The sequence below is a fragment of the Pseudorca crassidens genome, chromosome 1, assembly GCF_039906515.1.
Source record: "Pseudorca crassidens isolate mPseCra1 chromosome 1, mPseCra1.hap1, whole genome shotgun sequence".
NCBI lineage: Eukaryota > Metazoa > Chordata > Mammalia > Artiodactyla > Delphinidae > Pseudorca > Pseudorca crassidens.
In genome coordinates, this window is record NC_090296.1 from 128,260,077 (window position 1) to 128,404,255 (window position 144,179).

General features: G+C 36.9%; 1 protein-coding gene across 5 annotated transcripts; it reads right to left on the bottom strand.

Annotated features, from left to right (window-relative positions):
* Positions 1 to 2,591: 2,591 nt before the first annotated feature.
* Positions 2,592 to 94,173, bottom strand: UBE3A (ubiquitin protein ligase E3A). Of its 5 annotated transcripts, none has more exons than XM_067755760.1 (14): positions 94,033 to 94,173; positions 66,311 to 66,374; positions 63,520 to 63,639; positions 61,946 to 62,141; positions 60,361 to 60,405; positions 35,563 to 35,867; positions 28,347 to 29,593; positions 19,186 to 19,330; positions 15,889 to 16,094; positions 15,099 to 15,263; positions 13,868 to 14,023; positions 13,699 to 13,772; positions 5,580 to 5,723; positions 2,592 to 4,549 (listed from the first exon to the last, which is right to left on the bottom strand). In XM_067755760.1, coding segments are annotated over exons 5-14 (2,565 nt in total). In that variant the 5' UTR covers positions 60,363 to 60,405; positions 61,946 to 62,141; positions 63,520 to 63,639; positions 66,311 to 66,374; positions 94,033 to 94,173; the 3' UTR covers positions 2,592 to 4,428. The 5 variants fall into 5 exon arrangements, with proteins under 5 accessions (XP_067611861.1, XP_067611866.1, XP_067611859.1 ...); XM_067755765.1 differs by having other exon boundaries at positions 61,933 to 62,141; XM_067755758.1 differs by lacking the exon at positions 61,946 to 62,141.
* Between the last annotated feature and the right edge of the window lie 50,006 nt (positions 94,174 to 144,179).

Here is a 144,179-nt window from a genome sequence, read left to right on the forward strand (position 1 = left end):
GGAGAGGAGACAGGAGACTGAGGCCATCTTTAGCGGAAAAAAGAGAAGCTTCATTGAACATTCTACGGCACGCTGAGTCATTTTCAATCATTCATCAGGTAGTGATTGACAAGCTAGTGGAAAAACAGAGCTAATCCTTTAACAAAGTTATTATGCAACTACTACATGGCAGAGGCACAAAGATAAACAATCTTCCCCATGAATCTGCCCACATCAGGTAATGATTATGGGAAAAAAAGAAAAATCCCAGTGATTCCTCACTGTTCGATGTGCCCAACCATGCATGAACTACCATGGAAGTTTGGGTTGCTGTTAGGTTACAGAGACACTCTGGGGGTTGATGAAGAAGTCTTTATGGGTGAGGCGCTTTTAAAATTTTGGCCTTCAAGGTTACTTGAGAAATATGAAATAATTAAACACAGCATGCTAAGATGTGGGTGGGGATGCAGGGAGACATGCCTGTAACTGATGGTAAATAAGATGTGGGTGGGGACGCAGGGAGACATGCCTGTAACTGATGGTAAAATTGGAAAAGGAGGTGGGGCTGAGCCTATGGAGGGTTTTGGATGCAGGCTTGCAGATTTATTCAAAGGGGAACAAGTTTTGAAGCAAAGGATATTTAAATTAGCAAAATTGTGTTTTGGCAGAACAAAAAAGAATGCAAGAGGACGTTAGTCAGGCAGTGAGTTAGGAAGCTACTAACAGCATCCAGGTGAGTCAGAGGATCAGGGACTGAAAGGAAGTATGTTGAAGGATGGAGGGGGAAAGAAATGATACAAGCAGTGATAACTGAGGGATGAGGGATTCTGAGTTGAAAATGATGCTTTTAAGGAAGAAACAATAAATGGTAGGTACAGACATAAGAGTTTCATTTTTAACTGCATTGATTTTGAGGTACCAGAAACATATTCTGGGGATAGAGACTGAGCAGAAGACATGGATTTGAGGAAGAATCTTTTTGAGTGGTGGAGGAATAACAGACAGAATTGGGCAGGTACAGACCAGAACTTTACAATTATAGTAGTATCCATCCAACTGAAAAAGGGACAGTAGCAGATGAACCAAGTTCAGGGTGCTGCCAAGGTTACTGGAGTTCTCACTGGCAAGTAGGAGGCTATGAGTATCTTTCAGGAGAGCATTTTTAGTGGTACAGTAATAGTTTAGCAGCATTTCTCACAGGGACACATCTGCACCAAAATCTTCCTACAGTGGTTAACAAAAGTCAACTACTGGATTTGAATAGGGGAAAAGAAAAAGTCTTGAGACTCTGCACTAGTAACACTCTCTAGCCTCCCCAGGAAATTACACACTAACACTGTAGTAAAAGACAACAAGAGAGAGAGCCAGAGGAAGCTGTGCTTTGAATTCTCTGGCAGCTCAGGGAAGGGGTAGGGAGGGTAAAGATGGTCCTTAGAAGCCAGTGGAAGGTCAAAAAAGAAATTTAAGGTAAACAGGTAAGGGGAGCATGACTACAGAGAGCAGCCTTGGGAAGACACTCCTTCCAATGACAGTTTGAATGAAATTCTTGAGAAAACCCCTTAAAGGGGCCTGAAATCCCAGCACAGTCATGGTATTACGGGAACAGGGAGTCATGTTGCCAGGTTACAATCATGTCTTTTCTAGTAAGATGGACCTGTGCCAATGGGGAAATGAATACCATCAGCAAGTGCTGTTTGAAGCCTCATTTCGTGTATCTCCCTGCTTAGGTATGTATCCCAAAATAAAGCTAGGGAAGTTGTCATTGGATTTTATCACACAACTAAGCACAGCCCAGGAAAGTATATAGGGGAGGAAATCCAACTCAATTTGCTGAAGCGGCCGGGCTCCAGAAAAGTTTGGCTACAGGCCGTGTTTTTTTTTAATCATACAACTAAGCACAGCCCAGGGAAGTATATAGGGGAGGAAATCCAACTCAATTTGCTGAAGCGGCCAGGCTCCAGAAAAGTTTGGCTACAGGCCGTGTTTTTTTTCATCACACAACTAAGCACAGTCCAGGAAAGTATATAGGGGAGGAAATCCAACTCAATTTGCTGAAGCGGCCAGGCTCCAGAGAAGTTTGGCTACAGGCCGTGTTTTTATTGTATGTTTGAAATACTCAGTAACAATGATATATAAGAGAAAGTTTGTATTTTATTTGGAAAACCAATTACTTTAGTTTATGGTTCTTTATTTCCTCCAGAGCTTCCTGCTGATCCAGGCAAAAGAGTACTTTATAACATGACATCTGGGGTAGATATCTACTACAGTCAAAATTTCTATTTTTTTTCCTCTTCCTAAAGATATTGTTCCGTGACAGTTTTGTAAACAGTAGTGAAAAGGAGGCAATGATAAAAAGAAGTGGTAATATGCCCAGGATAATTAGTTACTAAGCAAGTGAGAGCAATTAGTCTAGACAACCAATGAATTTTTCTCTTAAAATATTTTCAAGAGTAGGTTTATTTTCAACTGTTTGTTAAAAGTCTATTTGATGTGAATTCTATGTCTGATAACCTATACTCAATTACTATTCAAAAACTTCACACAGATATTATTACAACTGTAGAACTTCAATACTGTAGTGATAATAAAACTTGAGAACCAAAGAACACAAATTTCTTCATGAATTTATTATACAAAACGCCCCCAGAGTATTTGATTTCTCTTATTCTCACTTTCATTATACACAAGAAGCACAGGAATGAGAGGCCTTTTAAGATGACTGTAGTAGCATGAGGGTCCCTTGCATCAAGGTAGTGTACATACCTTAACAGTGTTCTAAAGGCTGGCCCAGAAAAACCCCATGTTACTTTATCACAATATGGAAAGCAATGTCTTCTTTTTCCACTAAATTATGGTGAAAAATGTCACTTTTATTTAGCATTATGGTACATAACAGTTAAGTCTCAATTACTAAAAGAATTAAAATAATTCTTAAAGACATCCTCTTTCCCCCTCCAATGATTTGAAAGCTGTATTTTTCCTGCCAATTTCAAACAAATCATCAAATTGATCTGTCATAGTCAGTTAAAACAATCATCGAGGCACAAGCTCAGCACATTAGCTGTAACTTGTAGTAAAAGGATATATCAATATGTCTCTTCTCAGTTAAAAATACATAATCCTTTTATTTTATATTGCAATAAAAGAAATTAACAACACAGACACAGAAGACTAGAAAGGGGAAGAAACTACTTACTTCTGAATGTCCAGTAATTTAAACCAACCTGTACTTTTCCATAGTACATGAAAGTATTATTTAACACTTACTTTTTGAAATAAACTTTAATCTTTGGGGATAGACAATGTAAATAGGACTAAAGAGTAATAGTTCCATTCACTTCCAGGTCTCTGCTTACTGTATGATTAGGTAAAACAAGGCACAGTAGCCATCCTTTCCATTATGTTCCAACACTGATCATGTGCCTTGATAAAATGGCTGATTAGATATGATGGCAACATGAAGGGAAGACTTTGGATTGTCTATTTAAAATGCGGGTAATAAGCAATTAATAAAAAATTTATTTTAAGTGCACTTTCACATGCTTTATGTTTATAATAAACAACAAACTTCCTACCTTTCTTGCAAAGGGTTTGACTACCATTTCTTTTGGCCAAATGCACTTTTCCCCAGTAAACTTAAAACAACAACAACAACAACAACAACAGTGACGACAACAACAAATCCCTGTCCTTCCATATACTAAGAAAGAGGATTGGCTACTGAAACAGTTCATTGCAAGACACATGAAGACAACATACTGTGGCATGAGTTGTTTTTAATTCGTTGTGCTGTTACTAAAGTAAAGTTCTGAGGGCTGCAGTTAAACATTTCAAGTTCTCCCTTCCATCTTTATTGATTTTAAGATTTTGCACAGAAAACTCTTTGGGGACTAGAACAGCAGCAACTGCATCACACTGTTTTCAAGACTTCAAGTTTCAAAAGCAAATTGTTTAAAAAAAAAAAATACAGCTCCTGATTTGAGTTAGATACAGGGACAAAAAAAGTAGCACATACTTGAAGGTTACATGGTCTACAAATGGTGGCAATATTTTCCTTGGGAGAGTAGTTTGTTGGTATATATTTTTTAAATATGCAAAAAGGCTCAACCTCAAGCAGTAATAAACACAAGCAAAAGTGATTTAACCCTTAAAATAAATATTCAGAAAAACCTCTCTGTACATACAAGTGAAAGAAAAAGTAACACTTTCACGCAAAAAAATAAAATAAAATAATAATAATAATAAAGGATTTGTTCATATAAGTAGCTGAAATCTGCTGTTCCAGCCCACATATCCCCAATAAAGAAGGGAGGCACAGACATAGGTGACTACTGTGGTTCACTATTTTACAGCCTTTTTGTACTGGGTCACTATCACCACCAATTTTATCCCTCTTGTTATATTTATTAAAATTTAAAATTTTTTTCTCCCCCCCCTTTTTTTGTTTTTTTACAGCATGCCAAATCCTTTGGCATAAGTGATGGCCTTCAACAATCTCTCTTTAAGTTTTTCTTTGCTTGAATATTCCGGAAGTAAAAGGACATTAAAGCAAGTATGAGATGTAGGTAACCTATATAGAGAGAAAGGGGAAAAATAGGAAAATAAGTCATGGGAAATACGCTCAGTATTAAATGATCCTACTTTAGATGGTATATATGTTGAGATGGTTTGCAATGCAGACTATACATTAATACAAGTCATGGATAATCTTTCTGCTCTTGCCATACAACTACCAAACTGCAGTTTGTCTCTATCTCATAAATTACTCAGTGCTAATAATGATGATGGTTGATGATAACATATTGCATCCACAAAATTATTACTACATACCAGATACTGTTTTAGGTACTTAACCCTGAGAGCTCATTTAACTAAATTTTCTCACAATAAACCTACAGACTGGGTGTCAGTTTCCCCACTGTAGAGTTGAAGTCACTGAGAAATTAAGTAACTTACTCAAAGGTGGAGGTAATATATTCAAACCTCGTTTCCAAAATTTCAAAGTCTGGGCTCTTTAATGCTTATTAGAAATATTCTTGTATGACTATGTAATTGATTTGATAACCAATAAACTTACATTAATACCAAATAATACAGACAATACCAAATAATATCAAATAATGTAGAAAACTAATAGAAATGTTTCTATACATTCAAGCTATTAAATATACTACTGCTCACATATGGTCACTATGCACCAAATGTTAACTTACACGACGGAGAGGAAACACAATGTAAGGACTATGAAATTCGTCATTCTAGCATAATATAGGGCTGAATAGACAATCTCCTGAGCCTCAACTTTACTATTCTAAATAGATGACATAATATGGCTTTCAATTAAAAAATTCTCAACCAAAAACTAATCACACCAATTTTTAAAATTTCAAATCAAGTGAACTCCATAATAATTTTTAACCTGGCCAGTGTTTAAAAATTTTCTCAAACATTAACAGCAAAATATTCTCTGAACTAATGTTTCATGTGATTTGGAGATTTCTATATAAAATTGCAAAAGTGCTCAGAAGCTTCTGGATACGTCACACATGTGTAATGTGGAATGCAAGGTTTTCAGTATACAGTCACAATTTAATAATTACCTTTCTGTGTCTGGGCCATTTTTGGCTATAATCATCTTTAATTTTCCTAGTCCGCCCACAGGTGCCCTGTCTGTGCCCGTTGTAAACTGCAAGAAGAGTCTTTTCTGCTCATCTGTAAATGAATGAACGATTTCCCAGAACTCCCTAATAAGAAAAGATAAAATACTGATTTTAGTTTGGCATTCATTATAACGAGCACTAATGTAAGTTTATGATTTGCATTAAAACCATAATAGGAGATAACCTGGAAGTTAATATCAAGTACCCTGAAGATTCTTTTCTGGTCATCTAGGACCTAGGAATTCCACTATGCAAATTTATCTTAAGGAAACAGTTTTTAAAAATATAAAAGCTTTTGTTCATCACTACATTATCTACAACAGCAATAACTGGTAAACCTAAGTGTCCAACAAAAGGAAATAATTATGTAAACTGTAAATATATAATCAGTAACAAACAGAAGACAAAATGTGTGTACTGTGAAAACTTAACTCCTGATGTCTTCGGGTGTGTGTGTGTGTGTATTTTATTTACCCCTCCTTTATTTTCTTTGTCTACGTGTGTGCATGTGTGTATACATTGTATTTACCCGTCCTTTATTTTCTTTGTCTGCTCATATCTTACACAACATTGGGGAGAAGGTGATACAGATAAGAGACAAAAGAAAAGGAAAAGAAAAAAATAAAAACAACCCACACACCTAAAAGTACTAATAAAAAAGTATACAATTATTATATAATCAATATCAATAGTGTGTGCTGGGGAAGGGGAGATGGGGTATTATTCTGATATATCTGTCATCTGCAGTTATTTTAAGAGAATAATTTAATCCCTGGCATTCCTAAAACCTATGTGATAAAAGTCATGTTATAATGATGCTTGTTAAACTTACTCTAAAAACAAAATGCAAGCACATTAAGAGCAATCCTGGCATGCTTGTTTGAATAATAATCCATAAATTTAACATACACACTACTTCTCAGATAAAAATTTTTAAGATTTTGGAAAACAATTAAAAACATTTTTAATTGGTGAAAGAATGCATTTTTTAAATTTAATTTTTATTTTATATTGGAGTATAGTTGATTTACAATGTTGTGTTAGTTTCAGGTGTACAGCAAAGTGATTCAGTTATACATATATCCATTCTTTTTCAGCTTCTTTTCCCATATAGGTTATTACAAAATACTGAGTTCCCTGTGCTACAGAATAGGTCCTTGTTGATTATCTATTTTATATACAGTAGTGTATATATGTTAATCCCAAACTCCTAATTTATCCCTCCTCCCACCTGTCCCCTTTGGTAACCATTAAGTTGGTTTTAGAAGTCTGACTCTGTTTCTGTTTTGTAAATAAGTGCACTTGTATCATTTTTTTTTAGATTCCACATATAAGTGATATCATATGGTATTTGTCTTTCTCTATTTGATTTACCTCACTTAGTATGATCATCTACAGGTCCATCCATGTTGCTGCAAATGGCATTATTTCATTCTTTTTTATGGCTAAGTAATATCCATTGTACATATGTACCACATCTTCTTTATCCATTCCTTTGCTGATGAACATTTAGGTTGCTTCCACATCTTGGCTATTGTAAATAGTGCTGCAATGAACACTGGGATGCATGTATCCTTTTGAATTATCCTTTTCTCCAGATATATGCCCAGGAGTGGGATTGCTGGATCATATGGTACCTCTATTTTTAATTTTTAAGGAACTTCCATACTGTTCTCCATAGTGGCTATATCAATTTACATTCCTACCAACAGTGTGGGAGGATTCCCTTTTCTCCACACCCTCTCCAGCACTTATTTTTTGTAGATTTTTTGATGATGGCCATTCTGACCGGTGTGAGGTGATACCTCATTGCAGTTTCTATTTGCATTTCTCTAATAATTAGCGATGTTGAGCATTTTTTCATGTGCTTTTTGGTCATCTGTATGTCATCTTCGAAGGAATGTCTATTTAGATTTTCTGCCCATTTTCTGATTAGCTTGTTTTTTGATATTCAGCTGCATGAGCTGTTTGCATATTTTGGAGATTAATCCCTTGTTGGTCACTTCGTTTGCAAATATATTCTCCCATTCTGTGGGTTGTCTTTTTGTTTTGTTTATGGTTTCATTTGCTGTGCAAAAAGCTTTTAAGTTTCATTAGGTCCCATTTGTTTATTTTTGTTTTTATTTTCATTATTTCAGAAAGATATTGCTGCAATTTATGTCACAGAGTTTTCTGCCTATGTTTTCCTCTAAGAGTTTTATAGTATAGTCTTACATTTAGTTCTTTAATCCATTTTGAATTTATTTTTGTGTATAGTGTTAGAGAATGTTCTAATTTCATTCTTTTCCATATAGCTGTCCAGTTTTCCCAGCACCACTTACTAAAGAGACTGTCTTTTCTCCACTGTATATTCTTGCCTCCTCTGTCATAGATTAATTGACCATAGGTGTATGGGTTTGTATTTGAGCTTTCTATCCTGTTCCATTGATCTATATTTCTATTTTTGTGCTAATACCAAACTGTTTTGATTACTGTAGCTTTGTAGTATAGTCTGAAGTCAGGGAACCTGATTCCTCCAGCTCCATTTTTCTTTCTCAGGATTGCTGTGGCTATTTGGGGTCTTTTCTGTTTCTGTACAAATTTTTAAAATTTTGTTCTAGAAAATGCCATTGATAATTTGATAGGAATTGGATTATCTGTAGGTTACCTTGGGTAGTATAGTCATTTTGACAATACTGAATCTTTCAATCCAAGAACATGGTATATCTTTCCATCTGTTTGTGTTGTCTTCGATTTCTTTCATCAGCATCCTATAGTTTTCGGAGCACAGGTCTTTTTTCTCCTTAGGTAGGTTTATTCCTAGGTATTTTATTCTTTTTGATGCGATGGTAAATGGGATTGTTTCCTTAATTTCCCTTTCTGATCTTTCATTGTTAGTGTATAGAAATGCAAGAGATTTCTGTATATTAATTTTGTATTCTGCAACTTTACCGAATTCATTGATAAGCTCTAGTTTTCTGAAGAATGCATTTTAATATTTATTTGAAAGTTCTTTCCAGAAACTTGGCAGAGAATGTCATACTTCCTACATCCATAATTACAATTCTAGTTTTTGATATTCTAGTATTCTAGAATACAATTTCTATTACCAAAATGCTAGTACTTTTGTTGGTGCAATGCCATTATTTCTAACATAGCTTAGCAGCTTTATTAGCATTCTTGGCTCTCTCCACTTCCCTTCCCTGACACTCTAATATCCTCCCCACCCTTCAGTTCTTGCAAACCCCCTATTCACCTAGAGAAAAGAATTTTAAAATAACTACACAAGAGGAAATTGGACATGGAATGTATAGGCACATCTCTCAGGAAGGAGAGAAATCATACCACAGTTTAGGTCATTCCTTTTGGGTGGCTGGCAAGAAAAAGCAAGTCTGCTGTAACCCAGAGCCCTTTGTCAGGGCAGAAAAGCTTCCTCACCCTTCAGGAGTGTTCTAAAGCCATACTGAATCAGCCACACCTGAAGAGGCAGACCAACGGGTGCCCTTGAGTAGAGGAGACAAACCCTGAAGGAAACAGCAGACCAGCAGTGGTCACTGTGACAAGTTTAGCTGTTTTTTTGGTTCTTTCTAAAAAATTAGAACTTAAAATATTAGGGTTACTCCTATCAGTTTATATAATGAAAACACTTACTGAGCAAAATTCTTCTTTTCCTATAAGTGTTACGTTCTACATTAAAACTGTGAACTAAGAATGCAACTATTTAGAAAACTGAAAATGAAAAAAAGAAGCTTCTGTGTTTCTACATTAAAGTGGTAGCTGTATGGATTGCATCCCACTCACATCTTCTAAAACCTATCCAGTACATAAAGGAGACAAATTCCAATAAAAACACCCATAATCTATGCCTAAGTTAACTAGAAAAACAGAGTGGAAAACTCAAACTGACATGTAAACTGGAGTTTATATACACCTGAGTCCACACCAGCAGAGTCCAGCAGCAGCTATGTGGAAGAATGGGGTGTGCAGAATTACATGGGCTAGGGTTCACCCCAAAAGGGCACCCCAAGAGTGAACTACTAAGGGCAGGTAAGAGCACTGGCAAGAGGAAAGTATCTTGGACCAAATATGGCAGTCTTAGGAAGACATCATGCCTGAAAGGGATAGGGGGCACCCTGGAAAGCAGAGGTGTCCCCTAAAAGTAGCTTCTGGTTGTAAAGGGATGAAAGCAGGTGACAAAAATTGGCCCTAGTCAGGTAGAAGGCACTGGGCCACATAAACACACATGGAACTCAGTGAGAGATGGACAAATCTGAAATAGAAATTAGAAGTCTCTAAAATACTCAAGAAATATGCAAAATAAACTTGGAAATAAAGCTAATTTATGTGGTGACTAAAGGAGAAACAGTATGACTAAAATTTCTACTATGGACATAGGAGGTCAGAAACAGAAGAGCAAAAATAAAAAGTATTTTAAAAAAAACTAAAGAAATACAAAGTATTTAACTGCATAAACATAATAGTTTTCATTTGCAAAACACCCCTGTAAGCAAAGTCAAATGACAAACTAGGAAAAAATATCTGCCAATTTATTCAAGTGCTGATGTCCGTAATACAAATATAAAGTTTCTAAAAATCAAAATGACTGAGCAGCAAAATGAGCAGAACTATAAAAATTACTAATAGCTTAAATATAAGAAAAGATGCCCAACCTCCCTCATTCATAATGAGAAAACCACAAATTATAACTACACTGAAATGCCATTTCTCAACTAACAGACAGGTAAACAGCTGAGTTTAACAACACAATGGGTTTGGGAAAATTGTAAGAAATGAGATACTCATATATTACTGGTGGGAGTGCAAAATGTCACAATTTCTGTGAAGGAGAATTTGGCAGTATTTAACAAAATTACATATGTATCTACCATTTGGTTCAACAATCCCACTTTTAGCACCAATTCCCAATTTAATGATGTCTCTACATATGTATGGAATAATCCGTATGTAAGATGATTCACTGTGACTTTCTCCTAACAGGGTTGGAAATAACCAACATGTCTGTCTACACAATACGACAGTATTTAGACACACTTTTTTTTTTAAACTGCTAAAGTAAAAAATGTAATAGGACCCAGGGTCTCCTAACAAAACAGCCATAATGTCCACCATACAATCCAAAATCACCTGTCAAACCAAGAACCAGGAAAATCACAAGGAAGAAAGAGAATCAACCAATGTCAACACTGTGATGAATAAGATACTGGAATTAACTGACAAAGATTTTAATGAGGTCGTCATAAAAATGATTCTACAAGCAATTACAAGTTCTAGTGTTTCAAAACTGAAACATCAGAAACTCTCAGCAAAAATTATAAGTTATAATAAAAAAGAGCCAAATGGAAATTACAGAACTAAAAAACAGAGTAAGAGAAAAATACGAGATGGGCTCAATAGTAGAGTCAAGATGACCAAGGATAAAAATCTGAACAAAAGAGAAAATAGACTGAAAAAAGATAAATAGAGCCTCAGGTACATGTGAACAATGACAAATGACTGAATGTTGGTATCATGAGAGGCATAGAAAGAAAGGAAAAAGAGGGATTTCTCTGGTGGTACAGTGGGTAAGACTCCATACTCTCAATACAGGGGGCCTGGGTTTGATCCCTGGTCAGAGAACTAGATCTCGCACGCATGTCGCAACTAAGAGTTCACAAGCCGCAACTAAAGATCCCACATCCACGATGAAGATCCCGCATGCCACAACTAAGAGTTGGTGCAGCCAAAATAAATAAATAAAGGAATATTTAAAAAAAAAAAGGAAAAACAGAGTGGTACTGAAAAAGTATTTCAAGAAATCATGCCTGAAAACATCCCATGTTTGGAAAAAGACACAAACCCAGACTTAAGAAGCTAAGAAACCCCAAATAGCACAAACAAAACTGTTCTTCAGAAATAAAGGGGAAGTCACCCTCAGGCAAAGGAAAACTAAAAGAATTTGTCATTAGCAGATCTGCCTTTGAAGACTAACTAAAGGAAGTGATAAAAGATGGACTCTGAGGCAAACAGAAGAAAGAACAAAAATAGAAGAAATACAGGTACATACAACAGACTACCATCCTCCTCATGAATTTTATAAATCATATGTGATGACTGCTACAAAAATTATAACAGCAGTAATATTCAAGACAACGATATTTAAAGGTGGGGTTTCCATACTTCACAGGAAGAGATTTTGATAGCAATATCACATATGTACAATGTAATACCAACAGCAACCATGAAGAACACTATACTAAGCAACATACACAAAAAAAGAACACTAAAATCATGAAATCCTTAAAATGTTCAAATAACTAAGTATCCCACAGAAGGCAAAAAGATATCAACAAGGAACCATAAAGAAGAAAGAAACAGAAAACAAATAAAATGGCAGACTTGAGTCCTAACATATCAATAATTACCTTGAATACAAATGGCCTAAATATACCTAAAGGCAAAGATTGACAGACATGACTCAGCTATTTTTAAGAAACTCATTTCAAATTCAGCAACATAGATAGGTTGAAAAGTAAAAAGACATTAAAAGATATATCATGCAAACAAAAAGCAAAGCAATACAAAACCAGGAATGGTTACAGTCATATCAGATTCAGATCAAAGAAAATTACAAGACATAAAGAGAGACCTTACATAATGATGGGGGGTGGGGTGGGGAGTCAAATTAGAAGTATGGGATTAACAGATACAAACTACTATACATAAAATAGATAAGCAACAAGCATTTACTGTACAGCACAGGGAATTATACCCAATCTTATAATAACCTATAATGAAATATAATCTGCAAAAAAAAATCACTATATTGTACACCTGAAACTAACACAACATTGCAATACTGCAAATCAACTATACTTCAAAAAAAATTTTTTTTAAGCATTCACATATGATCTTAAGATATGTATCAAGTAGCAATTATGTTATTATAAAAGATAGAAATAAAATTAAGACCTTAACTTAAAAAGTAATTTCTCCATAAGGAGGAGCACAAGATATCTTCAACTATTCTAAGGGAAACATTAAGACGCTACACAGTCATAACTATCTGTGATCAATAATATCACTAACAGAGATGCTGCTGTGATAATACAAGTGAGGTTATCCTTTCATCATGTTATCTCAACCCTTTTATGGGTCACCTTTGAACTTCAAGTAAATAGCAGAACCGTGGTTGCTAAAAGTAAAAAAAGCTCACGACTGCTGCTAGAAATGACCAAGGGTGTGCTAAATAGAGGAAATATCAGTAACCTCCCACAAACCAGAATGAAGAATAAAGTAACAGAACAAAAGTAAACAAGAGAACATAAAATAACATATTGTTTATTTCTAGATACAACTGATATTCATTATGGTTTTCACACACTTGAGTCTTAGAGTAATAACCTTCAGAGACAACCTCCAGGAATGCCTTCCCACCTCACTCCACCAGTGACTACCAGAAGGGCATCTTTGTCCCCTTAAACCCACCTTAGTAGGAGAGGAAGAAGCCTATGTCTTTCAGGACTGGACAGTAGTAAAGAAAAGAGGACAATAGCATTTGCTTGGAAGCAGTTAAGACTGGGAATCTCTGCTTCTTTCTGTGAGCATCTGGAGGCTTCAGATGTACAATAACAATTCTAGTATGTACCTTGCCATGTTGTAAGGATTAAATCAAAGAATGTACCATTTCACACAAAAGATGCTTCATATAGGGTAGGTAAGTAACATTTCACAGAGTTCAAAAGAAAGGAGAAATACTCGGAAGTGATAGTTCTATTTTCCTCATCATGTAACTGGCAGTAAGCACATTCTAACCAGAATTACTAGGAATATTAGATACGTTATACCCCCAATGCAGAAAAAAACATGCCACTTACATAAAACACATTAGTCAGGAAATAAACCACAAGATTAACAATAAGAACTGGTGACTGATTATATTACAAATATACCTCCAATTTTATAGATTGAGAATTTGTGAGTTTGCTTATTTGGGAAGTAAAACCTGGAGACAAAGGTCTAAAGCATAAAGCACACATCCCTTTGGTGAATTAAATCTTCCTTTTAAGAATTAAGCACTTACCTAATCACAACAGAGTCCCTGGTATAGCCACCGTCATATTCTGTAGTTTCTTCTAGTGCTTGGAAATCTAGATTCTGCAAATTCAAGAAAACATGTCTTAACATCTACACCACACCATTACAAACAATTAATCAATAGAAGATATTTTTGCAAACCCTTGCTTTCTTACCCGGCTTCCACATATAAGCAATTCAATTTCCTCTGGTCTGAATAAGTACTTTAAAGGAGATTCATTGGTCACCATATGAAAACCTCTCCGAAAAGCCTTGAACTGTTTTTCTACTGATTTATTGAGAATGTAGTCAGAATAGAGATTGACAAATTCCTGCAGAAAATATTAACCACAAGAGCATCTTATAATATGCAGTACAACAAAACACAACGAGCTACAGGGCTGCATAACTTTTTTGTTTTTATTTTCCCAAAGAAAAAACATTCAAGAATATTTTTTAAAATTCAAACTTTACACACACAAAGGAAAATACCTTTAACAATTTCACAGCTCTCTATTATAGTCAATACTGAACTGTAAAAAGGCCATGCACAAATAAGTTGATACAATTTTAAAGTTCTCTCAATTAGGTATGCAAACAAAGAGACATTTAAACCATTTATACATCAATTTATAAAAATTAACATTTTTAATAAAGTGCAATGTACTGGATATGTATAAGCAAACAAGAAAGTCTCATGTTTTCTATTCTAGAATATTTGGGGAGCTGCCTACTGTATCCAGTTCAACAAAAATATTGGTTTTAATTGATGCACAAGCTACTATACCAAATCATAAATGGAAAATATACTTTTGTATCCTAACTTAGTGAATATAATATTTTATCAAAAATTATATTAACATCACACTTACTAAAGGTTTTATATATATCATAATTTCCCTGTTATGCTCTGGGTTATTCCCCTCTGTTTACAGATGCATACTTTTCTAGTCAACAGAAAACACAAAACTGATTTCTTTAAAGTATTCTTTAATACTTTTCAGACATATACTTAAGGCACATGTATGTGTGAGTACATTAAATGCAATTATCATCTGTTTGGTTATAAGGACCTTAATTACAAGGTCCCTGTTTCCCTCCCCTCTACAGCTTAATATGAGAAACACCCCACTTCATGCTTTATACCACAGCCACACTGAGCCATTCACTACCTCCTACGCATGCCTTCTTTCTCTAAAAGGGGCTTAATGCCCAACCATGTGCCCTCATACAGCTTACAGCCAAAATTTAGGAAACTGTGGTTATTTCCTTTATAATAACTTGGTTACTTGATTTCTTGGGTCTCTGTACGGATATTAGATACTCCTTTAAAAACTAGAAGCATATATGATTTAAAATTCTGTTAATAAAGAGAAAAGACAAGGATGACATAAAAACATTTATTACCTTCCTGTTTTCATTTGTAATTGGAATTTTATCACCATTTTCCTTTAGATCATACATCATTGGATTACCAAAAAGATCCGTCTGAGATATCTGGAAAGTGATCATCATATCATCTTCCACATTCCCTTCATACTCCAGTAAGTCTTTTAAACTCTGATATAGAACCTAACAATCAGAAATGGAAAATTAAGGCTACCACAGAACTACAAAATACAACAGTTTGTATCACTCTTCTTGGGAAAAGATTAAAAAAAAAAAGCCTTTAACAATAAAAATTAAAGCATAGATAGTATTCCTGCCCCAATAGTTTATATGTAGAAACTAAAGAAAGACTGTCAGTCATTGGTGATGTCCCATTCTCTGCTGAGAAACCCCACACTAGCTACTTAGCAATGGATCTCACACTGTGCTCTTATGAGAACCTTAGAGGTGTGTCTCAAGGTTAAAGAGCGGCTGTAGCCACCAGCCCCTTACTCAGCGCAGCTCTGATTTAACTGGGCAATTTCATGATTTCATTAAAAACAAACAAACGAACAAAAAATTAAAAACACTTTCCTACAGAATCAATCTTTACAAAGCCAGCTTGCTGACAGCAATATGTAAAAAAGTTCCCCTTCGAGTTTTTAAGTGTTTATGGTACTTCAGACAGATTAAAGCAACTTTATTTTACTAGGTATAGATATTAACAAAGGTTCCAAATGAAAGCTTTAAAATTTTTATATAAATGAAAGTCTGTATTTGCTTTTAAATAAAATCTAAAAGAGAGAAGAAAAAATGACCAAAGACTTACAGGGTGCGAGTCTCCCAGGTCAAGAAAAGTTCCTTTTTTCCCCATTAGCTTCCTGTAGACAACCATGGGAAAATGTACATCCAGTATACAGTTATTGTAAATAGCCAGACCCAGTACTATGCCAATCAGAGTGAACTGACCCTCAGTTTCAAAAGAGGATGGATTAAACCAAAACAATTTTGTAGATTCATCATACGTGAACATACCTATAAGAAATGATTTTTAAAAATACATTACTTTCACATTTTATTACAGACTGATGAACAAATATTTATACATATAAAATATAAAAATATACAATAATTATACATGTAAGCTTATGTGCACTACGTATAGAAATATTTTTTCTCTTAGATTAACACTTGAGAAAACAAAGTTCAAATACATATGAATGTTATAAATTGTGGCAAATGGTAGCATATATTTTTAAGAAGCCAAAGAAATAAAGTAATAAGGCATTTTGGTGGCATTTTCTAAGAAGTTAGGGAAAATGTTCATTAAATTCAAGTTCCCTAATCTTCTACTAACACAAATGAAAAGTTAATCTGCATTCACACTTTATCTACTCAATCGTTGAAAAATAAATGCAAACGGAAAAAAGGCTAACCATACTTTGAAAATGTTTCACTTATAAAAACATATTCAATCCATACATACCGTTTTAAAAAACAATTTTGAATTTCATTAAGTAAAAGTCTGTTTTCTCCCCAAATTGCACAACGGTTCCATGAAGTTTTTCCAGCACCTTTCTAACAAAGATGCCAAGTACTTAAACTCAGGTAAACTTGATAAACTTAGATTATGCCCCAAAATCAAACCCATTTAATACACACATTAACTGTGAGCCAGTAAGTAAAACAAAAGTAATTTGTATTTGTAGTCTTCTTTCAGTTTCACATGGTCTTCACTATTTTAAACGCAAGTTTGGAAACCTTTTTGATATCACTCATTTAAAAATAGGAATCTGAATAGCCATTACCAAGGTAGATTTATCTCCTTCCCTTTAAAGAAATATCTAAGATAAAAGTTAAATGATATTTTAATTGAATTAACAATTTCATTTTACTAAAATGTTTTTCACTTGCTATTGTGAAACTGAATGAAAATATTTTAAGAATTAGGTCTGGAAAAGAGGGGGAAGTTCCAATAGAACAAACTTTAGAAATCAATAGAGCATATAAATCAATTTATAAGTTTTTTAAAAGTTTTGAAAATGTTTCTTCATTTTCATATGCAGTTTAAGTTAAATGTAAAGGGAAATTTAAAAGGTCCCCTTGATCATAAGAACATGAATTAAACTAAGACATTTTTCTAATGCAATTTAATGTTCATGAAATAACATTTTATAAATTATCCAATTCATACTTGAATTTCACAGTTTACATCCAAATTTTTTTACAGGCCTAAGTTACAACATCTACTGAAGTGCTTAAAAACTTCATTTAATTATAAATATGGTATTAACAGGGTCAGAACAGTTAAAAATAATTGCAATTAATAACTTTGATGAAATATCACAAATGCATGTCCTTGGTCTCAAGTGCAATAAATTACAAATTAATCAGAATGTAAATTACATAGGTCACTACTCTCATCTTTCTGTGTGAAAGATAATAATATTAAAGTTCAAGGAGATACCATTTGGGGCACATTTATTTTCAGGTCCCTGGAAGAAAAGCTCCATAAAGCGTGGCTCTTCTAAAATATTCCTTTTTGATATTTCTATTGTCATCATTTTAATTGTTTTACTATCAAGTGGATCTGTTTAATGTATGGTTTTTCTTAAAAGTATTTCTGCATATAATGTAAATATACTTTATAGCTAATGTTTAACTTTTTTAGATACATCAGAACCTACAGCTAAAGTTTACCAAATTTATGAAGGTCATAAATTTTCTGTCTCAAAAAGGGCATGGTTCTATGTGTCTAGGTTTACTTTGAATGAATTACATACAAAATGGCATAGCTTTCTGATTAACAAACATTAGCTAAAATACAAAGTCTTAACTATTATATTTATGTCATGAACTCAAAATGTCTATTTTCATTTGCAAGTAGACTAAGAACAATTACAGAAAAGTCAATTCACTGTACATACTGAGAATCAATAGACTTTAACGGTTCAATTCTCAAAGCTTAAGGGAAATGATCTGTAGTACTCTCTGCCACATTCTTCACAATTATGATGGTAGCTTTTGAGAAATTCTTTTCCTATAACTGTCATGCAATCAATTTTAAAAGTAAGCAAACCCAGTAATCAAGTAGTTATACTGTAGAAATTGAATCAGATCACAATTATACAATAGTATACTACCTAAGAAGCTGTTATCTTTTTCCTGTTCTACTTTGCCAAGTCTGTCTATTACTTTGTCTATCAGTGAAACCCAAATTCTTCACTTTTAGACTGATACATTATAGATCAGTTTTTCCCAAACTGTGTTCAATGAAAACTCTTCTGGGAAGCAAATACTATTAGATACAGGATGGAAGAAGGGTTCTGGAGTTCAAAAAGTTTGGGAAAACATTACAATATTAAGCCCAACAAATCCTGTAGCAAATAAACCAAATTAATTTGATATCAGCCAGTGTTTCCAAACTTTGAGCATGATACACTTGTGAGACATTCTCAACAGTCTTCAGACCATTATTCTATGAAACTCTTGTCTCAGAAATGCTATGGGTCGGACTTCCCCGGTGGTCCAGTGGTTAAGAATCCACCTTCCAGGGGCTTCCCTGGCGGCACAGTGGTTAAAAATCCACCTGTCAATGCAGGGGACATGGGTTCACTCCCTGGTCCGGGAAGATCCCACATGCCGCAGAGCAACTAAGTCCATGTGCCACAACTACAGAGCCTGTGCTCTATAGCCCGCGAGCCACAACTACTGAGCCCGTGTGCCACAACTACTGAGCCTGCATGCTGCAACTACTGAAGCCCACGCACCTAGAGCCCATGCTCCGCAACAAGAGAAGCCACTGTAATGAGAAGCCTGCGCACTGCAACAAAGAGTAGCCCCCGCTCGACCCAACTAGAGGAAAGCCCATGCGCAGCAACGAAGACCCAATGTAGCCAAAAAATAAAATATCTGTTTAAGTTATCTAAATAAGAACTTGAATAAATGAGTGATGCAGGACCAATCCCCAAAGTCCACAAATTCAGTCATTATCTGTGACTCTAGGTAATCCATACCAAAATCTCCTTCTGCTGCTCTTCATAACTGAAAATATTTATAAACCTAGGTAAATAAATTCTTAATTCAAAAAGATATGACACCATGATCACATCACTAAAATATTTACCAATATCTGGATTGAAGATTTCCTCCACAACCAGCTGAAAAAATTCTTTGGAAACACCTCCCTCATCAACTCCTTGTTCTCCTTCAAATTCCACATACAACTGTTTCTTCAAGTCTGCAGGATTTTCCATAGCGATCATCTCTAGCTAGTGAGTGAAAAGATAAAGTGAAAAGGTGAATACCAGTATTAGGATGAAAGAAAATAAAAATAAGGTGTAGGGGTAGGGAGCAAATAAAAGATAACGTTTTTGATATATTTTAAATGGAAACAGGAAGCAAACTGGTAAAAAGCCAGCGAAGGCAAAGATTCAGTCTCACAGATAATGGAAAAATAGGACAGAAGAAAAACCGGCATCGAATTCTAAAGGGTTACTTTCTAACTACTGATCTGTTATGAAATTAACATACAGTAGAAAATTAGAATTAGGTTTTCTGTTAATTATGTATATAACAAACCTGGGCAGTAAGATTAGGACATGGAAAAAAGTCAAGATAACAAAAATGCCTTAAGTAACTACTCAAATTATTTCAGGAGAAACAACGGCTTATAGAAGTTTGACTTCAAAACTGTTCACTTGTAGTTCTTTATGTTTACTAAAATAGAAACTCAAGAATTAAGTCTTAATATCTATTAAACCATAAATAAAACAATTTCAATTAAGAAAAATACATTTAGGGAAGCAGTTTATGGTCTCCTAATAGCACCTTAGGTACAAATTACCATTTTAATGGATTAGAACATATTTTATATCCACTTTTTTTTTAAAGCAGATGAGACATACACTTGCCTATATCCTTACTCTTAACTTCTAACAGTTATCAAACCCCAGTTTCAACATTTCTTCAACTATAAATCTTTACCAAATACTTTTTGTATCTATAGAATAATATAACGATTGCTCTCAGTTATTGAGATTAATCATAAAATCAACACTGTATTCTAATGTGAAATATTTATACTGTAATTTGTTGTCTTATGTGTCTGAAATTTACTAACAGCATGCCTGACTGATCATCCACCTTATTTGCTAAAGTGACTTTAAATCTGCCAAAACAGAACATATTTAAGGGTGTTCAGGTTTTTGCAACTATTCCAATTAGAATCTTTAAAATGGTTTTGAGCAATGCAAACATCATCAGAGTAAGTGTACTATAGTCAGTCCTAAAGTAATTACTTTAAGTAACAGCACTATTTTGTACATTCTAGTGTGTCTATAAAAAATAAAATAAAATCTCACAAATTCATGATTCAGGTCAGTTGCCCTAGATCAATGTTTTTCAAGCTGCCAACTGCAATTCATTAGTGGGTAGTCCAATCCATGTAATGAAAACCAAATAAGGGAAAAAATCAGAATGCATTCCACAAAGTACTGGCACCTACTGTTCTGTGAAACTTTTGCTTCAATTATATGTACAGGCAGATATGCACATGAGTACTGGAATGCTATGTAAAATATCTCTTACTAGGGGCTGCAATCAAAAACATTTGAACAAAGCCAAAATGATCTCCTGGATATCTTCGACTTTTGGATTCTATGATTCTGTGAATTTAGAATCTTTAGCTTTAAGGAATGTCTATCCCGTACAACAGTGGTTATCTACCATTTGCAAAATCATTTTTATGCCAAGTTGTATTAAGATAATTTATCTTTGAGACAGTGCCGTTGTGGAAAGATTGAGTCAAATACTCTGTATTAGTCCCAACTGTCACTTAACATAATTTTTAACCTTTAAATTTTAGCAAGGAACTCAGCTGAGCCTGTTTCCTCATCTGCAAAGGGGGAAAAAAATTAGGATGGTATTCTTCACACTGTGAAGTTGTGAAGGCTTAATAAGAATGTATGAGAAAGAGTTCTAGAGTGGGTGATATTAAGATAACACATCATACTGTTACCTTTTAAAACACCTCTGCTCTTTGAACAAAAAATTCTCAATTTGATTTTATAGCCTAGTCTCAAATTTTGAAAATAACTTAGGGGAAAAAAAATAGTTCCAGTTGGAAACCTGTTTCAAGTCACTGGCTATAAAGAATTCCATGGACTAAGTCAGAATTATCATCTTAGCTCAAATGTGGTTTACCCATCAGGCCAATATCCTGTATTGCCATGAAACGCATTGCTAATTTCCTTCTCCCAGTTTCCACCTGCCTAGGTGTTATAGAAATGTACATCAATGTTTATGTACACCCTTACAACACAAAGACACACCTGCTTCTATCAGGTACAGCTATTCCAAGGTGGAAAAAAATAATTATCTGTTATTTAATTATGTGTCCTGTATCTCTTCCTCACTAACATTTGTAACTGAGAGCTGACTGTGTGTCAATGTGACATACTTTTTAAAGAATTTGGTGTAGTTTCTAAAGAATTCAGAGGCCCCGTGTTCTAGTCTTAGCTCCACACAAGACACTTCGTATCACAGGTGAAGCAAATTTATCTTCAGTCTTAATAAAATATTACATGTCTCTCCATTCCCACCAATCTTCACTCCGTTCCACACCTTGAATGCCAAAAGAATTTAATGCAATATGTTCTATTATGATAATTATAAACAAGTCACTTTATCTCTTTTAGTTTCATCTGTAAAATGAGCATAAAAATATATCAATAAGTTAATGTATGCGAAGCACAGATGAATTCCCTGCACAACAATTCTTTATAAATACTAGCTCTTGGGCTTCCCTGGTGGCGCGGTGGTTCAGAGTCCGCCTGCCGATGCAGGGGACTTGGTTTCGTGCCCTGGTCCGGGAAGATCCCACATGCCGCGGAGCGGCTGGGCCCGTGAGCCATGGCCGTTGAGCCTGCGCATCCAGAGCCTGTGCTCCACAACGGGAGAGGCCACAACAATGAGAAGCCCACGTACCACAAAAAAAAAAAAAAAAAAAAAATACTAGCTCTTATTATTACGTTTGTTTTATTGGCTCTCAAATTTTTTTCAGGCTTGGCTGAAAATTTAACGACTCAGCTATAACAGAACAAAAATATTCCGGTATTAACAACAAAACAATATATAGCACTTAATATGCCAGGACACTTTACACGTATCAACTCATTTAATCTTCATAAGAATCTTATCAGGTCGGTAATATTATTAACCCTATTTTACAGATGCATACCCTGAAGTAATGAGATTCATAAACTTGCTCAAGTCAGTCAGTAAATGGTAGAACAGAAATTCTAGTCCGGGCACCAAGCTCTTTACCATGCTTTACTGCCTCTCCTCAATGACTAGCAACAATCTTTTTTAAAATATTGAGTGATTTTCATTGTTATGCTCTTCTGTATGTTTCAATCTTTTTTTATTACAATAAATATATATTATTTTTAGAATCAGGATATATTCAAATGTAAATATTCACAGAAAGAATGGCTTGAAAAACAGACTGCAACTGAATTCCGTGGGTGAAAATTTCCCATTATTATTTATTTTAGATTATCATTCTCAGATATACTACATGGTTCTCTAAAATATGGTATAATTTATGACATCAGTAGCCTATCTTTTATAAAAATTACATTTGTGGTAACAAACACATAACAAAATTTAGCAATAATTATTTTGACAAAGGCCATTATGAATGGACTGCATTTATTTTTATTTTTCTTAAAAACAAGCACTTCTAATTCATTGTTCAATTAGAGAAGACTTAAGAATTAAATAGTAAAGGTATATCACTTTATGTAATAGACACATACCATTTAAAATTCAATTTTTTTAATCAAAAGCTATCTTGAAGGCAGGAGAATATTTGGAAATTGGAAGCATATGTCAATGAACAGTCTGAAAAAGGAGAATTTGCATGCATCCTTTAATTAAATTCATTTAGTACACAGACCTGGATTTTTACATATAGGTTTTCTTAGAGTACACTTTGTATTAATTTAATATGGAGACTGGCAAAAGACAGATTATGTCAAATGTATCCTGATTCATAGTCGGAAAAAAAATTCCTAATGGTATGGATATTTAAGTAGAAGTAGCAGTATTCAGATAAAACAGACCTAATACTTAAGAATGCTTAGGATCCATAAGAATGGCTGGCTTAAACTACTTCAGTCAACTTACTAGAATCTACGTTTAAACACTTTGCTAGTGAGTACATTAAAACTATTGACTGGAATGAGATTTTTAGATCACCTGGGTATATTTAGCTTTTTCATTTCTCTGTAAAGAGATTAGGAAAAGTTGTTTATCTTAAATATAAAGTTTAGATGTCTGGGTAACAGCCAAATCATATAATCACATCTGCCTGTGAGACCAGGAACCCTGAGTTCTACTTCCAATTCTGTTATTAATTTCTGTAGGTCAGAATCTGAGTTTCATTTTCCTCGCATGTAACAACTAAGAAGTTTGACAAGTTTCATTGCTTTAAACTATTTTACGATGAATCTATGTAGATCTATTTCACTCTCTTGTTCTAATTAAAGGACAAAAATCAGGTATGAAATTCTTCAATTCAATTAGAATAAATCTTAAGAAACTATAATGGCCATTGCATTAAGCACAATATAGTGAATGTAGATGATACAATTAAACATACCTAAAGGAGCACAGAATAATCTTACTCCTAAAGCACTGTAGGTCAATTGACAAGAATCAAGTTTTGTTTCAATAATAACTAAGGGTGTCTATCAAGAAAAATGCTGGGGACTGGGTTAGACAGTATTGGTATAGCAGAGCCCAGAATAAAATGAGTGAGTGATTTTTAGAAGAGATTGAGCATAACCTCTTGGCAGTAGGGCTTGCATTTGTACCTATCACCTTTAATATGTTCTAGTTCTTATTTTTGGACTTTCCTATCCAATTCTACATCACAGCCATTTCTTTTGGTCTTTAGATCTCTACTCAAAATTCTAGGACTCCCTGACTAATCTGAACCAAGTCTCATATCACCCCTTACCCCTATGCCTACAATCCTCATCACTCTCTTAAAGCCTGCCAGTTCCTAAACATGTAATTGTATATAAAAATGGCCTCAATAAATATGTATATATAAACTTGTACAAACAGCCATCTCCCAAATACTGGTTTCCAGTCTGGCTTTATCAGAATACCTGGGGTTACTAACAGAAATACATATTCCTAGGCTATACACGAGAGCTCCTAATCTGAATCTCTAGAGGGTAGAACTTTGGATTTTTTTTTTTTTTAAACAAATCTCTCATTCAGATACGAAGGCAGTTTGGGGCACCTCACAGACAAGCAATACTGTCTTCCAAAATACTCATACCCTTAACTCAATTTCCTAACATAAAAGGTAATTAAAAAAAATTTTTTTACATCTTCTTACCTTGAAGATGTTTTGTCTAAGAAAAAAATGACAAATTATCTAAAAGATAATTTAAAAGAACACACAAATAGATAAATGTTATTAGCAAAATACCATAAAAACCTCATCACATTAGGATCGTTCTCATTCAAATGAAAGCTGAGTTCTGAGCCCGTTTATCACTGTACTATTTCCTACGGAACAACAAAAAGTAGTGAAAATAAGTCCTAGGGAGAAATATTCCAGTAATTTAAGGGTTAGGGGTAGTTTTTTTTTCGGTACGCGGGCCTCTCACTGCTGTGGCCTCTCCCGTTGCGGAGCACAGGCTCCGGACGCGCAAGCCCAGCGGCCATGGCTCACAGGCCCAGTCACTCCACGGCATGTGGGATCTTCCCAGACTGGGGCACGAACCCGTGTCCCCTGCATCGGCAGGCGGACTCTCAACCACTGCGCCACCAGGGAAGCCCCTGTAGGGGTAGTTTTTAAACGATTCTGATATCTATTTGTGGAAAGACAACTTATATATTACATTTCATTGATTTTTAAAATTTGCTTTTGTTTTCATATTTTAACGTCTCTGAAATCAGGATATAACATAAAATTGACAGCGTCTCAAAACTAAATTGGCAGCATTTGTTCTTTTTAGCTGTATTAAAATAACAGTGTGTCCTACAACCAGTGAAGATATCTCAGGTTTGATAAAATATTGTAAACACTAATACTCTTATTGTCATCAAAAACAGTTCCTCTAAAAACTCCAGTTAGGAAACAATTTGCTACTCTGGTTTGAATTATATGGTACATGAAAGCAAGGAATATATTTTTCTTTAAATAAAAAAAAATCTATAATCATTAAGTTACTACCGCTCCCTCCAAGCTAGTCAGTCTTACAATTAATAACTGAAAAATAAGACCCAACAGAAATACTCAAGAGTGCCATTGTTTCCAGGAAATAGTCACTATTTTCCAGGCCTCATTTATAAACTAACGAGTAGATGAGCTCCCAGGCTCCCTTTAGCTCTTAAAGTCTAAGGTCCTATAACCTTGATTATTTAATTATTAATATTGAGCACACCACAAAGTTTCTCATTTCCTCTTCTCTTCCTGACCCTACTCTGTAGTTCAAAATTAGCATAAGAAAGTGGTCAATAGGTTTATTTTGTTTGTCAAACTGTTATATAAAAAGATGAGGCTTAAAAAAGGCAAAGTAGGGCTTCCCTGGTGGCACAGTGGTTGAGTCCACCTGCCGATGCAGGGGACACGGGTTCGTGCTCCGGTCTGGGAAGATCCCACATGCCGCGGAGTGGCTGGGCCCGTGAGCCATGGCCGCTGAGCCTGCGCGTCCAGAGCCTGTGCTCCGCAACGGGAGAGGCCACAACAGTGAGAGGCCCGCGTACAGCAAAAAAAAAAAAAAAAAAAGGCAAAGTAGATCTTACTGGGGAATAAGATGTTGAAAATCCATCAGTACTTCTGAGAGTGTACCTGAGAGGATCACCTTAAACTACTTTTTGTTACTAAAACACTATAACTTTATCATGATCATCACCTGCTAGGAATGTTTCCCCAAAATTGGCAGATTATCAATTTGACTTCCAAGACCTATTTTGATGCTTTTTATTTTTTAACCTTTTCACACTGTGTTATTAAAGAAGGAAAGAAGGGGAGGGAGGGAGGGAGGGAGTGGGGAGGAAGGAAGGGAGGGACGAGATGGGAGGAAGAAAGTTAGCAGTAAAATCTGCTTAATGTGTACCCCTAAGAAGCTCCTCAGTGGTCATGATTCATCTTTACATCTCTATTGCTTAGCAAAGTGCCTCACACAAAGGGTTTCTGAAGTGGTAATATTCAAGTACAGATATTATCTAGTGAATCCTAGTTTATAATAGGTAAATTGATAATATTTAGCTTTGACATAATTAAGCTGAACTCACTAAAAAAACAATTTGTTAGCATAATTTAAAAGCTCACAGTTAACTTTACCCTAACACTTGCTCAAAGGACATCCTTATAAACTAAAATGGTTGTTTCCTCAAAATTCTAGAGGATAATTTTAAAAATAGAATAAAGTAAGTATACAATAAGCACCTAAAGTTTCGTAGGTTCTTAGTCTTGCTTTACTGGGGGGGGAAATGGGATGGTGTGGGGGAAGACAGTAAGGCTCAGTAGATTTCTGAGAAGGCAGCTAAGAAAGGTAGACATTTTTTTTAAATTCTGGATTGAATGTCACAGAGAGTAATTTCATTGCTTTTAAAGGCCAGGTACAGCTTTTGGAAACAGATGAAAAGATCCTAACCCAAGAAGACAAAGATAAAATGTGTAGTTTGGGGATTTGTAGTTCTGCTCTAACAATGGAAATTCATAGATAGACCTCAACGTGCTTTCCATAAAATATCATCACACCCTTATACAATACCCTATCATTCTGCTAAACTATGGAAAATAAGTTGCTGGCTGTGTGATGATCTGTTATTAAGTATATTAAGTCAGACTTATTCATGTAGCTCAAAACTACTAAAGTAAAATTAAAAGGGCACCAGAAAGCAAGCAAGCAATAATTACTCTAAGCAACTACTGCCCCTTTCTGTCTCTGGTGAAAAACTGCCTGAGTTGCTTAAATAATGAAGAATCCTTTTTCAACATTAGAGACCTATTTGGTATTAAAAAAAAAAAAAAAAATGGTAACAAAGAAAAGAAGCACAGAACCTCTGCAACTTTTAAATTTCTAAGATGTCAAACAACTTTTTCCACTGGTTTAGTTTTATAAATTCTCAGATTTAGATAAATCCATTCTACAACTAAAATATATTTTGAAATAAATTTCATTACTTTCTAGTTATCTGTGTCATGGGTTCTTTTCCTTTATTAGTATAGAAGACTGACTATATCTTAATTTTAGTTGCCATTAAATTTTACTTGAAGTTGATGAAAAAGAACTAGCAATGCCAGGTACATCTAATATTATAAATACAATAAAATCCTGTGATAAAGAACCCTATAACAAATGTAAATGTTGGTACAATGTGATTGGCAATTGGTTTCTGTCTTCTGGAATGGCTTACATTCTTAAATGGGGGCACTAAAATTCTTATTTTCTGTGGAGGGAAGGAATGAACAAAAAGCAACCCATCTGGAGAAACAGGGAACTAGAAGGTGGGTACCTGTGTTCTCAGTATTCTCCCAGTTCAATCTCCCTGGATTGGGTTGATAATACAGACACCACTAATTACAAGATTCCTGGAATAGTTGCTGTTTTCCCAGAAGTTCCAACCAACTCCAAGACCTGGTGTAGTCCATATGTATATTTAAGTAGGAAGAAACTACTACAGTCAGGCAGTGCCAAACAGGGACCTTCTGAGTGACCCCGCAGGAACTCCTACCAGCAGCATGCACCACCTGCCCGGGTCACTTCATTAACCTCACAATAATGCAATACTCAACCTCACATGATGGCATTTTTAGACACCACTTATTATTTCATGGTGTGGTTTTATTCTACCATTTCTCCCTATTAAGACTTTACATTCATACTTATTATTGGGTATCTCCACAACCCCCTAGTTTCTGTGCTCTGCAACATCCACTTCTCTTCTGAATGACAAAACTTTGGGGGTTAGTTGTCAAGATTTAGAAAATTTATTCTTTTTCAAAGAGAGAGTGATCATGACACAAGACAACCAATATTTTGTGGAACATTTATGAACTTGGACAGGATCAACAAAAATATAGTACTTACATTTACAATAAAAAAGTCCATGTGTTCCTATACTATATAATCATATACATACATTTTCCCCCCAAAGAGTCACTTATAAAATGAATTCACTGAACTGTATCACAGTCTCCCCATCATTAGGTATTCAATCTAGTACTAATTTTTAAACAGTAGCCCAACTTACCCGGACGAGGGCATCATCTATGATGTGGTCACGTCTGACTTTGAGTCTCAAATATGGATTCAACTGCTGTCCTTGAACTAAGCTGTAGAGAACAGTGATTCTTCGTTCACTGTACATGCGAATTCTATTGTCATAATACAATCCCAAATTCTTTGTGACAGCATTCAATATAAAGGGACATGTCATAAAAGAGAATTTGTTCTCTGTTTCTACTTTGAAAAAAGTATAATCTTTATCCATTTCTAGAACATCATTCAGTGGTTCATTAATAAACTCTTCAAAAGGGATAAGTGGTTTTCGACAATCCAGGGTTTTAACAGCAAGTTCAGTTTCTAGTGGGTCCACTCGAGGACCTTTCTTGTTCCTTCTTTCTTCTCCCAATAGCTCCTGAAGTGTCAATTCACTGGACTCAGGAATGGGCTCTTCATCATCTTCTTCATTATGATTTGTGTCCACTTCCCCTCCCACTACATTTGCATAGTAAACCATTTTCAAGCACTTGGAAGCAGCAACAATAGCATCATCATCGTTCACTAGATTTCGATTGTTAAAGTCAGTGCTTATGACTTTGTATGTAATAAGCTGTTGAAATGTTTCCATCATTCTCCGAATCTGGTCTGCGCTGTATTTAGACCACAGTCTGACCAGTTTTCCTTGGGCTGCAAGGGGTAGCTTACTCATTGCTTTGCAAAACAGTGGCAAAGCCATTTCCAGATATTCAGGACTGTGGAGATTTCTATTCTCCATGACAATAATGAATAAATTCAGATAATTAGGATCTCGGGAGTATACATTGTGATATGTCAAGTCACATTCCACATTAGGTGACAAATACACAAGTGCATTGAGAAAGGCAGTTTCTATTTTTTCATTAGAGAGCAATCTGGTGTAGACCCTTCTAATGGCCTCAATATCCACAGACACATCGTCAGGACCTAATTTTTGTAAGTTGTTATCTCCTTGTGAGCTATCACTTATCCTTGAGGAAGATGCTTCTGAATCTTCTTCCATAGCTGCAGCAGAACATGCAGCTTTTTCTTTTTCATCTTCATCTTTGTCTTCATCCTTTCCTTGAAGAGATTTCAGTTCTTCCTTGGTGTGTTGTTTGACTTTCCGAAAGCTTTGTACCAATGCCTCAGCACTAGAAAAAACTCTTCCAATAACACGAATTAAAGGGGAATAATCCTCCCTCTCTCTACATAATTCTAGAATTTCATATACCGTCTCTTCTGTTAGGTAAGTCACATCTAGAAAATTAGGAAAAAAGAGAACATTTATTTTCATAATATATATGTATGTTTGCTTTCTTTTAATAAGTTCTAGTGAAAAATAAAATTGCCAAACATTTTGCAATAAATACCATTTATGATTTACAACTCTTAAAAAGTATCTTAATACTTAGGTTCAACCAACAAAATATGCTTACCTATTTTTTTCAATGTACTACTAATATTAACAACTTTACTCATTCTTTTACATTCTATATGTATTCTTATATATAGCTTTTAATGAGCTCAAGCTCATTTTCACAATGATGGTATATATTAACGTGCAGTTTTAACTGTAAATATGAACCAAGATATCATGTGCCGACTCATCACAATATACCTCTTACAACTTCGCTTTACTTTAGAGCAGAAACACCACTATTTTTCTGAGAGGTTTCTTCCTTATTTCACTACTCTGTTTCAAAAGACTAGGAAGGCAAGGTTTTAATAAAGATTTCTTCAGAGTCCTCTTTTGGAAACAGCCCTTGTCCTAAAACCAGACTAGTTCCTTTCTGAGTCTTCCTTTCTGAGTCTTAGTTTTTTTTCAGGGTGGCCATTCTGTGGGTGACTGAGAAGGATTAATATATCATTTCCCATAAGCTCTGAAGTTGACAGACACTGCCATCTGCAGCCAGGTTGGAATAAATCTTACACAGTGACAGGAAATAGTTACAAAGCAGTGAAAACAATAGGGTGGGAAGAAGGCAACTTATGAGCAGACAAGTGAAACAGACTACTATGTAGTCACCAAAATCTGTTTCGTCTCCTTCCTGGGCACAGAGTTGGACACATTCTCCAGCTTTCCCAGCTTTTTGAGATAAGTGCTACTTTCAGGCTAATGCTTTTCTCCTTCTGGCTAATGGGATGATGCTTCCAGGATGGTTCTGAAACTCGTGTGTTAAAGATAGTGCCATTACAGCTGCAACTCTGAATGACTGCATGAACCAGAACTCTCTGCCAGTCTAAAATATTATGGCTGTTAGATGAGCTAGAAACAAATTTCCACTGTTTGTAATAAGCTAGTATTCTTTCTGGGGTCTACTTAATATTGTATTCTAGCTGATCCTTACAAGTAGAGAAGCCTTTCATTTTCCCCATCTTGCCTTCAGAGCCTTTAAAGTACACGTAATGACCATCTCCCCCCTAAAATGATATATTACCACTGTTTTTACAGCTTGTAGTATTCAAATCCATGGGAGTTTTATTATGATTTTCTATTATATCCATTCTTCCCCATAAAGAAATAACATCATAAAAGGCAAAAATGACAGCAGGCCCTGAAAGGCCAGACTGAATATCAACTTACTACACATTTTCAGAGTTACCGTAATGTTAACAAATTAAAATTCTAATGAAGTCACAGAAGAAACAAAGAAGAAAATACTTCAAGGACTTTTTGAGATAAAAATCTCTGGAGCCATGGACAGTTGCAGGGGTGAAAGAGTTTGTTGCAGTTTGCTGGAATTCATTTTACTTCCTTCTCATATCTGTCTTAAAATATAGTGGCTTAGGCCTCCACTGTCAGCTTTTGCCATTAGACTTTTTACATTTGCTATTATTCGCTTTCAGACAAAACCAGATAAACCTACAGCTCCCATTCTCTTTAACAACAAAATTTAAATCTATACATATACTCCCTTGAGAGGAACAGAGTAAGTTTGGAGGTTACAGAATGCATGAGTGCTTAAGGTGAGTGCCACTGCATGAAATACATTAGAAAAAGAAAGAAAAACTCCATGTGTTCCTTCTCTTACACTTTTCTTACTCGAGAAAATACAAGCACACACACAAAAATGAATTTTAACATGCTGTTTCCTAAAACTGCAAGTTCTCATCTTACTCAAATGTTGATTTATTTTGTGCAGTTTAATATGAGCTTTCATAATGTTTGACTTTTTTCAAAGAAGTTACCGAGTACAATGACTGGAGTGAAAAACAATGTAAAACATTCAAACTCAAAGAGTAGTAAATCCCAATGGTTGGGAATATCATACAATAGGCAGTGGGTTGATTCAACACCTCATATCATAAAACTCCCTGGCACTTACCATGAGTTTTAACTAAAAAAAAAAAAGAAAAAAACTAACAATTTTAAAATGAAAATTAGCTTAGCTATAATGTACTCTACCCTCATAATGTTATCAAAAAAACCAAACCCACCCTACATTCTCTCACTTATTTTCTGAGATAAGCCTATATAATTACAAAATTTCACCTACCAAAGCTGAGAAATATAACCCAGTAACACTATTTTTTGTTATGACTTGCATGAATATTAGATTACTAGATATAAAATAAAATGTTTTAACAGTCAACAATTTATTGCATGCAATAAACAGGAGCATAAACGATTGTATTTTAAATGAAAATACAGAAGTAAAAATATTTCAATCCTGTAGTCAAATAACTACATTAATAAAAGAAGTGAAAACAGCCTTTAAACAGAAGATAACCAAATTTCACTTTATAAATCAATTCTAATAGCAAAGAAAACAATGAATGCTCTGGGCAGAGATAATTCAAAAACCCTGAAAGGGGGTGGCTGGGAGTGCGCATGTGCGCAAGCGTGTGTGCGTGTGCGCGCACGTGCATTGTGTGTGATCCCTAATGACTATAAAACATGTCTGGCATTACTCAAAGTACTCAAATGTTTGACAGGTAAGACTAACCGATTACCAAAAGGATATGAAACCTCTAATGACCGACCACAAGATCTCATTCTCAACTAACAGAAAGCTGAGTAACGCTGGGTAATACCCCAAGACTTTTGTGTCCTGATTAATAGCAGTTTAGTTTACATGGCTATATCAACTTAAATTTTCATTGCAATTACTTCTAACTCCAAAGCAAGTGCTATCATTGTTCTGTATCTGAAATGTGATCCTCTGAAACTGCTCTCTCAACCTCCAGCTCTCTAATATATCTGGGCAGACACTTTAGGCTGGCTAACTCCAAATCTATTCACCATCTTTACCCCGACATGCCACTGTGATAGAAACTGAAAACTAAACACTAGTATTCCAATCCTCACTTGCATTGGGGGCGGTATGTGACACAGGTCTGCCAGTGACCTAAGTGGAAGCCTACTGGTGGACTTCTCAGGATTTGTTTTCCTGATAAATGAGACAAATATGACTAACTCATACTTTGAGTAGAAAAAAAAATCATTTATTCTTATTAGCAGATGTACAAAATAAGCTAATATAATTTTCAAATTACCCAAGCAAAGACTATACAGGTCTCTACAAATTATAAAACTGTCCTTCAAATTAAAAAAAAAAAAGTGTTTACTAATATTTTGAGACCACTTTTCATACAGGCCAGTAAAAATTATCGAACTGTGCAAGAAATAAAAATGTAGCACCCCAAATAAAGAGGTTTTGCCATTTTGAATTAACTATTCAGATATGTTATTTTACAGGAAAGAGAACAAATGATATATTTTGTCTGTTAACTCTAAGAAGATGTACTGGTAAAACAATATTACTGACAAAAGTCTTAATCCCTTTAATCAAAAGAGTGACAGCCTTGTCATCAAATACTTAGGCAGAGGATAATTTTAGAGTCATGTAGATAAACCTATCTTCATTGTGTCAAATGGACCCTTATACTTGTAATGAACACATATAAAATTTCTTAATATGATTCCTACTTCTGCTTTTGTATTTGCTTCATAGTAAAAGATAATACAAAATGCAAATGGTCAGTGAATGAGCAGCTTCCAAAAACTGAACCACAAAAATACCAAATTTTATCACACCACGAATCTAATCTTTGGTCCTTGCTACCAGACTGTCAACACCTTCTTTTATGGGCCATAACTCTTTAAGAACGGATCCTTAAGGTTTGTTCTATTCAGGATATTTAGGCATCTTCTGCTAAACTTCAGTAACCTCTTCCTGAAGTGTGTGAAACTGCTAACTGGGAGCTTATTTCGCACTACTTTAGTTGGAAAAAATTATAATATGTTCTTATGAGACCAGGCCCAAAAAACAAAAACAAAAAACACCTAATTTCTTAAAATGTAACCAAAACATAGTAACTATCTATTATAAATAACTATCCAGTTAGGACATAGGACACTCTGTATCCTAATCATCAAATAATAACGTTAACAAAGAGTTGCCTTGCATGTAGTAAATATGGCTTATCTTACGGATAAGCAGCGTTCTAGACCCACGCACCCTCTGTTGGCATGACATGCTCTTCAGAACATCTTCAAGTGATTCTGACATTCTACTAATTCTACATAAAATATACCAATACTTTATTCACGTGGTGTTTTGTTTAAAATGTTAAACTGAGTTTTTCAGACATAAATGTAACTTAGTTAAAAAACACTGCATTTTGAAATATAAACATTCATTAACGTTTGGGTATCAATAAAAGGAGGTATTCTACTGAGAAAACAATAAATGAGACATTTTTGTATGACATACCTGTATATTTTATGATATATGTGTATTTGAAAAATACTCAATCTATAAAATTTTAAACTTAAATTCTTATGCAAAAAGAGAGTTTGGGGCAGACTATTCAACACCTGAAACTTTGTAACTAGAGCTAACATATATAATTAACACTCAAAATGAAAGTACTAGTGCAGTTAATATATTTATAATTCCTAGTAAAAATATACTACAGTAAATACAGATGTTGCAGGAAAAAGGGCGCAGGGGGGAAAGAGTGTAGTATGTTGGAAGAAAGTACAATGAACTGCTAAATTATATAAACTTGAGCTTAAACAGTACACAAAGACTGAGGATAATCACCCAATAAGTACCTCTAAAATGAACCACATAGCCAAAAAGAAGATGGGTACGTCCATCCTGCACTATAACCCCCATATGGCTTCCTGCCTTCAACTGTGGCAGCACATCCTACATTCACAGTAACGGCTGTTCTTATGGTGCACACTTGCTGGGGAAATGTGTATAATGCAACTTCCACATTAACATATTGACAACGTTCACTTATTTATCTGGTGTGTGAGCTAATTCATGGAATAGAAATAGTCATGCAATAAGCTGTAATAAAGTTATGAAAACAGCTTTATTATGGAAACAGAGTAGAAGCTATTAACACAATTCCATTTCACTAATTAATTTAAACTTGATTCAAATGACGTTACTGAAAACTTTAGAGGTAGTATCTAACTTCTATATATCCTAAACAAAAAGCTTCCTCTTTTAAAATACAATTACCTCTGATAGGACTGTCAGTCATTCAAAAATCTGATTAACTTGTTTCTAATACCGATTTGCCTTCACTGGGAAAAAGAAAGCTTGAAGTTTATTAAAAAGAGAAAAAATTTTAAAAGTATTGAAATACAGCATCATTTAGAAAGAAAAATAAGGCTTGGGTAAGACCACCATTGTTAGGTAATGATTCTTGGCAGTATGAGCGTGCCAAATGCCTGGGAGAAGGTGAGCAGGATATAGGAAGAATACATTAGAAAGAAAAATTGATTATTTCTCAGGTAACTATTAACAACATTTTGCCTTGCCTTCAGAAACAGAAAAAGACCACTAATCAGTCTGCTACTTTCACTGTATAGTGCTCGGGTTCCAAAATGCATGCCAGATATTTAGTCCAGCTATTCCAACATCTAAATGACTTTGTGGCCTAGTTTAGGTTATTAACTACTACTTAATACATTTTTCCTAGTGGAAAATATTTAAAATTTCTAATCAATCCATTAGCAAAGGAACTTTGGGGAATATAATCTGCTTCTAATTAAAGATCATCGGAACAGTAAAACAGAGTGAAATCATTAACTCAACTACTAGTTCTGTCCTCTATCACAATAAAAAATCGATTCCACCATACTATCATGTCCGAAGGTCAAAAATGAGACAAAAAAAGCAAACAGCAACACCTCACACATTTTGAAAATCTCCAATGTGGTTTTCAGTCCAAAATTCTCAATTAAAAATAGAACGTCTTACCTTTAAAATCATCTCTTGCTCCTTGTCCATCCTTCTTGTTCATTTTCATGTCAGAGCAGTTGTTAGGGGCACCTTTAGAGTTTTCAAGGTAAGCTGAGCTTGCTCCTTTCTTGGAGGGATGAGGATCACAGAGTTTTGCATTAATCTTATAAAGCTCAAGGGCTTTAATAGCTGCTGCATTGTTATCCATACGACGAAAAGTTGGACAGGAAGCACAAAACTCATTCGTGCAGGCGTCATTTCCACAGCCCTCAGTTAACTGGTGGTAGTAGCGTTCTATTAGATGTTTTGCAGCTGCTCGCTTCCTGTACCAAACATTCAAACAATAAGCACAGTGATTAGTAGAGATCTCAGGTACAAAGCTCAACAGATCATCAACAAGGCAGAAGTTAGTCAAGCACTGAAGTAATAAACCTGCGTATTAAGATGAGGTATAGAAAATGGAGATACACTATTTACACAAAACTTTTAACTGGTGAAATATGTGATACTTATTTCCTAAGACATATGATAAAGAATATCAATGCTTGTCAAAAATCATTGTTTTAATATAATATGCTTTCCTTTGGTTTGGGGCGCAGTGGAGGGGCGCTTGTTTGATGTGCTTCAATTGTTTAGCACCACAGCTGAAAATCACAAGTTTTATGACTAAGAGTTTTAGTATTCTATCACTTTAAAAATTAACATTAAGAAAATGAGAGTCTATTTAAAGTATCAATCCAGCTTTCCTTTATATAATCACCATTTTGTTTCAGCAGCCTGTAAATACTTGACTTACAGTTAACATAGAACTTCTATGTGGAACAAAGAAGGACCCCCCCCATTATCTACTATACGGAAGATTTAAAAAGAAATTTATAAATAAAATATCCAAACCTTGTGTTATATTACAAGAAAGTGGCTCAAAACATACAATTTTGAACCCAAAAGGTATCAGTAAACTTCCTCATTAATACCATGTCATAGGAACATGGAATATTTTAAATTCCTTTTAGAGCAAAATCTTATGTTACTCTTACTTTGTGAACATAAAGTATGCGAATTAATGTTCCATTATGGCTCTTCTAGCAGACCTAGCAAGGATATTGAAGAAGGGGTTATTTCATCAAGCAAGAAGCTGGACTAATTTCTATCTCTATGGCTTATTCCAACTCTTAAGATCTATACTTCTACTATTGATGATATGAGATCACCATAACTTGAGTAGTCGACTGGATCCAAAAAAACATAAGTCACAGCTATTCCTTTTGTTTCCAAACAGACATGCAGGAATAAAAACTACAAATAATCAAAACTATTTAAAAAATAATTTATCTAATTTAATTCTCAAAATGTTCCTACAATGATCTCACAAACATGTAGGACTAAATGGCAAATGGTATTAGAATTTACATCTTGTTAATCGTGAGATACATCTTGTTAATCATGAGATACATCTTGTTAATCATGAGAAACTGAAAAACTTACAAGAAGACAAATAAGAGACACACTAATAAGTCCAATTTTGTCTCAAAAGTAGGACTTTGTCTCTAAACTATCAAGGTAAGTGACAAACAGTAATAACTCAAACACATTCAATTCATTCTGGTGCTGTTTTTCATATGTTCCATGCAAATTTACCACTCAATGCATGCGAACAGAGAAAAAAGAAAAACCCACAAAACGCACTTAGATATTTTATTATATGTAGCTATAAACAATTCCACTCCTGAAAATTAAAACATATTATTTCAGATATATCACTGTGCAAAATACTAAAGTGACAACATGTAAAGAAAGAGAAATATAGAATTTACAAGGCTTATACCATACACTGCTATTCTTCTTCCAAAACGCTATAGCTTTCCCTAGTGAGAATGTAAATAAGTATGTATTTCCTTTCTGGAAGAAAATTATGAACATTTATCAAAAGTCTTAAAAATGAATCAGAGGATGAACCATATGAATCAAAGATCCCATTTTGGGTGAAAATAATTGGACAATTTTGTTTCTACAAAACCTGGAAAAAAAATTGTCATGCCCAAAAATAGATTACTAAAATGAACTGATAACCATTCACACAATGGAATAAACAAAAATTATCAAGATCTGAATTTGGCATAGATCACTAATTGATCTTTTAATTGTAAAAGACTGTTACAAAGTAGTGTCATATGAAGCCATTTTTATTTCAAAGTGTTAACAGTCATTTCCCTGAATAATGTGATTGAATCAGTTTTTTAAATTATTCTATCATTTTGCTTGCAATTTATTTTTTCTATAACATGCTACTTGTATATTAAAATTAATGAATATGAAAAGGGAAAATGTTAGTGCTTTCAAAACTTCATATACATGATTTGAATGGCCTCAAGGTTTACTAAATTGTCCATATGAGTTTTTAAAGATTAGTTTCAAAAATCAAAATACCAAAACAGTCTAGCTATTTTTCTTATTGTCCTAAAAAAACAAACAAACCAAAAAATACCGGTCATACACATAATGCTTCTGAATGTAATACATAAACAAGTGTGAACATTAAAAACAGAACAAGACTGAGAAATCAGAAAACCAGCTTTAAGAATCAAAGTAGCTGTACTATCTGAACAACTCTGGGCCTAAGTTTCCCATCTTTAAGACTCCTTTCAGTTCTAAATCTGTTAATAGGGAGGTGAGCAAGGAACTATAATTTGTTGAATGCCTGGTAACATACTGGACACACTGAAAGGGACTTTCACATAGGTTATCTCATCTGAATCCCATGACTTTGAGGATGATCTTCAGGCCACAGCCAAAAAAGGAGACAGAACTGAAAGAGTCAAATCACGTATCCAAGGTCGCACAAAGGAAAGTGCAGAACTAGGATGAGAGCAGGAGTCCAGAGGTCTTCCAGCTTCAGAGTGTAAGTCGTTTCTACTATATTGTCTTACAGGTGATACATTTCAAAATAATTCTTAACAATAGTAGTACTAAAAACTTTTATGGAAAAAAAATCCCATAAATAATGTGTAATTGAAAAAAGTAAAATGCCTTCTGAAAAATCATAATTTGAATCTCAAATTTATGCATACCTGGTATCACACAAGAACACAGTTTCCTGAAGAACAGGTAGCACTATATTCTGTAAATTTAATATATTTATAATTTGTTGAAGACCTACGTGCTAGGCTTACAGATGTTCTTGCTTTAGACGACAATAAACCCTAGAAGTTAAAAGTTCACACTCTGAGGCCAGATTGCCCAAGTTCACATGCTGGCTCTGCCACTTAATAACTATGTCACCTTGAATGAGTTTACTTAACTTCCTGTGTCTCAGTTTCCTCATCTTAAAAATGATGGCATACAGAAGAATTATTATGGCTGTGAGAGAATTAAATGAGTTAATATATAATAAAGTGCTTAGAACACTGCATGGCACATAGTAATTATGGCACACAGTTAGCCACCATTATTGTTACAATTTTTATTAGCATCCTCACAAGTCTATGATTAGCTATATTAACCTGCATTCTGCTGATGCTCAGAGCTGCTACCTAACAAGTTACATATCTAGTAAGAGATCTGAACCCAGGTTTGACTCAAAACTTGGGCTTTTAATACCACTAAGGGTAGATTTAATATAAAAGTAGGCCCCTCTATTTGATCTGCTTTGCTGCCCCAAGACTTAGAAACGGCAGCTAGACTGATGAAACAGGACTGAAAGGAGGCCAAGACAGAACCTCCATGTTATTAGTGGAATCAACCACACCAAGTATTTTTCTTCTTTCCTCACTTCAGTGACACCTTGAACTACCTGTATATAATTCTGTATCCCCATCTAATTTAGAGCACATAAAAAAGCTCTACATTGGGAATATGTACACTAATAATGACATTTTGGTAAATAACCTGTACAAGGTTAATCCCTATACATCAAGTTGCCAAATCATAGCTTATGGACCAAATCTAGCATGCCACCTATTTTTTTATAGCTTGTTTGGTTTTTAAATTTTAAATGGTTGAAAAAGTCAGTAAAAGAATAACATTTTGTGACATGTAAAAATTACACGAAATTCAAATTTTAGCATCCACAAAGTCTTACTAGAACATAGCCAAGCTCATTCATTTACATACTGTCTACTGCTGTTTTCACATTACAACAGCAGAGTTGAGTAGTTTTAACAGAGACTGTACAGCCTGCAGAGCCTAAAATAAATACCACCTGGCCTTTACAGAAAAAATTTCCCAACTCTTAATTTAGAGACTGTGCTTTCTGCCCTCCAGTGACACTTCCATCCAATCACATGGCCTCCTACTCTTTCTTTTCCCTCAGCAAATCATTTTATGCAGTAAAATGTATAACTCCCTCAAGTATGATTTCAAAAAACAAAGGAGAGAGGGAAAAAGAAAGATAAAGAAGAGATGAGGAGAGAAAAAGAAGAAGAAAGTGAAATAGAAAAAAGGAAAGAAATGAAGAGACATCTTTTCCCAATGGGGTCCCCTTTAGTGACACCTTATCTGTCATTCAAAACTACCCCAAGAGGGGCTATGGCTAACTTTCTATAATTTCCTCACATCTCACTGCCTTTTCTTCTATGTAAAAAACAAACCAAGTATTATACTTTATAATATACTGATTTTTTATAAAGGGATTTTTTCTTATCAAGTCAAGTGACATTTAGTGATAGCGCTCTCAACGCTCTTGAGATTACTTACACATTGAAAACAGGTAATACTTTCCACTGACTTCTTTTACTTCTATGACTGAATCAGTGAGACAGTCCTACAAATAAATGTTCTGTGGAATAATAATATAGAGAGCCAGAGTTACTCTAGAAAACTTGGCGGAAATCTTTTAAAAATGGTTTCACCTTAGGGGGAAGTGTACTGATGTCAGCAATTAACTTTGAAATGTATGGGGGGGGGGAAGATGGATTGATAAATAGAAGGGTGGACATATGATAAAGCACTGTAAATATTAAAGGTAGAATGTAGATGACAGGCATATGGCATCAACTGTGCAATTCTTTCAATTTACCTGCATGTTTGGAAGTTTTCAAAGTAAAACACTAGGGGAAAATACTGTTGCCGTATTTTAACTTTTTAGACAGCAGATCAAATGGCAGAGGAAATGGTTTCAGCCATCAGGGGAGGAAAAGGAAAACCAATGTCAACATCATCAATGGTACTAATACCACATTTGCCGACTCTGTTTTTGGAACAGTCCGGTACTTAACAAAAACAAACAAAACCCTATAATAATAATGATAAATACAAGAGTTAAACTCTGACCACATTATACACAGCAACTTAATTTGCCTGTCAAGGACACAAATACTAGGAAAGTATGTTTAATGTTCCTATACCAATGGCAAACCACTGGAATCAGAACCACTGAAACAGCTGCCAACAATATAAGAGATGTTAGTGGAAAATGATCTTAAATTGAACTTAGTAGGAAGTTGGAAAATAAACAATGAATACAAGAACAAAGAAAATGAAGAAATAAAAATAGTAACTGTCAGGCGACTTCCCTGGCAGTCGAGTGACTAAGACCCCGAGCTCCCAACACAGAGGGCACAGGTTTGATCCCTAGTCAGGGAACTAAAGATCTCACATGTTGCATGGCATGGCCAAAAAAAAAAAAGCAACTGTCAGAAAGTGAAGATGTATCAGTGAACAGTGAGCAAACAAGACTGTTAATTATAATACAAAACGACAAAACTTAAAAGAAATATTAACTGTGACGTGCAACCTAAGAACTATTGGTGGAGGAAGTACAGAATAATGAAAGGAGATTAAAAGGCAAAGATCAAAAGAACATGTGAACGTTAAGTAGAGGGGCTTTAATTGAAAATGAAGTCAAATGAAGACGTGAGGAATCAAGAAGCCAGAGATAAAACAGAAAAGGGCCCAAGGCTTATATAATCAGTCTATAAAGCTAATAACCACTGCTTACTAGCCTCAAAGAAAGTAGAACACCTTTGTTCCTTCTAGGATGTTGCCTTTGTAAATCCTCCACCCCTTCCCCAAAGTTTTATTTAACATAAAAAAATTTTAAGAACGACCAATGTCATCCTAGATAGTATTAGGCCTTACAGAAATAGATCCGACCAAAAATACATCTGTGACACAGCCATGATCAGGTTTATGGCTGGGTCTATTACAATGGATTTGAGTGAATTATTAGATTATTTCAATTGTGAACTCATTATTACCATGATCCAAGCAACAAGCCATTAACTATAGAATAAGATACAGTTTTCACAAAAAAAAGTTTTTATTTAAATTGGTATTTTTTTACTGTTAGAAATATGTTTACTGTAATAACTCCTGAGTATTCTTTTATTGAGGCTTATAATCTCAATGCCTAGAGAGTTCATTATACAGTAAACACAACTGTACAACTAAATATTTATACAAAATTACTCACCTTAAAAAAACTTTTTGTTTTTTAAAACAGTGTGACATTTTAGAGTGAAGAATAAACAAAATAAAAAATATATCCATCCACCTCCCTCCAATTAAGATCCTAAAGGGAAAGGAATACAAAGTACACGTTGGCATTAGTGTAGAGCAACTACTAATTCTCTGTGATGATCATGAAATATGGTCTTTGATTTTTATTTCTGATTCAAAGACAATCAAGACAAAACTTGTACCTTGACTAATTATACACTTGAGTGTCTACCATGGATCAGGCAATATGCTGTAAATTCTGTGATAAAGATCTGGTTGGCAGACTATTCTGCATTCTAGATAACTGGATCACTCTTATAAAATAATCTTTTCTAGGAGGTTAGGGAGCGAAGAAAACCTTGGAGTTATTAAAAAACTTAGTAACTTTTATAAATATTGTTGAGAAACACCTAGAGTTCTTTCAGTGTTAGGGTGAGAAAATTCTTAAGACTTAACTTTGAATTTATACTAAAGATTCAATACACATCAAAGTTAGCTTTGTATAGGTGATAAATGAGCTTATAGGTGCATTCCTATCAACTGAACTGTAGAATTACTACATTTATCTGAACAAAGATAAAAAAAAAAACTAACCAGCCAACCAGAAAGGACAGCAGGATGGAGAAAAAAGAAGCACCAGAACTGATTCCCCCACAGAAACTCTGACTTATATGTGATCCCAAAACCTTTTAGGAAACCTCCAAAACCAATTAGAAAGTTGCAGTACCTCAAGCAAGCTCAAAGCCTAAACCAGCCAGAAATGTGTAAGAAAAGTTGTTTCATATCAATTGCCTCAACCCCTCCTCAAACTGGCACAGTTCACAATAGTGATGAAAAGCCCAACTTGCAGCATCACCCTTGGGAACAGAAAAAAAAAAGAGAAGAATTATGTCCAACATTCTCAAGGGGGCTGCCCAAAGAACTATTTTCTGTCTTGTCTAACTCAGAAAACTGATGGAACTAGCATACACTGGATGCCTAGGGAAAACAAAAGACAGTTCTCTGGCTTGCTCAGAGAACCGTAAGTGCTACAGAAAGACACAAGAGAAGGCAAAATACTATAAGCTCTTGAAAAAACACCAATAAACCTCTTCAATTGGGAAATTACAAGCACAAGTCCAGAGAAGATGCACTCCCTAAAAGGTTTTAGAGGTACCAAGAATCTCTAGCTAGGCTGAATGATGGTGATCTTCCCCTCTATGAAGCCAGACCATAAAGACTGGGAGAGAAGCTGTTTTCCAAATGCAAAATCCACATCAATAACAACAAAAAAAATAAGGCACATAAAAAAACAGGGAATCATGACCCAGTCAAATGAACAAAATAAAGTTCTAGAAAATGACCTAAAGAAACAGAGCTGTGTGAATTAAATGACAAAAACTTCAGCCTAATTGCTTTAAAGAAACTCACAGTACTACAAGAGAACACAGAGAAAAATAGATGAAATCATGATGCATGAACAAATGAGAATATCAAAAAATATATATATAAAGAACCAAAGATTCTAGAGTTGAAGAATACAATAAATGAACTGAAAAATTCTCAAGAGGTAATGGCAGATTTGATCAAGCAAAAGAAAAGAATCAATGAACCTGATGGGCGGGTCTTTGAAATTCTTGAGTCAGAAGAAAAAAAGAAAAGAAAAGAAAAAGAAAAATGAAGAAAGCCTAAGGGACTTATGGGACATCATCAAGATGACTAATATATGCATTAGGGGAATACCAGCAAGAGAAGAGAGAATGAAGCAGACAGCTTTGAAAAAATAATGGCCAAATACCTTCCAAATAGGAGGAAGAAAAAAATGGTATCTAATTTTAAGAGGCTCAAAGGACTCCAACTAGGATGAACCCAAGGAGGCCCATACTAAGATGCATTATAATCAAACTGTCCATAGCCAAAGGTAAAGAAAAATCTTGAAAGCAACAAAATGGAAAATACTGGTCATGTACAAGGAAGCTACCACTAGACTATCAGCAGATTTCTCAGCAGAAACCTTCCACACCAGAAAGGAGTGGGATGACATATTCACAGTGCTGGAAAAAAATACCTTCCAACCAAAACACTATTTACTATCTGGCAAACTGACTTTAAAAATGAAGGAGATATAAAGACCCCCTAGCATAAACAAAACCTGAGATAGTTCACCACCACTAAACCCACCTTACAAAAAATGCAAAAGGGAGTCCTACAACTTGAAACAAAAGGACACAAAACACAACACAAAAGCATATGAAAGTATAAAGCTTTCTGGTAAAGGTAAATTTATAGACAAATACAAAATCCTGTAATATTATAATGGTGGTGAGTAAATCACTTTTAATTCAGGTAGAGAGTTAAAATATAAAAACATTTAAAAAACTCAACTATATGTCAATGGATATGAAATATAAAAAGGTGTGATTTGTGTCATTAACAAAAATGGGAGAGATGTAAAGAAGTAAAGTTTTTGTACACAACTGAAATTGTTATCAGTTTAAAATACTTCATTGCAACTGTAAGATTTTATGTAATTGCCATGGTAACCACAAAGAAAATACCTATAGAAGATGCACAAAAGAAAGGAAGGAATCAAAGCATGTCACTACAAAAAAAAAAATTAACAAAACACAAAGGAAGGCATCTCAGAGAAAAAGAGGGGGAAAAATAACTACAATATATACAAAAAAACAATTAACAAAATGGCAATAGTAAGTCGTTCCCTATCAGTACTTACTTTAAATGTTAATGGATTAAACTCCCAATCTAAAGACATAGATTGGCTAAATGGATTTAAAAAAGAAAAGACTCAACTATATGTTGTCTACAAAACAGTTACTTTAGATACAAGGACATACACAAGCAGAAAGTGAAAGAACAGAAGAAACATCCTATGCAAATATAACCGAAAGAGGGAAGAGATACATATGATCAGAAAATAAAGAAAATATTTATATATAAGAAAATAAAGTCAAAAACTGTCACAAGAAACAAAGGACACATTATATAATAATAAAAGGGTCAATTCACCAGAAACACACTACGATTATAAATATATATGCAGAGCACTGAAACATACTAAGCAAACATTAACAGCATCAAAGGGAGAAACAGACAGTAGGACATTTCAGTACCTCACTTTCAATAGTAGATATATCAACCAGACAGAAAATCACTTGGGAAACAGAGGACTTGAACATCATAATAGATCAAATGGACCTAACAGACAAATAAATGACACTCCAACACAACAACAGCAGAATCCACATTTTCTCAGTTGCACATAAAACATTTTCCAGGAAAGAGCACGAGTCTTAACAAAATTTAAGAAGACGGAGATCATACCAAGTATCTTTCCCAACCACAATGGAATGAAGTTAAAAATCAAAATCAAAAGGAGAACTTGAATATCCACAAATTTATGGAAATTAAACAACATAGTCTTGAACAACCAATGAGTCAAAGAAGAAATCAGAAGAAAAATCAGAAAATATCTTGAGACAAACAACAATGAAACACAACATACCAAAATGTATGGGATGCAGCAGAAGCAGTACTGGAGAAGTTTATAGTGGTAAACAGCCACATTAAAAAAGAAAAAAGACCTTGAATCAACAACCTAACTTTAGACCTCAAGGAACCAGAAAAACAGACTAACTCAGAAGAAAGGAAACAAAGATTACAGAGAAATGAAATAGAGCATAGACAAATGAAAAAATAATCAATGACATTAAGAGTTGTTTTTGGAGAATTTCAAGAAAATCAACAAATCATTTGCCAGACCAAGAAAAAAGAGAAATGACTCAAATAACAAAATCAGAAATGAAAGAAGATAAATTATAATTGATGCCACAAAAATAAAAAGAATCATAAGAGACTACTAACAACAAGTATACACCAACAAATTGAATAACCTAGGAAAAAAATGAATATATTTCTACAAAAGCCCAGGATAAGATAGCTTCACTGGAGAATTCTACCAAAGATTTAAAGAAGAATTAACACCAATACTTCTCAAACTCTTCCCAAAAAATGAAGAGAAGGATACATACACTTCCAAACTTACCTATGAGGCCAGCATTACCCTGATACTGAAATGAGACAGAACTACGAGACAAGAAAAATACAGGCCAATATCCCTGATGAATATGGATGCAAAAATCAATAAATTACTAGCAAGTAGAATTTGACAACACCTGAAAAGGATTATATACCATTGCCAGGTGGGATTTATTCCTGGAATGTAAGGATGCTTCATCATATGAAAATCAATCAATGTCATACACCAAATTACCAAACTGAAGGACAAAAATAACATGATCATCTCAACTGATGCAGAAAAAGCATTTGACAAACACCCTTTCATAACAAAAAGTCAAACTAGACACAAAAGGAAATTACCTCAACATAATAAAGTCCATATAAGCAAAGCCCACAGTCAATATTATACCCAATGGTGTAAAACTGAAAACTTTTCCTCTAACATCAGGAACAAGGGAAGGATGCACACTCTCACCGTTTCTTTTCAACACAGTACGGGCAATCCTAGTCAGAGCATTCAGGCAAGAAAAACAAATGAAGGCATCCAAATAGGAAAGGAAGAAACAAAATTATCTTTGTTCATAGATGACATGAATATGCAGGAAACCATAAAGATCCCACACAAAAAAATGTTAGAATAAATGAATTCAGTAAAGTTGCAGGATACAAAAATCAACTTGCAAAAATCAGTTGTGCTTCTATAAACGAAAAATGAACAATGTGAAAAGGAAATTAAGAAAATATTCCCATTTGCAACAGCATCAAAAATAAAATAATTATGAACAGACTTACCAAGGAGGCAAAAGACTTTTACAGTGAAACTGACAAAAAATTTCTGAAAGAAGCTAAAGACACAAACAAATGGAAAGACACCCTATGTTCATGGACTCAAAGACTTAGTTAATGTTGTTAAAAGGTCCATACTACCCAAAGCAATCTACAGATTCAATTCAATCCCTATTGAAATCCCAATGGCATTTTCTCAGAAACAGAAAAAGAAATCCTAAAATTCATATGGAATCTCAAAGGATCCCAAATAGCAAAACTAATCTTGAGAAAGAAAAACAATGCCAGAGGCCTCACAATTCCTGATTTCAAAACATCTTTACAAAGCTACAGTAATTAAACAGTATGGTACTGGTATAAAGACAAGTCATACATACCAATGGAATACAACAGAGAATACAGAAATAAACTCTTACACATACGGTCAAATGATCTTCAACAAAGATGCCATGCGTACACATGGGAAAGAACAGTCTCTTCAACAAATGGTGCTGAGAAAACTGAATATCCCCAAGCAAAGAATGAAGTTGGACCCTTAACTTATACTATACAATATATAAGTTAATTCAAGATGGATTAAAGACCTAAATATATGACCTGAAACTATGAAACTCCTAGAAGAAAACATAGTGGGATAGTTTCAGGACACTGGATTTGGGTAATGAATTCTTTGACACCAAAAGCATACGCAATGAAAGCAAAAATAGCCAAATGGGACTATATCAAACTTAAAAATAAAAAATATCAAAGGAAACAATCAATAGAGTGAAAAGGCAACCTATGGAATACAATCTATTCAATCTTCTGGGCTCAACAGTCTATGTCAGGAGTACAGGAACCAGAGGGTTGAGGCTGGAAGATAGTAGAGGGGCCAAGGGACATCTCTTAAAGACAAGGAAGGACAGATGGGATGACAGAAAGCAAGTAAGAAAGTACACAAAGTCTGCAACCAGAGGTGGGTGTTTTAATTAAAGGTTTCAGGGGTAAAACAGTTCAGACCTACCTGCCTATGGGAATGGGAAGGAGCAGGAAGCAGAGGTGAAGGTTTTTGAAGATAAAACGGGTGGGGAACTGAGATGTTGTTAGAGGTTACCCATGTAAACAAAGACAGCGGATCTGCAGCAGAGTACAAAAGTATGAGTTCTTCAAAGACTGAGAAAGGCCTGGGAGATAACTAGATAATGAAGAGAGAAGATGACACAGCCAGAAAAGCACAGCCTCAAAGGAACAGGGATTCTTATACTGAGAAAATAACAGAAACAGTCCAGAAGCATTAGTGGAAAAAACGAGTAACAGTGTGTAGGAAACAAAGTCAAGGCTTACAGCACCCTGTATCCAGTAATGTAGAGACTGTTCTCACCAAGTTACCACTTTTCACTCCTTATTTTACTTAACCTTGCTGAGAAATGTAGGCCTTTTGGAAATTGTTGACTGTGGGCTTTCAGGACACTATTTCCTGATTTCCTCCTTTCTCTCTGGCTGTTCTTCAGATACTTCCCTTCCTAATCTAGAAATGCTTATTATACTCCCCAGGGACCAGCCATCAGACACTTTTTCTTTTGTATTTCTCTTCGGACAGTTTCATCTTTCAAGGCTTTAGGAACACCTGATGACTTCCAAATGTCTCCTTCAGTATAGTTCAAACTTTGCTTGAGAAACTAGTACTATTCCAGCTCCTATGGCTATTTCTATATGGGCTCTTTCTTCAAGGAACTTACTGTTTAAAGGGGAAAAAAAACAGAAGATTTTAACATCATAGGGACTCAAGAGGTATGGCAATATAAAGAGAGGCAATTTGACCAAGATGAATCACAAAGGATGACTAGGAACTGACAACACAAAGGGTGGGAAGACTGGTTCAGATAAGAGGGAAATGAGTGAGTGAAGGCAGAAGAGCCTAAGAACATGGTCTTATGACAACTGGAAGCAGTTCAACAGTAAAAAGTTCAAAGAAGGACTCAAAAAATATGAAGAGGCAGGGAGAAGCCACATTATGGGAGACTTTATAAGATATGATAAGAAATTCAGATTTTAGCCAGCAGAGGAGTAATCTTACAAAGGCTAATAACTTTCTCCACATAAAAATTCATGCACATATACTCCATCTGGCAAAAAGTTTCAGAACGTTCACACACTATTCATAAACCACTAGATAAGAACACTTGCAGCAGGAGTCACTAAAGGGTTTTAAGCAGGTCAGTGACTAAGTCAAATCTGCCTTTATGATAATTCCATTTTCTAAACTGGGACCAAAGTTGGCAAAACTGGAGACAGGCAATCGAGTTAAGTGATGACTACTATTATAGACCAGGCAAAGAATGAAGAAGTAGCAGGAAAGAAGAGGAAACTGATGCAAGAAACATTTAAAAGATACTGCTACTACATACTGCTATGTAGGGGCAAATGAGTTGAAACAGCTAATACCTAGGTTTCTAAGATGGACACCTGGGTAGAAGGTAGCGCTACAAGCTGAAATGATAACGATAAACATTCATTAACATACAGTGAGTGGTTTTTGTAAATTATGTCCTTTAATCTTCACAAATTATCCTAAGAGCGAGGATTGTAAACTATTCCCACTAACATTTCTTAAACTTTTTTTAAGGACACGTAAGATATAATGAATAAAATGCAAAATTCACACTGATTCTAAAAACTGCTTCATTGGAGTACTTCAACAAAACAGCAGAATTTTGCTCATTCTGCCTTCTGAGAAGACTCAGTCAGAGGCAGTTCATCTATTCATCCATCCCTACCATGAACCAGAAGCATGTTTCCTTGTATACAAAACAGAATATATAGGTTTCTACAATGCTTTGTGGTAGAAAAGTGGACAGACTATGACTCATGTCACTTCTATGCCTAACACTTTTCATTAGTTCCCATGTCTATCAGGAGAAAACCAGGGACTTTTCAGTAGTGTCAAGGCCTTTCACTATATGGTTCTAGCTTTCTAATTCCAACTACATTTTTCACCACTTCTCTCGTCTCGTAACTCTGTATTCCAGCATAACAGTTCAGAGGATTTGTTCTGCTGTCTTCCTTGGCTCCAGGTCTTAAAAAAGTTTTTCTTCCTGCCTAGAATACTATGATCTCAACATTTATAACTAATCATCCTCAAAGATTCAGCTTAGTTATCATTTCCAGGATCACGACTGCTGCTCCCACAGTAACCTGTACCTACTCTCAGTACACCTTATAATAACTGCCTATTAATTACATGGTAAGCTCCCTGAGACACATGATCCGGTAATTTATTTATTAATAAATTAATAAATAACCCAGTGAATTTCAGAGCCTCAATGAGGAGTCTTCAATTTCTCTCCTGATACTGTCTAGATAACAGTGTCAATTAACTCTATCTTTTTCTAGTACTTAACCATAAAGGGAAACAGATGTCAGGATACCTCCCAGTTTCTTAGGTATATCAGATGCACACAAAAGAATATGCAAAGGCTCAGTCTGAAGAAGAACGTGCTATCAGAACCCATAGGAGAGAAACCTGAAAACAGAAGAGCTATCTTTATTTGGTTGAAGAGATTTGTATCTTTTACTTCAGAATGTATTTCAAGATGTTACTTAATCCATAAATGTTTTTATACACATGTAAGTATATTTGAGTTGAAAGTCGTATAGAAATATTTTCTCCCACTCCACATTGAAAACAGCATCCAAGCTATATCTCAACTTCTGATTTCTGGTTCCACAAGTAAGGAGCTAGGAAATCACTTCTCCAATCCAATAACAAGTAAAAAGCTAAAGAGACTAAAAAATCCACAACTCTTCTTGAATCCCTAAGGGAGGGAGAACATAAACTGCAAACTGTTGTCCCTAATACTGAAGAGACAAACACAGTTTTACTGAAGCAGAGATCCACAAGCAGGAATCTGTGACAGGACATGAGACTGAGCATAGGTAAGTCTAGAGTTAAAAACTCTAGGGGGGCCCAGTCACAGGGGAGCCCCCACAGTTCTTATGAGACTTACCCCAAGAAGCTCAAGCAGGTTCTCAAAGCAAGTACTGGGGATAATCCTCTCATACTTCCAGCAGGGATAGGAGAAAAGGAACCATTTTGAGACACACCAGAGCCCTCTATTCTTCTTACCAAGGCCTGTCCTCAAGCAAACTAGTTTACCAGAGCCTACCCTGATGGGATATTATCAAATGCTTCCTTTCCCCTTATATCTCACTATCCCATTACTAAAGCCCTATTTATAGCAATTCCTTTACTTGGGAAATCATGTGCAGCTATTAAGAAAAAATTACAAAGCATACTAAAAGGCAAAAAACACTATTTGCAACCACAGAGCAAGCATAAGAACTAGAAATGGCAGGGATGTTGGAATTAACACACCAGAAATTTAAACCAACTAAGGGCTAGTTAATATATAATTTACTAGTTTTAATGAATAAAGTGGACAGCACGTAGGAACAGATGAACAATGTAAACAGAGAGATGGATATCCTAAGAAAGAACTAAAACAAACAAACCTGGAGATCAAAAACACTGAAACAGAATTCAAAAATGTCTTTTATGGGCTTAATAGTAGACTGGAGACAACTTTTCTCAGTAGACTGAGAAAAGACTCTCTGAACTTGAAGATATATCAATACAATCACCAAAAACTGAAAAGCAAACAGAGCAAAGACTAACAAACACAAAACTGACTATCTAAGGACTGTGGGACAACTATAAAAAGTGTAGCATACACATACAAGGGATACCAGAAAAAGAAAAGACCATCAGAAATACTTGAAACAATGACTGAGAATGTCCCCAAATTAATATCAGACACCAAACAACAGATCCAGGAAGCTCAGAAAACACCAAGCAGGATAAATGCCCCCCCAAAAACCCTACACTTAGGCATATCATTTTCAGACTATAGATAATCAAAGGTAAAGAAAAAATTCTGAAAGAAGCCAGAGGAGGGAAACTCCTTACCTACAGAAGATCAAAAATAAGAATTACATCTGACTTCTCCTCAGAAACTATGAAAGGAGAGTGAAATGAAATATATAGAGTATTAAGGAGGAAAAAAGAAAGAAAAAAAAACCAACTTAGGGCTCCCCTGGTGGCACGGTGGTTGAGAGTCCGCCTGCCGATGCAGGGGACGTGGGTTCGTGCCCCGGTCTGGGAAGATCCCACATGCCGTGGAGCAGTTAGGCCATGTAGGCCCGTGAGCCATGGCCGCTGAGCCTGCGTGTCCGGAGCCTGTGCTCCGCAACGGGAGAGGCCACAAGAGTGAGAGGCCTGCGTAGCTCAAAAAACAAAAAACAAAAAACACCAACTTAGAATTCTGTACCCTGTGAAATTCTTCTTTAAATGTGAGGAAGAAATGAAGACTCAGACAGATAAAAATTCAGGGAATTTGTTGTCAGTAGACCAGCCTTCTTGTTACAAGAAGTTCTCTAGAGAGAAGGAAAATGATACAGGATCAGAACCTCAAATTTACATAAAGAAGGAAGAGCACTGTAAAAGAAATAAGTGGAAAGTAAAGTAAAACCTTTTATTTTTCTTTATCTTAACTGACCTATCAGGTAACAGTTTGTTCAAAATAATACCACCATGTATTTGGTTACGAATACTTATGTGTGTGTACATATATGCTCATATATCTGTATATATATGCTTATATATGTATTTATGTGTATGTATGCTATTATCCAAGTGAAATGTATGACCGCAATGATACAAAGAATAGGAGGGAGGAATTAGGGTTATTTTGTTATTACAAGGTACTCACACTCCCTGTAATGTGATATAGCATTATTTGAAAGTGGACTAAGAGTAGATGTAAATGCAAACTCTATGACATCCACTAAATAAAGTAAAAATGTAGGATAACTGATACGCTAACAAAGGAGAGAAAATGGAATCATATAATATGCTCAAGTAAAAACCACAAAAGGCAGAAAAAGAATAGAAGACAAAAATAGGAACAAAAAACAAGGGCAACAAATAGAAAATAGTAACAAACATGTTAGATATTAAACCAACTGTATCAATAATCAGTTTAAACATTAACGTTCTAAATGCACCAATTAAAAGAGATGTCAGAGTGGATCAAAAAATAAGACCCAACTATATGTTTTCTATACTTCAAATATAAAGACACATATAAATTTAAAAAGATAGAAAAAATATATGCCATGCTAACAATAATCAAAAGAAAGCAGGAGTAGCTATATTAACTTCAGCCAGAGGGCTTCCCTGGTGGCGCAGTGGTTAAGAATCCACCTGCCGATGCAGGGGACACGGGCTCGATCCCTGGTCTGGGAAGATCCCACATGCTGCGGAGCCACTAAGCCCGTGTGCCACAACTACTGAGCTTGTGCTCTAGAGCCCGCAAGCCACAACTACTGAGCCCGCGTACTGCAACTACTGAAGCCCGTGCGCCTAGAGCCTGTGCTCTGCAACAAGAGAAGCCACCACAATGAGAAGCCTGTGCACTGCAACGAAGAGCAGCCCCCACTCACCGCAACTAGAGAAAAGACCATGCACAGCAACGAAGACCCAATGCAGCCAAAAATAATATAAAATAAATAATTTCAGCCAGAGCAGATTTCAAAGCAAAGTAGTTATCAGGGTTAAAAAAGGGGCATTACATAATGCGAAATGGGTCAGTTCTCCAAGAAGATATTATAATCCTTCATGTGTATGCCCCTAACAACAGAGCATCAAATTACATGAGGCAAAAAGTGATAGAACTGCAAGGAAAAACAGATGAATCCACTACCATAGTTGGAGACTTCAATACCTCTCTATCAGGAATGGGCAGATCTAGCAGGCAGAAAATCATTAAGGACACAGATGACTCAATAGCACCATCAATCAACTGGATATAATCGACATCTCTGGACTACTTCATCCAACAACAGATTACACATTCTTCTCAAACTCACATGGAACATTCACCAAGACAGACCACATTCTGGGCCAAAAAACACACCTTAACACATTTAAAAGAACAGAAATCATACAATGTCTACATTCAGACTACAACGGAATTAAACTAGAAATCAGTAACAGAAATATAACTGGAAAATCTCAAAATATGTGGAGATTAAACAACACATTTCTAAGTAACACAAGTCAAAGAAAAAAATCACAAGAGAAACTAAAAAATATTTTGAAATAAACACAACTCATCAAAATTTGTGAGATGCAGTGAAAGCAGTGCTTTACAGGGAACTCATAACATTAAATGCATTTATTAGGAAAGAAGATCTTAAAAAAAAAATCAATCATCTAAGCTCCCACCTTAGTAAACTAGAATAAAGAACAAATTAAATCCAAAGTAAGCAGAAGAAATAATAAAAGTTAGAGCAGAAATCAATGAAATTGAAAAAAGGAAATCCACAGAGAAAAACCAAAATCTGGTTCTTTGAAAAGATCAATAATAAAACTGGTAATCCTCTAACCAGGCTAATTAAGGAAAAGAGAAGGCACACAAATTATTAATATCAGAAATGAAAGAGGGCACATTGCTACAAATCACATGGACATTAAAAAAACAATAAAGGAGTACTATGAACAATTCTATGCCCACGAAATTGATAACCTAGATGCAATGGACCAATTCCTTGAAAGACACAGTCTGTCAAAACTCACAAGAAACAGACAACCTGAGTAGGCCTATATCTATTAAAGATATTAAATCAATTAAAAAATAACCTTCCAGGGTTTCCCTGGTGGCGCAGTGGTTGAGAGTCTGCCTGCCGATGCAGGGGACGCGGGTTCATGTCACGGTCCGGGAAGATCCCACATGCCGCGGAGTGGCTGGGCCCGTGAGCCATGCCCGCTGAGCCTGTGCGTCCGGAGCCTGTGCTCCACAACGGGAGAGGCCACAACAGTGAGAGGCCCGCGTAAAGCAAAAAAAATAAAAAAATTAAAAAAATAACCTTCCAAAACAGAAAGCACCACTACCAGAAGGGTTTAACAAAAATTTAAGGAAGAAACTATACCAATTCTCTACAATCTCTTTCAGAGGACACAAGTTATATCACCATAGTCTACTCTGATAAAAGGCTTACTTCTCCCATGATATAATGCATGTACAGTACTGAGCACTATGGCTTGTCGTATGGTAAGTGCTCAAGAAGATGTTATTACCCAAGTTCTGTAGGCTATGTACATACATCAGTTTATTTATATTTAACTGATCCTAGAATATTCTTCCTACATTTCTACAAGGGAATTGAAAAGGTAGAAATAAACATTTTACATAAATGTAGTCATTTCACTCTTTCACATAATAAATACTTACTACCTCTTGTATGCCCGGCACTCTCATTAGGCTTCCAGGCTACTGACAGTATTAAATGAGCCAGACAACAAAAAAATCAATAGGAAACCAGTCAGATGACATTAAATCCCATGAAGATAAATACAGCACAGAAAGGGGCACAGGGAAGACAGAGCATGACCATTCTTTGAAGAAAGTTGGTCAAGGAAGGCCTCTCTGATAAGGTATCATTTAAGAGCTCTAAAGCAAGTAAGAAAGGAGGCCATGTGGATATCACAGAGAAGGGTCACAGAAAACAGGCACAAATCTTAAGAACACCAAAACATTAAGGGCAAGAGCATAAAGCCAGTGTAGACAAAAATGGTCAAGAGAAAATGGAAAGGTCACAGAAGTGAAAGGAAGTTCATACAGGGCCTTGTAGATCCTTTGATTTTACTCTGAGAGAGACGGGAAGCCTTTGAAAGGTTTTGAGTATAAGCAACATGGTTTACTTCGATCTTAAAAAAGATCACTCTGGCTGCTACACAGAAAATACCTTGGTAAGGGGTAAGTATGGAAGCAGCAAGACTACTGGGAAACAACTTCATTCTTTTGGCAAATGATGGCTTTAATCAGAGTGGTTGAGGTGGAAATGGTGTTTAAAAAAAAAAAGTTGTTGAAGTATCAATTAATTTTAAAGGTGGAGTCAATAGGATTTGCTGATGTGAGTAAGACAAAGAGAAAACAAGGATGCTTCCAAAACAAAACTTTGGATGAACTGGAAGAAAAAAAGAGTTGCCACTGATTAAAATGGCAAAAAGATTACAAGAGAAGCAGATTTGAGAGGATGAAAATCAAGAGCTCTATTTTGTTTTGGACTTAAGTGTGAGAATCAGGCATCCAATTATTAGATATATATGTCTACAGTTCAGAAGGTAAGTCGGAGTTGGAGATGAAAATATGCAAGTTGTCATAGTATATATGTTAAAGTTCTTACCTAGAGAGAACAGACAATGATGGCCTGAGAACTAGGTCCTTGGTCATTATCCAACATTTAGAAAAAATAGGCTTTCCAAACACTGAACCATAAATCACTTGATACATTTACCCTTGGTTCCACTTACTGTATTAGTTATAGACCTGAAAACATAGCCTAAGTGTTAGAGATAGGGTTGGGGAGTAACTACCAAAGATAAGAAATCTGAAGTTACTAGAAACTGCTTTGAAATCATTAAGAAAATTAAAGAGTCTAAATTAATATGTGCAAAAAGACTACTACATGGTATATATAAATTTAAACAAAATTCAAGTATATAATACATATATAATTGAATAAAAAGATCTGGGTTATTGTGTTAGTTCTATTTCTAGGCTAAACTATAAATTAGCATGCAGCTGTTAAAAACTTTTACTATGTTTTTCTGCACTCTAGGAAATGGGTGACACTAGGAATTCCTAAAAACAGGCATATTCTTTAATTTTATATAAATTACTATTTTAAATGTACTCAAGGTGTTCCCTAGTTAAAGGATGTCAAATGCAAATGCATCTCAAAGTGCTAAAAAAAAATCATGCTTTAATAAATTTAAGATGTTGCCATTAATAAAACACACTAGCTAATTCTTAGGTAAAAACAAGATTCCTTCATCACCTATTTTGTAAATCAAGACCCACAAGATTAAGGTAGAACAAATCTTACTAAACTACTGCCTGGTTACAATTTCTACAGGTATAGGAATTTGAGAAACTGTATCAACCTCACATTCTTGCCATCCTTGGTTTTTACTACAAAATGCAAGCCTCCATCTTTCCTTTTCCATTCTTTACTCTTGATTCATCCATCTAACCTCCTCCACCAAGATGTCTAGAAATACATTTATGATATAGGCTGTCACCTATCTTCAACTGCTTTATATAATAGTTCCTCAATCTCCTAGCTTTCACTAAAACCTGATTTACCCCCGAAGGCTTTTCTTACGTTGCAATCCTTTTAGGTGAGGGTTCCATAGACAACTTAAACCCCTAAGTGCACCATTTTTATTCTAATTGCTTATATTAAAAATAATGCCCATCCCCCCAAACAAAACAAAGCACAGCACAAACACAACTTATTCTTTGAAACTCATGTTATCTACCTGAAATCCTTCTTCTTTCCCTCTCTGGCCTGGTAAATTATACCCATATACTAAAGGCTCTATTTTTCCCGAGTTATATTGCTGGCATTGTGACTTCAATGTCTGTGTGCATGATCTATCCCAACACTCTAGCCCCCAAAATATTTGACTTTCTTAACTTGAGGGTCCCTCATCTCCTCTCAATTTCAGCCAATCACCACCTTAGGCTCTGATCATTATCATCTATCTTTGTAAGAGTTTCACTTATACTGAACTATCTCTTTGACCCATCAGGCTTTTTGTAACCAACCCAACATCTTCACCTGGCATCACAACCTTTCCAACAGTGGCCATCGCCAATGACATATAAGTTCAACTACTCCAATGTTAACACTCTAGACATATGCCACTTCCCATATGCTCTAATAGCCAACCCTGAAATACCATGCATCTTCGTCTAGCTATTAAAGAAAAGTCTTTAAACTGCAAGTATGCAGTAAGCTAACCTTAGCTGGCCACTCAGTAGCATGAGACTCTCAATAATATCTGGTCCACTTCTTCACCCATTTCCCCCAGTAACTTTCCAAGTTTTCAGTCTTCTCAAATCCCCTAACCAAACTCCGTGTTCCATGAGAACTACTTGAAAATATTTCTTAAAAAGTTACATAGTCAGGACTTCCCTGGTTGTGCAGTGGTTAAGAATCCTCCTGCTAATGCAGGGGACATGGGTTCAAGCCCTGGTCCAGGAAGATCCCACATGCTGTGAACAACTAAGCCCGTGTGCCACAACTACTGAGCCTGCCCTCTAGAGCCCACAAGCCACAACTACTGAGCCCGCATGCCACAACTACTGAAGCCCACGTGCCTAGAGCCCGTACTGTGCAACAAGAGAAGCTACCGCAATGCAAAGCCCGCGCACCGCAACGAAGAGTAGCCCCTGATCGCCGCAACTAGAGAAAGCCCACAGGCAGCAAACAAAGACCCAACACAGCCATAAATAGATAAACAGATAAATTTATTACAAAAAAAAGTTACAGGGTCACAAAACTACCAAGAAATATCACCTTACTCCCATTAGGATGGCTACTATGAAAAAAACAGATAATTACAAATGCTGATGAGAATGTGGAGAAATTATAACCTTTGTGCATTATTAGGTCAGAATGCTAATTTGGTGCAGCCACTGTAGAAAACAGTACAGAGGTTCCTCAGAAAATTAAAAATAGGACTACCATATGATCCAGCAATCCCACTTCTGGGTATATACCCAAAGAAATAAAAGCAGGGTCTCAAAGAGCTATTTGTACATTGCAGCATTATTCACAATAGCTAAAACATAAGCAACCTGTGTCCATCAACAGATGAACGGATAAACAAAATACGGTACATACATACAACAGATTATTCAGCCTTAAAAAGGAAGAAAATTCTGACATATGCTACAACAGGGATGAACCCTGACATCATGCTACATAAGTAAAATAAGCCAATCACAAAAAGACAAATACTGTGGGCGCTCACAGTAAATGAGGTAGAGTCGTTAAAATCATAAAGACAGAAAGTAGAATGGTGGTTGCCAGGGGCTAGGGAGAAGGGTGAATGGGGAGTGATTGTTTAACAGGTACATTTTCAGTTCTGCAAGATGAAAAGAGTTATGCAGATGATGGTGGCAATGACTGCACGACAATATGGATGTACTTAATACCACTAAATTGTATACTTAAAAACAGTAAAGATGGTAAATTTTGTTATGTGCATTTTACCACAAAAAAATTTTTTTAACGGTTACATGGACACATAAATTTGAGAAATACATTTTATAGTCCCTTCTTGGAGATGCACAATGTACATCAGCATTTTAAAGGATTTCCACTATTTTCAGTAGAGAAATCTGCTGTTTAAGTCTGCATGTCCCAAGCTTAATCCACAACCACTTTTTCAAGAAGCACACAGTGGTGTAGCTACCTAATTTACTAAGAAAATTGACAGTTCAGACACAAATGACTTTGACTTCCCCATTCTTACCTACCAATACATTTAACATCACATATCCATTTTTACCTCCTTCTTCTAGTTTCATAAGATCTGGGTCTTTGCTCTTATTCAAGAGAAATCCCTACACCTATATTCTTCATTCCAACCCTTACTATCTTAAAAACCTTGCTTCAACAATTATCACTTCTCATATTATCTTAAACTTCTTATATTCTCACAACTAATCACTGAAGTCTTACCTACTTTACCTTCTATTTTTCTTTCATCCAGAAAACTTTATCTTGAATTCCTAATATACCACTGCCCTTATTTAGGCCCTCATTGACTGAAGCCCTGGTCAACGTACCACCACATGATTTCTCCTCAATCCTGCCTCCCTGTTGGCAAAGTTATTAAAAATATACACCTAACAAGGTTACTACCCCTACTGCAAGTTCTTTACTGACTCCCAAATACCTATGAGAGACAGGCCAAGGTCCTTTACATAGTATGCAAGCACCTAGTCCTTTCTTTCAAGTCTCACCTCCTTCAATTTCCTACATTTCAGTCAGTCTATGATCTAAAAATCCTCAACTGCCTACTGTTCCCTACATTCACTATGCTGCTTTGTAACTCTGCTCCTGCTTCTGCCTAGAACGTGCTACCTAACTCCCAGTCACACTTCAAGACTTAACTTAGCCTTCCCTGATCACCCCTATTTCCCTGCCATCTGGATTAGGTCCCTATTGCATCAGGGTACTTGAGTACCCTGGTACTTCTTTATGTTCATGTTCCATCCTGGGTATCCTTCTACCACAATGATTGAAATGATTTGCTTCTGGGTCTTTCACACTGACTAGACTAAATTTATGTAGGTTAATTTAGCTTAACTAATCTTATGCATCTCTGTATCCACAAAACAGCACCCAATATCTTATACACAGCAGGCACTTAATAAATGATTGTTAAGCTGAACTCCTCCCCATCTATTTCCCCAAAACTGCTAGGTGAGCAAAAATATGTAAGAATCCAGGGGCATGCAATTATCTATCCAGAAGTAGAAATCTAGTAGCATGTTACCAAGATTTAGAGGTATTTATTTGGTAGGGAAAATATTAGACATGCGTATTCCTATCTTCCAATTTACTTTTTAAAGCATTATACTCTCTTTAACTGGAAATTATTTTCAAATAATGTGATACCATTTAAAGCAATCTAGAGCAACTTAAAAGACACCACAGCCTCAACCAAGTTATACTTACATTCGGCTAGCTTCAATGTCGTCAGACTGAGGTTCTCCTGATGATCTGTAAAATGCAATTCAGTAAAGTTAAGCAAAATATTCCATATTTCAAAAAGGGGCAAACATTTTATTTTGGAAGACAAATTTGACAACAAGATTTAATGGTTAACAGTTTTAAAAGTTCAACATGTGAAAAAGTGATCAAATCAGATTGCCATACAACACATTTATTGTAAGGGCTAGACTAATAAAAACTCAGTTCTTTTTTTTTTTTTTAAGGAAAGGAAACTGTAAACACTATATTTAGATACCAACATACAAACCAGTGTAATAAATCATAATTACTCACAAAGTCAAATATTTATAATAAAAACCCACAACTATGAAACCTTCTACAGCCAAGTACTGGTTACCCACAATATCAAAAGTATTCACTGGTATTAACAGTCCCAAACTTTAGATGAGGGATCAGCAAACTACTGCCTGGGATGACAAACTAAGGCCTGGGTTGGCCGCCTATCTTTGTAAAGTTGTACTGGCACAGAATCATGCTCATTTATTTACGGCTGCTTTTACATTACAAAAGCAGAGCTGAGAAACTCTGTCAGAGACATGTGGCTCACAAAGCCTAAAATATTTATTACCTAGCCCTTTAAGAAAAAGTTTGCCAACCTCTGCTGTAGATAATTCAAATTTCAATCTAATACCCTTCTGAATTTTGAGACACTTAAGTCTGTTTTACCATTCTAACCATGATTACCTTATTTCAACAATGAAAGCAGCTTTCCCTGAAAATACACGGGCAGGATGTACTACCTGTCAAAATTGTACCATCCTAGGGTATTAAAATTTTGCTGTGGATAACTGTGAATTGACTTCAGTTATAAATAGTTGCCAGTTTTCTTTCTTTTTTTTTTAATATACTGCTGCTATTTTAAGTAGAAATACTGAAAATTCTAAGACACTAAGAAGCCTTTTATTTTCATTTTGGGGCATGAACCAATTTTGCCTACCCCATCATGCTGTTAAAAATAAATTCCTGTTACTCTATTCACTTTTACAACCAGCATCAGTAAATATATATTGTATTAAGGTGAATCAACATAATACTGATTTCTAACACTTCTAATTCACAAAACAGGTAAAATATTTTTTAGAGGTCAAAAGCTAAATTTTCAAACTGACATTACAAGGACTTGATTTGTAAATTTATAACTGACTTGAGACTTCAAATTCTAAACAACTTTTAACAAGAGAATCTTAAAATCAGAGCCACCAGAAAAGAAAAGAATCTGTTTTCCATATTTCTTAGATTTTAAAAAACTCACTTCTTTATCAGACTTTCAAAATTACCCCTCACTGCAGTGGTCCAAGGACAAGAATGCAAAAAATAAAAATAAAAAATAAAAAAAAAATCCAGCAGCTCAAATATTTATTTTAGATCTTCTTTGCAGTATATTTACATTTTCAATTTTGCACAAAATGATATTAGAACTAAAAACTGGGGCATGCTGGAGGTGGCAGTGACTTGGCAGTGACACAAATGCAAAAATTTCACTCCACCCTCTCCCCCAGGGAGCAAGCAAATCACCTTTGTGACACACCTGGTCTCCACCAGCCTTGTGGGTAAGTACCCCAAGATTGCTTCCAAACTTGTATCTCTCAGACAGAAGAGCTAAAAAGTGATGATAACCCCATGTACCAGCTGACTCATTTTTGAAAGTGCGACCCTCCAGCATCAGATGTCATACTGTAAGGAGGCAGAGCAGGCTTGCAAAACAAAAAATAAACCTGCTGGCACTAAGGGAAGAGAGGCAGATTAGAAGCTTTCATACATGTAGGCGGCAAAACTTTCAAAATTAACAGGGAAAGAGAGAGAGGGGAAAAACTGAGGACACAATGACAGGGAAATTAAACTACTACTGCAAAAAGGTAAGATACAAGCAAGAGGAAAAACAAATCCAAGTCTCAGAAGCACAATTTTTAACTGCTGCAAAGTTTTGAGATTCTGAAATGGGATAGAGGTTAAATACATCAAATGGTAACTACATTCTATTTTCCAAAGTCTATTCTCTAAACAAGAGGATATGTAAACATTAGCACCAAAATGTCATGAAATTACTGTAAATAAACTAGATCACTTAACATTAACATATATTAACGTGAGCTACCAAAAACCACTTTAAGTCAAACCAAGTAATTTAAACCAATTCAGTCAACAAGAAGAACAAAAGAATAAGGACTGAAGATTATTACCTTAAAACGATCTATCCTAGGTCTCTTAAACAGAGTTAGCATAATTGTTTTTTACTCAAAACAAAAATTGTTTTTTAATCAGAGAAAGGTGAATATACACTGAACAAATAGAAGCACCTTTTACCTTACAGTGAGCAATAACAGTACCTGCCTGAATAAATTTCTAGTCATTCTGCTTATTGTATTCTGTTTTATTCTAAATATTCTAAATAATTAGAATATTATTTATTCTAAATATTTTACTAATTTTCTAAATAATTTACTAAAGAATATCCTAAAATTAGGATCCAAACTCTCAAAATTATAAAATACCTAAGATCTAACAATAGTTTCCAAGCTTCAATTTAGCCCCTGAAGAGTCTCTTTATTCTTTACTCTCAAGTTCTTGGAAGTAAGGATCTGGTACATATTTTAATTTTACCAAATTGAGGACATATAACCAAAGGAGAAAAAAACCCAAAAAGTATTGACTTAGGTTAACCTAAAGTTCATCAGAATAACAAATCAGAAAAGAGATTTCTATGAGGTCCAGCTTCTCTAGCCTGCAAGCCAAGCCCTTCTACTGTAACTCTCTAGGAGACAAGTATACTAGATTTATTAAAACTCTCACCACGTAAAAAGCACACTTTAAAAGGCATATTAAGACTTTTTTCATAGTTTTTTTTAATGTTCATAATAAAATGTTTATTTAAAAACTAGAAACTTTTTAGAAATACTTTCCTGTTTATTCATACAGATAGGTCTGGGGAAAGGGCACAAAATATTTTAGGAAGGAGATTAAATGGAGAAACAGGTCAACTCTTAGGTCCACTATTCTTAGCAGGCAGTATTCCTGCCAACTGTACATTTTCTTCATTTTTTTTACAGCACGTATTTTACAATGACAGCCTTTTAAAGGCTGTAAAATAACATTCAAAATTACCTTTTACAAGCTGTGGCCATTCGGTGACATCAGGGTGATCACAGCTTTGAGTCACTGATTAAAAACAGGTTGTCACACCAGTCTAGCTGCTAACTTGATCTGAGCGTAGGTTTAATAACTCTAATAAATTAAACAAATCTTTAGTTAGAACACTTTAATATATAAACCCAATTCATTGTTCAAAAATAATCTTCAAAGGTTCAAATTAGGTGCCAATGCAACAACCATCAGAAGAGTAATTATAGAAATGCTTTTAAGGACTATTTTCCAGCATTTTTTTTTCCTTAATGATTTCTTCACTTGAGAAAATATAATAATCTCCTGTACTTTTATGAAATGTTACAGTTTACAAAGCACTTTGGTCAATGGCATCTTAAATCTAAAGATAATTTGGGCTCTACCTATTCAGAGCAGATACTATAGAAAGAATTTAAAAGAAGAAAAAGAAAAAACCAAGCAGCCTTAGAGTGATTAATTGACTTGCCCAAGATTTTAGTATTAGCGTTGAAGCCAGGACTAGGATTAAAAACCCAGATATACTGACTGCCTATCCAGAGTTAGTATTCTGTGATTTTATTTAGTTTTGCTATAGAGTCTCATGATTTAAATATATGAACAAAGATTTAAAATATGGATTGACACCCCACCATTACAATAATTTAAATGGGACTAATAGTAGTACAGTTTTCCAGGTAGTCAAATGCTTAATGGAACAGTTATACACCCACACCCACACAGATACACACACTCACACACACACACACACACACACACACCCAGTCTATTCCTACTTATTCCATATTAAAATAGGATAATCTAACATTAGCCAAAACTCCTTGGGTATTTCATGAAAACATGTTCTCCACATCAGCCATAAACCCACTAATATTCAATTTCATGAGAGAGAATGGCAAAATATGAAAACATTTCCTCCTCCTTCAACCTAGTATCTTTTGATCCTCTGACTTGGCCTTAGCTGAATTTTCCTGATTCCTGATTATCATGGTTCACATTTATCAGGCATCCTAATCACACTGTAGTTTCAGGCAAAGATACACATCCAAAATATCCCAGAATCAAGAACTCATGTCCTGCAACTAGTTTTTCCCCTGATGATTTCCCTACCAAACTATATATCCCGGCCAAATCTGAAAAGTGAACTGAGGAAAGATGAGAAAATTAGGAAAGAAAAAAAAAGATCCTTGATAGTTAACACCTTCCAAGTGACAACAGACAACCACAGAAGGTGGTTTACTGCACGGATCCAGAGCCCTATATAAAATAGCAAGTTATCTGAGAACCCTAAGAGAAGGGATGAAACATCAATGCTTGAGCCCATACCTCTGCAGCCTATGAACTTGGGCTTCAAATTCAGATAAGGGTGAGAGTTTGCCTAAGAATACATTAACTTCAGGGGACTCCAATACAGGCATACTTCATTTTATTGTGCTTCACGGATATTGTGTTTTTTACAAACTGAAGGTTTGTAGCAGCCCTGCATCAAGCATGTCTATTGGTGCCATCTTTCCAACTGCATTTGCTCTCTTCATGTCTCTGTGTCACATTTCGGTAATTCCTGCAATATTTCAAACTTTTTCATCATTATTATATTTGTTATGGTGATCTGTGATCAGTAACTTTTGATGTTACTACAACAACTCGCTGAAGGCTCAGATGATGGTTAGCATATTTTAGCAATAAAGTATTTTGTAATTAAGGTATGTACATTACTTTTTTAGACATAATGCTATGGCACACTTAATAGACTGTAGTATAGTGTAGACATAATTTTTATATGCACTGAAAAGCCAAAAAATTCACCTGATTACCTTTATCTGCCTTATTGCGGTGGTCTAGGACTAAACCTGAAATACCTGAGGTATGCCTATAACTAGGATTTTTAATATATATATTAAATAAATATATTAATATATATTTTATATATATATATATAAATATATATTCAAATTCCCCAGATTTTCCTATCATAGTTGCATGTTTTCTAATAAAAACCTAGAATATTCCTGAGGTCATATGGGAAAGAGGTAAGGCGCCCCTGAAATGAACAGTGTTTCCTGTGGGGTCCTCATAAGACTAATAGTGTATGTGGATTTAAAAGCTGCAAGTCTAACTTTCCAACCTGTAAACATAAAAATGAGAAAGTCAAAATACCTTTTAACTGATTAATTAATTGAGATGAATTAATTCATTAAAGAGCTACGTGTATTGTGAAAATTACTGAGGCGAGTCCTCTCTTCTAGACCTCCGTTTTCATGAGGTCCAGTGCTCCACAGAGCAGAGGTTCCAGAGTCAGTCTGGATTCAAGTCCCTGTTTGGTCACTTACTAGATGGAAAATCTTGGGCAAGTTACTTAACCTCTCCAAGCCTAAGTATCCTGATATGCAGAACTAAGATAACAGTAGTATCTATTTCAGAGGGCTGTCATGAGGATGAACAAACATATATATTGTTCACAACAGTGTCTGGCACATAGTAAGAGCCCAACAAATGGAAGCTATTATTAACTCATAGCCTAACAGCCAAACTTACCCTCTCAACCTTCTTATGCAATTATTTTACTTCTCATAGCATACTAACCTCTTCTAAAATTCTTCAGAATCCCACCTGGATTCCTCATACAGTCTACCTGGTAGCACAGTGATTTAGCACCTAGCACATGCTTTAAAAATGGCAGACACCCAAATTTGCTGAATACATTTGTCATTATTCTAACCATGGCATTAAGATATACATGCAATTTTGAATTCCAAAAAATAAAACGGAAACATACCATATTTCGCCAAACTTCTGAGGAGCTGGTGAATTCTAAAATCAGGCTCTTACAGATTTTTAACCTAAAATATAAAACACCTCACTCAATTCTTTTTACACAGACAACTGGATGGACAACTTTCATAGAAAAAATTTTTTCTAAAATTTATTATAAAAGCAAATTCATTTGTAATACTTATGAATATCCAGAAACATATTAAGAGACAAATGCCCCTAATGCTGTTGCCAGGATGCATGGAAATGTGGTTAGGCAGGCCCTGTGGTCTGAGTGCTTTCAGCTGGCAGAACCATGATACCCATTTTCATTCAAAGAACTTACTGCTTGCCGTTTCTTTACTCTTCCCTCCCTCCAAAATGGCTGAAAATATATGAAAACTGTTTAACTACGTGCCTGTAATTCCTTCAGATACCTACAGCAATTAAGCTTTTAATTAAATTCCCTATGCTGAGGACCTGCTGTGTTAGGTACATATATGGGCATCTGCCCAACTACCTCCTGAGTAGCAGCCTTTGGCAGGTCCCTTGACCTGTAAGTCTTAGGTGTCAGGTTGTTGTAATAGAGAAAATATTTTTAAAGTATGTAGGACAATGCCGCCTGGAGCATAATAGGGCCTCAGTGTATGGTAGCAAATATTATTTCTTAAATCAAACATTTCATATATCTATCAGAACTTAACTTATCAAAAACCAAATTCTGAAGCTTAAAGCATGCATCCAAATAATCACCGTAAATTCTTAACTCATCTGTATATTATCAGAGCATTCCTCAGTTGAACAGGAACTAAAGTCTTTTAATACATTTCCTCTTATTGCATATGAAGAAACCAAGTCCCCCACCAAATAAGGAAACCCACCCAGCATCCTACAGGTTGATGGCAGAAAATGAATATATTATACTGCATATAAATATTTTTTTAAAATTAACCAAGTGTTAAGAGGACTGAGTCTCAAACTCTGTTCTATAATACAATCACCTAAGGAACCTGTAAAAAATGCAGATACTGGGCTTCCCTGGTAGCGCAGTGGTTGAGAGTCCGCCTGCCGATGCAGGGGACACAGGTTCATGCCCCGGTCCGGGAAGATCCCACATGCCGCGGAGCGGCTGGGCCCGTGAGCCATGGCTGCTGAGCCTGCACGTCCGGAGCCTGTGTTCCGCAACGGGAGAGGCCCGCGTACCGCAAAAAAAAAAAAAAACAAAAAATGCAGATACTTACTTGATCTCAACCTCCAGAGACTGTGATTCAGTATATAAAATGGGGGTGTGTGAATCTGTATTTTTAACATACATTTCAGGTGATATGCATACCCCAATTTGAGAAACTTTGCCTTAGAAGATTAGGAACACATAATCACAGAATGTACCAAATCTACGAAGATATAGGATAAGTAACAGAAACTGTAAGCACCAGAAATGTTACCTGCACTCTTGGCAAATTTAACCATTAGCACTCTTACACCAGACCTAGTGCCTTTATTTTATTTATATACACATTCCTTTCCAACAGAGGGCTCAGTCTAATAATCTAATAAGAAAGGAATCAAATAATAAGAAATGCCTATACCAATCCACCTGTCCCTGTAACGTTTTCACTTATCCTTAAAATAGCCCATCTGCCTGCTCTCTTTCTCTCTCCCTCTCTACACAGGTGCATACATATTATTATTACATCTGTCATGTCCTTTATCTCCTCTCCAACAGCCTATTTCCTTCACCTCCTTGTAACCCTAGGTCAAACTTAATTTCAGACTACCTTTTCTATCACTTTTTTATTGTGTCCACTCAGCAATCTTGTTCTCCTTTATGCCATGTTTATGGTGTCTTAAATTTATGGGAAAGCTACTTGTTGAAACTCATTAAGTTTCGTACATTTGTAAATTTCACAACAAAAGACTGTTCCAATAACTTTCTTGTGTAAATTTTCCTGTCTTTAGGCTCTCCTCATTCTAGTCCATTCTGCAGTTAGACTAAAAATTCAAAACACTGCTTTCATATAGTACTTTCAACATAATTCCCTCAACTCCATTAACTCTTTACAGTACCATTTCCTTACTCTCCTTCCTTTAACTGCCAGAAAGGCCTGAAAACGGTTAGCTCAGATGCTAACATACAAAACCTTCCACATACTGAAACTTTTCTTATAAAAGTCATCATCATTCTTATATGTCCCAAATCCTGTGGCCTCTTAATCCTACTTTTTCTCTGCAGCATTTCACACTGCTAACCATTTCTCACCCCTCCTAGACTTCCATAATGCTGTACCTGCCTGTGTTCTTCTACCTCTGACAGGAACTAAGTCTTCTGCTAGTTCATCTTCCTACCCCTCAATCATAGCCACTCTCCAAGTTTCTATCAATAGCCCCTTTTCGTAGGTTAAGAATTAATTTTCTGTGCAATGTCATCATCCATTCCTATAGCACCTCTCTATACTTAGGATCCCTAACTCTACATCTTTAAGCCTTCATCTCTTGAGTCATAAGCCTGCTACTCTCAATTACCAATAGTACACATGCACTTTGTTGTTTCATTAGCATCTAAAATCAAGCTCAATTATTCCCAAAAAACGTACTCCACCCTGAATGTGCCTAATCTTGTTGTCCTACTAGTTACAGAATGAAAAAAATTGGTGCCATTCTTTATTATCTCCCCCTCATTTTTATTTAGCCTAACCAATGTATGGTTTGATACTAAAGGTCATTCAAAGAATGTCTACTAGCTAAAACTAATACAATGTTATATGTCAATTATAACTCAGTTTAAAAATATGTTTGAGTGTCTACTAAGTGGATGAAGACATAGTGGTAAAGAAACTAGACAATCTTGTATCTCCATGTAATGGGGGAAATGCGCACAATAAAAACCACAATAAACTAGGTAACTGCAATGCATAGTTAAGTGTTGTGAAGAAGAAATCAGGATATGGTTAAGTGTACATATACAGTACTCTGACTTAGTCTGGGGAAAAAGGAAATACGTTCTTCATGAAGTAACATATAAACTGAGCTTTGAGGCATGAGCAAGGTTTATCCCAGACATATTAAGAAAAACCGTGGAAGGTATAACAGTACCACTGCCAGTCCAGTCACCCATTAGAAAATTCTGAGTCATATTCTAAAGAGAAGGCCCCTCTCTTTGCAGTACAACAAACCGTTCACCCAGTGCTATCAATTCTACCTCAGAAATTCCCCCACACTCCAACATTGCCCCCAATTATTCCTTTGTTGGCTTTGTTCCAGAGTAACATTTCCTATGAAACTATACAAAATTTGGCCAAAACCTGCCAGTCCAGCCTCTTCTCTCAGACTAGACCACACTTGTAGAGAACACATATATCATTCATTTTTATTTTTACACTTCCAGTGCTTGAAAATGTTCACAAAATATACTTCACAGGATAAACATCTTATGAAGAGGAAAGTTTTCTTTTACATGACTTGCTTTAGAGGTCATTTAACTAGTGAATACAAGATTAAAAACAAGTTGTCTGATTGTAAAGGCCATGCTCCTTCCCTTGTACACTTCTAATTTATACCCAAATCCTGTAAATTTTTTCTTTGAAATATCACTTGCATCCTTTTTTCCCCATGCATAGTCATGTTATAGATGCTCATTACTTCACCTAGTTTTACTTTTTCCTCTGTCCTTGACTCTGCCACTAGAATTATCTTCCTAAACACCCAAATTTGGCCATATCACTCTCATACTCAAAATCTATACTTTCCCAATGCCCACAGGATAAATTTCAAACTATCATATGAAGTCCCTGCCACTGGCTTCCACCCATTCATACAAGCCTTACTGCCCACTCTATGACATCATTACCAAGTACTTGATCTAGTCCCATCATTGGATTACTGGCTATCACATACTGGCCATCTGTATTTCTAATTTCAATGCTTCTGTTTCTCACGACACTTCACTCAGAAATACTTCTCTCTCCTTTGCTAACTTCCACCCCCCACCCACCTATTATGCCCTGTTTAAAAAAACTCTACTCATTTTAAAGGCTGTATCTCACAGAGTGCTCTAAGCTCTTCTGTAAATAACCAGTCTTGTCTGGGAACTATATGTTCCTAATACTATAAAATAATTTCTTAATTTCCACCCTAAATTTATTATTTTATACATTATAGCTATCTGAATAGGTTTCTCAGTGCCTCTAGCTATAAGCTGGTAGAAGGTAGTGCTCATCTCATCCATGTTTATTTTCATAGTAATGGGGATTGTTTTCTTGACACCACACCTCCCTCTACAAGGAAAAAAAAAGGAATAAGGATCATGGCCTGACAAAGGATTCTAAACTAGCTCCAAATGCAATTCATGGATGCACAAACAAGGGTATCCTTTAATTCCAAATTAACATAAATTTAACCCAATGCCAATCTAACAAAAGATTATTTTGAAGGTCAAACATGTAAGAATAACCATGAAACTTTCATTTTTCTCAAAGAAGAAGAATGCCTCTCTCCCAAGAACTTGTTCTACCAGGGACTAAAGCATAAAATATTTTAGTATAATTAAAATCAATACAACCCCTTCAAAAAACTTTGACAGTATCTATTAAAACTAAATCATTTAGTTTAGTCATTTACCCTATGACTTAAAAATTCCACTAAGTACACATCAAAAAGAAATCAGTACATATGTTCACTAGAAGACGTTCAGTGGAATATTGAGAGTAACTATATTCTTAGTAGCCCCAAACCAAAAATGACTAAAATGTCCATCAACAGCAAAATGAAAAACAAAATATAGTTGGCCCTTAAACAACCCAGGTTTGAACCATGCAGGTCTACTTCTACGCGGATTTTTTTTTTCAGTAAATACATTAATACAGTACCACACTATCTGCAATTGGTTGAATTCACAGATACAGAAATGTAAAGTTCTCAAGGCCTACTGTAAAGTTATATATGCAGATTTTCGACTATGCAGGGGATGGGTACCCCCAGCCCCTTACCTAGTTCAAGGGTCAAGTGTACTATACAGAAATTATAAGCAACTGACTACAGCCAACAATGTAGATGAATCTCACAAATGTTATTTGAGAGAAGCCAGACACAACTAAATGTGACTGTTTCTAATTACATAAAATATAAAAACAGGAAAATCTAATCTATGCTAGTAGAAGTCAGGATAGTGGTTACTCTTGGGGAAAGAGAGGTAGTGACAAAGAGAGCACAAGGGGCTTCAGAAGAGCTGATCTTGTTTCTTGATCTGAATGCTGGCTAAACGTGTGTGCTCAGTGTGTGAAAGTTAAACAAGCTACGTGCACATTTATACACTTTTGTATGTGTACTAATACTTCAATCAAAAGTTTATTTTAAAAAGCACAGTACAGTATGAGCATTAGCTAAATGTTTAAATGGAACAGAAAGTTAAGTCCAGAGAAAGATCCAAAAGTATGTAAGAGTTGCTTCTAGTCAAAAACAAGAAAACTGGACAACACATGAAACAGCTGTTTTCAGACCCTGGATAACAGGCAGTGTGAGACTGATCCATGAGAACGAACAGAAATGAGGTGAACCCTTCCAATGCTTGAATTTCTTCATGGAGGAGGCTTTCCAACCTGAGTCAATGGAGGGGAAACCCAGTCAGAGGACAGCAGTCTCACTGAGGTAAGAAGCAAGAGGTCAGAGTTGAGGCTGAAGTGGGTGGAATTTTTAATAAGACAGACTGCCACAGAGGGGAGCTATGCAGAGGAAAGTCCAGAAATCTGTCACTTGGGGGTCCTTTCGAGTCTGCCACTATACACAAAACTGCATGAATAAAGGGAAAGACTATATGAAGCCGGGGAAAGAGGAGCTGTGAGCTGAAATATCCCCAGTGATCATACAGGACTAGGAGATCCCTAAGTTTCTCCCAACCAGAGTGAAGAGAATATGCTGACACTGGGGACATTTAGTAGAGAACTAAGAAGGGCCATGCATTTGTAGTAGCTACCAGCCTTAAAGTAAAGCCTTCTCTAGATACACCCTAATAGAGCCTTGAAGGGATCAAGCTGACCAGCGAGTTACTTAGCTCGCTGGCAAAACAAAGTTTAACACTTTAAAAGACAACAAAATTCAGCCACTCAACAATAGACTATAACAATGTTCAGTATCCAATAGGAAAGTACTAAATATGTAAGCAGGAAAAGACGGCCCATAACCAACAGAAAAACCAATCAATAGACCCTGAAATGAAAGAATTGATAGAATCAGTAGACAAGAACTTTCAAACAGCTATTATAAATATGCTCAAGGATTCAAAGGAATACATGAAAACAAATCAAATGGAACTTCTAGAAATACAAAAAGTAAATAAATATATACATATTTATATAAATATATAAAATATCTGAAAGTATTTGACCCTGCAGGGGGGAAAAAAAGGACAGTGAAATACAAAACAAAGTAAACTAAAGCACAGAGAGACCAAAAAAACTAAAAATGTTAATGACCTGAAGATAATATCAAATAGTCTAACATTATACATATAACCAGAGTAACCCTGGAAAAGAGTGTAGAAGGAAGAGAGCTAACTTTAAAAAAATACATGTGAAGAAATAATGACTAACACTTTTCCAAATTTGATGAAAACATAAACACAGACCAAAAAAACAAAACCAAAAACTCAATAAATCCTAAGCAGGATAATCACAAAGAAAACCAGCAATGAAGAGAAAATCTTAAAGAAAAGCCAGAGGTAAATAAAAAGACTTTAAGTACAGGGGAAGAAAGATAAGTATAACCGCAGACTTCTCATCAGAAACAAATGCTGAAAAAAAAATTTGTCAACCTAGACATATTTATCACTTGATATATCACTTATATATCAAGGGATAAATATCCTTCAAAATATGAAGATAAAGCTCTATACATCTACCAGAATGGCTACATCAAAAAGACTGACAGTCTCAAATGCTGACAAGAATGTAGAGCAACTGGAAACTCTCATATAATTGTTGGTAAGAGTATAAAACAAAACAACCAACTTGGGGAAAAGATCTGGCAACTATCCTATAACCCAAACTGCACTCCTAGGTATTTAGCCAAGAGCAAAGAAACCATACATATCTACACAAAGTCTTTCATACAGCTGTTCACTGAAGGCTTTTCACAACAGCTAGAAACTGAAAATAGCCCAGGTGTCCCTTAAGAGAAGAATGTAGTTACAAACTACTGACACATGCAGTACCATAGATGAATTTCACAAACATTATGCTAAGGGAAACCTTATATAAATAAGTACCATGATTTATATTTATATGGAATTCTAGAGCAAGCTAACTAATCTATGTTAAAGTGATCACAACAATGATTGACTTAGGGGTGTGGGTAATGTGGGGGCAGGAAATGGCTAGGAAGGGGTACAGATTCCATAACTTGATAGGACTTTGTGTTGCAAAGCTGTAAGCATTTGTCAAAACACATGGAATGGTATATGTGGCAGACTGTATATTCTAAAGATGGCCAGCCACAATATAATCCATCCCACATGCTCTTCTTACAAGGTTAACATTGGCATTCTCCCATCAGCTGGTAGGGTCTATGTGACTTCTTGAATTTGAGCAGCCTCGGTGACTTTCAATCAAGAAAGTACGGTGGAAGTGTGTGCTCTTTTATAAGCTAGACTTTTGATGCTAGGTTATAAAAATGCCATGCACTTCTGCCTTGGTCTCTTGAGATACTACTCACTCTTGGAACGTAGCCACTCTACAGTGATGAAGCCAGCCACTTGGCAATGAAGCCAAGCAACCATATACAAAAGCAACATCTAAGTGTTCTAGACCAGAGCTCCAGTTGAAGTCCTGACAGCCAGCATCAATATCCGGATGTGTGAGCAAGACTTTAGATGATAACAGCCTCAACTTATCAGGTAACCTCAACTCCAGCTCACATGCTTGAAGTCAAGACAAGCTATCCTTGCCAGTCTCTGCCAAAAGTACAGATTCATAAGCAAAAGAAATGACTGCTGATGTTTGGGGTACAATGAGTTTGGAGTGATCTGTTAGGGAGCAATAGATAACCAGAACAATATACTAAATTCAGTTAATAATACTAAATTTAAATAATACTAAATTTCTAAGTTTTAGTTGACTATATATGATGACTATATGACTATATATGATGAAGTTAAGGATGAGATATTCTACTATATATGATGAAGTTAAGGATGAGATGTTCTAACATCCACAACCTACTTTGAAAAGCATCAAAAAAAATGAGACAAATTAATAGATGGATAGATATAAGACAGTAAATATAGTAAAGTGTTAATTGTGGAATTACATTCTGGAATTATTTCACATCCATGTAAGTCTGAAAATTTACCTAATAAAATGTTGAAGAGTGAAATAAAGTCATTTTCATACAAATAGAAGCTGAAATATATTTTTGGCCAATAGACCTGATGCTTTAGAAATTTTTTAATTCTTCAAGTAGAATGAAAACAACACCACATAGAAACTTAGGTCCATGAAAAAAGTCCACACAAATCTACACAAAGGAAAAGAAATGAAAATGGAAAATATGGGCAAAACATCAAAGAATGCTGCTTTTCGTTTTTAAATTTCCTTATAAAACAACTGACTGTTTAAAGAAACAATCAGAAATTCTATTCGGGAATTAATGGAAGACTACAATGGCAAAAAGGTAAACGAATTTATAATGTATTAGAATTCTTACATTATACTCTAAGAGGTCTAATTTTGAAGGCAGACTGAAATAAACTAAGGTGCATACTGTAAATACTAGTGCAACCACTGGAAAAAAAACAGAGGTAGGTATAAGCTAATACTGGAGATAAAACAGACTTCCGAAAAAATGCTCAATCCAAAAGAAAGCAGGAAAGGAAGAAAAAAAAGGTAGTATAAATGGTACAACTAGAAAACAAATAGTAACCTGGTAGTGTTACTATTGAAAATTACAATAAATATAAGTGGACTGAACGCTCAAATTAAAAAGCAGAGATTGTAAAAAATCCAAAAAATGCAACTATACACTATCTAAAAGACTTATTAAATATAATGGCATATAAGTTGAAAATAAAGAGACAGCAAAAGATATAATATGCAAACACGAATCCTAAGAAAGGAGAAGTAGCTATATTAATACCAGACAAAGCAGACTTTAGGACAAGGAACATGACCAGAGAACAGAGACATTTCTTAATGATAAAGAATCAATTCATCAAGGAGGTCTTCCAGTCCTAAATGTGAATGCATCTAATAACAGAACTTGAGAATATATGAAGCACGGGGACTTCCCTGGTGGCACAGTGGTTAAGAATCAGCCTGCCAATGCAGGGGACATGGGTTTGGTCCCTGGTCCGGGAAGATCCCACATGCCACGGAACAACTAAGCCCATGAGCCACAACTACTGAGCCTGAGCTCTAGAGCCCACAAGCCACAACTACTGAGCCTGCATGCCACAACTACTGAAGCCTGCATGCCCTAGAGCCTGCACACCGCAACTACCACATCCCGCACGCTCTAGGGGCCCACATACTGCAACTACGGAGCCCGTGTGCTGCAACTACTGAAGCCCACCTAGAGCCCGTGCTCTGCAACAAGAGAAGCCACCGCAATGAGAAGCCCGCATGCCACAACAAAGGGTAGCCCCCACTCGCCGTGACTAGAGAAAGTCCACGCGCAGCAACAAAGACCCAACGCAGCCAAAAAATTAAAGAATAAATAAAGAAAATACATGGAAGCAAAAATGAAGAGAAGTGAAAGAAAAGATAGCGGGTTCACAACTATAGTTAAAGATTTCAACATTCCTCTTGTTAATTAATAAAGTAAGTATCCCCCCCCCAAAAAAATCAGTAATGATACAGAATACATGCCTGTCTAAAAAAGGACCTGTATCCTGAAAAGAAAAAGAATGTGCAAAATATTTGGATACTCACAAAAGAAGACATACATGTGACCAATTAATACATGAAAACATCATTAGTCATCACAGAAATGTAAATTAAAACCACAATGACACTGCACACCCATTATCTGGCAATTATTTTTTAAAAATAAAAACAACATATTAGCAAGGTATTAGCAAAGATGTGGAGAAATTGGGACCCTTGCAGGAAGGTAAAACAGTACAGCTGCTATGGAAAATGGTATACTGGTTTTCAAAAAAATTAAACACAAAATTACTAGATATATTACATTCCTAGATATATACCCAAAAGAACTGAAAGCAGGGACTTGAAGAGATCTATTTTTAACACCCATGTTTATAGCAGCACTATTCACAATAGCCAAAGGAAGGAAGCAACTCAAGTCTCCATCAATGAAAGAATGATTAAACAAAATGTGGTATATACACACAATAGAATATTATTCAGCTTTAAAAAGGAAATTCTGATATATGATGTAACATGGGTGAACCCTGAGGACATTATGCTAAGTGAAATAAGCCAAAAGCAAAAGGACAAACATCATATGGATTCCACTTACATGAGCACCTAGAAAAGTCAAATTCGTAGTCAGAAAGTAGAATAGGGGCTGGAGGGAGGAGGAAGAAACTGGGGGGTTACTGTTTAATGGGGATGGAGTTTCAGTTTGGGATGATGAGCAAGTTTCAAAAATGGGTTAAGAATGATGGTTGCACAATGTGAGTATAATTTATGCCACTGAACTGTACAGTTAAAATGGTTAAGATGGTAAATTTTATGTTATGCATATTTTACTACAATTAAAGAAAAAGAAACTGCAGTGGGATACCACTACACATCCATAAGAATGTCTGCAATTTATTTGAGAGTATCAAATGCTGACAAGGATTTGGAAGAAACGGAACTCTCATACGTTGCTGGTAAGAATGCAAAATGGTATAACCATTGGGAAAATAGTTCATCAGTTCCTTATAAATTTAAACATAAAACTACCACACACTTCCCTGGTGACGCAGTGGTTAAGAATCTACCTGCCGGGCTTCCCTGGTGGTGCAGTGGTTGAGAGAGTCCGCCTGCCGATGCAGGGGACACAGGTTCGTGCCCTGGTCCGGGAGGATCCCACATGCCGCGGACCAACTGGGCCCGTGAGCCACGGCCGCTGAGCCTGCGCGTCCGGAGCCTGTGCTCCGCAACAGGAGAGGCCACAACAGTGAGAGGACTGCATACCGCAAAAAAGAAAAAAAAAAAAATAACCTACCTACCAATGCAGGGGACATGGGTTCGATCCCTGGTCCAGGAAGATCCTACATGCCACGGAGCAAATAAGCCCATGCACCACAACTACTGAGCCTGCGCTCTAGAGCTCGTGAGCCACAACTACTGAGCTCGCATGCCACAACCACTGAAGCCCGTGCACCTAGAGCCTGTGCCCCGTAACAAGAGAAGCCACCACAACGAAAAGTAGCCCCACTCGCTGCAGCTAGAGAAAGCCCACGCACAGCAATGAAGACCCAATGCAGCCAAAAAAATAAATTAAATAAATGAATAAATAAATTTTAAAAATAAAAAAAAGATAGGTGCACTTTACTGGATATAAATTCAGTACTTCAATAAACATGATTTTTTTCTTAGTTTATGAAAACAATATATAAAAAGATGGTAATTTAAATCAGTGGGGAAAGGATCCCTTAGGTGGTCTAGAGCAGGGGTCCCCAACCCCCGGACCAGTACTGGTCTGCAGCCTGTTAGGAACAGGGCCACACAACAGGAGGTGAGCGGCAGGCGACCAAGCGAAGAAGCTTCATCTGCAGCTCCCCATCGCTTGCGTTACCGCCTAAACCATCCGACCCACCCCCACCCCCTGTCCGTGGAAAAACTGTCTTCCACAAAACCAGTCCCTGGTGCCTAAAAGGTTGGGAACCGCTGGTCTAGAGAATTAGCTGCCCAAGTGGGGATATTTAGATATTAGAACTTAGAAAAGTTAGATATTTTCACACAACATCCAAACATATGCCAAATGCAATCCAAATCTAAACCTAAATCATACAATATTCAAAAAAATGCTGAATGTATTCAGATCTAAATCTATAAATCTAAATCTATAAAGTAACCTCATAGAAGTCCTAGAAAATATGAGATTTCTGTATTATCTTTGTAAGCATGGTGAAACTCAGAAGCCATAAAGGATAGATAGATTTACCTATATCAAAAAATTCTAATTTCATGACTAGATACTATATAATAAGCAATGAGGTAAATCAGCAGTCCTACACAATGTGCTGGGAATGAAACTTGATTAAAAAGCTTTTTTTTAAAGAGTAATTGACAGTATCTATCAAATCTTTAAGCTGACATAGCCTCATGGTCTAACAGTCATTTTATAGAAATCTACCTTACAGAAATAATATGTACCATTATTTGTAATATCAAAAATTGAAAACACGGCTTCCCTGGTGGCGCAGTGGTTGAGAGTCCGCCTGCCGATGCAGGGGACACGGGTTCGTGCCCCGGTACGGGAAGATACGACATGCCGCGGAGCGGCTAGGCCCGAGAGCCGTGGCCGCTGAGCCTGCGCATCCGGAACCTATGCTCCGCAACAGGAGAGGCCACAACAGCGAGACGCCCGTGTACCGGGAAAAAAAAAAAAAAAAAAAATTTTAAACAACCTAAATTCCACAATAAAGAGTTTCAAAATATATTATGAACTCTGAGTTAGTTTCCTAGTTCAGTTCTAAAGGCTGATAGAAGTCAAAAGATTGATAGTCTTCTATCAAGTTTACTTCAGGACATATGTTCCACATCTAACATTCTTTTCCTTTCTTGAGTTTTTTCTTTTGCTTCCCTTTCCACCAAGCTGATACGGTAAAACTACCTGTAGTTATGTGGGCATGTGATACCACACATAGATTTAATGCAGTAACTAAAAAGTACTGTTCAACTCCATACTTTCAGTTGTTCTAGCCAAAACCTCAGTGTCATCTTTTACTCCTCCCTTTATTTCACACTTATATCTGACCTATTACCAAATCCTACAGACTATAATTTCAACACGTATCAATAATTCAGCCACTTCTCACCAACCTGATAGGCCTCACCTTGTCCAACCCACCGTCATCACCTCCCATCTGTACTGCTGTAATAGCCTGCCAACTGGTCTCTTGATTCTGCCCTTCTCTTTCAATCTACGATCAACATGGCAGCCAGAGTGATCTTGCTAAAATCTAAGTCAGAACTTTCCACTCTGCTCAAAAACCTTCAATGGCTTCCCATCTCACTCAAAGGTAAACGTCAAACTCTTTATTATGACCAAATGATCTGCATCCTACATTCCCTTTCTGACTCGATTTCCATCATTAACTTTTCTACAGCCCCACAGGCCACCTCACTGTTCCTCAAACCGATCAGGCACTCTCCCACTTCAGTGTTTCCTTATTCACTACACTCTTTGCCTGAAATGCTCTTCCCCCAGTCATCCACATGGCTAGCTCTCGCATCTCCTTCAGTTCTTTACTCAAGTTATCATCTCAGCGAGGCTTTCTCTGGCCACACTAAAATTTGCACTCATCCCCTGCACTCTCAAATACTTCATATACCACTTCCTTTATTTTTCTCCTTAGAAGTACTATGCAACATATGATATATTCTACATATCTTGTTTTTGATGTTTATGATTTCTCTTTCCCTACTAAGTATAAGTTCCATGAAAACAGGAGTTTTGGTGGATTTTGTACACTGCTGTCTCCACTAGCACCTAGAAAAATGCCTATGACATAGTAGGTGCTCAATAAATATTTGCTAAATGAATGAGGTAGATGCACATGTAACCACTCACATGGAAAAGATTTCTATAACAAATAGTTAAGAGGGAAAAAAAACAAGTTGTACAGAATACAAGTTCAGGACAAAAATCTATACACAAGCAATGAATAATCTGTAAATAAAATTAAGAAAAATTCCATAAGCAATAAAATCAAAAAGAATGAATCTTAGGAATATATAAAATACATTTCTTTTGAACAGAAGTGTAAGACCTGTACAACGAAAACTACAAAACACACAAAAAAAGTAAAGACCTAAACAAACAAAGACATCCCATGTTCATGGATCAAAAGACATAATACTAAGGTAGCAATACTCCTCAAATAGACCTACATATTTAACACAAATCTTATCAAAATCCCATCTGCCCTTTTTGCAGAAATTGACAAGCTAACCCTAAAATTCACACAGAAATTCAAGGAACCCAGACAGCCAAAAAAAGAAGAGCCAAGTTTGAATATTCACATTTTCCAATTTCAAAACTTACTACAAATCTACAGTAACCAAGAATGTGTATTAATGGCTGAAGAACAGACATACAGATTAATGGAAGAGAACTGAGAGTCCGGAAATAAATTCTTACATTTATGGCCAGTTGATTTTCAACAAGGGTACCAAGACAATTCAATGGGAAAGAATAGTCTTTTTCAGCAAATGTTTCTGAGACAGCTGGATATCTATATGTAAAAATAATAAAGTTGGACCCCTACCTCATATAACACCATATGCAAAAATTAACTCAAAACAGATGACAAACATAAATGTAAGAGCTAAAACTACAATACTCTTAGAAGCAAACAGGTATAAATCTATATGACTGGTCAATGGTTCTTATTGTGTTGGCCAAAAAGTTCATTCGGGTTTTTCTGTAAGATGTATGGAAAAACCTGAACAAACTTTTTGGCCAACACAATAAATAACACCAAAGACAACAAAAGAAAAACAAACAGGACTTCACCAAAATTTATAACTTGTGTGCCTCAGAGGAAACAATCATGAAAGTGAAAATACAACCTTTTGGGGGAAAATACTTGGAAATCATATATCTGATAAGGGACTTGTATCCAGAACATTTAAAAGCCAACAATAAAAAGAAAAATGACCCAATTTTAAAACAGCAAAGGATCTAAATAGATCTCTGAAGATGTACAATTAGGGCATGAAATGATGATCATTAGTCATTTAGCAAATGCAAATCAAAATCACAAAGATGCCTTCACATCCACAAGATGGCTAAAATAAAAGGGACAGACAATTGGTTTGGCAAGGAAGTAATTAGAAAGAACCCTCATATACTGCTGATGTAACTGTAAAATAGTGCAGCCACTTTGGAAAAAAAGTTTGGCAGTTCCTCAAAATGTTAAACACAGTTAGTTAGCTAAGACCCAACAGTTTCACTCCTAGGTACTTACCCAAGAGAATGAATTTATATGTCCACACAAAAGAGCTTATATATGAATGTTTGTAACATGATTCATAATAACCAAAAAATGGAAACAATCCAAAGTTATCAACTGATTACTGAATAAACAGTAAGTGTATACTCATACAATGTAATATGAACCTCCAAAATATCATTTAAGTAAAGGAAGACATACACAAAAGGACATATATTTTATGATTCCATTTATATGAAACGTCCAGAATAGGCAACCCATAAAGTAAGGAAGCAGATTAGTGGTTGCCACTCTTCAGGGGCTGAAGAAGGAAAGAATGGTGAATGACTGCTAACAGGTACAGGGTTTCTTTTGGGGATGATGAAAATGTTCTAAAATTAGATAATGGTGATGGTTGCCAATTGAATATACTAAAACCCACTCTAAATGGTGGATTTTATGGTATGTGAATTATATCTCAATTAAGTTGGAAATTATAAAAAGTGTATGGAATGATTTTTTATAAACCACCCCAAAAAAGAATAAAACTACAAGTATCTGTTACACAGATGTATTTGTTTGGTATTCACCAGATGTTTTTATGTTTTTCTACATTTAAATTGAACAACAGTTAAGTTTTGGAATTGGCTAAAAAAGGAAGAGAAAACTTTCACTTCTTTTTATACTTTAAAAATACGTATTTTTTTCTGTATTTCCTTATTCTCAAAAATAATTAATTCTACACACCAATATTTGAGGGGAGGGGCAACCAACCATGACATATAAAAGGCTCTCTGGAAATATGAAAGTTCTAGGATTTCTGGTTTTATGATTTACAGGAATAACCTAACATTTAAAATTGAGGCCATGCTGGCAAATCTCGGTGTATGCTCAGTTTACATACAGGAGTAAAATTTTAGGATCACAATCACTGTGCATTAGAAAAGAACGGAACTCTCTAATGTGACCCTTGGCCCTCCCCTCTCTCTGGGTTCTGTGAACATTTTCAAAAGTAAACAAACTATGCTTATTTACCTGTCTGAAAAACTATAAAAGGTAAACCCATGATCTGCCAACATTAAAATGCTCTTTCCCCAGTGTTTACTTAAGTGTTTATTATGTGACTTACTAGCAGTGAGAGAATCTTATCTCAGTGTAGATCCCAAGTGTCATCTATGGAAAGCCTTTAAAAATTCCAAAGTACCAGAATTATTTCAATTTCCTGACTTTAATTATAAATCACTTATTGCAATCAACAATTCCATGATCTGAAAACAGAAGCAATGTGCCACACACATAGTCCCAATGACTTATTATTCTGAAATTTTCCTCTGGGTTCTTTCTGCACAATAGTTAAATTGAGTTCAATCTTACATAGAACTTAACCGAAAATTAAACACAGAATTACATTAGTATTCAGCGCACACACAAAAAATATTTATAATGCAATATACTAAAATAACTAAAGGTAGGTGAGTTTTCCTAGAAATAATCATGAACACTATTTTATGTTTAATTTATTACATTTCATCTATCAAATGTAGCATCTAAAGTCATAAAATCTGAATTAAGGATAAAAGACCATTAGCTTCTAATTTAACTTCAAAATGCTTTTAAAAATTCACAACATATGGGCTTCCCTGGTAGCGCAGTGGTTGAGAGTCTGCCTGCCGATGCAGGGGACACGGGTTCGTGCCCTGGTCCGGGAAGATCCCACACGCCACGGAGCGGCTGGGCCTGTGAGCCATGGCCCCTGAGGCTGTGCGTCCGGAGCCTGTGGTCGGCAACGGGAGAGGCCACAGCAGTGAGAGGCCCGCATACCGCAAAAAAAAAAAACAAAAAATCCACAACATATAATTTTAAGTGAACTAGATTGCATCTGTTAAAAGACAGAAAATTGTTTTTCTAAAGACCATCCATACTCGAAGGACATAAATATTAAACATTGAGAACATTTAATTTTCTATTAATGTCTAGTAAAATACTAAAGTGTAGCCTAATTACGAATTTTCTTTTGAGCAGTTACCAACTGGAGTAATATTTCTCTAACTGGAAAAAAAATACAATTCTGATCAATCAGTAAACATCCAACACTGACAAATGCCTGAAACTGCACGTGAAAAAAAAATGAGACCGACATTTGTTTTTCTCATTGAATCTTCAATTCAAAAGTAATTATTTAATATCAGTTGAGCTAAGTACTTATCCAGGAAACACAGAATTCAATAACCATACCATACAAGAAAGCCCTAATACTAGTAAGTACAAAGAGATTCTAAAAGGAAGGCTTCCCTGAGTAATATTTAGGCTGAGCCCTACAGGATGGATAAAATTTGTTGGCTAACTGTGTTCTAGGCAGACTGAAATGCACTGGGCAAAAGGTTTGCAACAAGGAGCCTGGATAGTTCAAAAAACTGAAAAAAAGGCCAATATTGTTAGGTGGTTCCAAAAAAAGGAGAGTGTGAATTAAATCTTAGGAGGCAGAGAGAATCCAGATCAGATGGGACCTTGCAGACCAATTAAGGATTCTGCATTTTATTCTAAAAGCCACAGAAAGCCAAAGAATAATTTTAAACAGAAAGTAACAAAGTTAGACTTGTATTTTTAAAAGTTCACTGGAAAAGACAGAATTGTTGTTTATAATAATCTAAAAGAATTATAAACTAATAAAACTGATGGAGTTCACCCAAGTTAATGGATACAAAATTAACATCAGCAATGATCAAATGTAACAGAAAAAAGATCCTATTTACAGTGCAAAAAAATATGTATAGATCAAATATCTAGGAATAAATTTAACAAGGTATGTATAAAAGGAATTTAGGAAGAAAACTGTAAAATACAGAATAAATGGCAAGATAAACTATGTCAATTCTCAAGTTAATTGATGTATTCAATGCAATTCCAATTAATATCCGCAAACAAACTTGATCCACTGGTTTTAAATTATTATGGAAAAGTGAAAGTCTAAGAATAAAAGTTCTGAAAATGAATAAAGGAGTAGGCTTTGACTCACACTTCAAAGCTTAACATAAAGCTATTTGAAATAAAACAATGTACTACCAGTGTTTAAAAAAAAAATTAAAATCAAACCCAAGCATTTGGCAGATGATACAGGTGATATTTAAAAAATTTAATGGGGAAAAGATTCAATACTTAATGTTGGGACAACTCGTTTTTCATTTAAAAAAAAAAAGATTCCTAATTCCCTCCCAGATGGACCTAAATGCAAAAAAATAAACAACAACAAAAACCTCTCAACTATTTGCAGACAATATTAAAAGGGATTTCTTCAATAAAAAACAGAAATCATAAAAGAAAAGACTCATGAGCTTCACTTCAAAAATTGAGATATATCCCAAAAGAGAATATCACAAAGGACAATAAGTAGGGTTTTATATTTTATTCTTATTCTGATAACTTTCCCGGCTGCATCATAAAGAATGCTGGATGAGATGATCTCCAAGATCCTTTACAACATAAACGTTGTATAACACGTTGTCTCTTACTTTCTTTTAAACCATTTCTTTATGAAACATTTAAAACATACAGAAAATAATAAAATTCATATCCATATATCCACCACCCAGAATAATCAAGGAAATGCTAAAATGAGAGTAATATTTTGCTAAAATTTCACACCCATCAAATTTGCAAAAGTTTTAAAATCTGACAATCTCAAGTATGGGCTAGGATGCTGGAAAAAGAAATGTCCGTACACTGCTGATAAAGTATATACTGGCATAACCGGGCTTCCCTGGTGGTGCAGTGGTTGAGAGTCCGCCTGCCAATGCAGGGGATACGGGTTCGTGCCTCGGGCCGGGAAGATCCCACATGACGAGGAGCAGCTGGGCCCGTGAGCCATGGCCGCTGAGCCTGCGTGTCCGGAGCCTGTGCTCCGCAACGGGAGAGGCCACAACAGTGAGAGGCCCACGTAAAGCAAAAAAAAAAAAAAAAAAAGTATATACTGACATAACCATTTTAGAGAAGAATTTAGCAACATCCAGTAAAGTTATTCACAATCTATTTCCCAGCAGTTTCACTTCCATGAATCTTCCCAAAGAAATATGTGCACAAAGAAATGTGTCAACATGATCACTGCAGCATCATTTATAATAGCGAAAAAGGAAAAAACTCAAAATATCCATTAGTAGTGGGACACATATATTTGATATATCATACAATGGAGTACTATACAGCAGTTAAACTAAACTAGAGCTACATGCATCAACATACATATCCCAAAAAATAGTTTAAAAAAAAAAAAGCTGATGAAAGATATGTACAGTAACAATACCATTCTGTAAAAATTTTAAAACACAAAATCCAACACCATATATAGCATTTACAGATACAAGTACACATATACAGTAAAAGTATAAACAAGGATATGAAATTCAAGAACCTCGGGATAGTTATTACCTTGGGTAAAGAGAGAAGGTAATAGGACTTGGGGGTGAGGTGGCTACAAGTGCATATGTAAGACTGCATCTGGTTCGCTAAGGATCAAAATTGGCGTAATTTATAGTTCTGAGTGATGGGTAAATAAGTACCTGATATATTATTTACTGTTTTAAATGTTTTTTTAATTAAAATATATACATATATTTTAAAAAGAAAAAAGTGAGCATATAATATACAAGCCGAAAATTACTTTGGAGATCTTCTAATCCAACCTACTTCCTTAATAAAAGAACTAAGGAAAGATATCAGAATAAGAACACAAAATAAATACTATTGGAGTCATCGCCATTTTAAACACATACTACATAGCTAAAAAAGCACTTAAGGGGATTAGACCTTGTTCGCTGGAGAGAAAACCTTGGTAGGCTGAACAGCGATCAGCCCCAATTTCTCAAAATCTGGTGTCAGCTAGTAATATGGAATGGGCATGTGTGAGCACATGCGCGCGCGCGCACACACACTCTCTCTCTCTCTCTCTCTCTCTCTCTCTCTCTCTCTCTCCTAGGAGTGCCTTGTCAAATTCAGCACAGGAATAGGCAGTAAAGTGGGTCTCTGGCCCACTATCCAGGCTGACCCCTAGTCCATCTTTACTTAAAATTACTTGAAGTTCTGAGGCCTAGAGGATTGTTCCAGATCATACTTCATTATATCCTGATCATAGTTCATTAGCCCACAGCACATATCTAAAAGTAGTCCTGAACTAACTAAAAAGTAGCTCATTCATCCAGCACTTATAAATACCTAAAACAGCACACGGAAAAAAAAAAAAAGAGAGAGAGAGTCAGCAAATATTTAGTGTTCACACAGAATCTTCAATCCAGGAGTAAATAGTTTAATTTCAGCTGAGATAAGTGACCTATCAATATTTTACAACTTGGATCCATCTATTTTTAAGTTCACCCCTCCCTACCCTTCATCTACCCAAAACATGTAAGAGGAATTTTGAGGAGGGAGGAGACTGACTCAGATACTGAGTTAAATGAAACCCTAAGATTTTACTTTTTATTTTGAAGATAATATGAAATATAGTACACTGGGTAATAATTAAATTTAAAGAAATAGATGATTTTAAATGCAGAAATCTAGTTTTATGTATATGAAAGTCTAATGTTTGTTCAGCTTTTCTAATATATTATACTTAAGTGTTCTCATGTCAACATTAAAGTCAACTTTTAAGAAGCAGTTCCACTCGTTTACAGGGCAGAAATAGAGACAGATGCAGAGAACAAACGTATGGACACCAAGGGGGAAAGTGGCGGGGGCGGTGGTGGTGGTGGGATGAATTGGGAGATTGGGATTGACATATATACACTAATATGCACAAAATAGATAACTAATAACCTGCTCTATAAAAAGTAAAATAAAATTCAAAAAAAAGCAGTTCCATTTTATCAAGCACAATGTACCCCTACGTTAGCTACCAAACTTTATCTATTTCCTATTTTCCTCCTCTGTTCTTTAAACATGTTTGATATGTGTCCTAGTCCATTTAGGCTGCTTATACAACAAAACACCATAGACTGGGTGGTGTATAAACAACAAAAATTTCTCACAGTTCTGGAGCCTAGGAAGTCCAAAATCAAGGCACCGGCAGATGTGATGTCTGGCAAGAGTCACCTTCCTGCTTCATAGATGGCCATCCTCTGGCTAGATCCTCGCAGTGGCAGAAGGGAGGGAGGGAATTCTTTGGAGTCTTTTAAAGGGCATTAATTCCATCATGAGGGCTCCATTCTCATGACCTAATCAACTCGCAAAGGCCCTACCATCTAATGCCATCACAATGGGGGGTCAGGATTTCAACATATGAATTTGGGGGTTGGGGGGGACATAAACATTCTATAACAATACGTTACAGACATAGCAAAATGTGTAAGAAATTGAATATGAATGAAGCAGCTTAACTAATTAGGGAAGGTTTTCATTTCTTAGGAGCTCTAAATTTGGATTATCTTAAACAGCATAGTTTTCTATCACCAACATGGAATATGGCACATTATCAGCTCACTTCAGAAAACTAGAAAAAATGTTACCTAAATATTCTTTGTGTGAAATGGGATTTATCAATTAGTATACATGTCACATACAATAGGTGTTCAAAAGACAGGTATTTTTTAATTCTCAAAACAAAAACTTTATTTAGCAAAGGTAAATATTTAGTATCCTTATTCATGACACACTGTAAGGTTATCAATATTGGCAAATAGAAACACAAGGCACAATAAGCAGAATTCCTAAGAAAAAAGTACTAAGGTAATTAATAAGTTGGAAATAACCCAAATTTCTCCGTGACCCATTAGCTTTATATAGAAAACACTGCTGGGCATCTCATCCTTTCCCTTCCAAAAAACAGGATTATGCTTTACATATGATAAAAGATAGGAAAGTATTTGTTGTATGAAGAAATTCCTGTAGTGGTATCTGCAGTGCTAGAGCTATCATCTGAGAAGAAAATAAAGAACATCCCTTTTAGAAAGGGTGCTAAAGAGTGCAAGTGACAAAATGTGACATTTGTCCATACTGAGTGGTACATACATGGTTGTTATATTATTCTTTCTACTGTTTGTATATTTAATTTGTAAGGAAAATTCAGAATTTACACTGTATCACAAAGAATATAAAAATAACCGAGTTAGCATATTGGCTACAGCTCACAAGGGCAATTAATCCTAAGACTATTTCTCACATTCAAGGAGACTGCTGAGGTAGACGTCTATTAGAGACTTGAAATGGATAAGCCATTCTTTTTGATACAAGGAGACAAAAGTCAACAAATGAAAAGAATATGTGTAAAGTACTGGTAGCATCTTCATTCAGCCCCTAGCTATGTAATTTGTGTGTAGCACTACTTGTCTCAAATGTGAAAAGGAACATTCTGAATTACTGAAAGTATGAAAAAATGGACACCTATTAAGACCTAAAAAAGAGCTACAAGCCTGCATACCACAAAGAGACAGGTCAAAAAAAAAAAAAGTTTCATGTTTTATTTCTGTAACATAAAGGGATCTGTGCTTGACTAACCTCATCTCTTCCCAAAGGGTACAGAAGATCAACTTCTGGAACACAATGAACTGTTAAAGAGTCACCACAGTAGTCTCCACACTGGCAAGCCAAGAGTTTCATTGAAAGAAGATTTTTATCCTACTTGGGTTAAGTGTTCAGGGCTCATACACCACCTCCTTGCTTTATTTGCAGCACAGATGTTGACTTTAATTAATGAAGTCTTACTTAGGATTCTCTTCCACAATCCACATATGACATCTTATGTGAGATTCCAGAAGATTTCCTAAAACTGAACTTCAGGAATAATTTAATCTAGTAAGGTTCTAAGTCTCCAAAACCTCTTTTCCTTTCAGGTCAACCTTATGATTCACTTGCCTTTATCACATTAACAGGAGAGGTCAAAAGTAAAGCAAATTACAGAAGTGATTTGACCTTGGACTAATAATACTGAATAATGCATCACTAACTATTAAGATCTACTGTTTATTTCAAATGTAGTTACCAAATATAAAATAAATTCACATACTAAGTATTTCCAAAAATAATATTTCTATGGAAAGGTTAAAAATGTTAGTAAAGAAAAGCATGAAAATACACCAAGGTTCCAACAGTCTGTCTACCACTAACCAAGCTGTTTTCTTGGGCAAGTCACTAAATCAGTTATAAGGTCACTTTATAGAGTACCATTAATTTACTTTTTCAAGAATGATCTCATTTGAAAATCATTCCTCAGAAACAAAGCAAGTATCACCCTTACTTGACAGAAGGAACAGAGCCAAGGCTTAGAAAGCTAAATGGCCTACTCATGCCCAGCTAGGAAGCTAGAGAAGAAGGATGAACCCACAATCTTCCGACACCAAAGTTAGTGTTTCTTCCTCCACATCAATGGTTCTCCATGACTTTCGTTCACAGAACCTGTTGAGACTCTAAAGCACTTAAATTTTTATATATAATTTTAGGGCGTTCACAGTCACAAGGCTTAGAATCAAACAGTAATAACAGTCAGCTAAATCTCATGTGCAAACAACAGTAAAAAAAAAAAAAAAAAAAAAGTACTAGCCTTATTTCACTTTCAGATAGACCTTATACTTAATGATCTTTTTTTTTTAACTTACTATCCATAATGGTATTTATGTTAAAGATAACAGATAACTCAGATCAAAGCACTGTGACAATTTTGAGATTAAATGAAAAGTTGGCAAAGAAATTTATCATGTATTTGTAAGTAATCTCATTAAAAAACTATTTATAGGGACTTCCCTGGTGGTCCAGTGGTTAAGACTCCGCACTTCCACTGCAGGGGGCGTGGGTTCGATCCCTAGAACTAAGATCTCGCACCTTGCATGGTGCAGCCAAAAAAAAAAAAAGAAAAAAGAAAAACCTATTTATGTAGCATCTTTAAGTATTTCAAACATCTCATGTTTTGGACATAGATATAGGCTTGTAGATTAACACTATTTCCACTTACTGTAATTTTACTTTATTTTCTTTATTAGAAGAAAAAGCCCCACTTCCTCCAGTAACTGCTATGGTCAGAAAAGGCATCTTGTTGAAGGCTGCCTTCTACTAATATCATAGAAAACACTCACTTAACTGCAATAAGGTGGGTGGGCATTCTCAAAGCAAAGTAACACTCCTCCTAACTGGTAAGACAGAACATGTACCATTATGTGCAGAGTCCTGACCTGGAGTCCAGAGGCTCAATTTGTGCCCTGGCTCTGCCACCTGGTGACTTTAAGAAAACCATCTTAAAGCTCTGCACTTCAATTTCCTCATGTGTAAAACAGGAATAGCCCTACTCAGGCTCACAACTTCTGTGAATTTATAACCAGAAGACAGAATGATGACTGTCCCAGAAAAATACCAGAGTATTTACAGGCAACTTGCCAAAGTAAATTTATTTTTTTTATACATATACATACACACAAACACTAACATACTATGTGCCAGACACTGGGTGGAGGATTGGGACCAAGATATGAAGTATCTAACATGTGCCAGACAGTGTATAAAGGAAGCAGTAAAACAATATTCTTTAGAACAGGAGCTGGGAGTAGGAGGTGTTGAGTCCATAGAACTGCCTGAGGAGTGGAAGGGCACCAGGAGAATGGGGCTCCATTATTTGACAGGGTTTCACAAAAAGTGTTATATGGAGAAAGTCACTAGACTATACACTTCCAAAAGACAGAGACATGAGTCTTGTCTTTATAGCCCCTACACCAAGCTCAGCTCAGAGTAGCCACAGTAGATTCCTAATAAATGTTAGCTGATAACTAAGTCATCCATACTCTGGTAACACACTCTCTGGTAAACACTAGAAGTCCTTGTCCTTAAAAAGTGAGTTCAAAACCAGTAAGCAAAGTAACAATGTAAAGGATAATATGTTAGAGTCCACTGTCTATAAGGTGCTTTGAGAACATTCGGAAAAACTGGGTAGGAAGACTTCAAAGGATAATACTTATTAAGTGCCTATGTGTTAGGCATTGCACATGCTTTAATCCTCACAACTCTGAGTTAGTCTCACCACCCCATTTTACAGATGACAAAACTTGCGGCTCGAGATTAAGTAACTTGCCAAGGGTCAGACAACCAGGGTAAGCCAGAATTAAAAGCAGGATCTAACTCCAAAGCTATTTCCACTATACATACCATAATGTCTTTGGTTTTTATACTTTACCTTTACATTTGCAGTGGGGAGAGAGCAGGGACTATCACAATCAGCCAAAATTTTGTCATCCTGAATCATTATGAAAAGAGCATCTAAAACTTTACCCAAGTATTTTACTTAAAAAATCACTTCTGAAAATTGGTCTTCACTCATAAAAATCATAAAACTAATTTTTTAACAGCTGCATATGTATATTTAATGTCATGTTTCTACATTTTGACCTATACAACTACAGGTCTAAACAAAAGGGCAAAACATGACTGAAGAACATGACCAGTAATCATTTAAGAAAACAGACACTTTAAGTGTTTGGGCTGAAAAATTTAGGTATGATCCATAGTTTTATATTATTCCACTGACTGCATATTGAGAGAAACAGCAAATTATTCCAAATATTTTTTTAAGGGGAGAGAGGATTGTTTTTGGAGGGGAGAGAGGAGGAGTCATTTAGAAATGATCTATGGTTTAAGGAATAAAACATTAAATGTTACGTGTCAAAGACACTGTAGGTACCCAACAAATCTTGTTAAATGGACTGGGCAAGTTGGATGAGAATGTGTCTTCCTCTCGCTTCTGACTACTTACTTAAGAAGCTTTTTTTTAAGCCATGAAAAAAAGTGTAAATTTAAGAGATATGAAATACAAGCAGCATATAAAACCTGTGAAAATGAATCAGAACATTGTAATTTGTGTCTCTGTGTAAACTCCTCAGTAACCCAGCAATGTCAGAAGATGGTGTACATGCTACTCAGCACATTAATGCTACTTAGTAAATACTGACACAATAAGACTTTCATAGTTTACGTTCTAATTTTTAAATTTTTTTAAAACTGTTTTTGGTTTGCTATTTAAAGCATTCCTTTAGTGCCACAGGAGTTTAAGTCTTTTTTTTTTTTTAATATTTACTTATTTGGCTACGTCAGGTTACAGCTGTGGCATGTGGGATCTTTCAGCTGTGGCATTCGGGCTCTTAGTTGTGGCATGCGGGATCTAGTGCCCTGACCAGGGGTCAAACCCCGGCCCCCTGCATTGCGAGCCCAGCGTCTTAACCACTGGACCACCAGGGAAGTCCTGAGATCATTATTTCTTCAAGCTACTTCTTGTTTCTGTTTTGTCATGATTAATAATTTCTTTAATGGGCTTCTGGTCATTCTTTGGATTTAGCAGCACCATCATTAATATTGTATTTTTTCATTAAAAATGTGATAAGCAGTTCAGATTTACAAGCAGGGTCTAATTCCAAAGTTATTTCCACTTCTTTTTATCTTCCTAAACTCTAAACTTTTTTACATGGTTTACAAAATAATCTCTTAAGTAAGGGTACTTACTCGTCAGAGGTGTGAGATAAACACTTCTCAGCCCTCTTGTCCAAATCACTTGACAACATTTACTGGGTATCTCAAGTGTCTTTCACAAGTAACTTTTTAACAGTTGTACTTCTGAACTTTAGGTCGTTTCCATTTCAATCCCCCTTCTCCCCCGACCCCAGACAAAATTCTGGGGTAATCTGCTGCTTCTCTCAATATTGCAGATAGTGGAATGATCTGAAATTATGGGTCATACCTGTATTCCTTTCTGATTGATGGAGGGTAACTTCGGACTGTAAATCCCATATGCCATTAGCTGACATTTTCGACGGCACCCTAGCCACTTAATAAATATAATAACAGACTTTGTAATGTTTCTTTTTTAACATATCCACAGAACGTTTTAAAAAATTCGGAAACTAAATTATCTTTCAAGAATTCTAAGATTAACCAACCAGCGTCACATTAAAATTATTTTTAACAATTTTATGGATCAAAACATCTGTCGCATTAAATTCTGACTTTACCAACAAAATCCTCCACACCATGACGAGTCCTTTTCATTTTCTCAACTGTAAAAAAATAAGGGCCAACTGTTTGCAGGTTTGCATTTAATAGTCTCCAGCAAACCCAGTAGCTCACGTTTAATTTCAGAACCTCGATGAGTAATCTGTGAACACAACCCTTGGGCTTGATTTAACAATTCATCCGCCCTCCCTCCCCACCAGTCCACCCCCAAAACCCCAACCCACCAAAGCACACGTCTAAATATTTCTTCACCAAGAAGGCCAAAACCTCGAAAGCAGCGAGGAAGAGCTCCCCTTGGAAGGAAAAGGCCAGCCCTTCCCAGCCTGAGGCCCAGGCCGGCCCTGCTAGCCCCACTCCAAGAAGGGCCACCTCTAGATCGCCAGCACGCCCCGCCCCGGGCCCGCTCGTGTCCCCTCGGGCGACAAAACCCTCCCTCCCTGCGGCGCCCAGCCAGGACTGACAGTCACGGCAGGAGCAGCAGCAGCCGCTGCTAGCAGAGGCCTACTTCTGGCACCGGCCTCTCCAGACCGCGCGCGCCCCCAAACACTCGCCCCGGCGGGGGTGGGGGCGTCCCTACCCTCGCCGGAGCCTGCCCCGAAGGGGGACTTGGGCGGCCGAGGAGACGATGGGAGATGCCACCCAGCCGCCCCGGCCCAGGCCCAGTCCTCAGCCACACTGACCTGTCGTCGCCCCCGCGCCTGGGCTGCGGCCCCCGCAGCAGCAGCAGCCGCTTCACTGGTCGTCGCAGCCCTCACCCGCCGCCTCCGCCCGCCACCGCCTCGTTCCCTTTCGCTGCCGCCACCGCCGGCGCTCATGCGGGACCCGCGCTTCCTTCTCCGGAGACCGAGACCGGGAAAGGAGGCGCAGGGGCCGCAGAAAACCCCGCGCTCGTTGCCAGCCGCCGCTCCGCCGCTGCCTGTCCGCACCGGGGGGCTACGCGGCCCGCCTGGCCAGGGCTAGGTGCGAGGTGGTCCGAGCACAGCCCCGAAGTAGAGCCGAGAGAGGTGCCGCCGCCCGCGGCCGTGAGCGCCGGGTCGGCAGAGGTGAAGCGCAAGTCGGCGCGGCGGCGGATGGCGGGCGCCCGAGCCGGCGGAAGGCTACGCGGAGGCGGGGTGCGCGAGCAAGAGAAGGGCGGTGTGTCGAGGTTCCGGCGAAGGCGAGTCAGGCTCTATCGTCTCCTACAGTCACCCCGAGCCCAGCGCCACCATCTTGGGAAAAACGCGGATCTCGCGGCCGCGGCGTAAGCGGGGAGGACTGGCTGGGCGGGCCGAGTATCCCGGCAGGCAGCGCGCGCCACCCGGCCGGGCGAGGGCTCCAGGCCTGGACGCACGGACGCGGGGCGGGGCCGGTGTGCGGGAGGGAGGGCGCCGCGCTCTGCCCCGCCCTCCACCGCCAGCTCCGCTCCCCTCCTGCTTGCCGTCGTCGCCAGCGCAGGGGCTGTTGGGAAGGGGAAGTAGCTAGCGCCTCCCGGAGTCCCACCAGGTTGGTCGCCATGTTGGCACTGGGAAAAGGGGGCGATGCCTCTTTTGAGCCACCGTGGTCTGTGGCCCGACAGAAAGCAGGCGGTACACTCCGGAAACGCCCTGGAGCCCTCTGGAGTGTTGGCGAGTCCCGTGGTCAACCCAACCGAGGAACGTGCCTGAACTTGGACGCTCCCGATTTTGTTGGGGAATGAATCGGCTCCGAAATTGCGCCAAGGGGGCTTTGATAGCTGCTAGCCCCGCGGTGGGGCAGAACACTCCATATTCTAGGTCTCCGATCCCAACCCTTTTACGCCCTGAGCTGCTTTGTAAACATTGCAGAGGTAGCCCAAGAGTGCGGACCAGCTTTCAGGGGACCAAGGTCATCTGCTTAGGACTTTTGCCAACACACGATGTGTCACTAGTTTACATGAAGGTGAAAGCCTGTCTCCTGCAATTTTGACCTTCAGTAGGTTGTCGATAAAGAGAAAGTGGCCCCTTAGTTGACCCCAGCTGGATACAGGCTAATTGTGATCCGTATGACGACTGAATCCATTTAAAGCCGTGCGCCTTCATATTTAGCACCAAGGTCACCATCTTATTTAAAAGGATTTTTTTTATGGCTCTGCAAGACTTACTAGCAAAGCTGCAATGGGGTCACTAACAATTCATATCCTTAAGGTTTGCGGCTTTTGCTGCATAGAATACTGTATGAGATCCCATTCATCTAGTATTCAAACTTTTTATATCAACAATAGTACATAACAGTGAATTTAACTGTCATTCTTAGAACATCTTTTATATATTTATATGTATATATGTATATATATAATATAATATATATTTGTATACTGCTTCCCAACAACAAAAAATAAGCTAGTGGAATTTAAATTATTCTAGGACAACTGATGATAAATGACAGTATTAAAGCATGCCCAATTTTAACTCAGTTCCTTATTTTTTCATTTTCTTCCATTACAGATTCTCATTTGGAAACTTTGCAGTTATGTTTTATGGGAGAGATTAGTTAAAATCAGTCTCTTAAGGATTTATCTTTGCATATTATCAAAATAGGCAAGTGTAAATCTTTAAAGACTTCATTAAAGTAAAATATTACTACAATATCTAGCATATGAAGATTCTTTTAGCAATTCTACTTCCTCTTACGTAAAAATTGTCTGAATAATGTAATTTTTTTTGTAATAAACTGGTATATCAAATGTGGCAGAAAACCATGAGTTCCAAGAAAATTAAAGACGAGAAATAAACCTCTTAATTAAATGTCAGTTAAATGCCAGTTCTTTACTAAGATCAAAGAGGATCCCAATTCCTCCTTGAAATCTGGAGAAATTACCCATAGCCCTTTTAGCTCGTTAATATTAAATAGGCATTCTTATGTGTGATGCTAGTGTCAGACTTGTTTCAAGAACCCACTGTGCTGTTTGCCTTGTCCATGTTCAAATTTCAAAATGTTTGCTGGTAAAAATTACCAGTATGGAACATTGTCAGGAATCCTTAGAATACTAATAGTGTTCCATCTCCATATATATCAGTTTTTATGAATAATTTTTTTTCCCAAGTCAAACCCATATTTTTCTTCAGGTACGTTTTCCCAGAAAAACAACTTAGTAGCTACCAAGTTAAGTAGTAAATTTGTTAGACTATTGTAGGCAAAATGAGACCCAGTAGTTTCTAAGTTTCTCATTTCAGGTATAAAGTGAAAGGAGCAGTTTAATTTTTTTAGCATAGTGCATTAATTCCTTTAACAAACTTTGAACTTCTACTATTTACCCAGAACTGTGCCAGGCTTTGGAAAACAATAAAAGATCAACAATCCCTATCCTTGCCCTCAAGAACTCACAGTCCAAGAGGAAATCACCAGTAAAATGAAATTTATTTTGGAGTAACCCAACAGTTTTTATAGAACAGTGTTCCCCAAATTGCTGATGAAGTTGGTTTTTCAACAGGGCTGTTTTGTTGCTCAAGATTTCTTTTTGATGTGAGTCACAACAGATGAATCAAAATGCAAAAACACAATTTTTTATTACCTAGCATGCCCCTGGGATCAGGAAGAAGCTGAAAGAATGGAACAAAAAATGGTTGGATATGGTGGGATAAAAGTTACTGTTGCTATATTTAGGTTGCATCAAAATGTTACACACTCAACTATTGAAAAAGACTAGGCTTTCAGTATATGAGTAGCTCTCAGTATTTAAGAAATACTGTCGTAGCAAAATTAATTCCATGAAAAACGTTGCCTGGCATATGACAAGTGCTCAGTAAATGTTAGTGCTTAGTAATAGCTGTAGTGATATTAGCATTATCTGTATCATTGTTTATCATTACGGACTTCAGGCATTAACTCCTTCACACCTTCACCCTTATTCCTACAGATTACCCAAATCTGTACTCCCCCTGATCTCCTGTCCTAAAGTATGAGCCATCTTTCTTCCTTTCTACAGCTAATATATATATTATATATATATGGGGAGAGGTGCCCCTCAAGACTTAATCCCTCAGTCATTCCCTCTCCTGTTCATTAATTCTCCTATTAACTTTGTCCTTTCTGTTTGGAAAAGCTACCAGATTGCCATTTTCTTCCAAGTCCCTCTTCAACTACTGAAATTTAGCATGTGCCCCCACTTTACTAGCAACATATACATTGCTAGTATTAATGTCAGTAATGGCATAATGATCAAATTTAAAAGTTGCTTCTCAATTTTCATGGTATATGACCACTTTGCAGCCTTCCACACTGCTAACCACTACCTACTGGAAACTGGTCCCTTGGTTTCCATCACCGTGATTCTCCATCTTCTGTGTCTTGGACCACTCTTTCTCAAGTCTTCTTTACAGAATGCTTATCCTCTCTGCTTTTGGTTCTCTTTACCCGCCATTATTACAGTCTCTCACAGAACTGTTTATGTATACTCTTTCTCTATCACTTATATAAGTCAGGAATGAAATCTGAATCTTGAACACTGACCTCACTCAGAAACTTGAGACATGTATCTTCAGCCCCTTATTGAAAATTTGTATTGAATATCCTACAGGCACCTCAAATTCATCCACATCTGAAATCGAACTGCTGACTGTGTCCCATTTTTCATCATTAGCTGAGATGTGGAGAATTGTGGAGAGAAGCAGGTTTTGGAAGAATAAGCAGGAATTGGTTTTTGCAAATGTTAAATTTGAGATGCCTATATCTCTGTAGTACAGACTGATTGCTAGTTGGCCCCTAATATGCACTCTACTCTACTCTTCATACATGATAATGGAATATCTAGCCAGATACACAGTTGCCTGTAATAAGCTCTCTAAGTGTGGCCATGTCACTAAGTTCTGACTAGTGAGATGTGAGCAGAAATGATGTGAGCAACTTCCAGATCATATTCTAAAAGAAATGAGATGCTCCTTTCCCTTTGTCCCTTTCTGATGATTGGAATGTGGGGTTGTGAGCTAGAGCAATAAGATGTGTCCCTGAGGACTTCCTGAGTCACAGTTTGTATACCAGTGAACTTTGGTGTGAGACAGCTACTAACTTCTATAATCTGCCATGGTTATTCTAGATACCTTTCACTGCAGCTGACCCTGTATCCTAATATCCAAATGAAGAAATCAAGGAAGCAGGTGGACGTAGGCATCTGGAGTTAGGGGTGAATGAAACCAAATCATCCTACATTCTTTGACTTGATTGATGACTCTACCATCTGTGGCAGTCCCCAATCATAATGTTAGTAATCCTAGACTTCTTCCTCTTCCTCACTCTCCTGACATTTAGGAGGCAAAGTTACATATTCCTTAAAGAATTGATTTTAGAATTAGGTAGCATAGCAAAGTGGTTAAAAGCATAGGTTAACAACTGCAAAAATGCTGGGCAAAATCATAAACTCCTCTGTGATTTGGTTTTCTCATCTGCAAAATTGGGTTGTTGTAAGGATTACAAGTTAGTATACATAAAAGCACTTAGAGTAATGCTGGGTACGTAGTACAAGCTCAGTAAAGGTGAGCTTTTTTTTAATCCCATGCAAATTCCAGTTCTGCCGCTTACCAGATATAGAAACTTCAATTAAATATTCAATTAATCTTTCTGTTTCCTCATCAGTGAAGCAGGAAAAATAATAGTACTGACCTCATCCGGCTACTGTGGAGAGTGAACAGGGACAATATATGTGGAGTGTTTAGTGCCTGGCATATGGGAAGCGTCCAATAAATGGGAATAGGCACTACTATTACTATTAATAGCTGTTATTGTCATTATTATTATAACATCATTTCCTTCTGTATAATCCTACTGCTGCTACCATAATTTAGATCCTTAGTGTTTCTTACTTGAACCAGAATATAAGCTCCAGAAGGGCAGGGCTATTTTATCTTACTCATTATTGTATCCCCAACACCCAACACAATGCTGGTCCAATACTTTCCTACTGAAGCATCTCATCATGGAATGTTTTTTAAAGAAACAAATGTGAATCTTATTGCTCCCTTGCTTGAATATAGCAGTGGCTCTTCACAGCTTTCTGGAAAATGTTCAAACTCCAAGAATAAGGCCCACTGGAGGTGGGCTCTGCCTCCCAGCCCCGTTTCCTTCCACTCCCCTCATGGATCCCTTCCTGGAGCAGTACTTTACAGTCATTTGGAGCCCTTTTGCCTGCAATTCGTTCTGTCTTTTAAACGATTTCAAGCACCTCCTCTGAGAAGCCTCTCTAATCTTTCCAGGCAGGGTTGTTGCTCATGCCACTTCTTCCTATCATGTCACTTTTCACATACTGTTGGTTTATGTGCTGTGCTTACAATTCTGTCTCCCCTTAAGTTCCTTGAGAGAGGAGAGTGCCTTTGGTTTGCTTTTTGTTCCCAGTATCTATCTCCGTAGCTAAAACCTGGCAAGTCCTCAAAAAGTGTTTGAATGAATGAGCTAATATATGGTAAAGTAGTGTATCTTTGGATATTTCACTTTTCAACTGTGCCAAGCAGAGATACAAGGTGCAGAAGTGCCTGCCTATACAATTTAGTGGGGACAGAAAAATCAGGCAAATAAATTTGTTTTGATAAATTATCAAAGTAATATATTTTAACTTGTGAACTCCAGCAACTAAGTAAGCAACAATATATGTCTTTTAATCTTTTGGGACCTTAGTACTATTATGTATAAAATTAAGATAGCAAGATAACCTACAAAATTCTCTTAAATCTACAACTTATTCAACCACTAAATTTCACTAATTGCACATATATCCAAGACTACTTAAGAAGTCATTCAAGGGCTTCCCTGGTGGCACAGTGGTTGAGAGTCCGCCTGCCAGTGCAGGGGACACGGGTTCGTGCCCCGGTCCGGGAAAATCCCACATGCCACGGAAAGGCTGGGCCTGTGAGCCATGGCCGCTGAGCCTGCGCGTCCGGAGCCTGTGCTTCGCAACGGGAGAGGCCACAACGGTGAGAGACACGCGTACCGAAAAAAAAAAAAAAGTCACTCAAGCAAAACCCTGCAAGTCATTAAATCATGCTTTTACTATGGTCATTTCAGTCTTTGTGCCAGCCTTACCCAGCTGGAGAGTAGATGGAAAAGAGGAGTTTTATTGAACAGCGGTTGCTGCTTTCACACTGAATTCATGCGTCTAATACAATTTTTAACACATATCATACTGATCCTAACAGAAATTCTAACAATTTTTTAAAACTAAGGACGTGCGTTGTTTAAATAAAATCTTGGTTAGTAAAAAATAGTGTAGACAACTATACTTACTGTTTTTCTTTGGGATACCTCAACTAAAGAAAATATCTAGCAAGGGAAGAATCGTGAATATAGTTTGCAATTGATAAGCAATATTTTCTTATTCTTACTCAACACAAGAGAATAAAAAATTATCAAAATGATAAAATTTACTATTGGAATTTTTTGGTATTCCTTGAAACAAAGCTTGCCTTCTTTTTGTTGTTTTTATTTTTTCGTTGTGACAGTAAACCATCATTATAATATAAAAAGACAAAGGTTTTTAAAAATTCTAACGCCGATATTATTCTTGACATAAAATATTTTATATTGCTTCTTTTTTTAGTTCCTGCTAAGCATGATAGTGATTGCATATATATTTCAGTACTTAACGCAAAGTTCCTGAAAATGAATTCATTTCCACAAATTGCATTTCTGAACCAATTAAGTGCTAGTTGCTTAAATACATTGTACTAATACTGACAACAATCTTTGCTATTATGCATTTCATGGATTAGGAAATTGAGCTTAAAATAAGTAACTTGCCCATGTCCCACACCTAAAACCTAGTAGAGCTAGGGTGTAAATCCGTGGGCGGGGGGTGGGGGGGGGATGGGGGTGGTGTGTGTGTGTTGCAGCTTTCCCAGAAAACAAAGATAAGTTTTTTCAATTGCAAAAATATGTTTCCTTGAAATGTTTTCTCAATTTTCCAGTCATCACTTTTATTCATTGCTTCCTAAAAGTATTATAAGGAAAATATTCTCCTTTAGCAGTTGTTGTTAAGCTAGTTTGGTGGTGCTGAACTCTCTCAGCTTTTGCTTGTCTGTAAAGCTTTTAATTTCTCCATCAAATCTGAATGAGATCCTTGCTGGGTAGAGTAATCTTGGTTGCAGGTTTTTCTCCTTCATCACTTTAAATATGTCCTGCCACTCCCTTCTGGCTTGCAGAGTTTCTGCTGAAAGATCAGCTGTTAACCTTATGGGGATTCCCTTCTGTGTTATTTGTTGTTTTTCCCTTGCTGCTTTTAATATGTTTTCTTTGTATTTAATTTCTGACAGTTTGATTAATATGTGTTTTGGCATATTTCTCCTTGGATTTATCCTGTATGGGACTCTCTGTGCTTCCTGGACTTGATTGACTATTTCCTTTCCCATATTAGGGAAGTTTTCAACTATAATCTCTTCAAATATTTTCTGTCCCTTTCTTTTTCTCTTCTTCTTCTGGAACCCCTATAATTCGAATGTTGGTGCATTTAATGTTGTCCCAGAAATCTCTGAGACTGTCCTCAGTTCTTTTCATTCTTTTTTCTTCATTTTGCTCTGCAGTAGTTATTTCCACTATATTATCTTCCAGGTCACTTATCCGTTCTTTTGCCTCAGTTATTCTGCTATTGATCACATCTAGAGTATTTTTAATTTCATTTATTATGTTGTTCATCGTTGTTTGTTTCCTCTTTAGTTCTTCTAGGTCCTTGTTAAACGTTTCTTGCATTTTGTCCATTCTATTTCCAAGATTTTGGATCATCTTTACTATCATTATCCTGAATTTTTTATCAGGTAGACTGCCTATTTCCTCTTCATTTGTTAGGTCTGGTGGGTTTTTATCTTGCTCCCTCATCTGCGGTGTGTTTTTCTGTCTTCTAATTTTGCTTATCTTACTGTGTTTGGGGTCTCCTTTTTGCAGGCTGCAGGTTCGTAGTTCCCATTGTTTTTGATGTCTGTCCCCAGTGGCTAAGGTTGGTTCAGTGGGTTGTGTAGGCTTCCTGGTGGAGGGGACTAGTGCCTGTGTTCTGGTGGATCAGGCTTGATCTTGTCTCTCTGGTGGGCAGGTCTATGTCTGGTGGTGTGTTTTGGGGTGTCTGTGGACTTATTATGATTTTAGGCAGCCTCTCTGCTAATGGGTGGGGTTGTGTTCCTGTTTTGCTAGTTGTTTGGCAAGGAACATGAAGGAAAAGACCTACAATAACGAACCCAAAACAATTAAGAAAATGGGAACAGGAACATATATATTGACAATTACCTTAAATGTAAATGGATTAAATGCTCCCACCAAAAGACACAGATTGGCTGAATGGATACAAAAACAAGACCCATATACTTGCTGTCTACAAGAGACCCACTTCAGGCCTAGAGACACATAGAGACTGAAAGTAAGGGGATGGAAAAAGATATTTCATGCAAATGAAAACCAAAAGAAAGCTGGAGTAGCAATTCTCATATCACACAAAATAGACTTTAAAATAAAGGCTATAAGAAGAGACAAAGAAGGACACTACATAATGATCAAGAGATCGATCCAAGAAGAAGATATAACAATTCTAAATGTTTATGCACCCAACATAGGAGGACCTCAATATATAAGGTACATACTAACAGCCATAAAAGGGGAAATCAACAGTAACACATTGATAGTAGGGGACTTTAACACCCCACTTTCACCAATGGACAGATCATCCAAAATGAAAATAAATAAGGAAACACAAACTTTAAATGATACATTAAACAACATGGACTTAAATAATTTTTATAGGACATACCATCCAAAAACAACAGAATACACATATTTCTCAAGTACTCATGGAACATTCTCCAGGGTAGATCATATCTTGGGTCACAAGTCAAGCCTTGGTAAATTTAAGAAAATTGAAATTGTTTCAAGTATCTTTTCCGACCACAACACTATGAGACTAGATATCAATTACGGGAAAAGATCTGTAAAAAATACAAACACGTGGAGGCTAAACAATACATTACTTAATAACGAAGTGATCACTGAAGAAATCAAAGAGGAAATTAGAAAGTACCTAGAAACAAATGACAATGGAGACACGACGACCCAAAATCTATGGGATGCAGCAAAAGCAGTTCTAAGAGGGAAGTTTATAGCAATACAGTCCTACCTTAAGAAACAGGAAACATCTCGAATAAACAACCTAACCTTGCACCTAAAGCAATTAGAGAAAGAAGAACAAAAAACCACCACAGTTAGCAGAAGGAAAGAAATCATAAAAATCAGATCAGAAATAAGTGAAAAAAAAATGAAGGAAACGATAGCAAAGATCAACAAAACTAAAAACTGATTCTTTGAGAAGATAAACAAAATTGATAAACCATTAGCCAGACTCATCAAGAAAAAGAGGGAGAAGACTCAAATCAATAGAATTAGAAATGAAACAGAAGAAGTAACAAGTGACACTGCAGAAATACAAACGATCATGAGAGATTACTACAAGCAACTCTATGCCAATAAAAAGGACAACCTGGAAGAAATGGACAAATTCTTAGAAACGCACAACGTGCCAAGACTGAATCAGGAAGAAATAGAAAATATAAGCAGACAAATCACAAGCACTGAAATTGAAACTATGATTAAAAATCTTCCAACAAGGGCTTTCCTGGTGGCGCAGTGGTTGAGAGTCCGCCTGCCGATGCAGGGGACACAGGTTCGTGCCCCAGTCCGGAAAGATCCCACGTTCTGCAGAGCGGTTGGGCCCATGAGCCATGCCCGCTGAGCCTGCGCATCCGGAGCCTGTGCTCCACAACGGGAGAGGCCACAACAGTGAGAGGCCCGCGTACCACAAAAAAAGAAAAAAAAATCTTCCAACAAACAAAAGCCCAGGACCAGATGGCTTCACAGTCAAATTCTATCAAACATTTAGAGAAGAGCTCACACCTATCCTTGTCAAACTCTTCCAAAATATAGCAGGGGGAGGAACACTCCCAAACTCATTCTACGAGGCCACCATCACCTTGATACCAACACCAGACAAGGATGTCACAAAGAAAGAAAACTACAGGCCAATATCACTGATGAACATAGATGCAAAAATCCCCAACAAAATACTAGCAAACAGAATCCAACAGCACATTAAAAGGATCATACACCATGATTAAGTGGGGTTTATTCCAGGAATGCAAGGATTCTTCACTATACGCAAAACAATTAATGCGATAAACCATATTAACATATTGAAGGAGAAAAACCATATGATCATCTCAATAGATGCAGAGAAGGCTTTCAACAAAATTCAACACCCATTTATGATAAAAACCCTGCAGAAAGTAGGCATAGAGGGAACTTTCCTCAACATAATAAAGGCCATATATGACAAACCCACAGACAACATTGTCCTCAATGGTGAAAAACTGAAAGCATTTCCACTAAGATCAGGAACAAGACAAGGTTGCCCACTCTCACCACTCTTATTCAACATAGTTTTGGAAGTTTTAGCCACAGCAATCAGAGAAGAAAAGGAAATAAAAGGAATCCAAATCGGAAAAGAAGTAAAGCTGTCACTGTTTGCAGATGACCTGATACTATACATAGAGAATCCTAAAGATGCTACCAGAAAACTACTAGAACTAATCAATGAATTTGGTAAAGTAGCAGGATACAAAACTAGTGAACAGAAATCTCTGGCATTCCTATACACTAATGATGAAAAAGCTGAAAGTGAAATCAAGAAAACACTCCCATTTACCATTGCAACAAAAAGAGTAAAATATCTAGGAATAAACCTACCTAAGGAGACAGAAGACCTGTATTCAGAAAATTATAAGACACTGATGAAAGAAATTAAAGATGATACAAATAGATGGAGAGATATACCATGTTCTTGGATTGGAAGCATCAACATTGTGAAAATGACTCTACTACCCAAAGCAATCTACAAATTCAATGCAATCCCTATCAAACTACCATTGGCATTTTTCACAGAACTAGAACAAAAAATTTCACAATTTGTATGGAAACACAAAAGACCCTGAATAGCCAAAGCAATCTTGAGAATGAAAATTGGAGCTGGAAGAATCAGGCTCCCTGACTTCAGACTATACTACAAAGCTACAGTAATCAAGACAGTATGGTAGTGGAACAAAAACAGAAATATAGATCAATGGAACAGGATAGAAAGCCCAGAGATAAACCCACGCATATATGGTCACCTTATCTTTGATAAAGGAGGCAGGAATGTACAGTGGAGAAAGGACAGCCTCTTCAATAAGTGGTGCTGAGAGAACTGGACAGGTACATGTAAAAGTATGACATCTGATCACTCCCTAACACCATACACAAAAATAAGCTCAAAATGGATTAAAGACCTAAATGTAAGGCCAGAAACTATCAAACTCTTAGAGGAAAACATAGGCAGAACACTCTATGACATAAATCACAGCAAGATCCTTTCTGACCCACCTCCCAGAGAAATGGAAATAAAAACAAAAATAAATGGGACCTAATGAAACTTCAAAGCTTTTGCACAACAAAGGATACCATAAACAAGACCAAAAGACAACCCTCAGAATGGGAGAATATATTTGCAAATGAAGCAACTGACAAAGGATTAATCTCCAAAATTTACAAGCAGCTCATGCAGCTCAATAACAAAAAAACAAACAACCCAATCCCCAAATGGGCAGAAGACATAAATAGACATTTCTCCAAAGAAGATATACAGACTGCCAACAAACACATGAAAGAATGCTCAACTTCATTAATCATTAGAGAAATGCAAATCAAAACTACAATGAGGTATCATCTCACACCAGTCAGAATGGCCATCAAAAAAATCTAGAAACAATAAATGCTGGAGACGGTGTGGAGAAAAGGGAACCTTCTTGCACTGTTTAGTGGGAATGTAAATTGATACAGCCACTGTGGAGAACAGTATGGAGGTTCCTTAAAAAACTACAAATAGAACTACCATATGACCCAGCAATCCCACTACTGGGCATATACTCTGAGAAAACCATAATTCAAAGAGTCATGTACCGGGGACGAGGGAAAGATGGCGGAAGAGTAAGACATGGAGATCACCTTCTTCCCCACAGATAGACCAGAAATACATCTACACGTGGAACAACTCCTACAGAACACTTACTGAACGCTGGCAGAAGACCTCAGACCTCCCAAAAGGCAAGAAACTCCCCACGCACCTGGGTAGGGCAAAAGAAAATAAAAAACAGAGACAAAAGATTAGGGACGGGACCTGCACCAGTGGGAGGGAGCTGTGAAGGAGGAAAGGTTTCCACACACTAGGAAGCCCCTTCGCGGGCAGAGACTGTGGGTGGCGGAGGGGGGGAGCTTCGGAGCCGCAGAAGAGAGCGCAGCAACAGGGGTGCGGAGGGCAAAGCGGAGAGATTCCCGCACAGAGGATCAGTGCCAACCGGAACTCACCAGCCCGAGAGGCTTGTCTGCTCACGCGCCCGGGCGGGCAGGGCTGCGAGCTCAGGCTCGGACTTTGGTCCGAGCGCAGGCAGAGGACTGGTGGAGCGAGCACAGCCTGCAGGGGTTAGTGCGCCACGGATAGCCCGGAGGGAGTCCGTGAAAAGGTCTGGAGCTGCCGAAGAGGCAAGAGACTTTTTCTTCCCTCTTTATTTCCTGGTGCACGAGGAGAGGGTTTTAAGAGCACCGCTTAAAGGAGCTCCAGAGACGGGCGCGAGCCGCAGCTAAAAGCGCGGACCCCAGAGACGGGCAGGAGACGCTAAAGCTGCTGCTGCCGCTAGCAAGAAGCCTGTATGCGAGCACAGGTCACTATCCACACCTCCCTTCTGGGGAGCCTGTGCAGCCCGCCACTGCCAGGTTCCCGGGATCCAGGGACAACTTCCTCGGGAGAACCCATGGCGAGCCTCAGGCTGGTGCAACGTCACGCCGGCCTCTGCCACCGCAGGCTCGCCCCACACTCCGTGCCCTTCCCTCCCCACGGCCTGAGTAGCCAGAGCCCCCGAAACAGTGGCTCCTTTAACCCCGTCCTGTCTGAGCGAGAAACAGATGCCCTCCGGCGACCTACACGCAGAGGCGGGGCCATATCCAAAGCTGAGGCCCTGGGAGCTGTGCAAACAAAGAAGAGAAAGGGAAGTCTCTCCCAGCAGCCTGAGAAGCAGCAGATTAAAGCTCCACAATCAACTTGGTGTACCCTGCATCTGTGGAATACAAGAATAGGCAACGAATCATCTCAAATTGAGGAGGTGGACTTTGAGGGCAAGATTTATGATTTTTTCCGCTTTTCCTCTTTTTGTGAGTGTGTATGTCTATGCTTCTGTGTGAGATTTTGTCTGTATAGCTTTGCTTCCACCATTTGTCCTAGGGTACTATCCATCCATTTTTTTAAAATTTTTTTTTAATAATTAATTTTAATTTTAATAACTTTATTTTATTTGACTTTATCTTCTTTCTTTCTTTCTTTCTTTTTACTTTCTTTTTTTCATCTTTCTTTCTTTCTTTCCTTCCTTCCTTCCTTCCCTCCTTTAGACAACGAATCATTCCAAATTGAGGAGGTGGACTTTGAGGGCAAGATTTATGATTTTTTCCCCTTTTCCTCATTTTGTGAGTGTGGATGTGTATGTTTCTGTATGAGATTTTGTCTGTATAGCTTTGCTTCCACAATTTGTCCTAAGGTTCTGTCTGTCTGTTTTTTTTTCTTAATAATTATTTTTTAATTTAATAAATTTATTATATTTTACTTTATTTTATTTTACTTTATCTTCTTTCTTTCTTTTGTTTTTCCGTCCTTCCCTCCTTACTTCCTTCCTCCCACCATCCTTCCCTCCTTCACTCCCTCCCTCCCTCCCTTCCATCTTTCCTTCTTTCTGTCTTTCTTTCTTTCTTTCTTTCTTCCTTCCTTCCTTCCTTCCTTCCTTCCTTTCTTATTCCCTTTCTTTCTTTCTTTCTTTCTTCCTTTCTTCCTACTTCTACTAATTCTTTCTCTCTACTTTTTCTCCCTTTTATCCTGAGCCGTGTGGATGAAAGGCTCTTGGTGCTACAACCAGGAGTCAGTGCTGTCCCTCTGAAGTGGGAGAGCCAACTTCAGGACACTGGTCAACAAGAGACCTCCCAGCTCCACATAATATCAAACAGCAAAAATCTCCCAGAGATCTCCATCTCAATGCCAGCACCCAGCTTCACTCAACGACCAGCAAGCTACAGTGCTGGACACCCTAAGCCAAACAACTAGCAAAACAGGAACACAACCCCACCCATTAGCAGAGAGGCTGCCTAAAATCATAATAAGTCCACAGACACCCCAAAACACACCACCAGACATGGACCTGCCCACCAGAGAGATAAAATCCAGCCTCATGCACCAGAACACAGGCACTAGTCCCCTCCACCAGGAAGCCTACACAACCCACTGAACCAACCTTAGCCACTGGGGACAGACATCAAAAACAATGGGAACTATGAACCTGCAACCTGCAAAAAGGAGACCCCAAACACAGTAAGATAAGCAAAATTAGAAGACAGAAAAACACACCACAGATGAAGGAGCAAGATAAAAACCCACCAGACCTAACAAATGAAGAGGAAATAGGCAGTCTACCTGAAAAAGAATTCAGAATAATGATAGTAAAGATGATCCAAAATCTTGGAAATAGAATGGATAAAATGCAAGAAACATTTAACAAGGACCAGAAGAACTAAAGATGAAACAAACAATGATGAACAACACAATAAATGAAATTAAAAATACTCTAGATGGGATCAATAGCAGAATAACTGAAGCAGAAGAACGGATAAGTGACCTGGAAGATAACATAGTGGAAATAACTACTGCAGAGCAAAATGAAGAAAAAAGAATGAAAAGAACTGAGGACAGTCTCAGAGACCTCTGGGACAACATTAAATGCACCAACATTCGAATTATAGGGGTTCCAGAAGAAGAAGAGAAAAAGAAAGGGACAGAAAATATTTGAAGAGATTATAGTTGAAAACTTCCCTAATATGGGAAAGGAAATAGTTAATCAAGTCCAGGAAGCACAGAGAGTCCCATACAGGATAAATCCAAGGAGAAATACGCCAAAACACATATTAATCAAACTGTCAAAAATTAAATACAAAGAAAACATATTAAAAGCAGCAAGGGAAAAACAACAAATAACACAGAAGGGAATCCCCATAAGGTTAACAGCTGATCTTTCAGCAGAAACTCTGCAAGCCAGAAGGGAGTGGCAGGACATATTTAAAGTGATGAAGGAGAAAAACCTGCAACCAAGATTACTCTACCCAGCAAGGATCTCATTCAGATTTGATAGAGAAATTAAAAGCTTTACAGACAAGCAAAAGCTGAGAGAGTTCAACACCACCAAACCAGATTTACCACAAATCCTAAAGGAACTTCTCTAGGCAAGAAACACAAGAGAAGGAAAAGACCTACAATAACGAACCCAAAACAATTAAGAAAATGGGAATAGGAACATACATATCGATAATTACCTTAAATGTAAATGGACTAAATGCTCCCACCAAAAGACACAGATTGGCTGAATGGATACAAAAACAAGACCCATATACTTGCTGTCTACAAGAGACCCACTTCAGATCTAGAGACACATACAGACTGAAAGTAAGGGAATGGAAAAAGATATTCCATGCAAATGGAAACCAAAAGAAAGCTGGAGTAGCAATTCTCATATCAGAGAAAATAGACATTAAAATAAAGATTATTAGAAGAGACAAAGAAGGACACTACATAATGATCAAGGGATCGATCCAAGAAGAAGACATAACAATTGTAAATATTATGCACCCAACATAGGAGCACTTCAATACATAAGGCAAATACTAATAGCCATAAAAGGGGAAATCAACAGTAACACATTGATAGTAGGGGACTTTAACACCCCATTTTCACCAATGGACAGATCATCCAAAATGGAAATAAATAAGGAAACACAAACTTTAAATGATACATTAAACAACATGGACTTAATTGATATTTATAGGACACTCCATCCAAAAACAACAGAATACACATTTTTCTCAGTGCTCATGGAACATTCTCCAGGGTAGATCATATCTTGGGTCACAAGTCAAGCCTTGGTAAATTTAAGAAAATTGAAATTGTTTCAAGTATCTTTACCGACCACAACACTATAAGATGAGATATCAATTACGGGAAAAGATCTGTAAAAAATACAAACACGTGGAGGCTAAACAATACATTACTTAATAACGAAGTGATCACTGAAGAAATCAAAGAGGAAATTAGAAAATACCTAGAAACAAATGACAATGGAGACACGACGACCCAAAATCTATGGGATGCAGCAAAAGCAGTTCTAAGAGGGAAATTTATAGCAATACAATCCCACCTTAAGAAACAGGAAACATCACGAATAAAAAACTTAACCTTGCACCTAAAGCAATTAGAGAAAGAAGAACAAAAAAACCTCAAAATTAGCAGAAGGAAAGAAATCATAAAAATCAGATCAGAAATAAATGAAAAAGAAATGAAGGAAACGATAGCAAAGATCAATAAAACTTAAAGCTGGTTCTTTGAGAAGATAAACAAAATTGATAAACCATAAGCCAGACTCATCAAGAAAAAAAGGGAGAAAACTCAAATCAATAGAATTAGAAATGAAAAAGGAGAAGTAACAACTGACACTGCAGAAATACAAACGATCACGAGAGATTACTACAAGCAACTCTATGCCAATAAAATGGACAACCTGGAAGAAATGGACAAATTCTTAGAAAAGCGCAATCTGCTAAGACTGAATCAGGAAGAAATAGAAAATATGAACAGACCAATCACAAGCACTGAAATTGAAACTGTGATTAAAAATCTTCCAACAAACAAAAACCCAGGACCAGGTGGCTTCACAGGCAAATTCTATCAAACATTTAGAGAAGAGCTAACATCTAGCCTTTTCAAACTCTTCCAAAGTATAGCAGAGGGAGGAATACTCCCAAATTCATTTTACGAGGCCACCATCACCTTGATACCAAAACCAGAAACAGATGTCACAAAGAGAGAAAACTACAGGCCAATATCACTGATGAACATAGATGCAAAAATCCTCCACAAAATACTAGCAAACAGAATCCAACAGCACATTAAAAGGATCATACACCATCATCAAGTGGGGTTTATACCAGGAATGCAAGGAATCTTTAATATATGCAAATCAATCAATGTGATAAACCATATTAACAAATTGAAGGAGAAAAACCATATGATCATCTCAATAGATGCAGAGAAGGCTTTCAACAAAATTCAACACCTATTTATGATAAAAACCCTCCAGAAAGTAGGCATACAGGGAACTTTCCTCAACATTATAAAGGCCATATATGACAAACCCACAGACAACATTGTCCTCAATGGTGAAAAACTGAAAGCATTTCCACTAAGATCAGGAACAAGACAAGGTTGCCCACTCTCACCACTCTTATTCAACATAGTTTTGGAAGTTTTAGCCACAGCAATCAGAGAAGAAAAGGAAATAAAAGGAATCCAAATTGGAAAAGAAGAAGTAAAGCTGTCACTGTTTGCAGATGACATGATACTATACATAGAGAATCCTAAAGATGCTACCAGAAAACTACTAGAGCTAATCAATGAATTCGGTAAAGTTTCAGGGTACAAAATTAATGCACAGAAATCTCTGACATTCCTATACACTAATGATGAAAAATCTGAAAGTGAAATCAAGAAAACACTCCCATTTACCATTGCAACAAAAAGAATAAAATATCTAGGAATAAACCTACCTAAGGAGACAAAAGACCTTTATGCAGAAAATTATGACACTGATGAAAGAAATTAAAGATGATACAAATAGATGGAGAGATATACCATGTTCTTGGATTGGAAGCATCAACATTGTGAAAATGACTCTACTACCCAAAGCAATCTACAGATTCAATGCAATCCCTATCAAACTACCATTGGCATTTTTCACAGAACTAGAACAGAAAATATCACAATTTGCATGTAAACAAAAAAGACCCCGAATAGCCAAAGCAATCTTGAGAATGAAAAATGGAGCTGGAGGAGTCGGTCTCCCTGACTTCAGACTATACTACAAAGCTACAGTAATCAAGGCAATATGGTACTGGCACAAAAACAGGAAGATAGATCAATGGAACAGGATAGAAAGCCCAGAGATAAACCCATGCACATATGGTCACCTTATCTTTGATAAAGGAGGCAGGAATGTACAGTGGAGAAAGGACAGCCTCTTCAATAAGTGGTGCTGGGAAAACTGGGCAGGTACATGTGAAAGTATGAGATCTGATCACTCCCTAACACCATACACAAAAATAAGCCCAGAATGGTTTAAAGGCCTAAATGTAAGGCCAGAAACTATCAAACTCTTAGAGGAAAACATAGGTAGAACACTCTATGACGTAAATCACAGCAAGATCCTTTTTGACCCACCTCCTAGAGAAATGGAAATAAAAACAAAAATAAGCAAATGGGACCTAATGAAACTTCAAAGCCTTTGCACAGCAAAGGAAACCATAAACAAGACCAAAAGACAACCCTCAGAATGGGAGAATATATTTGCAAATGAAGCAACTGACAAAGGATTAATTTCCAAAATTTACAAGCAGCTCATGCAGCTCAATAACAAAAAAAACAAACAACCCAATCCCAAAATGGGCAGAAGACCTAAATAGACATTTCTCCATAGAAGATATACAGACTGCCAACAAACACATGAAAGAATGCTCAACTTCATTAATCATTAGAGAAATGCAAATCAAAACTACAATGAGATATCATCTCACACCAGTCAGAATGGCTATCATCAAAAAATCTAGAAACAATAAATGCTGGAGAGGGTGTGGAGGAAAGGGAACCCTCTTGCACTGCTGGTGGGAATGTGAATTGGTACAGCCACTATGGTGAACAGTATGGAGGTTCCTTAAAAAACTATAAATATGGGCTTCCCTGGTAGCGCAGTGGTGAGAGTCCGCCTGCTGATGCAGGGGACGTGGGTTCATGCCCTGGTCCGGGAGGATCCCACATGCCGCGGAGCAGCTAGGCCCGTGAGCCGTGGCCACTAAGCCTGTGCTTCCGGAGCCTGTGCTCCGCAACGGGAGAGGCCACAACTGTAAGAGGCCCGCGTACAGAAAAAAAAAAAAAACCTACAAATAGAACTACCATATGACCCAGCAATCCCACTACTGGGCATATACTCTGAGAAAACCATAATTCAAAAAGAGTCATGTACCCAAATGTTCATTGCAGCTCTGTTTACAATAGCCCGGATATGGAAACAACCTAAGTGCCCATCATCGGATGAATGGATAAAGAAGATGTGGCACATATATACAATGGAATATTACTCAGCCATAAGAAGAAATTAAATTGAGCTATTTTTAATGAGGTGGATAGACCTAGAGTCTGTCATACAGAATGAAGTAAGTCAGAAAGAGAAAGACAAATACCGTATGCTAACACATATAGATGGAATTTAAGAAAAGAAAATGTCATGAAGAACGTAGGGGAAAGACAGGAATAAAGACACAGACCTACTAGAGAATGGACTTGAGGATATGGGGAGGGGGAAGGGTAAGCTGTGACAAAGTGCGAGAGAGGTATCGACATATATACACTACCAAACTTAAGGCAGATAGCTAGTGGGAAGCAGCCGCATAGCACAGGGAGATCAGCTCGGTGCTTTGTGACCGCCTGGAGGGGTGGGATAGGGAGGGTGGGAGGGAGGGAGACGTAAGAGGGAAGAGATATGGGAACATATGTATATGTATAACTGATTCACTTTATTATAAAGCAGAAACTAACACACAATTGTAAAGCAATTATACCCCAATAAAAATGTTTAAAAAAAAAATGAAAGAGTCATGTACCAAAATGTTCATTGCAGCTCTATTTACAGTAGCCCGGAGGTGGAAACAACCTAAGTGTCCATCATCGGATGAATGGATAAAGAAGATGTGGCACATATATACCATGGAATATTACTCACCCATAAGAATAAACGAAATTGAGCTATTTGTAATGAGGTGGATAGACCTAGAGTCTGTCATACAGAGTGAAGTAAGTCAGAAAGAGAAAGACTAATACTGTATGCTAACATATATATATAGAGAATTTAAGAAAAAAAATGTCGTGAAGAACCTAGGGGTAAGACAGGAATAAAGACAGAGACCAACTAGAGAATGGACTTGAGGATATGGGGAGGGGGAAGGGTAAGACGTGACAAAGCGAGAGAGAGTCATGGACATATTTACACTACCAAACGTAAGGTAGATAGCTAGTGGGAAGCAGCCACATAGCACAGGGAGATCAGCTCGGTGCTTTGTGACCGCCTGGAGGGGTGGGATAGGGAGGGTGGGAGGGAGGGAGACGTAAGAGGGAAGAGATATGGGAACATATGTATATGTATAACTGATTCACTTTGTTATAAAGCAGAAACTAACACAGCATTGTAAAGCAATTATACTCCAATAAAGATGTAAAAAAAGAAAAAAAAGAGCAATATTCTCAAATTATTACCTGAACAGAAAGCCCCTTTTCCATACTCTTCAGTTCAAAACCGGGCTTCTGAGAGCCTCAGCCAGCCAGCACTGCCACCACTCCCTTCCAGTACTCAGTCCTAATTGTGTGATTTGGGGCCAGCTGCTTATCTTCTTTAAGCCTCAATTTCTTCATCTATAAAGTGGATGATATTGTGATGATTAAAGAGACAATGTTCTGCTAATGACTTGGCTCAGTGCCTAGCACAATATAAATGCTCAATAAATGTTTATGAATAAATGCGTGAATGGATGAAATTGTCTCAATTTGGGATTGCCCCAGAAACAGATCTTGAGAAAATGATTTGGGTACAAGTAGTTTATTTGGGAACTGATCCCCCCAAAAAAACATTAGTAGGGAAGTAAGGAAGTAAGTTAGGGAAGGGAGACAACCAATAAAGGGTGGATTATGAATCAAGCATCCAGTATGGGCAACTAGTATGTATATGTTGTAATTAGTAAGTAATCTGAGTGGTGATACTTTGAGAATTGAGTAAATATTTCAGTATTTTACCCACTAGTTTTAGCATCCATGGGTGATCATTGCCTAACTCAACTTTACACTGGTGATTGTACAATGATAAATTTTCCTCCATTCCTTCTAGGTTTATTAGTCGTGTTCTTCAGAAAGGAAGAAATTTTCTGCCTAACCACCAATTTTCTTTAGTATTAATCTGGATTCATAGCTTCCCTTTTTATCCATATGGCATAATACATTACATCATTATTCTTTTTGGTGCTCAAATTGTCCCAGATTTGTCCAGTTGGGGCCCCTCAAGCCAACTGTGTATCCTTTTGACATGTCTCTATCCGCCTGAGCATTTCTTTGATTTTGGCACAATATAATGTTCAGATTTATTCTGCCCCATTTCAGCCATTTCTCAGAAACCTGGTTCCTTTTAGTAAATCTGGGCACTAGTCATTGCATCTAACTTGTCACTTCTTCAATGGCCATACTTATGGAGTATATACATATACATATATATATATTCATAATGATATTTCATATCCAATGCTGGATTCTTTTGCATTTCCTCTCATTCCATATTTATTTCTCTTCTCCCACAGTGAGAACCCAATATATTTATCACAGGCTCTATCTTACAATACACACAAATTACCAATACCACTATCAACAACAAATCTACTAAGTTTAAGATTTCTTTGCAATTCTTTTAGTCCTTAAACTAAATTCCCATAAAGATGTTCAGAGTATTATGTTCAGAAGTTTCTTGAATTAATTCTTATTAGTTTGATACATAATTAGATTTTTTTGTTTCTGTCTGTAGGAATTTTAGGGCTTGATTCTTTCATCTACATTAGTTTAATTTTAGTTTTTGAATATGTAAAATATTTTGATGTTTCAAATATGAAAACTACATAAAAGATATATCTGGAGATGTTTCACTCTAATTCCCACTCCTTCAACTCCATTCCCACCCACTCTCTATAAGTAGCCACTTTTATTTTTTTAAGGTTATCCATCCTGAGTTTCCTTTTACAGAAATAACCCCAAAAACACACACATTTTTATATGTATATGTAATATATATTATATATCCTTATAATTATTCTTCCTTTTTCCTTTATATTTACTAAGTTTATCTCTTTTGGTATTTAAGAAACATAAATTATGACAGAAAACTTTACATTCATACTTTATATAATCCCCTTAGGATCCTTTATTGAGATTTCTACTATTTGATTCAACAGCTATGCAATATCCTTTGAATTCTACCTATTGTCTATGTAACAATAAATGAGCATATTCTTCTTTCCCTGTTCTCTCTCCCCTCCCTTCTTATTTTAAAAAGGGTGTTAGTTCTACTTTGTAACAACATATTTTTACAAACTATTCTTACACCTAATCAACAGTTTGTTTTAGGGTTAGAGCTATAATTAAATATATTTAACTCTTATAATCAGTCCTTTTACTGATGTTTCTTCAGTCATATCTTGGTTTAATAAAGGCTGTCTTTTAGTAAATTCCTCAGAAAGAGATCAGGCATACAGTATTCCCTGAGTTTGTTTATGTTTAAAACTGTTTTCCTACAGCTTTGATATTCAAAGCACAGCTTGGTTGGCTCTAAAAAATTCCTTGGTTCACATTTTATCTTTGATCTTCATGCATATGTTGCTCCACTCCTTCTTAGCTTTTGTTGCTTTTAAGAAATCTGATGGCAACTGGATTTTCTGTCCTTTGTCTGGTCTTTTAGTGTGGAGTCCAGATTTTTCTTTATTTTTAATGTCTAAAGGTTTTACTAAGATATGATTTGGAGATGACCAGTTTTCCAAGTTCACAGTGAGGACCTTTTCAACATACAGATTCAGATCTTTTATTTCCATAATATTTTTTTGAAATGTAGTCATAGGATCAGATAGGACTAGCAACAGTTCATCGCAACAGTGGAAGTGATATATCCAAGATCAGTCTTAAGCAGATCCAAACATCACAAATAAGCTGAAAGAACATCTGTCTCTCACCCCCATGTTATTCACCACTGTTGCACTGTTCCCACTCCCTGAGCTCACACCTTTGACCCAGTAAAGTATTCCCTATAGCCAGCTAACAAAGAAGAAAAAGACCTGAGCTTGATTCACTATGGGTCAACTTGTGGTGTTGGTATGATCAGAAAATGAAAAACAGTGGTGTAGGGTAGTGGAAAGCCTCTCAACGGGTAGAGCTTTGGGTGGTACGTCATCCATTTTGGGGGAGAGAGATACACCTGGACTCGTGGGCAATAGCAAATGACTTAGCTGATTGCAGGGGCTATAGACAAAATTGTTCTAAATAACAAGAGACTAAGAGCATTCCCTCAAAATTAAGACAAGGATTTTCACTCTCATTATTTCTCTTCAATATTTTCCTGGAGGTCCTAGCCAGTGAAATAAGGCAAGATGAAGAAATAGAAAGCATACAAATTAGAAAGGAAGAAGTAAAACTATTATTATTCATAGATGACAAAATTATATACTCTGCTATAATAAAGAGAATCCAAATGAATCTGTAAGCCTACCTTTAGAATTAGTAAGGAATTTAGCGAGATTGTTTGAAACAAAACCAATATATAAATATCAAATTTTTTCTATATGTTAGTAACAAGAAATTAAAAAATGAAAAATTTTGAAAACATTATTGATTATAGCATTGAAAAAGCAACAAATACTTAGTAATAAGTGTAATAAGTGATATACTACTCCTTAACATAGAAAATTACAAAACATTGCTGGGAGAAATTAAAGATCTAAATAAATAGAAATTTATTCCGTCTTTATAGATTAATTGACTAGTTTTAAGACGTCAGTTATCTTTAAATCAATGTACAGATTCAATGCAAATGTGATTTTAAAATCTCAGCATTATTTTGTGGAAATTAGCAAACTGATTTTAAAATTCACGTAGAATAAAATATTTAGGATAATTTTTTTTTTTTTTTTTTTTTTTTTTTTTTTTTGCGGTATGTGGACCTCTCACTGTTGTGACCTCTCCCGTTGCGGAGCTCCGGACGCACAGGTTCAGCGGCCATGGCTCACGGGCCCAGCCACTCCGCAGCATGTGGGATCTTCCCGGACCGGAGCACGAACCCGCATCCGCTGCATCAGCAGGCGGACTCTCAACCACTGCGCCACCAGGGAAGCCCTAGGATAAACTTAACAAAAGGAGTGCAAGACATGTACACTGAAAACTACAAAACATTGCTAAAAGAAATTAAACAAGAACTAAATAAAGGGAGAGATATATCATGTTCATGGATTGGAAGATTCAATCTTCTTAAGATGTCAAGTCTCTCTCTAATCTATGGATGCAATGAAACTTTTTTTTTTGTAGAATTAACAAGATTATTCTAAAATTTATATGGAACTAACAGCAAAATAATTTCTTGAAAAATGTTTCTTCTGTTTGTTTTTTTTTTGTATACTACCTGATTTTGAATTTTATGATAAAGCTAAAGTAAACAAGACAGTTTGGTATTAATATAAGGATAGATTTATAGATGGATGAATCAGAATAGAGAGTCCAGAAATAAATTCACTTTTATGGTCAACTGATTTTCAACAGAAGTGCCTGAGAAATTCAGTGGGGAAAGCATAGTCTTTTAAACTAATGGGATTCTGGGGCAATTGGATATTCATAGGCAAAATATGAACTTATACTCTTACCTTATACCATATACAAAAATTAACTCAAAATGAATCATAGACCTAAATGTAAGAATTAAAACTATAAAACTTCTAGAAGAAAACATAGGAGAAAAATTTTTGTCCCCAGAATGGGTAAAGATTTCTTGGATATGACAACACCAAAAGCACAATCCATAAAAGAACACAACAAATTGAACATCATCAAAATTTAAAATTTTTTTTATCAAAATACATTATTAGTAAAATGAAAAGCCACAGACTGGAGACAATATTTGAAAATTATCTATCTAATAGAAGATATATTCAGAACATATAAAGAACTCTTACAAATCAAAAATAAGAGGACAGGGAGACTTCCTTGGTGGTTCAGTGGTTAAGACTCTGCGCTTCCAATGTAGGGGGCACGGGTTTGATCCCTGGTCAGGGAACTAAGATCCCACATGCCATGGTGCAGCCAAAAAATAAAAATAAATAAATAAATAATAATAAGAGGACAGATAATCCAATTTGAAATTGACCAAATATTTGAATAGCCCTTTCACCAAACATAATATTCAAATTGCTAATTAACACAAGATATTCAACATCATTAGTTACTAGCGAAATTCAAATTAAAACTACAAAGAGGTACCACTTCATGCCCACTAGGATGACTACAATTACAAAGGCTGATAATATAAGGCTGTTGTCCAGAATGTGGAAAAATTTCTGGTGGATATATAAAACGGTGCAGTCACTTTGGAAAGTAGTTTGGAACTTTCTTGAAAAGTTAATCATGTGCTTGTCATATAACCCAGCAATTCTTCTCCTAAGTTTCTATCCACAAGGAATGAAAACATACATACCCACCAAGACTTGTATAGCATTATTCATAATAGCAAAAACTGGAAGCAGTGCAAATCTCCCCCAGTTTGTATATTTGTACAACAGAATGCTAATCAACAATAAAAAGGATCAAACTACTGATACATACAACATGGATGAATGTCAAAACATTATGCTAAAGTGGAAGGAGCCAGACAGAAAACACTGTATATTCCATTTATATAAATTATATAGAATTCCATTTATATAAAATTTCTAGAAAAGGCAAAACTGAAGAGACAGAAAGATGATCAAAGGCTGCCTAGGACTGGGAGTGAGAGCAGAGATTGGTTGCAAACGGACATGAGAGAACCTCATGCAGTGATGGAATTGTTTTAAAATTATACTGTGGTGATGTTTGCAGAACTGTATATATTTACTAAAAATTGTTTAACTGACACTTATGAGTGAATTTCACGTATGTAAATTATACTTCATTAAAGAGACATGAAAACATAAAATATTTGACAATCATTAGATTATTTTTACTAGTAGGCAAGGCCCTTGTATTTTTTTTTAAAGATTTTGTTTAATGTGGACAACTTTTAAAGTCTTTATTAAATTTGTTACAATATTGCTTCTGTTTTATGTTTTGTTTTTTTGGCCATGAGGCACGTGGTATCTTAGCTCCCCAGTCAGGGATTGAACCCGCACCCCCTGCATTGGAAGATGAAGTCTTAACAACTGGACTGCCAGGGAAGTCCCAGGGTCATTGTATGTTAAAAGTTGCTTCTCTCTCTCTCTTTTTCTCTCTCCCTCTGTGTCTCATTCCATGTGCCAGGATATATACGTTCACTTGGGGATCCCCTGGGGTCCCAGCCATTGTACTCTGTATATTTGGTTGCTTATTGCCCGACCAAACTGGTCACAGGAGTTTAAATATAAAGGACAATAGGTAGTCTAAGCTTCGTGCTTTAATATAGCATTTGTTGGAATCTATACTGAGAGTTATTAGGAATACGTTGGTGTGTTAATAAAGACACACTACGATTCTATTTTAGTTAGGATTCCATTGTTGATTACCACAGTAGGAAAATAGTATTCAGGCAAGGGAAATTGGTAAGGCAGGATTTGGGCATGCCTGGGTTCCTAAGAGATATAGTATGAGAAAACACCATAATATCTTTCTTAGCCACAATGTTGGGCTGAGAAGATACATGCATAGGGACTGGCATTTGGAAACAAGTACCAAGAGGAGAAGTTGAAACTGCTAGTGGCACCAGCAGGTACGTAATTAGGGTTGGATTAGTAAGAAAGAACCTTCCTTTTGAGAGTAGAGTGAGATTGTACCTCAATGGTTCATGGCCTCAGCCTAGAGCTATCTTTATTTGGAGATTTTGTATATATATATATATATATATATATATATATACATACATACACACACACACACACACACACACATATATATCACATTTTCTTAATCCAATCATCAGTTGATGGGCGCTTGGGTTGCTCATTGTTTTACATGTGGCTGTCCAGTTTTCCCAGCACCATTGAAGAGACTGTCTTTGCTCCATTGTATATTCTTGCTTCCTTTGTCATAGATTAATTGACAATAGGTGTGTGAGTTTATTTCTGGTCTCTCTGTTCTGTTCCATTGTGTCTTTTTTTGTGCCAATACCATACTGTTTTGATTACTGTAGCTTTGTAGTATAGTCTGAAGTCTGGGAAGGTTTCTTCTGTTTTTCTCAAGGTTGCTTTGGCAGGCAAAGCCCCCTCACCTGCCTGCTTTTATCCCTCACTAGCATCCTATATTAATATATCTACTTCTTGACTTCACTTTGCCTCTTGCTGAATTCCTTCTGCTCAAAAAAAAAAAAAAGATTGCTTAGACAATTCAAAGTCTTTTGTGGTTCAAAATAAATTTTAGAATTATTTGTTCTAGTTCTGTGAAAAATGTCATTTTGATAGGGATTACATTAAATCTGTAGATTGCTTTGCGTAGTATGTTCATTTTAACAATATTAATTCTTCCAATCCAAGAGCACCAGATATCTTTCCATTTCTGTTAAGCCTTTTGAAATTGCCCTTCATCTCTTTGAAACTCTATCCATTTGTTTTTCAATCTCTCTTCTTCATATTAGATGATTACTACTGATTTATCTTCAGGTTCACTGATTCTTTACTCTGTCATCTCCATTCTGCTATTAAACCCATGTAGTTAATTTATTTCAGATACTGTACTTTTACAGTTCTAAAGTTTTCTTTTTTAAAGAAAAATTAATTTTTTAAAATTCATTGCAAGTGTATTTTCCTTTACTTCACTGAGCAAAGATACAACAGCTGTTTTTAAATTCTTGTTTGATAATATCTGGGTCATCTCTGGTTGGCATCTGTCAACTTCTTTTCCCCTGAGGCTAAGTCATATTTTCCTGGTACTTCATGTATCAAATAGTTTTGTATTATATCCTGGACATCAGGAAGACTTATGGAGACTCTGGTTCATGTTATATTGTTCTGAATAGTGCAGGCATTTAACTTGGTTATACTCAAACTGAAAGCTGTCATAGCTGATGTGGGGAGCATGTGCACACTGTTTTCAGTTTGCTTCATCCATTCATGTTTCAGTGATCAGCAAGAAAGTTTGGCTGAGTTTAAACACGGAATTTGCGGTTTGCCTTCTCTCTCTTCTTTATGGGGTTCCCCCTTATTCTCTGATGACCCTGATTACTTTGGTCTCCTTTTATTGGTTCCTCTCTCCAGAAGATAGCAACCTTTCTATCAAATGTTATCTGCCCCACATTGTCATCTCCCTAACTGTGGCTGCCCTCGGGGCAAAGCTGGAAAACATGCGAACTCTCTCCCTTCATGTCACTTGTTCCCAATTTCAGCTCTTTCCCCAAATCTATTTGTTCAGTCTCTAGAGCCCTCAGGCATTTTTGTATTGTTGTTGTTATTGTTCAGAGTTCATAGCTATTATTTGCAGGAAGATTAATTTATCAGGCTTTTGATCTTATATAAACTGCTTCCAATTTCTGATGGAGTGCAGCTGGGCACGGCCAACTTTATGGCTTGGTAGATTAAATAATAGTCCACCATGGAAATTTCAGTTCATGAAGTAACTTGATGTCCCCTTATCACGCATTTAGTCTCTTTCAGAAGCAAGTAGCAAGCTAATTGGAAAATTTCAGAATAGGATAAATATCATTTACTGTCTACTCAAGAGTCACCATGGCTTACAGTTCCTGACTGAGAACATGCATCTTCCCAAGGTGATAAATGTTGGGAAAGGCCTTCCTTTTAAAATGAAATCTCACTTATCTACTCTATTATCTCTATGTCTTACCCAGGCATCTTTGGTATCTGCCACTCCCAGGTTTCCAGTGTCTCTCAGTAAGATGTCATCAATGTAGCAGACAAGGATGATTTCCTGTAGAACGACAAGATAAGCAAATCCTCTGCAGGTTGTTCTGGCACAGAGTTGTAGAGGTTACTCCTGCCAGACACAATGAATTCATTCAGATGTTTTCTGGTCATTGAGACACAGAACTTACATCTTGCAGATTCATCACTATGTACCAGTAACCAAGAACTGTATTTATTTGCTCTGGTAAAGAAAATATACCTGGGATAGCAACTGTAATTGTAATCACTATTTGATTGACATTATAGTAATCTGCTGTCATTCTTCAAGACCTATTTTGTTGCAGGAAGGGGGACCTCTTCTGGGGCCCGAGAGTGGGCACTTGTCTAACACTCAGAAATGAATTGTCCAAGGAGACACATGTGCTGACAAAGCAAGAGACTTTGTTGGGAAGGGGAACCCAGGTGGAGAGCAGCAGGGTAAGGGAAACCAGGAGGACTGCTCTGCCACGTGGCTTGCAGTCTCAGGTTTCGTGGTGATGGGATTAGTTTCCGGGTTGTCTCTGGCCAATCATTCTGACTCAGGGTCCTTCCTGGTGGCCTGCACATCACTCAGCCAAGATGAATTCCAGCAAGAAGGATTCTGGGAGGTTGGTAGGACATATGGACTGGCCTCTTCTCTCTCCTTTTGAGCTTTCCTGAATTCTTACCATTGGTGGTGGCTTCTTATTTCTGCGTTCCTTACCAGGACCTCCTGTCACAAGATAACTCATGCAAACAGTTACTGTGGGCCTGGCCAGGGTAGGCAGTTTCAGTCAGTGGTTCCCCTAACAATTTGATCTCCGGAGATGTGATAGGAATCACCAACTACTATATATTTCAAGCCTTTGAATGTGGTATGATCTTTGAAATTTTCACAGGCATGTGTTTTTCTGTTTTTTTAGAGAGGCAGCTCCATAGTTTCCTTTGGTCTTTCATCCAATAATATGCTTTGCTCCACTGACTAAGGAACCAGTTGAGGATTCTGTCAATTGCTAAGGTTAGTCCAATCACACTCTCAAGATCTAGGAAAATAATTTCAGCTTGTTTTCATGGTCCTCTGAGACTTAGACACAGGCTCAAAGTCTTTTTTTTTTTTTTTTTTTGACCCTTAGTGTTACCTATCTGTTTAGTGAACCACAGAATTAATTCCAAGTGTCCACAGAAGACCTGGGTTTTTCTCTTTCTTCAGCACACAATTGGCCTTGTAATTGTCTGCTACTCAGACTGGGAAATGTTAGGAGGAATATTTACCATTTGTACTCGTGATATTATCAGAAATTGCTTCCTCAAGCAATTCAAGGGGCTCTGGGTCTGTGAAATAACTACAACTTGGGACTTGGTGAAGGATTTTGAATCCTCATGGTATTTGTTCCCCAACTAAGAATTCCTTTTGCAATATGGATCAAGTTAAATTGCTTTATGGATTGCTCCTATATTTTTCTTTTATGTACCTTGTGATTGATTGCCCAACACCAAAGACCCCCTGTAGGGTAAGCCTTGCTAATTATCATTCTGGGCTTGTTGCATATTGTAGCTTCACACTCATCTTGTCTCTGGCAGTGAGTTGCTGCTACTCTGCCTCTGCTTTATCATTTTGCTATAATAAGTATCTGAGTGAAAGCAGAGAATTAATGAAGTCAGAAATTCAAGCACTGTAGTACTGGACTAACTTACTAAAATATTTGGGAATGGGGGAGTTAACACCATAGATTGGGATTCAGTAGGTCTTAGATGAATCTCAGGAATCTGAATTTTTGCCAAATGCTTTAGGTGATTTCAATGGTAATTATCCAGACACCCCCCACCACTCATCCTCCCAACAATAACCCACTTCAGAGAACAACTGTCATTAATCATTAATGGCTGCCCCCAATTCTTTTGAACTCCCTGCGGTCATTTTGATATGCTCTGACGTTTTGAATTCTACCTCCCAAAGTGGAATTGAAACAATCTTACATTCCCCAGTCTTCTGTCTTTCTGTGCAGGGGGACTTAGGCTGTACATATTAGTTAGTGGTAGCCTTCCATTTGCAGCAAAAATAGTCTTGTCTGAGACAGCATCTCCATTAGCAGGCCATCTCTATGATATGGTTCTGAGAAATGTTCTCAGAAACCTAACCTAGAGGCAGTCCCTTCTGATTGTACTGTGATCTTTGTGATATGTCTTTATAAATCTTTAACTGCTGGGCAGGAATGGGTTAACTCAATAAGCCTGGGTAGTTCAAACACTGCACATTCTAAAGAAGGGCCTGCCTTCAAGACTAACCCTTGACTGGAACCCTGGGAAATAATCTTTGAGCCCTTGTAACAGTCTGTCTTGTAAGGCATTACATGTCTACATGACTGACCCTGAATAAAAAATCTGAACACCAAGGCTTGGGTGAGCTTCTCTGGTTGGCAATATTTCATATGTGTTGTCGCACATCGTTGCTGGGGGAATTAAGCACATCCCCATGTGAATACATGGGAGAGGGCACCTGGAAGTTTGTGCCTGGTTTCTCCTGGACTTTGTCTCATCTCCTTTTTTCTTTGCTGATTTTAATCTGTATTCTTTTGCTACAATAAACTGTAGCCATGAATATAACAGCTTTTCTGAGTCCTGTGAGTCCTTGTAGCAAATCATCGAGCCTGAGGGTAGTTTAGGGAAGCTCTGACACACCTGCCTAAACTGGTTACAGTGGATTCTGTTGTCTTCAATCAAGAACTATTACTGACACAGAATTGATCCAGAAAGATCCTCAAAGAAATAGAAATCTGGGACTAGTGTCTGAAATGGTTGGTTGAAGGCAGTAAGAACACTAGGTAGTGTTAGAGAATGGGACAGTAGTCCACAGCAGCTAGTAACCAAGTAGTTACTTAAATGATAGCCTGTAGTCAACTGGACTAAAGTGGGTATTGAAAAAAAGACTTTGATGAACCAAGAGATTCTTTGTCCATATCATTAAGAAGGCTCCTAGATGACATTTACAAAGTCCACCTTAAGAGAAGAATTCTTACATAAAAGAGCTAGAATAGAAATCTGAATGGTTTGGCCTACACGGATATTTAACAGAGGCTAATTGGTCAGAAAGTACCAAGGACTGAAATAGTTGTGCAGTCCACTATGCCTTTTTTGATAAGTACAATGCTAGTTCTGGTTAACCAAAGCTTGACTGATGCCATCTGAATAGAGACAACATACTTCCTAGAAAGACACCATGGTCCCTCAATCAGAATGGGGACTTGTGAGCACCAGCTGCATCATTTCTCAGTGGTTCCAGTAGGTCCACAAGCCATCCTGAGATTAATTCTCCAGATTCTGAATGTCAGTTGTAATAAGCATGCTTGTCATCTGGCAGGATTCTCACATCAGCTCCCTGACCCATGGAGTGAGGGGCTATTGTGGTATAAACATATGCACCTACCCTGTACTCAAAACATAAACCCAAAGTAGTGCCATTTTACAATGGGAATGTTGGTGATTAGTGTTACCACCCAAAACTTGAAGGATACAGAAGTGTTGATTTTTACCACCTCTCCCATTTAACTTGCCTGTATGTCCTGTGCAAAAATCAGATGGATATTGGGGAGTCACAGTGTAATTATAATAGGTCTAATCAGATGGTGATTTCAATTGCAGTTGCCATTCCTAAAATGGTTATCTGCCTCCCTCCCTTCTCTCTCTCCTACCTCATTTTTTCCTCCATTCCTTCTCTCACGTTTTAAAATTTTACGTTGTAGAATATATCATACTTACAGAGAACTGTATAAACTCTATAAGCACTGTTTCATCAGTGATAATAAAGTGTATCCCCATGTAAACACTACCCAAGATAGTATATGAACTAGTGCTAGAAACTTAGAAGTTTCCCACATGCCCTTCTCTAATGGTAAACCTTCCCTCGAACCTAGAGGGAATCATTATGCTGACTTAAGTGACAATCATGCCTTTGCTTTTCTTTATAGGTTTGTTATCCATATATGTACCTCCAGGGAACATAGTATTTTGAACACTACATAAATAAAATCATACTATATATTTTGCTTTGTGATTTCTTTCTTTACCTTAATATATTAGTGTTCTATTGCATTGTAACTAATTACCACAAACTTAATGACTTAAAAACACACATTTATTATCTCATAGTTTTCATGGGTCAGATCATCCGAGTTAGTTGAGTCATCTGCTCAGAGTTTCACCAGGCTGAAATGTAGGTGTCAACCAGGGCTGCAGTCTCATCTGAAATTCAGAATCCTCTTTCAAGCTCACTGGTTATTGGCAGAATCCAGTTTATTGCAGTTATAGGACTGAGGTTCCCATTTTTTTACTAGCTGCCAACTGGAAACAACTCTCAGTTTTTACATCCCTGCCATGTGGGTCCCTCCTTTCACAGGATGACAGCTCATTTCTTCAAGGCCAGCAGGAGAATTTCTCACCAGTCTGCTACAGTGGAGTCATATTACATACCATAATAAAGGGAGTGACTGTCCCATCATATTCACAAGTCCCATCAACACGCAAGTGGAGGGGACTATTGTGTGTATACTAGGGCTTTGGAATCTTGGGGCTATCTTAGAATTCTGCCTACAGCACTAAACGTGATATTTATACTTCATTTATTTTAATTGCTGTGTTATCCCATTATATCTATAGTATTCATTTACCATTCTACTGTTGATTTACAATTGTGTTATTGTCTAGATTTTTATTATGACAAACAAGTTACCATGAACATTTTTATTTATGGGTCTTGTTACAAACTTCTTGTGCAAGAGTTTCTCTATGGTAAGTAACCAGGAGTAGAATTGCTTGTTCATAGGTTATGTATGTGTCCAACATCACTAGGTGATGACATACTGTTTTCAAAGTCATTTACCAATTTATACTCCCTCCAGCAAAGCATGAAAATACTCAATAGTCTACAGCCTTTCCAATTCTTGTTTTATTCAGACTTTAATTTTTTTGCCAAGTTGGCAGGGTAGTAATTTTATATCATTATGACTTTGCTTTGCATTCCTGTGATTGCTAATGAAATTGAGCATCTTTTTGTATGTTTATTGACTATCTGCTTTTTCTGAAAATAATCTCCTAACTGGAAGGGCTATGATGAAAGAGTGGTTGTTGGGCTTCTTTGGGTTTTGGAGGCAACATATGCCACATTTTAGCATGCTGCTCCAAAAACTATTTACTGAGGAATCAATTAGGCTGCCAGCTCTTAGTGATCGTGAGCAAGAGAAGGCTCTCCAGCTGGAGGCTTCAAGAAAGCATCTCTGCCATCTAGCCATTAAGAGGCAATGGATCCAGTTAAACTTGAGTGCCTGTGATTGACTAGATACTACATGGAGTCTGTGGCAAGTCACAATTAGAGAATCACTGCAAAGAACCCAGGGTTTTGAAACAAAGCTAAGTTTTCTTTGGTAACTATTCTCCCTTTCAGAAAGAGCTCTTCTCTTGTAATTGAGCTTAGGTAGATGGGACATCATATGTCCATGCTGAGTGGCCTTCCTGTTCTGCAGGTTATCTGGCCCACTAAACAATAAAGTTCCACCATATGGGTGGTCTACAGGACAATGAATTCAAGCAGCTATGAGGGTTTGGTAAGTTGCTTGAGCAGCTGGCTCACATTCCCAGTAGGCCAATTCTTGACCCATTGCCACCTCTCATTCAACTTTCACCTACAGACTTATGGAAGGTTTTACCATTACCAGTTGATCTGAGCCTAGTATACAGTTGGTCTGCATGAGATGCTCTCACCAGCCAGAAATGATTAATCATTGCATTGTTTTATCTCTACTACAGAGAATCTCTGAAGATTAGTGGGAAATAAATCTTTAAGATGGGAAGAAGCTTGAGTGGCTCACTGAGTTGTTCCTCTACTTATAGAGTCAACTGCAGTGGCTAAAGGATAGCTAGATGGCCAGGGACTTGTAAGGAACAACATGGATATATCAGTGACAAGATGGTTTGGTTTGAGGGTGGAACTCTAAGAATGTGCCTGCATTGTGAGCATATCAGTGTCCCCTGTGAATGCCACCAAAAAGACCCCTTGTGCAGTGTGTCAGTCAGGGTCCAATCAGGAGAAAATTCACTTAATAATTGGAGCAGGGAAAGTTTAGTGTAAAGAATTATTAACTATATAGGGGATTGGAGTACTGAGGAATTGGCTAATTAGAAGTAAAAAGAACACTAAAGTATACATGGATAGTGGATAAAGAGAAGATCTGCTGACCCTGGGCTGATGAAGAGCCCAGAGCCTGAGGATGCAGACCTTGTTGGAGATGGCATGGCCATGGCTCACTGAAGAGCAGAGAAGCTGCTGTGGTGCTGTGCTGATGGTACCTTCTGCTCTTCAGGAAAGGTGTCTCACCAGAGGCACCACCTAATGGAGAGTGATGCTGATGGAAGTTGCTGGGTGGCTGACTACAAAGCACTACAGAAACTGGGCAATGGAAAAGTTGCCCACACTACAGGAGCCCACTGTGTCAGCACTAGAACCCTTTCCTCCTGAAATATCTCTTCAGTACCCTTTACTGAAAAAATTTAATATATACCAGCTGGCAAAATAAATAAATAAATAAAAGGAAGAGAAAAGAAAGAAAATTTAAAGGGTCCAGATCCATTTTCACAGAGTAGGCAAAAAAGAGTAAATTTGGAGCTGAGATGCAATAAATCGTAGGCCTAGGAGAAGTTGTCAATGACCTGGTGAACACAGCGAACTATTCTGTAGAAGTCAGTCTTCTCTCCTCAGCCACCTCAAGTGCTTCCTCAATGGACTCATGAACAATCAGCCAATGTGGCAAGGGTGGACATTATGCATGGACCCAACAACATGAAATTATCCTCACCAGGGTTGTCTGGCTATAATTAGTAATGAGTGCCTAATCTGTCAACAGCAAAGAACAACTGAACAACTTTGAGCCCTGCAAAAAGGCAAAAACCACCTGATGGCAATAAAATATATTTGTCCTATTCCATCATGGAGAGGAAAATGAATAGTGGATTAAATACCCACTTTTGAAAGGAAATTGGAAATCCTTTATCCCAGCTCCAGTTTGAAAAATTACAGAAAATGTCCCTGATTGTCCTAATTTGGATCACAAACCCATATCCTGGTTTAATCACTGGGGCCTATGAAGTACCATGATTGGCCTACGTCATGTCTTATGTCTGTGACTAAGAGAATAAGATCTTTATGAAAATGAAAGCTGCCATTCAGACCACATGGATAGAATCATGGAAGATGTGTTAGTTTGCTCAGGCTGCCATAACAAAGTACCAAAGACTGGTTGGCTTAAACAACAGAAATGTATTGTCTCATAGTTCTGGAGACTAGAAGTTCCAGATCAGGTTGTCATCAGGTTTGGTTTCTGCCAAGACCTCTCTCTGTGGTTTCCAATGGTCATCCTCTTGTTGTGTGTTCACAAGGTCTTTCTTCCATGCACATGCATCCCTGGTGTCTCTCTGTCCAAATTTCCTCTTCTTATGAGGACAGCAGTCATAATGGATTAGTGCCTCATTTTAACTTAATCACCTCTTTAAAGGTTCTATCACCAAGTAAATTTACATTCTGAGGTCCTGGGTGTTAGGGTTTCAACATATGCATGGCGGGTGGGGGGTGGGGAGAGGCACACAATTCAGCCCATAACAGAAAAGGAGTGATTTCCCAAAGAGGAAAATTATTTTAGATTATTTGTGACCACTTGAACAATTATCTTGCACCAAGGTGGGAGGGGCACAACTTAGAAGCAGGGAGAACCAGAAGCTGAAATTCAAATGTCACTGGACTCTGTCTCTTACCTACTTCTCTCAGTAGGCTGACTCCAAAATTTTCTACTTGCTTCATGTAGGTGTTACATTCAAGAGGCAGGCAAATTTACTTTTATTTTTATCGCTCTCTCTTTCCTTGCATTTTTTAATGTAGGGTTGTTTCTTCTCTGTCCCTGGGTGAAATTTATGGAAGATTCAATGACTTCTTGGGTCCTTCTTGGGTAAGAAAATATTCCTTGATCACCCCAGTTCCTCCAAAGTCTCAGTTTAAGAATTAAAATGTCTAATCCAAGGTAGTAATCAGAAATGCCAAACTTTATTGCTGTGGCATATTCTCCTCCTCCTCCAACTTAGGTTTATTGTAGACTGACCAACTGCATTGGAAAAGGAGGTGTGATTTCCATCTTCTGTCTTCATCTCCTTGAGCTTCTACTGATCCTCCTCTACTGTTCCTCCTTCCATCTCTCAAATCTGTTTTTACTTCACTCAGACAAAAGGAGCAGGGAATTCTTACCTGACTAGTTATGAGATGGCATGGAGATACGTGGATTTTTTTTAACTGACTATCTCAGGGATGTTTCAGTGGGTTGCCTTGAGACTGTTGATCCACATCATTGAGGATCTCTCCCCTGTAGGTCCCTTGATATAGAAAAATAGATCTTCTGTGACTGATTGTTTTTTAGCTTCTGGGATTTTGGAATTTTGCTCTGCTGTTGAGTTCCTAACATATTGGTGGCTCTCTTGGACAGGATCTAAGATAACTCCACAACAGCTCTTTCTCAGGTATGACCCATCTCTAATCCCTGGGAAATGTTTATCCATTCTTTTCCCTGAGAAATATAGGCCTGAAGGTTGTCCAACCCAGTCACACTTTCTTGCCACACAGAGTGACTAGCTAACCATTTTCCCTTTTAAGATTTTTAGGTATGAATAAGTGTATTAGTTTCCTAGGGCTATCATGACAAAGTACCATAAGCTGAGTGGCTTAAAACAACAGAAATTTATTTTCTCATGGTTCTGGAGGTTAGAAGTCTGAAATCAAGGTGTTGATTGGGCTGTGCTCTCTCTGAAGTCTCCAAGGGAAGACCCTTCCTTGAGTCTTTGAGCTTCTGGTAGCCCCAGGTGTTCCTTGGCTGGTGACAGCATAATTCAGTCTCTGCCTCTGTCTTCACATGGCCTCCTCCTATGTGTCTCTGTCTTCAGTTGGTCATCTTCTTATAAGGAGAGCAGTCATATTGGACCAAGGGACCACTCTATTCTGGTATCCCGTCATCATAACAATGACATCTGAAATGATCCTATTTTCAAATAAGGTCACACTCCAAGGTACTGGGGTTAGGACTTCAACATATCTTTTTGGAGGGGACACAACTCAATGCATAACAATTAGCTACCAGGTCACTCTGTGAGACTGTGAGGAGATGCATTAAGCTCAACTCTTGACTGATGATGAAGTGGGATGCAATACTCTGCAGCCTACCAACAGCTCTCTCCCAAAATTCCTCTAGTAATCTCCAATCTTTTTCACAGTCTCCCCAAATTCTTTTATAGTGGAAGAGTGTATTCTTGAAGGCATCAGAGGGCTGAGAAGTATCTGGGAATAAACAGAAATCTAGAGAGGTAAAATTGGCATTTGGAACTTCTTACCAGGGAGCCTTTTATACCAGAAGAAATGGCTGAAAATAAGCATCACTTTTTAAAAACTTGTAAGCCTGGCAGACAAAAGTTAGAATCCAGGGCCTATCATGGATGGAGTCACCATGCTTTGAGATGAGACCCTGAAGGATGGAACCTTACATGTAAGGGCAAACATAAGTAAACCAAGATATTCCATAAAATTGCAAACCTGAAATTTAATTAAGTTGACCAAGGATTATTAGTATCCTCAGGAAGGATTTAAATATAATGTAAGTGGCAAATCTAAATGGATGCTGAAATAATAAAGAAATAAGAAAATCTAGTGGGGTTTAAAAATATGTATAGAATTAAAATACATGACAACAATACCTATAGGTTTGGAGAGGGTTAATGGAGTTAAAGTGTTCCACAATCCCTGTAGAGTCCAGAAAGATGACCAAAACAAAAAATGTTACAAGGCAAGGATGCAGGATTATTTCCATCATGACTACTTATAGAATAGTAGAAAAAAAAACACTTCAAAATTTAGAGTGAAAATTGCAATATAAAACCAATCAATTAAATATAAGAGAAAAAGAGAAAACAGAAGCAGAAAAGATGGAAAAAAAAGATGGGAGAACAAAAATAATTTTGTTGGTAAATACATTAAATGAAAATAGACCAAATGTTTCAGAAAAGGGGAAAAAATGGTCACACTGAATAAAATAAAACCCAACTTATGCTATTATCTTAAATATAAGGATACAGATAAAAAGAAATAGGAGAAAGTTAAAGGAAGGAAAACATACACACTAATGAAAAGAAAGCTAATATTACCATATTAATACGAGATAAAATAAACTTTAAGGCAAAATACTAAATAGAGATAAACCGGGATACATCATGACAATAAAATTTCAAGTTACTCAGAGTGTAGAATTGATCTAAATATTTATGTATCTAATAATAGAGCTTCAAAGTATGTAAAGGACAAATCCTCAGAGTGGAACATGTTAATATAATCCTCTCAGTAACTCATGAAACAAGTACACCAAAAATTGATAAGCATATAGAAGATTTGAATAACACAATTAGCAAATCCAACCTAATTGACATATATATCGGTTTTCCTCACGGGGCAGTTGTTGATTTATGAGACAATGTATGCGACCAGAAACTTGAGCCTGAAAGGCAGAATGGAGTCTCCCATGGTCTCATGGTGCTAAATTCCATTAGAGAGAGAGACCTGCAATAAACAGATAATTGGTCTAGATTTTGAACCTCATGACATTGGCCAGATTTTGACCCTGCACAGGGTAAAATAATAGCTAAGTTCAAACCCTACGAAGGGCAAAATTTCCAGGTTTGAGGAGATGGAAAATTTTAGTCTCTTAATCAAAGGGCTGGGAGGACCATCTATGATTAATAGATTTTTTTAAAAAAGTAAGAGATGAAAAGACCAAAAAATTGAAGATTTTCAACAGAGAATTGAAACTATAGAAGGAATACTTTCAACAGAGACCTGAAACTCTAAAATATATATACATTTCTAGAAATGAATATTCTAGAAATGAAATGTATATTCTAGAAATGAAAAATACCACGTCTAAAATTAAGAACTCATTGGATGAATTTAACAGCAAACCAGACATAGCAGAAGACAGGAACAATGCAGTTGAAAATAAGTTGATAAAATGTATCCAAACTAAAGTGCACAGAGAAAAGAAGAATGGAAATAAAGAGCATAAAATATATGTGAAATAAGTAATCAACTAATCTAAACAGTCAACTAATTACTGTACATTTAATGTGAATTCCAGCAGAAAAGAAGAGAAAAAAAATGAATATTTGAAAATAGACTAGCAACAATTTCTTCAAACTGTTGAAAGCTATCAACCCATAGATTGAAGACTGGTGAACCTTAAGCAGAATAAATAAAAATATATGACAACAATAGCACAATAAACAACAACATTAAATAGATTAAAAATGCTACAAAGTTTTTGCATTGCTCAGGTGGTAAAAATAACTAACTTAAGGTAAACTATAGTAAGTGAGGGATTCATATTGAATCTCTAGGTAACTACTAAAATTTTCGAGAATAGCTAATAGAGATGAATAATCGAATAACAAAAAATGTTTAACTAATACAAAAGAAGTCTGCTAAGAAAAAATATGAAACAAAGAACAGATAGTATAAACAGAAATAAATAGCAATATTGGAGACTTAGATCCATTTATTTTATTTGTTGCATCATGTATGAATAACTAAATATTCCAACTAAAGACAGAGATTGTCACACTGGACACAAAACCAAGACTTGAGTATGTGCTATCTATAAGAGGAGAAGTTTAAATATAAGGACACAGGTAAATGGAAAGTAAAAGGATAGAAAAAATTATATCATGTAAACAGTAGCCAAGAGAAAACTGATTATTTGTATATAATATCAAATTAATAGACTTTAAGGCAAAAAAAATCACTAGAAGCAAAGAGAAATATTTCATAACAATAAAAATATCAACTAAACAGATAGTCATTCTAAAATTTTCTGTACTTAATGTTTCACATATGTGTACGTAATAACTCGAAAATATACAATGCAAAACTTAACAGAACTAAAAGAAGAAACAGCTAAAATCATGTAATAGCAGTTGGTGATTTTGATACATATCTCTAAGTAAGTATTAGAACAGCAGTCAAAAAATCAACAAGGATATAAAATATTTGAACAACATAATCAAATTAATCAAATTTACCTATGTAAAATACCATGCTTAACAGCTGCATATCAATTTTCTTTTTATTGGAGACTTAGATCCATTTTTTTATTAGTTGGAACAATGACCAAAATATACCATATGCTGGTCCCTCAATCAAAGTCTCAGAAAAAAAAAATAAATGAAAAGATTTAAGGTGTGCTCTCTAACCACTTTGAATTTAAACTGGAAATAAAGAACAGAAAGATAAATAGACAAATCCTTAATAGTTTAGCAATTAAACAACTTGCATCTAATTAACCCATGATTAAAAGGATAAATTATAGTGAATATTTAAAAAATAGTTTAAACTGAATGGTAACATGTAGGTCATATCAAAGCCAGTTAAATGCAGCTAAAGCAATGCTTAGAGGGAGATTAATGGCTTTAAATACAATGAAATTTAAAAATCAATGATCTGGGCTTCCCTGGTGGCGCAGTGGTTGAGAGTCCACCTGCCGATGCAGGGGACACGGGTTTGTGCCCCGGTCCAGGAAGATCCCACATGCCACGGAGTGGCTGGGCCTGTGAGCCATGGCCACTGAGCCTGCGCGTCCGGAGTCTGTGCTCCACAGCGGGAGAGGCCACAACAGTGAGAGACCTGCGTACCACAAAAAAAAAAAAAAAAATCAATGATCTGAGCCAGAAGCCAACAAAATTTTTCTGTAAAGGCCCAGATAGTAAGTGTTTCAGGCTTTTGGGTCTTATGGTCTTGGTCTCAACTACTCGTCTCTGCCATTGTAGAGTAAGAACATTCATAGACATTTAGGAAACAGGTGGTTGGCCAACAGGCCAGGTTGGCCCACAGGCCATAGTTTGCAGGCTAATATGAAAAAGAACTATGAATAATGCACACTATTTAGATCTAGTGATCTAAAGCAGTTTATCTGTTCAACCCTAAGGACTAGGGCAAAAAAATGAACAAAATCACCTCATAGCATATACAAGGAAATCATGGAAAACTTCCATTGCCTCCTCAGAAAGGTCTCCCCTGGCTTGTAAAAATCGAAATCATATTCCCCCACACACACTTTTACTTCTACCTCTTTTCCATGGTACATTTTTTTCAAGTCTAGCTACTACTTTAAATTATATCTATACATAATTTTTATTATTTATTATTTGCCTTTTATCTTCCCATCTCAATTGCAAGTTCTATAAAGGCTGAAATTTTGTCTCTTCCACATGTTGTATCTTTAGCACAGCCAGAAGACTGCCTGGCAACGGGTAGGTACTCATAACTATCAGTCGAGTCTGTGAATAAATGATGGGGAAGAGCACTTTAAGTTAGAAAGTCCTAAAAGCCCCAGAAGTGACATTAAGGTATGTGCATGAATGAAGAATAACTCAATCACTTTCAATCATTCTGTAAGAAATGTGGCCTCAGAAGTGGGACATGATAAGTAAACCCTGGCAGATTTTTTTTTCTTTCTTTCTGTATGTATTTTTTTATTGGAGTATAGTTGCTTTACACTGCACAGGGAACTCTACTCGGTGTTCTGGTAACCCTGGCAGATTTTTGACTGCTCACTTCAAACCTGCGCTGTCCTTTATACAAAGAAAGGAGGATTCGAATTCCCTTTCCAGTCAGGAGGACATTCACTGAGAATTGCTGATATAACCCAAACACAGTATCCTCAGCTCCCCCATCAGCATAAACAGGCAAGATCCCTGGCCAGGAAAGGCCAGTATGAAATGATAGACAAACTTGACATAACCCTCTCTCTTCCCTAAAGGAGACATTTATGGAGATAATTACCTTGCATTTCTTTATACTTTAGCTACCCAAGTTTGAATTCCTAAACACTGTAGTTTAGTTTTCTTGTTTTTTGAACTTCATATAAATGGAATTGGAATCCTATCTTCTTTCACTCAAAACTATGTCCGTGAAATTCATTCATGTTGTGTCATGGGTCTGTAGTTTATTTCTATTGTCATACACTGCAAATATACTACATTTTGCTAATCCACTCTACTGTTGATGGGCATCTGAGTTCTTTCTTATTTTTGGATATAATGAATATGCTGCTAGGAAGATTCTTGAAGTGGATGTAAACTGCTTCTGCTTGAATCATGACCAAAGGACTCTTCTGCCACAGAAACAGTGTCCCAGGTTCTCCAGGCTTGCTTATTACCATCCAGTTTTATGATCTTCAATAGCTATTTGACTGACTATATTCTTCCATAGACAGCATAATTCATCAACACAAAATAAGCTTTATTTTCCTTATTGCTCTATTAATATGTTTGCCCACTAGAGAATATTTTGATAATTAAGGAGATTTAAGATTCCTGAAGTCCTTTGAGCCCCTTGGGAGACATGCACTAGATTCACTCCCTGCTTACTTATACTAATGGGATCCAGGTGTAGGACAGATACATGATATCAACACATTAAAATCTCATTTCAGTCATACAGTTCAGTCATACAGTATATTCTCCTCCAACTTTCTCAATAAACCTTCTGAGAGCAAAATTAATAGTAAGAACTAGCAATGACTGAATTGTAGACATCTGTAAGATTCACCTGGATAGTTTGCTGACATTCAGCTTCCCAGGCTCTACTCAGTGTCTGGATCAGCAAGTCTGAGGTAGAGCCCAGATAACACACTTTTAACAAGCACCCAGAGGAGACATCAGTGCAAGTGTTCTTTGGACCCTGCTGTGGCAGAGCTGTCAATAAACAAAAACAGGAGGAGAAAACCATAGAAGACCAAAAAGATGTAGGAAGATTACAAGAAAACCAACTGTACTTCTTGCTGGTCACAGTGGTGAAGTCCTGACCGTGTGAAGTGATTAGTACCCAGGATTCTCCACTCTGGACACATCTCCCTCCCACACCAGGGCTGAGGCAAGTTAGGGTTTTACCTTCCACATTGCCTAGTAGATGAGCTAAAACTTTAATGTTACATGTACTTACACCAAAAGAAGAAGTCATTTGAGGAACACAATTATTTCAAAACTAAAAATAACATACTCAATTATAGATTGTGTCAGATGTAGAAATATTAAAAGAGGACAAATAAATCAAATTATCCCAATAAACATACTCAGTGAGACAAAAGACAAAACTGGCAATGTGAAACAAGAAAAAAGAGTCTGAAAATAAGCAGAAATATTAGGTAACAAAAATAATACTTACAATAAAGAATACATTCAATGGAATGTGTCTGAGGAATGAGTTAATGAGTTAGGAGACAGACTGAGGAAATCTCTTGGAAGAATAGCCAAAAAAAAATTTTTTTAATATATGAAGGAGAGAAATAGAAGTGCCAATATCCAGAGAATAGGAGTCCCAGAAAGATAAAATATAAATGGAGATGAGGAAATAATTGAAGGAATAATGGAGATTAAATTTTCCCAAATTAAATAAAGATGAAAGACCTCTGTTTCAAAGGCCTCATAGAGTGCCCTCAAAGAGAGGTAAAGAAAAGCTGACATGAAGGTACCTTATAGTAAAACATAAGATATCAAAAGTAAAGAGAAATTAGAGGGCTTCATAGACAAAACAAATCACAGACGAGCCCAAGAATCAGATTGACATTAGATTTATTTTTCACTACCAACTAGCTGCAAGAAGACAATGAAGTAGGATATTCAACATATTGAAGGGAAACAGGTTAGGATCTAGAATTTTATATCCAAATAAACTGTCATTCAAACTTGGAGACATGATAAGATATTCTCTGAATAGAAGGTCTTAGAAGGTTTGCCAAACAAAGATCTGCATTGGAAACTAGGGTGAAGTATTTGTATAAGTGGAGAGAAAAGTCTAGGAGATGCTATAGGAGATATATGAGGGAACAAGAGATTTCATACCTTGGTAATATTTGTCTTTAAAAATAAGATCAAAGAGAAAGAAAAATATACCGTAATATCTGTGAATTTTAAATCTAGGTATTACCAACATAAGGACTGAAGAGTCTGGAATATTTAAAAGTGTGTTAAACTTCTTTCTTTTGGGGGGTGGAGGAAATGTAAACATCAATATCCCCCCAAAAAAGTGAGACATTAAAATAATGGAAAATGTGAGAGAGAACTAAAATAATACACTGAGACTGTAAAAATAGGTTTTGTTAGATCAGATTCCCCCAAAGCACACTCTGATATGAGAATGGCTCTGGACAGAACACGACATTGTCTGCTACAAATGTCCAAATTGATCAATAATGTCAATAAATATAAGTGAAATAAACCTACAGTGAAAACTACATGGATGTGTAAAAGCTGAAAATATAAGAATGGAAAAAAGACACAATTGTATAATGACCCTCTCCAACTCCACTAATACTTATGGTCTTAAACCCTATTCTTATATTATTAGATAAGAAAGGTCACTACATAATGGTAAAAACTTCAGCGCACCAGGTTGCTATCTCAGTTTTAAACATGTATGCACCTGATAAAACAGCTTCAAAATATTTCAAGCTGATAATTCAATAATGTAGAATAGCAGGTTAAATAGTTAAGTTGAAAGGCCAGCATAGTATGCATACAATTTATAAAACATGTTTATAGCAGAATTTCTCCAGGTCCTTAAGGTATTTAAATCATTAAAGCTATTGTAGAGCGGGTAGAATGGTCCCTGGAAAAAATTGTTTCTAGGTCCAAAATAATTGGGTATTAAATTATTTTCTTCATGATATGAAATTATTATATAAATGTAAGCAGTAGAAATTAAGAAGCCCAGATTGTTGCATGGAGAAGGGGTGTGAGGAAAGTGATAATAATCATGACGATTTATAGGGGTTTTCCTGGTGGTGCAGTGGTTAGGAATCCGCCTGGCAATGCAGGGGACACGGGTTTGAGCTCTGGTCCAGAAAGATCCCACATGCCGCGGAGCAACAAAGTCCACGCGCCACAACTACGGAGCCTGTGCTCTAGAGCCCACAAGCCTCAACTACTGAAGCCCGCGTGCCTAGAGCCCACACACCGCAACAAAGAGTAGTCCACGCTCGTGCAACTAGAGAAAGCCCACGCACAGAAACGAAGACCCAATGCAGCCAAAAATAAAATAAAATAAATAAATATATTTAAAAAATAATCATCATCATGACAGTTTAAAAGGAGAGCCTGGAGTCAGGACTACTCAGGGAATGAAACTGGAGCAAACAGATGTGGCTCTAAATTAGAGAGGAAGCCTGAGGTTAGAGGAAGAGATACAACAAGTGTTTTTGATGGAAGAACTGCCAACACGGGTGGCTGATGGCATATTTGGACAAAAAGGAGGGAGAGAGTTCAAGGTCCCATCAAAGCTTTGCACTGACTGACAAAGAGCATGAGAATGCCATTGGCAGAAGCTGCCATCTTGGGAGGCCCTGACTGGTGAGCACTGAGATCCCATGTGATAACTCTGTTCACGCAGCCTCATGGAGATGGTACCAGGGAGACATGTGTTGATTATAAACTATGAATTATTATTCTTTGGACCACCGGAGGGAGGGAGGAAGGAACGAGCATCTCCACAGGGCATGGTGTGCATGGTGGGGCAGATGCCAACATCTTTGATAGGGTCGTGAGTGGCATAGGACAGGAGCACCTGCTGTCAGCAGGGGACAGGACAGTTGCTTTGCATGTACAGGTGGAGAATTGGGAAAAAGAGAATAACTGGGGCATGGATTCCAGGAGACTGGTTTTATAAGGCTTAAACATTTTCTCCAATCTTAAATATCCCAATAGGGAAAAAAAAGTAAGCATAAAGTTTATATAATGTAAAATGTGAGGGTTGTGCCAGTGGAAAAGGTCTTGAGGAAGTCAGTGAAGCTTAACGTATTGTCCACATTAGTTTTGGGGACTGAAATCCTATAGTATTGAAAGTTAATTTATATTACTAAGACCTGGGATGTTTTGTATTATGTGGAATGTCACTTTAACCATGGTCTAGAATCAGATCTGAGTCCACAGCACGTATTTTAGGAAGTAGCAGGTGAAGCCATTGAGTTTGGCACATTGCTGAAAACTGTGCCCGGGAAATAAACCCTGACATCACCCAGCCATCTTAGCTTACTAAGAATGCATCACACTTCCTTGATCCACTGCCAAAGAACACAGCCAACCTCTGGCACAGAAACCAGGAGAGAAGCCTGGGTGTCTAATGTTCTCTCCACCCTCAGAAATAATCCCAAAATAATTCCACTGGACCCAGCGTGAAGCAGCTCACAAAGCAGACAGGACCAGCCTGCAGGAAGGGTGTGTCTGCTGGCACTTTCTCTGAGCTGTTTTCTCAGGCCTGGCTGTGGTGGCTGGTATTGATGATTATGCTTTTTCTTAGATGAGGAACAGGTTACAGCAGCCTGGCCACTGGAGGATTTTTAAATAGAGGTTAAGAGATTAGTGATATATTATGACTCTCACACTAAAATCTGTAGTGGAATTGCTGGAAACAGAAACCACTCTCCAGTGCCCCATATCCTGAGTGATACAGTGTCCAGTGACTTGTGAAGGTCAGGTCAGCACAGAGCACACAGTGTGTCTAAATCAGTGACAGTGTCAAACAGCACTTGGAATCAGTAGATCTCAGAGAAGGGAACCGAATCAAGGCAATAAGACTGCCCTCAAAGGCATCACTGCCCCGAGGGGCATCACAGTGATGGCTCAGCAGGGTCACCCTTGCCTGAGGACCTCATTGTAGAGGCCATGCCCACCAGTGGCAGCTTCTGTAGCACAGAGCAACTGGAGTTCTTTCTGATCAGAATCCTGAAAGTCATCCTGGTGTCTGCTCTGGAGTCAGCAGATGAGTCTATCAGGGCATGTTAGAAGATGTTGATGTAATTAAAGAAACTTATTTTAGAAACTCTAAGAAAGCAGTTAGCTAAGTTTTGTTTTATTTTGTTTTGTTTTTAAGAAGATGTTGGGGGTAGGAATTTAGTAATTTATTTATTTACTTTTGCTGTGTTGGGTCTTCGTTTCTGTGTGAGGGCTTTCTCTAGTTGTGGCAAGCGGGGACCACTCTTCATCGCGGTGCACGGGCCTCTGACTATCGCGGTCTCTCTTGTTACGGAGCACAGGCTCCAGATGCACAGGCTCAGTAGTTGTGGCTCACGGGCCTAGCTGCTCCGCAGCATATGGGATCCTCCCAGACCAGGGCTCGAACCCGTGTCCCCTGCATTAGCAGGCAGATTCTCAACCACTGCGCCACCAGGAAAGCCCAGTTAGCTAAGTTTAACATCTACCTGAGTACACAAAATTCCCCAGCAACATGCACCTTCTCAGAGCACTTATTGAAAAGAACTGTCCAGGATATGACTTGAACATGTATAATAAATGGAAGAGTAAAGAGAAAATATGTGCTCAAAGAAAATAAAATAGACTTTGGAACAAAATTCTTTATCCTCAATGAGGATTATCAGGAAAATTTTAGGTTGGAAAGGGTAGATTTATGTGGGTATGAGTTTAGACTGTGTCATGTAATATTTAGTTATCAGAACATTTTTTATATTCTTATTTTTAGAAGAATACATTTTGAAGCATAAGTGTTAAAAATGCCACAAACCTTGAAATAATCGTCCAATTTTAGGACAAATTGTGTAAATGTTATAAATGATTATCGTTAATTTTTGGATGTTTATTATAAAAATAATTTATCTGATTAGAAAAGCAGTAAAGGCTTATACTATTATGCTTTTCTGATTATAAAACAGGGGGCTTCCCTGGTGGCGCAGTGGTTGAGAATCTGCCTGCCAATGCAGGGGACATGGGTTTGAGCCTTGGTCTGGGAAGATCCCACATGCCGCGGAGCAACTAGGCCCGTGAGCCACAACTACTGACCCTGCGTGTCTGGAGCTTGTGCTCCGCAACAATAGAGGCGGCGACAGTGAGAGACCTGCGCACCGCGATGAAGAGAAGTAAGAAAATATCTTCAAAGAGATCTACTTCCCTAATATAGAGAAAATAATGTATTTGAGCATTCACACATTCAACAAGTATTTATTGATCCTCTACTGTGTGCTAGATACACTCTTAGATGCTGGGATACAAACTTTAAAATACACCGTTCTCATCTTTCAGAAGTGTGCATCCTACAGAGGATACAGGCTGGAACTGGCCATGCTGTGATAGCAGAGAGGAAGATCAGAAGAGCGAGAGGTGAGAGAAGCTTCTTGGGACAGAGAGAATTTGAAACAAGTTACAATGAAGTGGCATGATAAGGAGAAGACAGCCCCATCAGGCAGAGGGAACAGCATGTGAAAAGGCGTGGAGGTGCAAGAGAATCTGGCGAGTCCAAGCAGTCATTTTCTCTGGCTGGAAGAGGGACACTAGCATTTGATGAGGCTGGAGAAGTGAATCAGAGAGCAAGCTTGTGAAGGGCATTGTGTGCTCAAGAGCATGAACCTGATTTCAGATGCAAAGGGAACTTTCTAACAGATGACTCAGATGACATAGCCATCCTCCAACATAGAGAACATAGGTTTGCTCTAGGCTTTGTTCCTAATCCCATTGACTAATCTGGGTTTTGTAATATGTGAGCTGCGGTAGCCTCTGTGTCCAACCCAATTCAAGGCAGTACCATTGCACCCTACAGTTAGCATCTTTCCACCAAAAGAAACCTTAACACAGAAAACAAGCCAGAAAAACACAATGTCTCAATGTTCAGCCTCAGGCTGAACATCCAAGGAACCATACCTGTCCCACCTGAAGAGAAGACGATGATGGGAGAGATATCATTAATAGGAAATGGGACTACTCAGAGTTAAAAAAATAAGATGATAATGAACTAGTACTGGGACAGAAATTCCTGGATTCTTTCCAAATCTTAATCACTCTTTAATCTGTTTAAACTATCTCCCGAATGATAGGTCAATTTTGTGGCTAAATAATAACAGCTGATGTTTACTGAGCATTTTTCTGCGTGCCAGGTGCTGGCCAAGTTTCCATGAGATACTCATGCCTGAGCAAATGCTTGCCCCAT

What these genes read in the sequence shown, in the direction of transcription:
- UBE3A (XM_067755758.1), bottom strand. Translation starts at nt 63,539, where the DNA reads ATGGCCACAGCTTGTAAAAG. An exon ending in TAGATGATGCCCTCGTCCGG is followed by an intron (nt 19,331 to 28,346) that starts GTAAGTTGGGCT and finishes TTCACTCACTAG; the next exon opens with CTAGAGATGATCGCTATGGA. An exon ending in AATCTTCAATCCAGATATTG is followed by an intron (nt 16,095 to 19,185) that starts GTAAATATTTTA and finishes CATTTCTTATAG; the next exon opens with GTATGTTCACGTATGATGAA.